This window comes from Lithobates pipiens, unplaced genomic scaffold (genome assembly GCF_037356315.1).
Source record: "Lithobates pipiens isolate NorthernLeopardFrog02 unplaced genomic scaffold, aLitPip1_a1.2 Scaffold_13, whole genome shotgun sequence".
Classification (NCBI taxonomy): Eukaryota; Metazoa; Chordata; class Amphibia; order Anura; family Ranidae; genus Lithobates; species Lithobates pipiens.
This window is the reverse complement of record NW_027507718.1, coordinates 268469814-268613992: the sequence shown is the minus strand read 5'-3', so window position 1 is coordinate 268613992 and position 144179 is coordinate 268469814. Positions and strand designations below refer to the sequence as shown.

General features: G+C 43.1%; 1 protein-coding gene across 3 annotated transcripts; it reads left to right on the top strand.

Annotated features, from left to right (window-relative positions):
* Positions 1–68042: 68042 nt before the first annotated feature.
* On the top strand, positions 68043–100252 carry LOC143974842 (alcohol dehydrogenase 1-like). 3 transcript variants are annotated; one of them, XM_077476595.1, is made up of 10 exons: positions 68043–68132; positions 68809–68961; positions 75972–76073; positions 83506–83647; positions 85166–85253; positions 86112–86331; positions 88686–88946; positions 95154–95289; positions 96065–96206; positions 99991–100252. In XM_077476595.1, exons 2-10 carry the CDS (start codon positions 68944–68946, stop codon positions 100019–100021), a joined length of 1140 nt encoding a protein of 379 aa, XP_077332721.1. In that variant the 5' UTR covers positions 68043–68132; positions 68809–68943; the 3' UTR covers positions 100022–100252. The 3 variants fall into 3 exon arrangements, with proteins under 3 accessions (XP_077332721.1, XP_077332722.1, XP_077332723.1); XM_077476596.1 differs by lacking the exon at positions 68043–68132 and having other exon boundaries at positions 68731–68961; XM_077476597.1 differs by lacking the exons at positions 68043–68132; positions 68809–68961 and adding an exon at positions 70549–70780.
* The last annotated feature ends 43927 nt before the right edge of the window (positions 100253–144179 follow it).

Genomic DNA, 144179 nt, shown 5'->3' with positions numbered 1-144179 from the left:
GGTGTTTCTGTACCTGCTCTCAAGATGACTGGGTCTCTCCCTGCATAACTCCCTGCATGCTGCCACTAACCATCTCCATTCTGGGCTAATTATGGGTTTCATCCCTCTTTCCCACCTAATACCAGAGGCATCGGTCCCTGCAGTCCAGGATCAGGTACATTTTATTCCATCTAACTACCAGCTACTTCAGGAGGCAATGCAGGAGGCTCAAGCTACAAGAAATTCTATGACAAAGGAAAAAGAGGAAGTTCTGCTTTTCAGGTAGGAGAAAAGGTGTGGTTATTGGCTGTTAATCTTAAACTCTCTTGTCCTTTTTGGAAGCTTGGAACAAAATGTATTGGCCCTTTTGAAGTCAAGAGGATAAATAATTCAGTAGCCTTTGAACTGGCATTACCAGACTCCTATAGAATCCACCTGGTATTCCACATTTCTCTTCTCAAACCAGTGGTTCCCAGCCCCTTTCCTGGAAGGGAAGAATTGACACCACCACCTCCAGTGTTGGTGGAAGGCGAAGCAGAATTTGAAGTGGAAGCCATCATGGTTTGCAGAAAGAGAGGTACACAAGTCCATTACCTAATTAAATGAAAGGGTTACACCCCCCCCCCCGAAGATAATTCTTGGGAGCCTTCTTGCAATATACATGCTCCAAGAGTGTTACAAGTCTTTAACAGGAGACACCCGGAGAAAGTGCCCCATTTGGGCATCCTGGGGTCTGCCCCTCAGGGGGAGGCACCATCAGGGAAATGGTCGTGGAAGTATTGGCAATCTTGCCAGTAGAAGATATGGGCACCATAGGCGCATAATGTAACAGATGGATCCCCCTGTTGGCCTATAAAAGACTGCCTCAGTTTGACCCAAGTTGCTGGATTTTCATCAGCTTCCTGTATTCCTGAACCTCTGTGTTATTCCTTGGATCTCCTGTTCTTGATCTGGCTCGTTCCAAACCTGTTGACGTTCTCTCCTGACTCATCCCCTGGCTTGCTCCTTGACCTTCCTTCTGCTGATTATCCGTGCATGACCCACGGCTTGCTTTATGGACTTTACCTCTGCCTGATTACCTGTGTATGACACCGGCTTGCTATATGGACTTTGCCACTGCCAGATTACCTGTGAATGACCCCGGCTTGCTATATGGACTTGCTCCTGCTTGATTACCAGTTTATAACCTCAGCTTACTTAACAGATTTGATCTTGCTTCTTGCCATCATGTGTTTGACCCTCAGCTGGGTGCCCACTGGCCATCCTGTGTTTGACCCTCAGCCGTGTGTCCACTGCTGTCCTCTAAAGCACAGTTTATTCTAAGCACAACCGTGAGTTCCTGACTGCCTGTGCACCACCACGCCCTGGCAGTCCTCACAAGATGATGCTTTTCTGCACCTATCCAGATCCTGCCAGCAACCCATGCATCTTCGGGCTCTATACCTTTTGTGGCACTTTCAGAGTTATACCGCACCTAGCCGCAAGAGGAGCCCCTCTCTGCATATTGGCTTCAGATCAGGTACATGACAGCGGGATATGCCTATTTCCTATGGTATAGGAGATATTTCTCCTCCCTTTCCTTGGTTTGACATGCAATTAATTATCTGCTCACTGCCCTGGTCATGTGTATTTATAAGGCGCAATGTCAGACGCAAACAACAATCTTGACAACGTCATTGATGATAAAACATGTAGGGAGGAGCTAGGACGTGTGATGACATCGCGTATCGGGACGTGGCAGCCATTTGGTTGGTTGGAGACGACTTTCAGATTTAAGTCAATGCCTACAATTTTCCTGTAACATGTGAGTGCAATATTTTGCAACTTTTGATAAATATTTTTTGGAACATACTGCATACTGGATGCGAGTAACCGATTAGCCTGGGGCAGTGGATATATCCAGTAAGAGTACTAAGAGATATCCCTCTAATGCCGCGTACACACGGGCGGACTGTATGGCGTACTTAGTCCGTCGAAACATATTTCAGCGGACAGTCCGCTCGTGTGTGGGCTTCAGCTGACTTTTTCAGCGTGCAGTCTGGCGTACTAAGTATTTTGGATTTTTCGAAATTCTGTCCGTCGTACTTTGGTTTCAGCGGACAATCCGCTCGTCAGTAGGCTAGTTCGACGGACTAAGAATGGCGCATGCTCAGAAAGGATTTACACGGCGGAAGGGTGCTTTGCTGTGTATTGGACTTCCTATTTCTAGTCCCGTCGTACGTGCTGTACACGTCATCGCGCAAGCTTTCGACGGACTGTTTGTGCATCCGTGTGTGGTCAAGTCCGTTCAGTCGAAAGTATGACGGACTGTCCGTCGGATTGTATGACGGACTAAGTACGCCATACAGTCCGCTCGTGTGTACGCGGCATAAGACACCCCTCCAGCTGACTGTTTTGAACAGGCCTGATTGACCTCTGTAATGTGGATCCATGCATAGAGGTAATTGGCAGTATGAACGGGTGTTGGTGGAGGCTTCAGCCCCGGAAGAATTTACCCCCTTCCTGACCAGAGCACTTTTTGCAATTCAGCACTGCGTTGCTTTAACTGACAATTGCACGGTTGTGCGACGTGGCTCCCAAACAAAATTGACGTCCTTTTTTTTCCTACAAATAGAGCTTTCTTTTGGTGATATTTGATCACCTCTGCGGTTTTTATTTTGTGAACAAAAGAATAACGACAATTTTGAAAAAATTGCATTATTTTTTACTTTTTTCTATAATAAATATCCCCAAAAAATATATTTCCTCAGTTTAGACCAATAAGTATACTTCTACATATTTTTGGTAAAAAAAATAGCAATAAGCATTTATTGATTGGTTTGCGCAAAAGTTATAGCATCTATAAAACAGGGGATAACAGGGGATAGTTTATGGCATTTTTATTGATAATTTCTTTTTTTTTACTAGTAATGGCAGCGATTTTTATCGTGACTGTGACATTATGGCGTGACATATACATCAGACAATTTTGACACATTTTTGGGACCACTGGCATTAATACAGCGATCAATGCAAAAAAATTGATTACTGTAAAAATGTCACTGGCAGTGAAGGGGTTAACAAATAGGTGGCGCTGTAGGGGAACATCGAGTTTACGTGACCTGCGATCATGGTCACTGAGCTCCCAGCCCACTCACTCCCGCCAACTGCCTCTTAAAGGACAACATTCAGGTACGTTAATTTGCCTGTACGTGCCCTTCTGCCACAGTATATCTGTGTATATCCTTTTATTTGTTTGCTTTGCTTAAGGTGATACTAAATTCTTGGTTTTATTTTTGTTATAAATGACAAACATACTTACCTGCTCTGTACAGTAGTTTTGCTCAGAGAAGCCCAGGTCCTTCGCGTCCCCCTTCTGGCACCTCTCTCCTGTTGAGTGCCCCCACATCAAGCAGCTTGCTATGGGGGCACTTGAGCCGCATCTTTCCCCTCATTAGCTCATCGACTTTGATTGACAGCAGCGGGAGCTAATGGTGCTTTGCTGCTGTCTCAGCCAATGAGGAGGGAGAGTACTGGGCTCCTGCCAGTGGGATAACTAGAACCTAGAACCTTCAGGGCCCCGATGTAGGAAACCTTGGAGCTCCCCCCCCCGACTTCCGGACAGGGCTCTTTTCTCCGAGCCCGATGGTGGAAAACCAGGGCCCAATTACAGCCACATGCCCATCAAACGCCACCACTGTACCATCAAATGTCACCACTGTGCCCATCAAACTCTGCCGCTGTGCCATCAAACTCTGCCACTGTGCCCATCAAACTCTGTCGCTGTGCCCATCAAATGCCACCGCTGTGCCCATCAAATGCTGCCAGTGTACCCATCAAATGCTGCCAGTGTACCCATCAAATGCTGCCACTGTGCCCATCAAATGCCACCACTGTGCACATCAAATGCTGTTGGTGTGAATCCCCACCACCCACTCGCTGTCTGTCTGCCACTTACCCTGTCTTGGTGGGGCAGTGGGTAACGGCCATGAGCGGGGTCCTCCATGCATCTTCTGCCATCCTCATCTCCCATCCTCTCTTCCTGATAGGCGTCCAATAGCTGCGCCTATTGTTTCAGACAATCAGGTGATGGGTAAGAGACCCGCACACCTGATTGGCAACAAGGGGCCCGGTCGTCATGGCGATCTTGGCAACCCCTATAATTCCGCCACTGGCTCCTGCTTCTGGCACCACTGATTGTTTCTTTTTAACACAGCAACAATCTCCTGAAAACACTTCAGAGACCCACAATTCAGTAAATTTCCTGGTTTCTGGCTTCACTATCTGGTACCTCCTGCCTACCCCTACAGGAGTCAGTGGATTAAACCAATGCATGTAGTGGGGTTCATGCATCTATCACTACTGGAAGTGTCAGCTTCTGAACTACGAATTTCCATTTAACACAGCAATAATCAAAGTCACTTTAACACAACTGTTAACTATGAAAAATGTGTCTAATAAAATATATATAGTGATCATTTTGTATTGTCGTGATTATTATGTAAAAAATACATGAAAATTATGGTTGAGTGTATTTAGTATTATAATATCAGTGTGGCTTAATAAAGTGCATTCTCATGCTGAATACGGGATGTAGCATGCCAAATATCCCACAGTTACCAGCATTTTCTGGTTGTTTAATTAATGCGTTGCCAAAAAAGCTTCAGTTGAATTACTAATTTTGTAAAAGAATATGCAACAATATAGGGTTTATCAACTTGGCAGTAAATGATAACTGTAATAATGCCAGAGCAATTATTTGCTCTCTCATAAATGAACAAAGTAAATTGAAGGAACCACTCCTTCTTCTGTGCTCATTTCAGAAAAACAAATTCTCTGTACTACTTTATAGTAAAGTGTATTAGACAAACAAGTCTACACATGTAAAATATATGTGTACAGTGTATACAATTTATACTGTAGCGCTTACCCCCGAAGGGGCCGTTGGAAATAAACACGTTCTCCCAAAGTAGTACAGAGGATGCCAGCCACACAAGCACAAACCCAAGCACACAAACAATTCAGGCTCATTCTGGGAAATGTCTATTTTGATATTTATTGCCACAGAACTTTAACAGAAGAAAGGGTTTAGGGTCACAAGATACTCTAAAATGATCAGTAACAGCAATAAGATTTCAAACTTCTCTTTTAATCTTTCAATAGTAGATTTCTGGAAGTAGCGGGAAATGCCCAGTATATCTAGGTGTGGACCCATACAGCTGCAGTCCATATAGCAACTTCTGGCAACTAGTTCCCTTCTAGAACTTGCTCAACTATCAGCCCCCCTTAAGGGCTTTACTCACAGTGTTCCAGGAGCCCACCAGCCTCCATAGGTAGATCCTTTGTGAGGCAGATAACAAAATTCTCTTCCAGACCAGAACTCAAAATTGTACCCTCCAGCAAGCATAATTCTTTAGAAATGTCCCTAAGACTAGCAGCTGCTGAGGCCCAGATGGTAGTCTATTTTCTCTCCCGCTATCTTGTCTCTCTAGCTATTTCCCAGGGGCAACAGCCCCCCAGGAGACAAAATGCCTCAGGCCTTCTGCACATTTATCACCTTCCAACCCACCTACTGGATGCCTCCTTCCAGGGCATGATGAAAATTCAACTGATTATTTGAATCTCCCTCCCAGTACTCTGAAAGCTTTTTCCAGAGGCAGGATGAAGCAATCAAACTTTTAGCTCAGGAATCCTGATCAGGCCAAAACAATCAACAACCCCTCCACTCACTACAATGAAACTAAAAGCCTAATTTACCTAGTAGCCTAACTAGGAGGGCGCTACAATGCAGTTTATTATATTTTCCTTTAGCTGGTTCCCGACCAGCCACCACAGTTATGCGGCAGATTGGCTCCCCTGAGTGAGCCATTGTAGCTGTATGTCGCTGTAGCTGTAAGACGCTGTAGGAGGCACGCCTGCCCTGCCAGAGTGTCCCCTGAGCCGATGCAAGTGCCCGGCAGGTGCGATGCAAACACACAAATCCCGGTTCTCTCAAGTTAGAGGAGACCGATCACTTGTTCATACTAGGTATGAACACCAATCGGTCTTCCCCCCTAGTCAGTTCTATCCCCCCCACAGTTAGAACAGATCTAGGGAACACAGTTAACCCCTTGATTGCCACCTAGTGGTAGCCCCTTCCCTGCCAGTGACATTTATACAGTAATTTTATAGCACTGATTGCTGTATAAATGTTACTGGTCCCAAAAATGTGTCCGATTTGTCCGCCGCAATATCGCAGACCCAATAAGAATCGCTGATCGCCGCCATTACTAGTAAAAAAAAATATTATAATAAAAATGCAATAAATCTATCCCCAAACCAATTAAGATATGCTTATTGTGATTTTTTTTACCAAAAATATGTAGAAGAATACATATTGGCCTAAACTGAGGGATATTTATTATAGCAAAAATTAAAAGATAGTGGGGGTTATTTACTAAAGGAAAATCCACTTTGCACTGCAAGTGCACTTGAAAGTGCACTTGGAAGTAAAGTTGCTGTAGATCTAAGGGGGACATGCAAGGAAAATAAAAAACAGCATTTTAGCTTGCACATAATTGGATGATAAAATCAGCAGAGCCTCCCTTCATTTCAGATCTACTCCTTAGATTTAGAGCGACTGCACTTCCAACTGCACATGCAGTGCAAAGTGGATTTGCCTTTCGTAAATAACACCCATTGTGTTTTTTTCAAAATGGTCACTCTTCTTTTGTTTATAGCGCTATAAATAAAAACCGCAGAGGGGATAAAATACCACCAACAGAAAGCTCTATTTTTGGGAAAAAAAGGATGGACATTTTGTTTAGGTACAGCATCACATGACTACGCAATTGTTAGTTGAAACGACGCAGTGCCATATCGCAAAAAATAGCCTGGTCAGGGAGGGGGTAAATTCTTCCAGGGCTAAAGTGGTTAAAGTGAAACTCCACCTCTGCAAAGACTCCTGCCACCATCATATATATTTGTTTTTCTTGAAGTTTCCAGGGCAGTCTGTTGATGTCTTGAATCATCCCTCCTCCTAAGTGGAGGCAGAAGGTGCAATGACATTTGAGCTTTGTTAGAGTTGTCCTTTTGGAGCAGTATTTTATCTGCTTGCTGCAGGGCTCTAGTCCAAAAATAGCATTTTTGGACTGCATATTGCTGGTTACAAAATGTTTTGTCCCCATCAAACTTTTAGAAATGTTTCATTGACCTTCAATAGTGGGCCAAAATGAAATGCCATGAGCAAACCATATGTTCTATGAGCTTTTCAATTCCTGGCCACCAAACCTTTTCATGTAACTGTTCCTTGGTGTAAACAATCCCTCAATACCCAAGGGCTAGCTGAAAGGTATCCACATCCAGGACAGGGCCAAGTCCTCTTCAAGGACCACTGACCAATCACTGAGGCCATGTATGCACAGATGAAGGGAAAGGATTGCGCCAAAGTTAAAGCTAACCCTGATGTATCCAAATGAGTCAGTATCCGCAATGATTTAACCCTATGGGGGTTATTTATGAAAGGCAAATCCATTTTGCACTACAAGTGCAAACTACAAGTGCAAAGTGCACTTGAAATTGCACTGAAAGTGCACTTGGAAGTGCAGTAGTGGTAAATCTAAGGCTTAAAGTGGCTGTAAAGGATGAAGATGTTTTACCTTCATGTAGCAAGAGGGTGATCCAGCAGCTCTTCTACTCTGGGGCCATTGTTCTCTACTAGGCTTCTTATGTGTCCCTGCACATTTAAAGAGAAATGGGTTCCCTGTAAGCATACCCATTCTTAATGCATTCATTACTATACAGTGAGAGAAAAAAGTATTTGATCCCCTGCTGATTTTGTACATTTGCCCACTGATAAATAAATGATCAGTCTATAATTTTAATGGTAGGTTTATTTTAACAGTGACAAAACACAGCCACAACAACAAAAATATCCCCAAAAAAATTTCAAAAAAGTTATTCATTCATTTGCATTTTAATGAGTGAAATAATTATTTGATCGCCTATCAATTAGCAAGATTTCTGGTTCCCAGGTGTATTCTATACAGGTAATGAGCTGAGATTAGGAGCACTATTTTAAAGGGAGTACTCCTAACCTTAGCTTGTTGCCTGTATAAATGACACCTGCCCACAGAAGCAATCAATCAGATTCCAATCCCTCCACCATGGCCAAGACCAAAGAGCTGTCCAGGGATGTCATGGTCAAGATTGCAGACCTACACAAGGCTGGAGTGGGCTATAAGACCCTCATCAAGCAGCTCGGTGAGAGGTTGACAAATGGAAGAAACACAAAATAACTGTCAATCTCCCTCGGTCTGGGGCTCCTTGCAAAATCTCACCTCGTTGAGTTTCAATGATCATGATAATGGTAAAGAATCAACCCAGAACTACAAGGGAGAATCTGGTCAATAATCTCAAGGCAGCTGGGACAAAAATCACCAAGAAAACAATTGGTAACACACTACACCATGAAGGACTAAAATGCTGCAGCACCCGCAAGGTCCCCCCTGCTCAAGAAAGCACATGCACAGGTCCTTCTGAAGTTTTCTAATGAACATCTGAATGATTCAGAGGAGAACTGGGTGAAAGTGTTGTGGTCAGATGAGACAAAATCAAGCTCATTGGCATCAACTGAACTTGCTGTGTTTGGAGGAAGAGGAATGCTGCCTATGACCCCAAGAACACCATCTCCATCGTCAAACATGGAGGTGGAAATATTATGCTTTGGGGGTGTTTTTCTGCTAAGGGACAACTTCACTGCATCAAAGGGACGATTGACGAGGCCATGTACTGTCAAATCTTGGGTGAGAACCTCCTTCCCTCAGCCAAGGCATTGAAAATGGGTCGTGGATGGGCATTCCAGCATGACAATGACCCAAAACACACAGCCAAGGCAACAAAGGAGTGGCTCAAGAAGAAGCACATCAATGTCCTGGAATGGCCTAACCAGTCTCCAGATCTTAATCCCATAGAAAATATGTGGCGGGAGCTGAAGGTTTGCGTTACCAAACATCAGCCTCAAAACCTTAATGAGATGTATGCAAACCTGGCAACCAACTACAAGAAATGTCTGACCTCTGTGATTGCCAACAAGGGTTTTGCCACCGAGTACTAAGTCATGTTTTGTAAAGGGGTCAACTACTTATTTCACTCATTAAATTGCAAATCAATTTAGAACTTTTTTGAAATGCATTTTTCTGGTTTATGTTATTTTTCTGTCTCTCACTGCTAAAATAAACCTACCATTATAATTATAGACTGATCATTTTTTGTCAGTGGGCAAATGTACAAAATCACCAGGGGATCAAATACCTTTTTCTCCTCACTGTATAAGTTCCGATATGGAGACTCTGATAGATTAGAGTTAGGGCTGCACAATAAAGTGGACCCTTAATAAGGCACTATGGCTTCCATAAACTAAAACCTTTTATCTGACTAGCTGGTAAGTATGCTGGAAAATACATGTGTTTTGTTTGCTGTGTGCAAAGCACATTGGAACTCTCTTATGCAGCTAAAGTCACTCCATTTGAAACAATATTATATTTAGGCAGAGCAGTTTGGGACTTTAAATGAGGCACGGGTTAGTGCCTCCATCCCGGTATTTAGCACAATAAGGAGGGAAAAAGTGGGACTTTAAAATGAAGCGGCTGAAGTGTGAGGGTCAGAAAAAGGTAATTTAATTGAATTCATAATATATGATACAAAGTAAATTCATATATATACATACATACATGTGCCATTGTTGGGCACAAAATGTGTTATATGAAGACATCAAGGTGTATGTAAAGACACATAAAGTCAAAAAACATATATAAACAATAAATAGTATGTGGAGCAACAGCATAGCCTAAAAATGCCTCAGGGCGACATATCCGGTACCTATGTTTGTAATCACATAATGTAAACATAAATGTACTGAATTAATATTAAAAGTAACGTCGGGACGTAGTAAATATCACTGTAGCATCAAATGTAGCTCTACGCGTTTCGTGGATGTATTCTCCACTCATCAGGAGCAGATGCGACAGATACCTGTAAAATATATGGATATGGTAAACCACACTCTGTATAGAGGGGAATAGGTACAGTACATAGAGTGCTTTCAAAAGAGATTAACTAAGCATATCTACCATCCCCGGCAGCGAACACAGCAAACAGTAACTGGTCCGTGGTGCGTCGGAGGTGCAGATCGCCCCCCCCGTGGTGCGTCGGAGGCTCCGTCGCCCAAATATGCCGCCTCAGCTCCCGGGGGGGGCGATCTGCGCCTCCGACGCACCACGGACCAGTTACTGTTTGCTGTGTTCGCTGCCGGGGATGGTAGATATGCTTAGTTAATCTCTTTTGAAAGCACTCTATGTACTGTACCTATTCCCCTCTATACAGAGTGTGGTTTACCATATCCATATATTTTACAGGTATCTGTCGCATCTGCTCCTGATGAGTGGAGAATACATCCACGAAACGCGTAGAGCTACATTTGATGCTACAGTGATATTTACTACGTCCCGACGTTACTTTTAATATTAATTCAGTACATTTATGTTTACATTATGTGATTACAAACATAGGTACCGGATATGTCGCCCTGAGGCATTTTTAGGCTATGCTGTTGCTTCACATACTATTTATTGTTTATATATGTTTTTTGACTTTATGTGTCTTTACATACACCTTGATGTCTTCATATAACACATTTTGTGCCCAACAATGGCACATGTATGTATGTATATATATGAATTTACTTTGTATCATATATTATGAATTCAATTAAATTACCTTTTTCTGACCCTCACACTTCAGCCGCTTCATTTTAAAGTCCCACTTTTTCCCTCCTTATTGTGCAATATTATATTTAAAGCATTTTTTCCTACCTGTTCCAGCATTGTAAGAGACTAAGGGCATCTTCAAAAACATCAGATATTCAGTTGCAGGCAGGTCTAGATATGTCACCATCATGCAGTGTATGGAATAATTAGCTGTATCAAACCACAGAGTGGCCCTGTGGATACAGTAACAATATAAAGTGCCGCATCCTATAAATTTGGAATAGCAAGAGAAGATGGGACTTGGACTTTTTAGGCACAGTCGACGATTATTTAATACAAAAAATATTTTATTTTATAAACATAAAAAACAGACATTCCACATCATGCAGTGTATGACTAAGGATATGGTTCAACCATAAACTTGGGGCAAATCCTCAGAATTCATATTTCGGTGAGCAGGCAAATTTATGGGCATCTGTGCTTTACTACTCCTCTTCCTCAAGATGTCCACAGTTCTTCACCCCAACAAATTATTGATGTCATTATATGACATCAGAAACAGGAAGCAATGATTTAGTCACTTCCTGTTTCTGGTCGTTAGTGGCAAGTGAAGCAATTGATCAGACTGATCTGTATCTGATCGGCCAGAGAAGAGATTTGGGGTCTAACAAGTGTCTAACAGAGCCCAGATCTCTTCATAAAGCGAACCTGTCACGAGCCCATGCTAGTACAAGGAATGTTGTTCATTCCTTGTAATAGTAATAAAGGTGATTAAAAAAGTTAAAAAGGTGCAGTGTAAAAAAAATAAAAAAATAAAATAAAAAAGTAAAATGTCCAAAAAATAAATAAATGTAAAAATAGGTATCGGTAATCAGTATTGGTGAGTACTTGAGGAAAAGTATTGTTACTTGTACTCAGTCTTAAAAAAATGGTATTGGTGCATCCCTACTTATTTTACTTTAAACTCTTCCTGTATGATTTTAACTGTGTGGTATTCCTTCAGATTTAGTAGAAAAGATGTGAATAGGCATAAATGTCTGCGTACAGTGTCCTAAAAAAATATACTAATTAGCTTCCAGTAGCACCACAAGCAAACTGGGCAGAGCAAATAGATATCTGTAATGTAGTGTTCTTCATAATATAATTGGCCTATGCCCACTCACCACCCTGGATAAAGAAGCTGCTAGAGCAATGCAGGCAATAAATGAGGCTCTTCAGGAACTAACTCTGGATCCTGGCTCTGAGAAATGGTGTCTGGCGTCCACCACACCACACTGGATCTGAAGTGCAGGTGTTGCTGGATAACCTGGAACAGCTTCCAGTCTGCTGGAAAAGAGAAATGATGCGGTCTGCAGAGGTCCCTCTGGGTACAGCTTAATGGCTCCCCACTGTGTAGGCCACAAATCAGCAGCTCACAAAGACACAGAGCTACCTGCTGGCAGATTCACACCAGCATCCTAAGAGAGTGATGCAAGCCACTCCAGTCATTTTTATATCCTCTCCCAGCAGTCTGTTCTTCTTTTTGCAGCACTCCGGATGTTGTAGTTCAAGCCAGTCCCTCTGGAATGGAAACTTCAGTGTTCTGAACTACACATTCCATGATGCTTTTCTCTATGTCTTGTCACAAGAAAAGGGAAATGACACATAGAGTCCAGCCAACACTAGAGGGAGCCAACCCCACATGAATAACACGGCAAAAAATGTTTCTGAATTGCAGGCATAATAGCCAGCTCCTGGCTACACAGTGTTTTGATTAGCTCTAGCTACAATTTGGTCAACTTTCTGTTCTATGGCCTCAATCCATGAACCTAGATTTTGCAGATCCACTTGGATAGCTGAGGTAATTTGCGCAGTGGTTTGGGCTAGGCCCTGAGAAAGCATTTTTAGAAAAGGTGGACATCAAAGCAGTCAGGTCTGTGGGGCTAGGTGGATGAGTCATAGCAAGTCCCAGTAGGGACCTAGGGCTGGCTGATATTTCCCCCATGGGAGATTGTAGCAGCTAATCCAGGGTCCTCTCCAGGAGGAATTCTGTGGAGGCTGGGGAATGTAGGACTGGGGCTCATGACTAGGTACTCACCAATGGGCTCACTAGGGCTGGCCCTTCCAGATCAGCAGGTTTTGTGTCAGCAATGTCCTCCTCTCCCTCTGCAGCTGCTCCATGTGGTGCTGCTGATGACATCTTGGAAGCTTTGATGATCAGAGGCTCAGAGATCAGCTGGTGGGAGAGGTCTCTCCTCACTGACCCCCCCCCCCCCCCCAGCATAGGAGCACTCCTCAGACCCTCTGGAGTCAATGCAAGGCTGTGGGGTGTGGGGGGGGCGATATTGTGGCAACAATGGGGGAGCTCCCTAATCAGGTTGCCATTCAGGGAGATGCCGCACATGCCCCTTGTGACATACTTTTTAAGAGCCCAAGGTGTCCAATCCTGTGTTTGCCAAGGATAACTGTGAAGGACAATTTTTCTGCACCTGCTGCTCTAAAGTCTGCAAAAAGGAAACCAGACTTTATCTGAAATGTTAATCTTGGCCTGAGTGTAATATAATTTGGCTTCTTCACATAAGGTTTGCTCACTGTGGTGCAAAACTGTATTATTTCCATCCAAAGTCTGCCAAAGAGACACCAGATTTTATCAAAAAACTCTAATCTTGTTCAGAGTGCACTAAAATGTGGCCTCATCATACAGACTGGCTCCCCAAGCCATTGTTTACAAAATAAAGAAAGCTTGCAGGGAAAATCTATTTAATTGTCTTTTTGTTTCTTTATATATATCAATTTTGTTGCAGCAGGTTTTATACACGGTAAAAATGGGCCATTTTACAGGCAGACTAAGGAGACCCCCAGGCACTATATTTAAAGGAATTTATCTTTGGAGTGTTTCACTTTAGGCATCATTAAAATCACTGCTCATTTAAAAACTATATTTTTTAAAAGGTTTTTTTTGCATTGATACATGTCCCCCAGGGCAGTAGTTGGGCAGTATTGTGTGTTTTTAGCTTCTCAAGCTTTTTGTAGCTTTTTTGAGCTTGAGTGCTTAGACATCTTTTTCTGCTCAAAAGCTTCTCTCAAAAATGTGAGTTTGGTGGGGGGTGGGGGGGGGGAGTTTCCAGGCAGAAAAAAAATGAGTGCTCAAAAAAGCTCAAAAGACTGTAGGGTCAGCTTCTTTAACAATTCACTGTTTTTGGAACATTTAAGGTGTGGTTATCTTTAAGTTTATCTTTTTTTCATGATAATAATAATTATAGCCCTTAACCACTTCTGGATCGCCCACCATCGTTATATGTCGGTACTTTGAAGGAAGATATCGTTGTTATGGCAGTAGCTAGCAACCATAACCCTGGTATTCTCTTCTTCAGTGAGCGGTACGGTTTAATATAAAAGTGGTCTCTGCGGCAGATTCACAGTGAAATCACTTTTATCAGCGGCGGGAGAGGGGCCCTCTTCCCGCCGCTTACCAGAGCTGTCGGCAGCGGCAGAGGTGAACGGACCCTTCTCGTGGCCTGACATGGAGATGAGTGAGGAGAAGATGGCCCCCACCCATCTCCATATCATTGCAGGGTGGAAGCAACGCCCATAGCTCTTAAAGGGCCATTTTGTTTAAATGATAACTTTTTTTATTTTATTTTTATTGCATTTTAATGTAAATATGAGATCTGAGGTCTTTTTGACCCTAGATCTCATATTTAAGAGGTCCTGTCATGCTTTTTTTCTTTTACAAGGGATGTTTACATTCCTTGTAATAGGAATAAAAGTGACACCATTTTTTTTTTAAAACAGTGTAAAAATGTAAAAAAAGGCAAAATAAATAAGAAAAAAATACATTTTTTAAACACGCCCCGTCCCGACGTGCTTGCGTGCAGAAGCGAACGCATACGTGACTAGCGCCTGCATGTGAAAATGGTGTTAAAACCACACATGTGCGGTATTGGTACAAGCCGCAATCGGTACAAGCCATGATGTGTAAAGCAAGATAAATAATTCTAGCCCTAGACCTCCTCTGTAACTTAAAACATGTAACCTGTAGAATTTTTTAAACGTTGCCTATGGAGATTTTTAAGGGTAAAAGATTTTCGCTATTCTACGAGCAGACGCAATTTTAAAGTGTGACACGTTGGGTATCAGTTTACTCAGCGTAACATTATCTTTCACAATATAAAAAAAATTTGGCTTAAAATTTTTTTTTTTATAACGTTTAGGGGTTCTAAGTAATTTTCTAGCAAAAAAAAACAGAAAATTGTATCATACTTACTGCCATTTTCCTTTCCTGGTGCCAATCCATGGCAGCATACATGTGATAGAGCTCCGCCTCTACTCCGCCTTCAGGACTAGTGAATAGCATAAATGAAAGGACATTGTCCCTCCCCCAACATTCTTTGTAGTATAGAATACCGAGGGTGGGAGCGTATGCTGCCATGGATTGGCACCGGCAAAGGAAAATGACGGTAAGTATGATACAATTTTCCATTTTCCTGGTGCCTCTGCGGCAGCATACATGTGATAAATAACTAACTCACATGGGTGGGTTTAATGTTTTAACGAAAAAATCTTTTAATCAGATACAGACGTAACAGCACAAAGTGCTCTTCTCAAGAACTCTACGGTCGTAAGAGCTCCGAGATCAACGCGATAATGTTTATGGAACGTTTGTCGGGATGACCAAGTGGCGGCCCTGCATACTGTTTCCAAAGAAATGTTAGCCCTCGCTGCCCAAGAAGCTGATACCGCTCTTGTTGAGTGAGCATTCACCTGAGCCAGAGGTTCCAAGTTCTTTACCCTGTATGCCTTCTGAATTAGCTTGACAACCCAGGATGCCAAGGTTCTGGTAGAAGCTTCCTTCCCTCTATTTTTGCCCCATGGGATGATTAGTAATCTTTCAGAATTCCTGAAACTTGCTGTGGCTTCCAAGTAGGCCCTGAGGACTTTGGATATGTCCAACTCATGACAGGAGTTTGATTCTGAGCCATGAAAACTGGTAATGCCCATGGCTCTGACAGGTTGTCGTTGAGGTGACCTTAGGCGTAAACCCTCTGAGAGGGCGAAGTTTTACCCTATCTGGAAAAAATGATATTTGTTCATCCCCAATGTCCAGGGAGTGGAGTTCTGAAATCCTCCTGCCAGATGTAATGGCCAATAGAAAAGTTGTTTTCAAAGTTAAATTCCAAATTGAAACTTCTTAAACCGGCACAAACAGATGAGTAGATAGAACTTCCAGTACTAAAGGAAGATCCCACTTTGGGACGGAACGTCTGGATGGAGGACACATCTTCAACTAACCACTAGAGGGTCTTCTGCCCACTTGGTGTTGGTTGCTGCAGAAATTGGGGACACTTGTACCTTGAGGAAACTCCGGCTGTGCCCCAAATCAAGACCAGTTTGCAGGAAACTTGGCACATCAGCAGTGGAAGGAGAGATAGGATCAAATCCTTTCCCTGTGGCATAGGATAAGAATTTGTCCCAAATTCTTGCATAAATTGTGTTGGTTGTAGGCTTTCTAGCTTTCAACAGGGTGGATATGACCTCTTGGGAACAGTCTAATGATTCAAACCTCCTCCTTTCAACTTCCATACACGAAGATCCAGCTTCTGTGGGTCTGGATGGGCCAGCCTGCCCTGGGTCAACAACTGTGGGAAGGGAGGAAGTCTGATTGGAAGACCTACACTGAGGTGCATGGCTAGTGGAAACCACGGTCTCTTCGACCAATAGGGTAGCAGTGCTAGCACTTGGACTGGTTCGTTCAGGAGTCTGAGGAGAAACCTTGAAATGAGTGGGCGAGGAGGAAAGGCGTAAGCTGTCTTGAAGGTCTAGGGACAAGATAGCGCATCTACCCCTTCCACCTGTGGATGTGGAAGGTGAGAAAAAAATCTCCTGATTTTGCAATTCTCCTGCTTAGCAAAAAGATCCACCTGTGGGGTCTTCCATAGATTGGAGATTTGGTTGAACACATGGGGATGGAGAGACCACTCGTTGTTGTCCCCAAACATTCTCGATAAGACATTTTCCTCTGTGTTCATCTTGCCTGGGAGATACATTGCCCTGAAGACTACCAGGTTCCTCTCTACCCAGAGCATCACAGGTTCCACCTCCCTCAGAAAAGTCTTGCTGTGGGTGCCCCCTTGTTTCTGAAGGTACAAGACCGCCGCCTTCTTGTCCAAACGTTGAAGTACTCTCTGTCCCTTGACCTGAGGTGCAAAAGAGGTTAAGGCTAGAAATGCTGCCCTCATTTCTAGGACGTTGGACACTATCCCTCTGGTGGGAAAGGGCCATCTTCCCTGAATCCGGAATTCTCTGCAATGGGCACCCCACTCCTGGCCACTCGCATCTGATGTAATTGTGGTCCATGAGTGGGAACCCAAATGATGGAACCAGGAGAGATTCTCTGCATTCGTCCACCAGTGTAGACTCCTGCTCATTAATGTTGTTAAACGGATTGTCTGAGACAGATGTTGCCGTCTCCATTGTATTAAGAATCCCATCTGGAAGTGTCTCAGATGCCAGTGAGACCATGGGACTAGAGGTATGCACGAGGACATCGTGCCAATAAGGCTCAGACACTGCAAGGCTGATAGATGGGATCTCTATATGATCTTGGATACCTTCTGAATGACGTCCTCCATATTCATCTGGGCTAAAGAGACTGTGTCTAGGAGTGTATCGAACATTGCTCCTAACTAAACCATCTGCTGTGTTGGAACCAATTGGCTCTTCCGATGGTTCACTAGCCACTCAAACTCCATCAATGACTGAAGAAGAATTTCCATGTGGACTATAAGCTGGCTCAGGTTGTTTGACAGCAAGAGAATATCGTCCAAGTGGTGATAAATCCTTAATCTCTTCTCTCTCAGAGGGGCCAAGACAGATATCATCACTTTTGTGAACACCTGAGGGGAGGTGCACAGTCCAAAGGGCAGAGCATGAAATTGCAGGTGGACATGACCCACTGCGAACCTTAAATATTTTTGGAAGGATGGTAGAATAGGGATGTGGAGGTAAGCATCCTGCAGGTCTATCGAGATTAACCAATCTCTTGGTTGTATAGTTTGGATGATCGTTTGGAGCGATTCCATCTTGAAGCTTTCAAGATGGATATATTGATTTAGCTTTTTCAGCTCTATTACAGGTCTCCATTTGCCTGTCTTTTTCTGCACCAGGAAAAGGGTGGAATAAAAACCTGTAAATCGCTCTGATGGAGGGACAGGTACAGTGGTGTGAAAAAGTGTTTGCCCCCTTCCTCATTTCCTGTTCCTTTGCATGTTTGTCACACTTAAGTGTTTCGGAACATCAAACCAATTTAAACAATAGTCAAGGACAACACAAGTAAACACAAAATGCAATTTGTAAATGAAGGTGTTTATTATTAAAGGTGAAAAAAAATCCAAACCATCATGGCCCTGTGTGAAAAAGTGATTGCCCCCTAAACCTAATAACTGGTTGGGCCACCCTTAGCAGCAACAACTGCAACCAAGCGTTTGCGATAACGTGCAATGAGGCTTTTACAGCGTCCTGGAGGAATTTTGGCCCACTCATCTTTGCAGAATTGTCCTAATTCAGTTACATTAGAGGGTTTTCGAGCATGAACGGCCTTTTTAAGGTCATACCACAACATCTCAATAGGATTCAGGTCAGGACTTTGGCTAGGCCACTCCAAAGTCTTCATTTTGTTTTTCTTCAGCCATTCGGTGGTGGACTTGCTGGTGTGTTTAGGATCATTGTCCTGCTGCAGAACCCAAGTTCGTTTCAGCTTGAGTACACGAACAGATGGTCGGACATTCTCCTTCAGGATCTCTTGGTAGACAGCAGAATTCATAGTTCCTTTTATCACGGCAAGTCTTCCAGGTCCTGAAGCAGCAAAACAGCCCCAGACCATCACACTACCACCACCATATTTTACTGTTGGTATAATGTTCTTTTTATGAAATGCAGTGTTCCTTCTACGCCAGATATACTTGGACACACACCTTCCAAAGAGTTCCACTTTTGTCTCATCGGTCCACAGAATGTTGTCCCAAAAGTCTTGGGGATCATCAAGATGTGTTGTGGAGAAATTGAGACGAGCTTTGATGTTCTTTTTGCTCAGCAGTGGTTTTCTCCTTGGAACTCTGCCATGCAGGCCATTTTTGCCCAGTCTTTTCCTGATGGTGGAGGCATGAACGTTGACCTTAACTGAGGCAAGTGAGGCCTGCAGTTCCTTGGACGTTGTTGTGGGGTCTTTTGTGACCTCCTGGATGAGTCGTCGCTGCGCTCTTGGGGTAATTTTGGGCGGCCGGCCACTCCTGGGAAGGTTCACCACTGTTCCATGTCTTCGCCATTTGTGGATAATGGCTCTCACTGTGGTTCGCTGGATTCCCAAAGCTTTGGAAATGGCTTTATAACCCTTTCCAGACTGATAGATCTCAATTACTTTCTTTCTCAATTGTTCATGAATTTCTTTGGGTCTCGGCATGATGTGTAGCTTTTAAGGATCTTCTGGTGGACATTACTGTGTCAAGCAGCTCCTATTTAAGTGATGCCTTGATTGTGAACAGGTGTGGCAATAATCAGGCCTGGGTGTGGCTAAAGAAATTGAACTCAGGTGTGGACAACCACAGTTATAGTATGTTTTAACAAGGGGGGCAATCACTTTTTCACACAGGGCCATGATGGTTTGGATTTTTTTTCACCTTTAATAATAAACACCTTCATTTACAAATTGCATTTTGTGTTTACTTGTGTTGTCCTTGACTATTGTTTAAATTGGTTTGATGTTCCGAAACACTTAAGTGTGACAAACATGCAAAGGAACAGGAAATGAGGAAGGGGGCAAACACTTTTTCACACCACTGTATTTCTTCCCCTTGATGCTGCAGGGACTCCAAAAATTGGTTTAAGGCTAGTGCTTTCTGTGGAGAGGCTGGTAACTGTGTCTCTTTGAAGGACATGTTAGGAGGCTGCTGAGAGAAAGTCCAGAAGTGACCCTACCTGATTGTTGATAGGACCCATGGGTCTTGACACTTGGAGGCCCAGATGGGGAAAAAGTTTTTTAACCGTGCTCCCACTGGAGGCGTCTCTGCCCCTCTGACGTCAAAAAGACTTTGTCCCCTCCTGGGGAGTGGTGAGGGACTTGTTCTTTCTGGCTCTCAAAAAAGAAGAAGTCGGTGCCTCTCCATGATTTTTTGTTGTCCCCAAAGGCGCGAGACTGCCTGAAGTCTCTAGAATTTGATTGCCGGAATATTGATAAATAGGACTTTGTTCTCCGGACTTCCCTGTCCTGAGGAAGTAAGCCAGATTTTCCCCCTGTTACTCTGGAGATTGCTTTGTCGAGTTTCTCGCCAAACAAGGATTTTCCATCAAAGGGAATCTTGCACCAATTCTGCTTTGATGCTAGATCGGCTGTCCAAGGCTTTAGCCATGAGGCCCACTTTGCCATAACAGAGTGCAGCATTGAATTGGCTGAACACCGGATTGTGTCAATTGCAGGCCCAGCATTTTTTCCTTAACACCCGTGGTGGAGGCGAAGGCGAATGACGACGTCTAAAAAGATCCTGATTTTCTGGAAGATTTATGGTGAGAAGAGCGTGACCTCCACTCAGGACTATCGTCATTGTCATGGCACCTTGAGGATTTTCTGGACCGCTTTGAAGGAACAGGGCTGAAACAAACCAAGTTTGTTTATCAGTGGCTCACTCAGTGGCACACACTGGTTATGAGGCGCAGCCCTGAACTCACAAAGGCACCAACTTTTATAGGGAGAGAGGTTGGGAACACTCCATTAATTAATTAAATTAATTAAAACCTGAAATCAATTAAATTTAGCCCTTACTGGCAACAACTACTGGGTTGGACGGATTGAGAATAAAAGTCTTAAAGGGGACAAACTTTACTTTGGTCTGAACACCTCACTATTTTTTCTCCTATTTATTTTTCTGAAAGAAAAAAATACTTGTCACTAACAATTAAACCCTGCTGCTCTTATTTAAAAGGAACAAAACCTAACCTGACCCAAGGAACCGGAAAGAAAGCTGATCCTCCTGCTGTCTCCACCAACATTCGTTCATTCTTGAATTTATCAGCAGATTGCGTTCCTGTGAGGAAACTCTGCAAGACCCCAAAACATCTTCAGAAGGGGTTCCCAGTCTTATCAGCGCTAATAGCGGCCCAAGAGCAGGGACTGCGCATGTGAGAGGCTTAACCCGGCGGATGCTGCTGACTGCAAAGGTATGGACATATTGCTACTCTTCACCAGTCAAGAGGTATTAGGAAAAAAAGGAGAATGTTGGCGGAGGGACAATGTCCTTTAATTTATGCTATTCACTAGTCCTGAAGGCGGAGCTCTATCACATGCATGCTGCCATGGAGGCACCAGGAAAAATGTTTTCAACTTGTAAACAACAAATCTCAGAAAGAGGCTCGGTCCTTAAGTGGTTAAAAATAAAATGTTGTTTTTTTCAACAGAATTCTGATTCTTGACAAAAAGTAAAAAAAAAAATACTATGGTTAATGTTGCAAACTACTGTTTCTTCAATAGCAAGAATTGTTTGTTCACTGTGACTCCACTATACAATACAAATGTGTACATATTAGGGTGTAGCTCCCAAGCAGAATCATTTATTTGCTTGTATACAGTATGTTTGGTTTATCCAGCAAGATTAGGTACCAAGCAAGCAACCACAATGCAGAAGCTGTCAAGTTTTTTTTTTTGATGATGACATAGTTGCAATGGTAAAACAGTAGTAATTCTTCCTACTTGAAGTGCACGATGTTTGACCTACCATCTAATAGCTGGCTGTGGGATTACAAAATATCAAACAATGCTTTAAAACAATTTTGGAAAACTATTGCTGTGCTAACCTATAAAAGTATCATATGTGAATCCAATGTTAAAGTGCAAGGGTGCCTACAATTGCTCAATAATAAATAGTCTAAAGAAAAATAATACATTTCTAAATGCACAATGCATACAAATGATTCCAAGAGAAATAGTGAATACAGTAATAAAGTGCAATTCTGCTCTAAAGATGAATCTCAATCTCTGGATCCATATATAACTTCCATAAATGAAACAACTAAAAAGTCCATAGATCCAAAAACAGGCATGCTCCCAGTGAAGGCTGTGGTTAGTTTAGCATCCAAAAGTGCTTTAGTTAAAGTGCTCCGTGTGCATGTAGTCCCCATCTCCACAAGGCCACACCATGGGTGATTCCCCACCGCGGTGCAGGGGCATACCAATTGGTTGGCAAGACTGGCGCCTGCCAGGGGTGCAGGCCGAAGGGGAGTGTTCTACTGCTCATCTGAGTTGTTCTTGTTCATTAATTTCAGCCAGTGGCGTAGCGTGGGGGGGGGGGGGGGCAGGTGGAGCCGTGGCACTGGGCGAACCATTGGGGGGTGAAATCCCACACTAGTTTGTGTCACTTTGCCTCAATTCTCTGAATTTCCATTAGCTGTGTCCCCTGCGATCCGGCCGCCATGTTGTGGCAGCTGGCACCCTGTGATTGGGCGAATGTGGTCATGTGCTGCGGCGGGGCCGGCTAGTCCTTGGGCGCATGCGTGAAGGCTGCTCATGGAGTCCCGCCCATGCTTCTGTAAGCCATTGCCACCTTCTCCTCCACCCTTCCTCCTGACCTCGTCGGATCTGAAAGTGCAGTGGGACTTCATCTGGGACTGGAAATCATTCCCTGTTGGCAGCATTGCATACAGTGATGGATGGGGAACAAAAAAAGGAGGTGAGTGTGTGTGAGCCTGTGAGGGAGCCATCTCAGATGGAAGCAGCCGCCGGTCAGCAGCAGTTAGGGAGAGTCACGCCACCTCCATGCCACATGTTAATGCCAGCCAGCAAGCACATAGACTGCCCTGAGGGATGGAGTGGGTGCTGCACTCATGGCAATGGAGTGGGTGCTGCATTCATGGCAATACAGTGGGTGCTGCATTCATGGCAATATGGTGGGTGCTGCATTCATGGTACTTGTGAGGCTGCAGATGGGCACTGATTAGGCTGCATTGATGGGCACTGACCCTTATTTTGCTTCACAGTTCTTTATTTAAAATTAAAATTTTTAAAAAAGTTTCCTGAAACTTCCTTTTTAAAGTCATCTGACTACTATGTTTATTTGCAATATCTTTTTTCAAAAGTCAAAACAATTGAAAAGGGACTGTATAGCCTAAACATGATCTTTAATGGATATGCAGACAATTAAAAATTAAAGGAAATTGATGTAAAAAAACAAACAACTGAAATTCTAACGCTTTAATGAAGGGAGATGCTGGGGGGGGGGCAATACAGATTCTCGCCAAGAGAGCTGGAGACCGTAGGTATGCCTCTGCTGGGGTGCTCACTCGTCAGCAAGTATGGACCCCCTGGGCTTAAATCGAGGTGGGTCTACTAGGCTTGAGTATACCGATGGTTCTCTGTTCATTTCTCTCGGTTTGTCCAGTTCATTGAGAAAATTGAATGACAGGAAATGACATAGCGTGATACTATTTCTTAAAATCACATAAGTATAAGATAAATATGTCCACTCACATGTAAAAGTGCTGTATCGTGGCACTAGGAACGATCTGTCAACAATATGTAGCGATGTCACTGAGTGTAGTAGTTCCACCCTGCTTAGCCAGGCATTCACTTCCAAACACACGTTGCCAGACAAATGAATAGTCCTTCAGCTTGTTTTTGTTGTTTTTATTAGGGAATTTAACTTGGATGGGGAAAGAGGACATGGGATTCCCAGATAATTGGTCTTGTTGAATTGAACAAATGATTTTTTGAATCTATATTGTCAGGCTCTAAAGCTCCTTACCCCTCCAGCACATCATTTGAGTAAGCTACACTTTCTCTACTGCACAAACCTAGAATCCTGTCACAGTTAGCACATGGTTAAGCCTCACTCTGAATAAGTCCCAACTGTTCAATAGCCGCCATTTTCTGGCAGGGGTCTGTAAGTCCCTTTGGTGTAGCAACCAATAGTGATGAAATGAAGTACTTTTGTGTTAAATGAATCTTGGTGGACTACTGGTCCCAGTAAGTCCTGTGCAAGTCCTACCAAACCTTCAGGCTGCAGCAACTTGACTTAAACACCAGTGACATCACAGTCTCTCCCTCTGACTTCACATTCAATCCCAGCATGTCTCTCCCAGATCTCCACACTGTGCCTGTCAATCGCCAACCCCGGAATGGATCTCTTCTAGTGATTTGCCTGGCAATGCACCCCGTTGTCCTCTTCCTGCTCCTGTTCAGGACAACCTGAGATAACCTGAGATAGCTTTTGTATGAAGGGGTTCCTGCCCAGCTCCAGAGCTCCAGACCCAGAGTCACCACCCCAAAAAGGCGGCTCTCGCAAGACCACAATAGCCTAAGCCTTTGTACACACGGTCGGACATTCCAGAGGAAGATGCCCGATGGGACCGTGTTGTCGGATAATCCGACTGTGTGTGGGCTCCATCGGACTGTTTCCGTCGGATATTTTAGCTGGGCTATAAAACTTTCTGACAACATGATCCGATCGGACTTTGTCCGATTGTGTGTAGAGAATTACGATCGGACAAAGCGCCACGCATGCTCAGATCAAATTCCTAGACCAAAGCTATTGGCTACTAGCCTGAACGTAGTCCCGTCGTAATGAAATAACGTCGTCACGTTACGTGCGATCGGATTTTCTGACAACTTTGTCCGACCGTGTGTATGCAACACAAGTTTCGGACAAAATCCAATTTTGTTGTCGTAATGTCCGACGGTGTGTATAAGGGCTAACACTCCATCACTAGTTCAGGGTTGCCACCTTATGCCTTTAAACCTAAACACCTATGAATTACACAGGTTCTGGGCTGATTAAATGCAGATAAGGCACCAAGTGAGTTTAATTACTACCTTAATCAGCCACAGAACCTGTGTAATTAATATGTGTTCGAGTTTAAAGGAATGAGGTGAACTGCCTCCTGCAAATCCTAGTTGGGGATTGGTCAGGGATCCTAGATACACTCCATGCCACTCCAGTCCTCTGCCCTGCCTCTTCTCCAGTACCTTCTAGAAAAAGAGGAGGCCCCAGAGAGATTAAAAATAAAGATCATTTGACAGATAAAATGGCACCCATATATTTATTTTATCTGTGCATTTAGCTGTTTGCCTGAAGTTCTAATATTAGTTTAAAATAGATTAAGGGGAGACCAATAAATGTACCACATCCCATATCCCACTTAAACATTAGAATAACAGCAAAATTTGGAAATATGGGACTTTCAAGATGCCTATAATATGTGTACAAGCAACATATAAAAACAAATTATTGTTATAATAAAGAAAATACTGTAATGCCGGGTACACACGATTGGAATTTCGGCCAGCAAAAGATCGATGAGAGATTTTCATCGGAAAATGCGACCATGTGTATGCTCCATCGGAATTTAGCTGGCCGAATTCCCACCAGCAAAAATTTGATAGCATGTTCTCAATTTTTCAGACTGAAAAACTTTTGGAAATTCTGATCGTGTATATGCAATTCCAACACACAAAAACTCACACATGCTCAGATTCAATTAGGAGATGGAAGCTATTGGCTACTGGGTATTGAACGTTTTTCTAGTCCCGTCGTACGTGTTGTATGTCACTGCATTTTTGACGGTCGGAATTTTGTGTGAACGTGTGTATGTAAGACAGTTTGAGCGAAATCCCGTAGGAATTCCTTCAGGAAAACCATCAGAGCTTTTTCCGACCAAAATTCCGATCGTGTGTACGTGGCATTAAAATCCATTTTCATAAAACATATACCCCTTATCGGCACAAACATAAGAATTTAAGTTGTACTGTTGTAAATTACAGGTGTCAGATGCAATTATTATAAGTTTTTCTTGTAGATGGTTAGCAAGAAAAAGGGGAGTACAGTCCTGACTTAAGGTAAGGTCAATAGTAAGAGTGAGCACAAGAGGCCAAAAAAGCACTGCAGCTTTAAAGTGATTGTAAGGTTATTTTTTTTTATTTTTTTTACATAACAAAACATATCATACTTACCTCTACTGCAGCTCGTTTTGCACAGAATGGCCCCCAAACCTGCACTTCTGAGGTCCCTCGGCAGCTCTTCGCGGCTCCTCCCCGCATCAGATAACCCCCAGGGAGAAGTGCTCTACCGGAAGATTAATGCATTTAATGCACTTAATGCACACTTAATGCATAGGATGCATTATGGTGAAAAAACCACAAACCTTTACAACCTCTTTAACCACTTGCTTACTGGGCACTTAAACGCCCTTCCTGCCCAGACCAATTTTCAGCTTTCGGTGCTCTCACACTTTGAATGACAATTACTCAGTCATGCAACACTGTACCCAAATTAATTTTTTGTCCTTTTTTTTCCCACAAATAGAGCTTTCTTTTGGTGGTATTTGATCACCTCTGGGGTTTTTATTTTTTGCGCTATAAATGAAAAAAGACCGAAAATTTTGGAAAAAAAACGCATATTTCTTTGTTTCTGTGACAGAATTATGCAAATTATTAATTTTTCTTCATAAATTTTGGCCACAATTTATACTGCTACATATCTTTGGTAAAAATAACCCATATTAGTGGATATTATTTGGTCTTTGTGAAAGTTAGAGAGTCTACAAGCTGTGGTGCGAATCACACAAAATTGATCACATCTGATGTACTGGTGGCCTATCTCACTTCTTGTGACCCGAACAAGTCAGGAAAGTACAAATACCCCCCAAATGACCCCTTTTTGGAAAGTAGACATTCCAAGGTATTTAGTAAGAGGCATAGTGAGCTTTTTGATGTTGTCATTTTTTTCCCACAATTCTTTGCAAAATTAAGATGTTTCATTTTTTTTTTCTCCACAAAATTGTCATTGTAATAGGTTTTTTCTCTCACGTGGCATGTGTATACCACAAATGACACCCCCCAAAAAATTCTGCTACTCCTCCTGAGTATTACAATACCACATGTGTGGGACTTTTTCACAGCCTGGCCACATAGAGAGGCCCAACATGCAGGTAGCGCCATCATGTGTTCTAGGAACATAAATTACACATCTAACTTGTTGACTATTTATTACACTTTTGAAGCACCAGGACAATGACACGTGACACTGATGACAGATGGCACTGATACGTGGCAATGATGACACTTATACGTGGCACTGATGACAGATGGCACTAATATGTGGCACTGATGACAGATGGCACTAATATGTGGCACTGATGACACGTGGCACTTATACGTGGCACTGATGACACGTGGCACTAATACGTGGCACTGATGACAGATGGCACTAATACGTGGCACTAATACGTGCCACCGATGACAGATGGCACTAATACATGGCACCGATGATGCGTGACACTGATGACAGATGGCACTGATACGTGGCAATGATGACACTTATACGTGGCACTGATGACAGATGGCACTAATATGTGGCACTGATGACAGATGGCACTAATATGTGGCACTGATGACACATGGCACTTATACGTGGCACTGATGACACGTGGCACTAATACGTGGCACTGATGACAGATGGCACTAATACGTGGCACTAATACGTGCCACCGATGACAGATGGCACTAATACATGGCACCGATGACGTGTGACACTGATGACAGATGGCACTGATAAGTGGCATTGATGACACGTGACACTGACAACAGATGGCACGTGACACTGACAGGTGGCACTGATGACAAATGTCACTGATACGTGGCACTGATGACAGATGGCACTAATACGTGGCACTGATGACAGATGGCACTATGTGGCACTGATGACACGTGGCACTGATGACAGATGGCACTTATACGTGGCACTGATGACAGATGGCACTGGGGACAAATGGCACTGACAACAGATGGCACTGGAGGCAGGTGGCACTGGGGGCAGGTAGCACTGGGGTGGATGGCACTGGGGGCAGGTAGCACTGGGGTGGATGGCACTGGGGTGTATGGCACTGGGGCGGATGGCACTGGGGTGGATGGCACTGCTGGGGGAGGATGGCACTGCTGGGGGAGGATGGCACTTTTTTTTTTTTTTAACTGGAGGCAGAACGGCTGCCGCTGCAGCCGTTCATCTCTCCCCTCTCACACTGTCTGTGTGAGGAGGGAGAGTGGCGCTGAGCTGGACACGCTGATCACGCTGTAAACGGCCGCTGTGATTGGCCGTTTACAGCGATCTGTGTTTGCCTGTCCCCGGGGGACACGGCGAACACAGAACTTCCGCGATGCGCGCCTGCGGCGGCACGCATCGCGGAAGTAAACATCAGGACGTCCAGGGACGACCACCCGGACGAACGCGCCTGCTCTACGGCCGTCATTCGGCTATAGGGCGGGCGCGAGGTGGTTAAGATGTGTGAAGCTCACACATATTCCCAGTATTTAATATTGTAAATTTTTTATGTTTGCACTGATAATGGATAGTAGCTTTATGTTTTTGTAAAAATAGATTTTTAACAATCTTTTTACTATATTAAAATAATTATTTTGAAGTGTTGTCTGTACATATGTCATTGGCACCTTGAAAGTTCCACATTTTCCAATTTTGTTTTTGTTCTAATATCAGCTCTAATTATATTATATGCTCTATATATATATATATATATATATATATATATATATATATATATATATATTATTATTATTATTATTATTATTATTATTATTATTATTATTATTATTTTATCTGCTACAAGAAAGTAAAAAGCTGTGCTATTTAACCCTTAGATTTTGCTTTGTCAAAGTAATATTTGTAAATCAGGCGTTAAAGTTTGCAATGGATGCAATTCAGGCTTGTTTTATAGCATTGTTTGATATTTCCTAATCCCACAGTTCACACACTTCATGTAGGCAGAATTACTCTTGTTTTCCCACAAGCTTGTTACCCAATCTTACTAGATAAACCAAATACATACAAGCAAATAAATGATTCTGCTTGGGAGCTACACCGTAATATGTACACATTTGTATTTTTAGTGGAGTCACAGTGAACAAGCATTTCTTTCTAGAAAAAAACAGTAGTGTACAATAACCATAGTATTTTTATTTACTTTTTGAATGGTTAAGAATCAGAATTCTGTTGAAAAACCAACGTTTTTAAGGGCTATAATTACTATCATCATGAAAATATTTTCTCTGAATGCTCAGAATTTTCTCTGAACTCTGAAGATAAATTAAGCCTCTTACACATGATCGGATTTTCCGGGGAGAAATGTGTGATGACAGGCTGTTGGCGGAAAATCCGACCGTGTGTATGCTCCATTGGACAATTGGACAACTTTCCATGGGTAAATGTTGGATGGCAGGTTTATAACTTTTCTGCGGACAAATGTGTTTTGTGGGATTTTCTGAGCGTGTATACAAGTCTGTCGGACAAAAGTCCAAAGTACAAACACGCATGCTCGGAAGGAAGGACGATCCAGAAGCGGTCAGTCTTGTAAACTAGTGTTCGTAATGGAGAATTAAAATTTGTGACGTGGCAAATGATGAAATCTCGAAATGCAGCACACATTCTCTTCTTCTTTAATGAAAGCTCTATTTGTGGGGAAAAAAGGACGCCAATTATGACCGCGCAATTGTCAGTTAAACTGACAGTGGCAAAACGCAAAAAACGCTCTGGTCAGGAAGGGGGTAAATCCTTCCGGGGCTGAAGTGGTTAATGGGATAATACAGCTGCTTTGCTGGTGATACTGATGGAGTTATTGTAAACAAATTTTCAAAGGTTTTTTTCTAGAACTTAACCAAAAAGTGCATTCTATGTATCCAAAAATATAGAAAATGTACCAAATCAAATAATTATTCAACCAAAAAAAAAGTCAAAGCAATATAACTTCAAGGCCAATAATAAATAACACGTTATCTTCTCCGATTCCTCAACATGTCTGGTTGTTGAAACGAACTGAAAAGCGCAAAATGAAAAACGCTAAATGAAAAGCGTGAAAAGAAAAGTGAAAATCAACACTCACCAAACTTCGTCTAACATGAAATTAGCAGAAGGAGCCCAAAGGGTGGCACTAAAGAGCTGAAAAACCATGTAGTACCTCAGTACGTTTGTAATTGTTTGTAATTGTTGTGTATGCAAGAAAAGTTTGGGCCAACGTCCTTTGGACAAAAGTCCACAGTTTTGTTGGCCAACAATCCGATCGTATGTATGAGGCTTAAGATAACTACACCTTAAATTTTCCAAAACATGGTGAATTGTCTTCAAAGGTTAAAAGGGTAAAATAAATTTGCATTCTGTAAAGCTTTCTGCCTGTTTCTCCACTATAGGCAGACAGTTACTAAAAAGCAGCAAGAATCAATGAACCAGGAGGGCACTCACCCTCGTAGGGTGGCAGATGAGACTTCTTTCCCACAACTTTGTGAATAAAAAATGTGGCTTAATGGCCACATTGTTTTTAAATTCTGACAACTGGTACATGGAGAGGATCCCCTGCTGTCACAATGGGGGATTGGAAGGGGGGGGTGGTTTTGTAGCTATTGTATCATGTAACATGTTACTAAAGGGAGACTTATTCTTTAAAATGTCTTTGCAAGTGTGATCATTTACAAGATATATATCATTAGGGATGGACCAAACACCCCCCTATTCAGTTTGCAGCAGAACTCCCGAACAGGGGAAATGTTCTAACCTGAAAAGCAAACCCCATCAAAGTCTATGTGAGCCAAACAGGAAAAATCAAAAGTGCCCATTTTGAAGGCTTATATGCAAATTATTGTCCATAAAAGGGGTATGGGGGTCTGGGTACTGCCCTGGGGGGAATGTACCAATACACTTTTTTTTTAAGCTATCGTTTTTTCAGGAGCAGTGATTTTAATTGTGCTTAAAGTGCAACAAAATTAATTAAAAATTCCTTTAATTATAAAGCCTGGGGGTCCCCTTAATATGCCTTTAAAGTGGCACATCTGTAGCATGCATAAAACATGCTACAGGAAAAATTACATTTCTAAAGAAAAAAAAACTAGTCGAATTCCATTTAAAATGACTTGCGGTTACAATTGACAATTGATGACACCGGGCTATTGAAAAAGAGAAAACGTCATTTCAGAAGACCCCTACACTGGTCCCACCACCTCTCCTATACACAGAGATCCAGTCCATACACTACTCCATCTCTACTCCACCCATAACTAATTTCAGAAGACCCTGACACTGAGCCCCCATCCTTTTTATACATAGAGGTCCAGTCCCTACATTGCTCCAATACTACTCCATCCATAACTAATTTCAGAAGACCCCTACACTGGTCCCACCACCCTTCCTATACACAATGCCCCCCCTGTCCATATCAGGCCCTTCAGGTATGGTATGGATTTTAAGGGGAACCCCATGCCAAAATGTAAAAAAAAAAAAAGACGTGGGGTCCCCACAAAATCCACACATATCCATGCCATACTAAAAAAAACAATGGGAAGTTAACTTGCAGGAATGTACAGCAAAAATGATGACTTGCTTAATTGAACATTACAATAAGTTCATCAAAGATTTGGACGATGAAATCATTGAATTCCAAAAACAGAACATGTCCCTGTGTGCACATTCAACATTTCTGGAAAAGGATAAACTGTCAAAACAACATCTAGTAAAATTTAACAAAAATTTGATTTATAAAAAGGATATTAAATTTATTAGAAACAAGATGGCATTCAATGGTAAATATGCTTATAGATGGCCACAACGGGGTGGGAAGAAAACTAGAAACCATCAGGGAATCTATAAGAGTACATGTAAGAGCTATAATGATATAACAGAAGACACTGATTCGGACTCATCATATGCTTCACAATTTTCAAGTTTTTCTTACTTTTCACAACCATCTGGAAGAGGAAGAGGAAGACACAGAGGATCTAGGAAAAGACACACTACTGGTGACGGTCACAATGGTGGTGATAAGGGAAAGAAACTTAAGGATCATGTTTAATTTAAAGATTAATTTAAAAGGGGAAACTGGGTCTGATATTTTGCAGACTGCCCCCCCCCCCCCCCCATCTAGACCTGTATGCTTACAAGAGCAAATAAATAATGATCTTCAGGTTATACATTTATAAATGTATCCTCCAAGGTACTGTCCCCAGTTGAAACTACAGTTTTGGGTTTAGGGCTTAGTTTTTGCCTGGCCTCGTGGGCAGATAATTTTGTTCAAAATTTTTTATTTTATGTTAAAATAAATTACATGTACAGAATATAAGACAAATTATGTGATACCAGAAATAAAAAGACATATTGAAGTACGGATGATACAAAGCAAAGAAAGAAGAATTTCAAGATATTCTCGTGGGAATGAAAATAAATGGCCTTTATATATTTTAGAATTTGAAAACATTCTTGTAGCTGAGTTTTAAACATTTTAATCCCAAGAAAATATAAATATGTCTGAAAGAAAATATATGATTTTAAAGTTTTGACCATAACTTCTAAAGTATGTTTATAGTAAGTATTATATAGTAAGGGAAGAACATAAAAGGTATATTGGAGGGGAAGGGGAGGGAATAATTCTCCGGAGGAGGTTTTATATATCATCTAATGTTGTAATTCTATAAAAAATCTTAATCACCATAACAATAAAACTCGGTTGTCAATATTATCTGACGTATAATATTTAATCCAGGGTTTCCATATGATATCAAACTTTGTCATCTGGTTTTTATCTATAGCGTCCATTTTAGCATGGATGAAAGATTGATTCATTCTACGTTTGGTTTCTGCAATATTCACCACATCTGTTTTCCACGCATTGGCTATAGTCTGCTTTGCGGCTATCAGGAGTGTAAGAACTAATTTGAATTGTTTCTGATTCAGAAAGGCTGGTTTTTAATTAATAAGAGCTATAATTGGGTCTGGAAAAATTGGACGATCAAAAAATTTTGTAATTATCAGAAAGATCTTTTTCCAAAATGATTGTACAATTGAGCAATGCCACCAGGTATGTATATAGGTACCTTTTTCTGGACAGCCACGAAAGCAGAGGCCAGTGTTGTCTGTTGAGAATTTGGCGATTCTCGCAGGAACCAAATACCAGTGTGTGAGAACTTTATATGATGATTCAGACGCCAATATATTTATAGAGGAAGATTTTGTGAAAGACCATATGTTGGACCAAGACCTAGAATCGATCGTACAATCCAAATCTTTTTCCCACTTGGCCACATATTTAGGTATAACAGTATTAGAATTAGATATCAATTGTGTATACAATGATGTAATACGACATTTAGCATGTGGTTCCTTGAGACAAAATCTTTCAAATTGAGAAATATTATGTAAGTTTACATTTAAATTGAGAAGAGGAGTATAAAAATCTTTGATTTGGAGATATCTCAATATTTCTGATTGTGGAAGCTTATATAATTCACATAGATCTGTAAAAGATTTTATTGATGTAGTTGAAGTTAAATTATATAGACAAGTGATACCGGCCTTAGACCAAGCTTTAAAGGTTTTGGGATATTTCCAGGCTGGGTAAAAAGTCGGATTCTTGTGGAAAGATAATAGCGGATTTTGTGGAGATTGCAGACCATGTGAATTTCTATACCTATCCCATATGGATAGAGAGTGCTTAGAAATGGGGTTATTTATAGACTTACGATCTGCAGGTTGTAACCATAATATATTGTTTATAGGAAGAGGATCACAGTCTACAGCTTCAATGAGGACCCATAAAGGAATCTCTGTAGAAGAGTGATATTTTGTTAATTGAGATAATTGAGCTGCCTTATAATATATGTTAAAGTCTGGGAATCCCAAACCACCCAAAGCTTTGGGGAGAACAAGTGTTTTTTTGTGAAGTCTGGGCTTTATTTTCCCCCAAGTAAATTTCGTTACTTTTTGTTGAATCAGCCTAAGAAAATATGCAGGAATATGAATCGGGAGAGTTCTGAATAAATATAAAAATTTCGGAAGAACAGACATTTTTATGATATTTATTTTCCCAAACCATGATATCGGCATTGATGACCAATTAGATAACGACCTTGTAATATTTTTTAATAGAGCTGGGTAATTAGCTGCAAATAAATCAGAGGGGTTAGGAGTAAACTGCACACCCAGATATGGGAGGCTATGATCTACCCACTTAAAAGGTAGTGAATTTTGTAAAGATTGTTTATCTTTTTCGACAAGTGAAATGTTTAATGCTGAAGATTTTTGAATATTGACCTTAAGGCCCGAAATAAATGAGAATTCTTGTAGTACAACCATAAGATTTGGGGCCGAAACATGTGGAGAAGATAGAAAAAGGAGAATATCGTCTGCAAATAAACAGAGCTTATGATGAAAGCCACCCATTTCAATACCTGTTATAGTGGGTTCCATCCTAATTCTTTGTGCTAAAGGTTCAATGAGTAAAGCAAATAATAATGGCAAAAGTGGACATCCTTGACGAGTCCCCCTCAGTATATTAAACTCGTCCGATTTGTACCCTGCATATCTGATATAAGCTTTGGGATCTTGATACAAATTAGAGATCCATCGTAAAAAATGAGGGCCGAATCCCCATTTGGAAAGGGTATAGTTCATATATGACCAAGATACTGTGTCAAAAGCTTTTATAATATCTAAAGAAAGAAAACAAGTGGGAATACGTCTTTTTTTTAACGGCATGTGACAGGAGTGTTGCACGTCTAATATTATCTCCTGCTTGACGTAATGGAATGAAGCCCACTTGATCACGATGTATTAGATTGCCTATAATAGTATTTAATCTGTTAGCTAGAATTTTGGCTAAAATTTTTATGTCCAAATTTAATAACGAAATAGGGCGATAATTAGACCATATTGAATCGTCTGTGTGAGGTTTAGGGAGCATACAGATAATTGCAGTTAGGGTTTCTCTTCTAAAAGAATGACCTTCCAAAAGGGAATTAAAAGTGTTTGTCAAGACTGGAGATAGGGTGTCTACAAACGTTTTGTAATGCAGCACAGAAAAACCATCAGGACCTGGCCTTTTATTTCGTTTCAGATTTTTGATAACTTCAGATACCTCTATAATTGACACTGGTTCCTCCATCATTTCCATTTGTGTTTTAGATAGTGTCGGTAGAGATATATGAGAGAAAAAATCATTTGCTCTAGAAGGGTCCAACTCATTATTAGAAGAGTATAAATTTTTTAATTGTGTTTTGAATTTTCGTAATATTTTTAAAGGATTATTTGTGTATACCCCCCTAGAGATTTTCAGACGTATCGGTTTCGTTGGGTTCTGGCAGGATTTTAATGCCCTGGCTAATAGTGTGTGAGGTTTATTCGCATTGATATAGAAATTGTGTTGTGATCTCTTGATGGTTTTATCCGCTGCTTCAGTAAGGAATAGATCAAATTCCAATTTAGCTTTGTCAAGCTTTATTTTAGATAAAGAAGAAGGGTTATTTTGGAATGCTGTGTGACATTTATTGAAATTTGTTTCTAAAGTCTGACAAAGGATTTTCCGCTCTCTGTTGAATATGTTTGCTTGCTGTAGACATATGCCACGGAGAACAGGTTTGTGTGCTTCCCATAATGTAGTCGGAGAGACGTCAGGTGTGGAGTTATATTTTATATAATCTTTGAGCGCAATTTCAATATTATTTTTATGAGCTGGATTTTTGAGTAGGAAAAGTCTTAATATCCATGTTGGATCTTTTTTTTTTGGAATTATAGAGGCAACAGTAATGTAGCCTGCACTATGATCGGACCATGGGATGGGAATAATTTTTGTAGATATTATTTCTGGAATTAGCCCTATGGACATAAATATATGGTCTATCCTAGAGAATGAGTGATGAGGGAATGAGTAATGTGTGTATTGTCTCTTGGTTGGATTCAATTCTTTCCAAGTATCTACTAGGTTATGTTTTGTAATTAGTTTTGATAAGAGTTGTTTGTCTGCTGTATGTGACTGTGGGATTGGTGATTTATCCAAAAATGGGAATATGGTCTGATTAGAATCTCCACATAGAATTGTAGTACCTATTTTGTGGTGTTCTATAGTTTAAAATAAATGAGAAAGAAAAGAAATAGGATTTTTGTTAGGAGCGGAATATGATGTAATGGTGATAGCGGTATCAAGTAGGTGTCCTTTAAGAATCAAGTAACGACCTTCTGGATCCTTGATTTCCTTCATTAGTGAAAATGGTGTATTGCGATGGAAAGCTATAAGCACGCCTCGTTTTTTAGAGGAGGCCGAAGCTGTGTATACTTGGGGGTAGTCTTTACTGAAAAATTTGGGAGTGGATTGTGACGCAAAATGAGTCTCTTGGAGGCAAACTATATGTGCTTTCTTGGATGAAAATGTGCGGAAGGCTTTAGTGCGTTTGTGTGGAACGTTTAGTCCCTGAGTATTTAATGATATGATGTTTAATGGGGCCATGGAGTTGGGAAAAGTAAATATGTGTTGGTGTTTATGTTAGAACGTGTGTCATATAAGAAATTATTTGTCTCCAGAGTATAGGGGTGGAGGGAAAGGAGATAATGACTGAAAAAGAAAATACAATTAATATACAGTATTAAAATATATCTTAACATATCTATGTTCTTAATGTGTCCGTTGGGAGGAGAAAATCTCTCCCTCCAAGGGTACATGAGCCACTGTCAACTGCCCGGTGTACACCGAGCTGCTGAGGGTAGCAAGAGAGGGTGCAAGGAACTTCCCTGCAGGACACCAAGAGCCAATCATATAATTTCATTTTTCAAGCAAAAAATAAAAATGTAAGATTAAGGCAACCTCAGAAACAAAGAAGAGAAGAGAGAGAAAAAAAAGTTATAATAAGGTGCCTAAATTATTAGGAACATTTCTTAAATAAGATTATGATAAAAATATTGATTGGAAGTCAGAGAAAAAACTCGGCAGTAGCCATTCTGTTGAAAAGGCAAGATAGTAGCCTCAGTACAAGTGTTTATCAGTCCATAGTGTCAGCCAGATCTGGAGGTGGAGATTGTATGCGACTTCTTTTCTGTGGATTGTAGTCTTCTTCTCTTCTGGAAGCAGAGGAGGGAGTATCAGCATATGAGGATGATTTTTGGCGAGTGTCCACAGCATCTCTTGATGTGTTTATCATCCCTAGTTTCTGTAAAGTAGTTTGCAGGTCCTTAGCTGTTCGGCACATATATTTGCGACTTTGGAAAGTAAAACGCACTGAGAAAGGAAAGCCCCATTGGTAGATTATGTCATTTCGCTGTAATATTTGCAGTAGTGGTTTCAGGGTTCTTCTTTTGTTGACTGTAATCTGTGAGAGGTCTGTGAATAATTGATATTTATGACCCTGGAAAATTAGGGGATCTTTATTTCTAGCTGTAATTAGCAGTAGTTCCTTAGTGCGGTAGAAATGCAATTTTGCGATAATGTCACGGGGAGGACCATCTGTTTTCTTTGTTGCTAGGGCTCTATGAACCCGGTCCATTTCAAGACGCTCTAGTGGGATAGCTGGTTGTAATTCTTGAAAAAGTGCAGTAATAGCACCGTTTAAATCAGTCACAGATTCGGGTATTCCTCTAATACGTATATTGGAGCGTCTTGCACGATTTTCGAAATCCTCCAATTTGGATTGTAATATGTCATTTTCCTCTTTAAGAAAATCTATTTCTGAGGCAATATTAGATGTATAATTTTCCAGATCGTCTGCTCTAATTTCCAGTGCTGATGTACGCTGACCAAGTATTCTAATTTCTTTGGTAAGGTTTGTGGTGATGATATCTGCAGTGGTTTTTAGTGATTTTTGAAGCAGATTTTCTATTTGTTTCAGCGTTACAGGAGGGGATAAGTCTTTTTGTGTGGAAAGTTCTAAATTCTCCAGAACTGACATATTTTTCTCAGGTATTTGGTTAGAGAGACTATGTGCTTTTAATGAGAGAACATCTTTATGTAAAGCAGCAGAAGGGGCTGTCTGTTTGTTCTCCTCACTGTGTCTCCCCTCAGAGGGGGAGGGTTTCAGTGCCATACTGCTGTGTGTGTGAGGCGGCGCTTTCTTGTTAATTTTCTGCCTCATGAGTCTCCTCTGACCCCCCCAAATGTCACCAATGTAAGGTAGGGATATTTATCTACCGTTTGGTATGATATATATGCGGAGGGTCAAGTTACCTCCGCTGTTATATGGCTCCGTTGTCCTGCTGAGAATGGAGCTCTAAGCCAGCATTACCTCTCGGCTAGGCTCCGCCTTCTCCCTCCGTGGGCGGATAATTTTGAGGTGGTAAAAGAGCTGAATCATTTTGTGAGAAGGTTGATTTATAAATATATGTATGATAAAGAAAGGAAAAAGAGGAAACAGGACATGATTGAACGTGAACAGTAGAAAGGGTTCACAGTAAGAGACTTTATGGCCCTCAAGGATCTTATGGATCTATTGGATGAAAATTAAGCTGCTATGGATGGCTCTGTAGAGGGGGCCTCCCCTCATACACAGTCCCCTACAGAAAATCCCAGGTTCCACAAAAAATCGACACAATTCCCACCCTCGAAAACAAATCCTTTTGGACTTTTTTGTCCCAGGTTACCTCTGATATTAAAAAAATTTACTTCAGTACTGCTCTTCATGACGATAATATCACCTTTGAGCAACAGCAGGCAATTAATTAGTTACAAAATAATAGTGAGATAACCATAAAAATGTCGGATACAGGTGGGTATGTAGTGGTGATGGCTAAGAGGAAGTATCTGGAAATGTGTCTCGATATCCTTTCAAATAGAGACTTATATGTCCTTATACCAGAAGAAAGCATGAATTCAATAATGACACACATACAACAGAAACATAAACAATGCCTTTACAAATGGAATTATTGTTAGAGAGATCTTCAAGGTTTTAAATGTACCCTATCCAAGAGTTCCATCTTTTTATTCCCCACCCAAAACTCATAAGGACATTAAAAAAACTCCTGGACGCCCAAATATCTCGGGAATAGGTGCTAAAACTGACATTGTATGCCGGTACAGGTAAGAGTGAACTAAATCTGCTAGTGTTTATGGAGAAATTGGAGCACAATGCATACAATCTCAAATTCACCATGCAATAGGATTTGCAATCGATATCACTTTTGGATGTGAACATTTTTAAACAGGGAGATTGAACACTGGGCACTTCGCTGTATAGGAAACCCACGGCAGGAAATACATTACTTCATGCGTCCAGTCCTCATCCCCAACCATTAATCAGAAGTATACCATACTCACAGCACCTACGTATTAGGCAAAATTGTTCCAATGAAGAAGATTTCAAGAAGAAATCCAAAGCGTTAAGATCATGGCTGTTAGATAGAGACTACAACAAAACTACCTTAAAGAAAGAATATAACAAAGCATGTCAGAAAAGCAGACATGATTTACTGTTTGGGAACAAAACAAACAAACAGCTAGATACTGTGAGAATTGTTATCCCCTATTCAAATAATCACTGCATGGTGAAAGAAACATTGGACAGACACTGGCATTTCTTAACCAGTGATATTTTGAGGAAATATATTGGGGATCATCCCCAGCTCACATATAATAAATGTAAATCTCTTAACCACTTTCAGACCAGACCATTTTGCTGGTCAATGACCAGAGGTCTTTTTACAATTTGGCACTGCACTGCTTTAACTGGTAATTGCGCGGTCATGCAATGTTGTACCCATATAAAATTTGCGTCCTTTTTTCCCACAAATAGAGCTTTCTTTTAAAGGTATTTGACTGACTCTGCGATTTTTATTTTTTGCGATATAAACGTAAAAAGATAGCAAATTTTGAAAAAAAATGATATTTTCTACTTTTTGTTATTAGAAAAATCCAATAAACTCAATTTTAGTCATACATTTAGGCCAAAATGTATTCAGCCACATGTCTTTGGTAAAAAAAAAGTCAATAACTGTATATTTATTGGTTTGCGCAAAAGTTGTCACATCTACAAACTAAGGTACGTTTTCTGGAATTTACGCAGCTTTTAGTTTATGACTGCCTATCTCATTTCTTGAGGTGCTAAAATGGCAGGGCAGTACAAAACCCCCCCCCCCAAATGACCCCATTTTGGAAAGTAGACACCCTAAGGAAATTGATAAGAGGCATGTTGAGCCCATTGAATATTTTATTTTTTTGCCTCAAGCGATTGAATAATAATTTTTACACAAAGTTGTCACCAAATGATATATTGCTCACACATGCCATGGTTATATGTAGAATTGTACCCCAAAATACATTCTGCTGCTTCTTCTGAGTACGGGGATACCACATGTGGTCGACTTTTTGGAAGCCTAGCCGCGTACGGGGCCCCCGAAAACCAAGCACCGCCTTCAGGATTTCTAAGGGCATACATTTGTAATTTCACTCCTCACTACTCACTACCTATCACAGTTTTGAAGGCCATAAAATGCCAAGATGGCACAAAACACCCACAAATGACCCCATTTTAGAAAGTAGACACCCCAAGCTATTTGCTGAGAGGCATGTTGAGTCCATGGAATATTTTATATTTTGCCACAAGTTGCGGGAAAATTACAAACTTTTATTTATTTTATTTTTTTTTCACAAAGTTGTCACTAAATGATAAATTGCTCACACATGCTATGGGCATATGTGAAATGACATGCCAAAATAAATTCTGCTGCTTCTCCTGAGTACGGGGATACCACATATGTGGGACTTTTTGGGAGCCTAGCCGCGTACGGGGCCCCGAAATCCAAGCACCGCCTTCAGGCTTTCTAAGAGTGTAAATTTTTGATTTCACTCCTCACTACCTATCGCAGTTTTGAAGGCCATAAAATGCCAAGATGGCACAAACCCCCCCCCCCAAATGACCCCATTTTATAAAGTAGACACCCCAAGCTATTTACTGAGAGGCATGTTGAGTCCATGGAATATTTTATATTTTGCCACAAATTGCGGGAAAATTACAAACTTTTATTTTATTTTTTTTCACAAAGTTGTCACTAAATGATATATTGCTCACACATGCCATGGGCATATGTGAAATGACATCCCAAAATAAATTCTGCTGCTTCTCCTGAGTACAGGGATACCACATGTGTGGGATTTTTTGGGAGCCTAGCGGCGTACGGGGCCCGAAAACCAAGCACTGCCTTCAGGATTTCTAAGGGTGTAAATTTTTGATTTCACTCCTCACTACCTATCGCAGTTTTGAAGGCCATAAAATGCCAAGATGGCACAACCCCCCCCCCCCAAATGACCCCATTTTGGAAAGTAGACACCCCTAAATTTAGGGGTACACTAGTGAGACTCACAGGTAAAAAAGCACCTAGGTTGTCAGCGACTGTATCAAAATGCTACAAAAAAAACTGTTAGCGATCGCAGGGATCAGGCCTGACTCTGTGAACGCTGCAGTTATGTGTGTTGTGTTTTGTAAGTGACATTGATCGATCGATACTGCACTTGGGTGGGCTGGGCTGGGCTTGGCGTAGGGGCTAAACGCAGGTGCTAGCAGGTATCTGGGCTGATCCCGCTAACAATGCATTTTGGGAAACCTAAACTGCTGGCGACGCTAATATAGATCTGATCAGATACTATATTACTAAGGGAGGTGTTTGCTTTGCGCGTGGGTGTTAGCGGTACTGGCACTAACCTGACGCTGCCTGGGGCGACGCAGACCCTATCTGACCCTCAAACTTATATCACCCGCCGGGTGATCAGGGGGTTAAACCTTTATTAGGTAATAAATGGCGGGTGCCCTGAAACTATAAAAAAATAACTAACCAACCAGCGTCACCTGTAACAGTTATATGGTGATCACTGGTGAAAGGGTTAACTAGGGGGCAATCAGGGGGCTTTATGCGGTAGTATATGGGGGTCCCTGGCGCTATAAAAAGCTGCGGTGAACCTAAATACCTACCTGCCTAACTAGCGTCACCTGTGACACTAATACAGCGATCAGAAAAACGATCGCTTATTAGGCTGGGTTCACACTGGAGCGATGCGGGAACGCCACGAATCCGCGGCGGGTTCCCGCATCACACTGCCCTATGCGAACTGCTGGGAGTGTCAGTGAAATGTTAATGACACCTCCAGATCAGTTCGCATATCGCAGTGCGATCTGCAAACTCGGACAGGAATCGGATCGCATAGTGTGAACACCCATGCGATCCGATTCTGCTGCGGACCAAAAAAAGGGTCCCGTGCGAGTTTGCGGCGGGTGCGATGCAAATTCAACCATACTATCTGTATGGCTGAACTCGCATCGCACAGAGATCGGCTGTGATTTGCACTGCAGTGCGGTGCGAATCACATCCGTTCTCATAAACCGCTGCAATGTGAACCCAGCCTTAGTGACACTGGCGACGGGGGGTAATCACGGGGTTAAACCTTTATTGAGGGGGTTAGGGGGGTACCCTAGAACTAAAGGGGGCTAACCCTAACTGCCCTAACAGTTATTACAGTCACAAATGACACCAATGCAATAAAAAAAAATGCAATTGGTGTCACTGTGACTGGGGGTGCAGGGGTGATTGGGGGGGTGAAGGGGGGGTGAGAGTGGGCCTGGCATGTTCTACTGTGTAGTGTAGTGTTGGTGCAACTCACCGATCCTCTCTCCTCGGTGCCGGAACGAAAAATACCGACACGGAGGAGAGATTACATCACTTCCTCTGCCTGTGTTTACATTACAGGAGAGGAAGTGATGTCACGCTGCACTTCCATTCGTCAGGAGCGATCGCGAGGGGGTGGCCATGAATGAATGGCCGCCCCCTCATCCCGGATCGCTCCTGAACGGATTCCGACTGCCGCTGGCACCGGGGGGAGCCCGATCGGGCCCCCTACCCGCGGGAAGGCAGGGACTTACAGGTACGCCCATATGCCTGCCCGTGCCATTCTGTCGACGTACATCGTCGTGCGGCAGTCGGCAACTAGTTAAGGACCAATTGGTTCATAGCCATTTTCAAGAACCCCCAATGACTACTGAATCTAAGAAGGGCATGCACCAATGTGGTAAGTGTGAGTATTGCAATTGGATTGTAGAAGGAGCATCTTTCACTCTACCAAATGGAAATACACATAAAATTGATTATTATGATGATTGTCAAACAAAAGGTGCCAATTATATTGCATTCTGTAAATGTGAATCATTCTATGTTGGAAAGACATTCAGGAATTTCTGGAAGAGAATTTCTGACCATATTTACTATATTAGAAAAAATCTATTATACACTCCCATTGGTAGGCATGTAGCCCTTCAACACAACCATAATACATCAATGGTTCAGTTTACAGTCCTTGACAGGGTTTTTGAAGATCCAAGGAGATGAAACTTGGACAAGAAATTATTACAGCGTGAGGCAAAATGGATTTATAAACTAAATGCCACTTGCCCACCAGGCCTCAACAAGGTCCTAAGTTACAAACCCTTTTTGCGGTAGTCCAATTGCAGGATCCTGAGAGTCACAAAGTCCATGCGTTCCCAAAGGGATTTTTGTGCCTATATCATATAGGAATTTTTTTTTTTCCAACTTGTATGTCGACATATGTTTCGGTGTGTCTTGTTCTTTATCAAACCAATAGACTGCCTTATGAATTATAAGTGAAATATATTGGTAGTAAAACAATGTAAATATTTCTGCATGGGTAGGGATTTTAGATAAATGAACAGTATTATGTAATTTCAATAACCAATACAAGAATAAACAATAGTTCCCTTGTGTTATTATAATTGCTATCTCAGTGTACATAATGGTGTAGTCTAGACTTTAGCAAAGAGGAGGTGCTGCTCATTTGCCTGGGATGGCACCCCAATGTGAATAACTGGACCCTGCTGACCCGGGAGACGCACGTTTCAGCCACTGATATCGGGAGTCAGAGAAATCCGGAGACAGTGCGGTGATTTACGTGGACCTACCAAAAACACGCAACATCTGATTGACATCACCTGGGATTATAAGCGCAGTTGACCCACTGTCATATGACAGATGTGTCCATTTTCTCTGGTAAGAGTATTTATTTCTCTCTAAATCCCTCCAGACAAGTCGGTGTTCCCGGTCCAATTGAATTGTGCGGTTTCCTGATCTTTTTGCTAGGAAGACCAACACTGACACTTTTTCATTACCCAATATATGTGGACTGTTTTGTTGGGACTTATATTTCAGCCACTGATATCCACCAAGATTTACGTGCACCTATATATATATTGTATATTCACATATTTAGTGAATTAATATTTGTATTTTGTTTTTACACATTTTCGCACATTCTGTCACATGTATGTGTTATAGTATTAGTTTTATTACTATCCCCTCTCAATATATAATTTTTGTAAGCAGCATGGTTGCAAAAACATTTTGTGGCTCCTTTCATGTCCAAGGTGGTGGTGTTGAGGTGGTTGGAGTATAGGGACTCCAATTCACTTATTTTAATACTACATAGGTATATTGATTTTCCTTTGGGTTAGTCATCTAAATTAGGTCTAGTCTGACTAAATATAAATCCTGTACTATTTTGGTGCTGGTACAGTATATCATATATATGGATGCATGGACAGGTTTGACACATAAGGGAGATGTGACACAGTCAAATGATGCTTGCTTTCTTTTAGCCGTTATTGATCTGACAGCCTTTGTTTTTCAGTATGTAATTAGTTGATGAGCGCATGTGCATACTTTCGTTGTCAATATGGCCAGAGTTTTGCACGGTGCATGCGCAGGACCATATGCAATAATTGAGCAATGTCTAAGAGCTGTTAAGTCAGAAATGATCTCCTGAGATCTACACCTGACACCAATTTCAATTATGACGCAGTTTAGGTGCCAAAACCACCCTTTATAAAGATCAGGTTAGGGTGGCTAGCAGTAATGGAGGTTGCTGTGCTGCTTATGCCGCGTACACACGATCAAACAATCGGGTGGAAAAGTCCGGCAAACTCAAGTCCGCCAGAAAATCCCCCCCGTGTGTAGCCTCCGGCGTACTTTTTTGACCCGAAAGTACGGTGGACTTAGAAAGTAGTTTTGCACTCCAATCTTCCCACCTGACTTGCATTTCGGCGGACAATCCGGCCGTGCGTATGCCAGTCCGCCGTACTTTTGAAATGAACAGACTTTTCCCGCCCGGAGAAAAGTCCGCTCATTTTGAGCACGTCTCCAGGTAGGCAGGGCTCGCAAAGTATGCGTCGCTGGCCCCACCACCTGGTATGGACTTAAAGGGGAACCCCAACACCAAAGAAAAAGGGTGTGGGGTTCCCCCCAGGTCCACATTAGACCCTTGTACGAGCACGCTACCCGGCCGGCCAGGAAAGGGGGGACGAGCGAGCGCCCCCCCCCCCTCCTGAGCCGTACCAGGCCGCGTGCCCTCAACATTGGGGGATGCTTTGGTGAAGGGGGGGCCACGCGGCCCCCCCACCCCAAAGCACCTTGTCCCCATGTTGATGAGGACAAGGGCCTCTTCCCAACAACCCTATCCGTTGGTTGTTGGGGTCTGCCCCCAACCCTATGTGAATGAGTATGGGGTACAATGAACCCCTACCCATTCCCCTGTAAAACAAAGTACACAAAAACACAACACACAAGGGTTAAAATAGTTTATTGCACAGTTCCGGGGGTCTTCCATCTTCGGGGGTCTTCTCGCCGGACTCCTCCGCTATCTTCTTCTACCTCTTTTACTAGTGGAGGAGCCTGGCTTACTTCTCCACCGCCGCCCTCTTCTTCCGACTTCGGGGGTCTTGTCCCCTTCTTCGGTTCTTCTGCCGGGCCACCGCGCCTTCTTATAGCTCTTTTACAGCCGGTGGCGTGGTCTGCTGTTGCCGCTGTGGTACCATTGCATGGTAGTAGTCCACTTGATTTATTGGATATACTGTACCTATGTGTATATATATGTGTATATATGTGTAGACTTTCTGGATGAAGGATAGGAATGGAATTTGACAAGAGATGTTTGTCATATAGTTAATCTGACCCTATGTAGAGTTTGCATACAAGCTAGCTGGTAAGCTTGCTATCTATTGCCATTCCATATGACGGGATTGGTTTCCCATCTTGAATTTACTTGATTGTTTAGTATATATTATAAATATTTGAGTACATATTATTATTCTTTGTATATTTAGATTCCATTCATCTGAATACCTTAAAGGGAACATCAGTGTCCTAATCTCTTTATTATTATTATTATTATTATTATTATTATTATACACGATTTATATAGTGCCAACAGTTTACGCAGCACTTTACAATGTATAGGGGGGACAACACAATTACAGTACAGTTCAATACAAAAGGTACTGGAGGGCCCTGCTCGTAGAGCTTACATTCTAAAGAGAGGGGTGGTACAAAAGGTAATTGCTGCAGAGAATGATTTTATGGGGTTGGCTAAGGGACAGTTAGGTGGGTGTGGGATAGGCTTCCCTGAATAATTGAGTTTTCAGGGATCTCCTAAAGGTGGACAGAGTAGGGGCTGATCGGATATACTGGGACAGGGAGTTCCAGAGGCTCTGGACAATTCTTGAAGGCAAGCATAGAAGGAGGTAACAAGGGAGCTAAAGAGCAGGAGGTCCTGGGAGGACAGGAGGGGGCGATTTAGACGATATCTGCAGATGAGGTTGGTGATGTAGATGGGGACGATGTTGTGAATGGCCTTGTATGTTATGGTTAGCATTTTGAATCTTACACAGTGGGGTAGAGGGAGCCAGTGAAGGGATTGGCAGAGAGGAGCAGCAGTCACGGATCGGATAGTGAGGTGTATTAGCCTAGCAGCAGAATTCATAATAGACTGAAGGGGGTAGCCTGCTTAAGGATAGGCCATTAAGGAGAGAGTTGCAGTAGTCAAGGCGACGACGACAGCGGCGACAGAAGACCAGGCCACCGCCTGTAAAAGAGCTATAAGAAGGCGCAGTGGCCCGGCAGAAGAACCGAAGAAGGGGACAAGACCCCCGAAGTCAGAAGAAGAGGGTGGCGGCGAAGAAGAAAGCCAGGCTCCTCCGCTAGTAAAAGAGCTAGAAGAAGATAGCAGAGGAGTCCGGCGAGAAGACCCCCGAAGACGGAAGACCCCCGGAGCTGTGCAATAAACAATTTTAACCCTTGTGTGTTGTGTTTTTTTGTACTTTATTTTACAGGTGAAAGGGTAGGGGTACATTCTCGCCCCCCCCCCTTTCCTGGCCCGGCCGGGTAGCGTGCTCGGACAAGGGTCTGATGTGGACTTGGGGGGACCCCCACGCCGTTTTTTTTCGGCGTTGGGGTTCCCCTTTAAGTCCATACCAGGTGGTGGGGCTAGCGACGTCTCCTTTGCGGGCCCCGCCTACCTGGAGACGTGCTCAAAATGAGTGGACTTTCCTCCGCGTGTGTGGGCAAGTCGGTTCATTTCAAAATTACGGCGGACTTAGTATGCTGTATTAGTCCGCTGAAAAAGTGCCATGTGTGGGCAAGTAGCCCGTTCGGAAAGTCCGGCGGACAGTCCGGAGGGAAGTCCGTCGGACTAAGTCCGCCGGATAGTCGGCTACGTGTGTACGCAGCATTAGTGGAAGTGGATGGAGAAGAGTGCTATTGCATGGTAGTAGTCCACTTGATTTATTGGATATACTGTACCTATGTGTATAAATATGTGTATATATGTGTAGACTTTCTGGATGAAGGATAGGAATGGAATTTGACAAGAGATGTTTGTCATATAGTTAATCTGACCCTATATAGTGTTTGCATACAAGCTAGCTGGTAAGCTTGCTATCTATTGCCATTCCATATGACGGGATTGTTTTCCCATCTTGAATTTACTTGATTGTTTAGTATATATTATAAATATTTGAGTATATATTATTATTCTTTGTATATTTAGATTCCATTCATCTGAATACCTTAAAGGGAACATCAGTGCCCTAATCTCTATATTATTATTATTATTATTATACACGATTTATATAGTGCCAACAGTTTACGCAGCACTTTACAATGTATAGGGGGACAACACAATTACAGTACAGTTCAATACAAAAGGTACTGGAGGGCCCTGCTCGTAGAGCTTACATTCTAAAGAGAGGGGTGGTACAAAAGGTAATTGCTGCAGAGAATGATTTTATGGGGTTGGCTCGGGGACAGTTAGGTGGGTGTGGGATAGGCTTCCCTGAATAATTGAGTTTTCAGGGATCTCCTAAAGGTGGACAGAGTAGGGGCTGATCGGATATACTGGGACAGGGAGTTCCAGAGGCTCTGGAGAATTCTTGAAGGCAAGCATGGAAGGAGGTAACAAGGGAGCTAAAGAGCAGGAGGTCCTGGGAGGACAGGAAGGGGGCGATTTAGACGATATCTGCAGATGAGGTTGGTGATGTAGATGGGGACGATGTTGTGAATGGCCTTGTATGTTATGGTTAGCATTTTGAATCTTACACAGTGGGGTAGAGGGAGCCAGTGAAGGGATTGGCAGAGAGGAGCAGCAGTCACGGATCGGATAGTGAGGTGTATTAGCCTAGCAGCAGAATTCATAATAGACTGAAGGGAGTATCCTGCTTAAAGATAGGCCATTAAGGAGAGAGTTGCAGTAGTCAAGGCGAGAAATAATCAAAGAGTGAATAAGTTGCTTTGTGGTGTCATTAGTCAGTAAGGGTAGAATTCTGAAGATGTTGAGGAGGTTAAGGTGGCAGGATTTAGCCAGTTATTGGATATGGGGGCTGAAGGAGAGGTCAGAGTCAAGGATTACACCCAGGACCCTGGCATGAGTGGAGGGACCAATGGTTGTGTTGTTGATATTAATGGTGAAGTCACGGGGGGGGGGGGGGGGATACCATGAAGGAGAAAATATAGCAAGCTCAGTTTTAGAAAGATTGAGTTTGAGGAAGTGGTGTGACATCCATATCGATATGTCATTCAGTAAGTTTGAGATCCGTGTGGAAATCGAGGGGGTGAGTTGAGCAGTGGAGAGATATATCTGGGTGTCGTCGGCATAGAGGTGGTATTGGAAGCCATGGGAGGTTATCAGCTGGCCCAGGGACGACGTATAGAGTGAGAATAGGCGAGGCCCACGGACAGAGCCTTGGGGTACCCCAACAGAAAGAGGAAGTGGAGTGGAGAAGATGGAGTTGTAAGTGACACTGAAAGTGCGCTGAGATAGGTAGGAGGAGAACCAGAATAAAGCAGAATCACAGGGGCCAAGGGAGTGTAATTTGTTGAGGAGGAGCAGGTGGTCAACTGTGTCAAAGGCAGCAGAGAGGTCTAAAAGTATGAGTATGGAGTAGTGCCCATTGGTATTAGCAGTTAGTAGGTCACTGGTGAGTTTTAGTAGGGCAGTTTCATTAGAATGTTGTGGGTGGAAGCCAGACTGTAGGGGGTCGAAAAGGTTGTTGTCCGTGAGGTAGTGACTCATTCGGTCATGGACAATGCGTTCCATGAGCTTGGAGGCGAACGGGAGCAGGGAGGTGGGTCTTAAGTTATTCATAAGTGGGGTCTAGTGAGGGTTTTCTGAGTATGGGGATAACCAATGCATGTTTTAGCAGGGAAGGAAAGGTGCCAGAGGAGAGGGAGAGGTTGAAGATGTAGCTTAGGGAGTTTAGGATAGAGTGGGAAGGTGATCGCAGTAATTGAGAGGGGACAAGGTCCAGGGGACAGGTAGTGAGGTGGGCCATGGAGCGGAGTTTATCAACTTCATCTGTGGAAACTGGGCAACAGGAGGAGAGTATTGAGTGTGGTGTTGGACCCGATGTGTTGGGAGGGAAGAATTTGAATGCTGGATATCTCTTTGCGAATTGTGTCAATTTTGCTATTGAAATGGTTGGCAATCTGTTGAGTGGTAAGCAAGTTTGTGGGTGGGGGCAGTGGGGGTGAAGTAAAGGTTAGAAAAGAGTTGACAAGGTTTGGATGAGAGGGTTTTGATGAGAGTGCTGTAATAGGTTTGTTTAGCAGTGTAGAGGCAGGAGTTGTATTTGGGAAGGGGAGATTTGTAGAGGGTAAAGTCTTGTAGGGATTTAGATTTACGCCATGCTTGCTGAAGAGCACAGTCTCTTGAGACTTATGGTGTCATCTGTTTGACAGGGTTGTGGTAGATGGGCCTGGTTCTGCGCGTAGAAAGAGGAGCAAATATGTCTAGGGAGGATGACAATGTGGTGTTGTAGATGGAAGTGGTTAGGTCTGGGCAGGACAGGGGTGCAATTTTGTCATAAAGGCCATCAGTAGCAGAGTGAAGAAGAGAAGGGTTAAGATTGCGAAGGTTTCTGACGGTAGTGGCTTGTGGGTTGGCAGCATGGGATGTTGCAGACAAGGAGAGTGTTAAACGGATAAGGTTGTGATCAGAGAGAGGAAAGGGTGTGTTAGAGAGATTGCAGCGAGTGCAACGATGGGAGAATATGAGGTGAAGAGTGAGTGGTGGTTTGTGTCCATTGTTTTAGGTTAAAAGAGGAGGTTAGGTTGAGTAGTTTAGAAATGATAGCAGTATTAACATTGATTGGAATGTTAAAGTCACCTAGGATGATGGCAGGCACTTCAGATGAGAGAAAGTAGGGTAGCCATGCAGAGAATGTGTCCAGAAAGCGTGACACTGATACAGGAGGCTGATAAATGACTGCGACCCTCAGACAAGCTGGAGAGAAAAGACAAATGCAGTGCATTTAGAAAGAGCAGGGGGAAAGGGAGGGATGTGTGGGAAGTACCTGGAAGGTGCATTGTGGGGAGAGGAGAAGTCCGACACCACCTCCTTTTCGTCCAGTGGATCTGGTGGAGTGAGTCCAGAGGAGGCTATTGTGGGACAGGGCAGCTGGAGAGGTAGTGTCGAATTCCTGGAGCCAAGTTTTGGTTATAGCAAATAGATTAAGGGATGAAGAAAAAGTCATTGACAGAAGCTAGTTTGTTGAAGACTGAGCAGGCATTCCAGAGGGCACATGACAGAGGGGGGCCGACTTGTGGAATCAGGGGAATTGAGATGAGAAGGTTGAAGTTACGACTACTGTTGGAGGAGGTAGATGGCCAATTTTGGCATTGGGAATTGGGTGTGGGAGGGCCGGGGTTTGGTGCGATAGACAGTAGTTTCAAGTATAGACAGTAGTTTCAAATTCTTAGTAAGGCAGAATTAAAGTTCAGTTAGGCAATGTAGTCCAGTGTTTAAGAGAAGACTGAAGTCTTTGCAGTTACCAGAGGGTATGACGAGTCAGGTGGGAAATCGCAGACAGGTAGAATGACTTTTTGTGTTGCAGGGAAGATCAGTGCAGTTACCAGAGGGTATGAAGAGTCAGGTGGGAAATCGCAGACAGGTAGAGCGACTTTGTCTTGCAGGGAAAATCAGTGCAGTTACCTGAAAGAGTAGAGCAGAGAAAGCATGGTGAGGAGATGGTGAAGATGACAGGTGGTCTTGTTAGAAGAAGAAGTACCCATGTACAAGTGCCAAACACTTGTTGCCGGCGTGAAACTTTGTGCAAGGAGTGACCAGCCGAAACCCTAGCCACTATATTAATATCAACCATCATCTGAAATACTGTTGTGGTATATTTTCATGGTGGGAACTTTAGTAAGGCTGATCTACTATTTGGAATACTAATTGTGTACTCTGTTCGGATTTATTAGAGGTCACACGGGAAACCAGTGATTCTATCTTCCAATATATATTGAGTGGAGTGAATTAGCCTCTCTCTTTTTTTTATCTTCCTGTGAGCTTTCACTCCCAGTAAGTATTATATAGATATTATAGTATCTAGCACCCTCTGATGACACATGGCACGCCACTGTCTTTAGGGTTTCCCGTCTATATGTGAGTAGTCCCCTATATACACTTTATCTCTATGTATATTTATATGGGGATTTATTTGCAAAACTGACATGCTGCATTGTCTCATCTAAGTAAAATATGTTATTTCCCTTACCTTTCTTAACTGTCTATAGTCAAGAAAATAAGGTCCTGAGGAAGAACAAATGCGAAACGTGTCAACCTTTTGGCCTATTAGCAACAGCGATCTATTGTAAAAACAAATAAGTGGTCAAATTGATCCGAGCTACTGTATATAATTTTGGTTTTACTCAAATGTATAAACATTTTTCATTTTTTTTGTAATAAAGACATTTTGTACTATTATGTAGCAACTGTCCTTTTCTGTTACCTGCCTGCTTAATCAAACTCAAGCTATCTCTCTGACCGCACCAACAACACTACACATGTAAGCAGCCTTATATAGTGTGGGGCGTGGACTTAGCCCCTCTGAGCCATGGTTAGCCAAATGCAGAGTGTGCTATGATTGGCCAAAGCATGCAGGCTTTAGCCAATCATCATACAGAAATGCATTGCGATCTCAGAGTGCATTATGGGGCGCTCCGTGGCGCTCAAATTTCTCACGAATGTTTCATATGTTCGGTTTATTTTAGAACAAACAAACACCCAAAGTTCGAGTTAAACATACGTTCTACTCGGACCGCTGACTAATCCCTATTAACTAGTGGAACAACAAAAATCGAATTAATCTAAGGTGTGAAATTTTAGGTTTAACAAAAAGTACAATCGGACAAGGTTAGTTCAATGTCGGTTTAATATAATATAGTCACTTTAGAGTGCATAAGAACTGGTTACTAGGGATGAGCCGAACACCCCCCGGTTCGGTTCGCACCAGAACTTTCGAACGGACCCCAAATTCGAACGAACGTTAGAACCCCATTGAAGTCTATGGGACTCGAACGTTCGAAATGAAAAGTGCTAATTTTAACGGCTAATATGCAAGATACTGTCCTAAAAAGGGTTTGGGGACCTGGCTCCTGCCCCAGGGGACATGGGTCAATGCCTAAAATGTTTTTTAAAATGGCCATTTTGGCGGGAGCACTGATTTTAATGACAATTAAAGTGAAAAAAAAAAGTGAAATATTCCTTTAAATATGGTGCCTGGGGGGTGTCTGTAGTATGCCTGTGAAGTGCCACGTCTTTCCCGTGTTTAGAACAGTCCCTGCACAAAATGACATTAAACGGAAATAACACCATTTAAAACTGCTTGCGGTTTTAATGTTATATCTGGTTCCTGCAATATGGTTTAAAATCATTGAGAAAAATGGCATGGGTAGCCCTCCCTGCCCATTACCAGCCTATTTGGGTCTTGTACGCATATTAAGGGGAACCCTGTACCCATATTAAAAAAAGGAAATGCGTGTGGCCCCCCAGGCCCTATATACTCAGAACAGCAGTATACAGGCGGTGCAAACAAGACAGGGACTGTGTAGGTTTGTTGTGTTAAGTTGAATCTGTTTGTAATTTTCAACTGGTACATTTTTAAAGTGTAGCTCCAGTCAAAAAAACTATTTTTAAGCTTTTTGGAAAACATAGGGAAGGGTTATCACCCCTGTATAATTTGTTTTGTCGTCCATCTTTTTTCATCTCACTTACTGTTGTCTCCTTCCGTTTGCAAGTAGGAGATGTTTGTAAATTGGATGTTTGAAAGTAGGGGCCTGCCCTATATGCTCTGCAGAAATGGCGGAACAAGGTGTTGGTTTTGCCACAACATTGTAAGCCCTCAAAGTGACTCTTGGTGGGCGCTGGAGCGCCCTGATGTGAACGATTATATCAAGAATTGTAATTACATGCCATTGTTGAACAGTGGTAGAAAAATTGACCTTTGGTGGTTGTGGTGCTGGTGCCACAACACTATAAGTCCTCACCGTTACTCTGGGTGGGCACAGGAAGGGGCCCTCCTGTGAAATATTATATCAAGAATTGTAATTACATGTCCCTGTTAAACAGGGGCAGAAAAATTTGGCCTTAGGCACTGCTGCTGGTGCCACCACACTGCAACCTCTTCCATATACTCTAGTTTTATTGCAGGAATTAGCCCTGCTGCAAAGCATTGCATCAAAAATTGTACTTAAACGCCCCTGTTAAACAGGGGCAGAAAAATTGGGCCTTAGGCACTGGTGCTGGTGCCATCACACTGCAACCTCTGCCATATACTCTAGTTTTAATGCAGGAATTAGCCCTGCTGCAAAGCATTGCATCAAAAATTGTACTTAAACGCCCCTGTTAAACAGGGGCAGAAAAATTGGGCCTTAGGCACTGGTGCTGGTGCCACCACACTGCAACCTCTCCCATATACTCTTGTTTGATTGCAGGAATTAGCCCTGCTGCAAAGCATTGCATCAAAAATTGTACTTAAACGCCCCTGTTAAACAGGGGCAGAAAAATTGGGCTGATGGCATCAACCAGAACCAGAAATGTTCTTCCAACATATCAGCGGAGGAGGAAGAGGATAGACAATCAACATAACAGGACAGTCACTCAGCATCAGCATAGGCAGTCTTGAAGGGATGTGGTATTTCAAAAAAAATTATTCGGTTACATCAGCTTCAGGTGCTTGGTAGCTGTGGGTGATCCAAGACTGATTCATCTTGATGAAGGTCAGTCGATCAACTGATTCGGTGGACAGGCGCACCCTGTGATCGGTAACAAAGCCACCAGCAGTACTGAAGGTGCGTTCCGAAAGAACGCTGGATGCAGGACAGGCCAGTAGCTCAATTGCATACTGTGCAAGCTCTGGCCAGTGATCCATCCTCAAGACCCAGTAAGCCAGAGGATTTTCGGTGGGAAAGGTGTCCAAGTCTGACCTTGCCCCTAGGTATTCCTGCACCATGTAAATCAGACGCTGGCGATGGGTGCTGGAACCGATCATACCTTGGGGCTGCGGACTAAAAAATTGTCTGAAAGCATCAGTCAGACGGCCACCTTCTCCACCGCTCCTTCTGACCGATGCCTCAGCAACACGTTGTCCAGGACCAGGAGTTTGTAACCTCCCAGTCTCTGGGAACGCGTTGCACAGACCTTTCTGAAAGGCCTCCCGGAGATGTCTCATCCTCTGCTCCCTCTGCGATGGCAAGATAAGGTCGGCAACCATACCCTTGTACCGTGGATCAAGGAGAGTGGCCAGCCAGTAATGGTCCCTCTCGTTGATCCGAAGAATACGAGGATCCTTCCGCAGGCTTTGCAGGATCAGGGAGGCCATGCAGCGTAGGTTAGCTGAGGCATTCGGTCCGGAGTCCTCTGGGTCACTAAGGACAACATGATCCGCAGCTACCTCCTCCCAGCCACGTACAAGTCCACGTGTTTCTTGGGACTGTAAATCATCCCTACAAGACTGCTGCTGCTGATGCTGATGCTGAGTGCCAGCCTCCACCTCCATGCTGATACAATCATCCTCCTCCTCCTCTTCCTCCTCCTCATCCTCTTCCTGTGTGATGGGTGGCACAGCAGGAACACTGTCTGGATAAAGGGGGCCTTGAGAGGCAAGGAAGCCCTCCTCTTCCTGCCTCTGTTCTGCCTCAAGTGCCCTGTCCATTATTCCACGCAGCGCATGCTCCAAGAGGTGGACAAGAGGTACAGTGTCACTGATGCATGCACTGTCACTGCTCACCATCCTTGTGGCCTCCTCAAACGGTGACAGGACAGTGCATGCATCCCTGATCATGCCCCACTGGCGTGGTGAGAAAAAACCGAGCTCCCCTGACCCTGTCCTGGTGCCGTAGTCACACAGGTACTCATTGATGGCCCTCTGCTGCGTGTGCAGCCGCTGCAGCATGGCCAATGTTGAGTTCCATCTGGTGGGCATGTCACATATAAGGCGGTTCTTGGGCAGGTTCAACTCCTTTTGGAGCTCAGCCAGCCGAGCACAGGCATTAAATGATCGGCGGAAATGCACACAGACTTTCCTGGCCTGCTTCAGGACATCCTGTAAGCCGGGGTACCTGCCCAAGAACCGCTGCACCACCAGGTTAAGGACGTGAGCTACACAGGGCACATGGGTCAGTTGTCCCTGTCGGAGGGCGGAGAGGAGGTTGGTGCCATTGTCGCAAACCACCATTCCTGGCTTAAGCTGGCGTGGCGTCAACCACCTCTCGGCCTGCCCCTGCAGAGCTGACAAAACATCCGCCCCAGTGTGGCTCCTGTCCCCCAAACAAACCAGCGCAAGCACGGCATGGCATCGTTTTGCCTGCGTAATTGCGTAGCCCCTGGAACGCCTACGGAGCACCGCTGGTTCTGAGGACAGAGCACTGGAAGAGGCCATAGAGGAAGAAGAAGAGGAGGGGGTGGAGGAGAGAGGTGTGTCACAACCAATAGTAGCATTTTGGAGGCGTGGTGGCGGAACAACCTCCAACACTACTGCACCTTGTCCTGCATCCTTCCCAGCTGCCAGAAGTGTGACCCAATGGGCCGTGAAAGACAGGTAACGTCCCTGTCCATGCCTGCTGGCCATGAGTCAGCGGTAATAACCTTACCACTGACCGCCCTGTCCAGCGAGGCAAGGACATTGCCTTCCACATGCCGGCAGAGAGCCGGAATCGCCTTCCGTGAGAAAAAGTGGCGTTTGGGGACCTGCCACTGAGGAACCGCACATTGTACAAACTCACGGAAGGGGGCCGAGTCTACCAACTGAAAAGACAGCAGTTGAAGTGCTAGCAATTTAGCCAAGCTAGCATTCAACCGCTGGGCATGTGGATGGCTGGGAGTGAACTTCTTCCGCCGGTCCAGCAGCTGGGGCAGGGACATTTGCCTGCTATAATCGGACGTGGGTGTACCGCTAGCAGAGTTCCCGGAAGCACTTGGCTGTGACACACCTAATTCTACACCTTCATTCCTCTCAGAGCAGGTTTCAGAGAGGACTGAAGGTCTAGTGGGGTTGGAGATGCCAGCTGATGAGGAGCAAGGAGAGGTCCGCTTTGTTCTTTGGTGTGGGTCTTTGAGGTACGCTTGCCAACGAGCTGCATGGCAGGTCAACATATGTCTGGTCAAGCATGTGGTGCCCAAGCGGCTGATGTTTTGGCCACGTGAGATACGCTTGAGACATATGTTGCAAATAGCAGCGGTGCGATCTGATGCACTCGTCTCAAAAAAGGCCCACACCAAAGAACTTTTAGAATAACGCGCAGAGGCAGCGCTCTGCACAGGCGGAGCTCTGCGGTGTGATTCAGTCGGTGTGCTGCCCCTAAGCTGGCCCCCGGAGGGCATCCTGCCTCGTTGGACATGTGCCTCCTCCTCCTCCTCCCTCCTTCCAGGCACCCACGTGGAGTCAGTGCCCTCATCATCCCCTCCCTCTTCATCGCTGTAGCAAACCTGGCAGAATGCTGCAGCTTGTGGAACATGACTGCCAGATTGCTGTCCTTCTTGAGCATCCCCTCTCTCTGCGCTCACGCTACTGCCTTCCTCTAGCTGAGTGTCATCGTCAGAGCCCACAAAGCACTGGGCATCCTCCTGGAGCATGTACCCAACACTGTGCTCAAAGAGTTCAGGAGACTCCTCAGGAGGACGTGGTGGGTCTAGGGAAGGAGTCACTGATGATGACATTGAGAGGAGGGAAGACGATGCGTTGGCAGCTGCTTTGCTACTACCCTGAGACTGGGTGAGAGAGGATGAGGAGGATGAAGAGGGCTTGGTCATCCACTCTACCAAGTCATTGGCATGTTGCGGTTCAACATGTCCAGCTGCCGAAAAGAAGGACAAGCATGTCCCATGGCCACGTGATGATGACAATGCACCGCGTCCACGACCAGCACTGTTGTCTCTAGACACAGAGCCTGTTTGCTCTCTTTTATCGGCTCGCGCCTGTCTGCCTCTCCTTGCTGGCCTTCCAGACATGGTAATGGCCTGAAGGGAGTTGGGTAAAACAGCAGTTGGGTAGTGTATATTGTGCTGGAGGCACGCAACACCCACTAACTCCTGCAGATGCCTTTATTATAGAACACCAGAGATAAAGGGGTATATACAGATGTATACTGTGCTGTGCTGGAGGCACACACAACTTCCAATAACTCCTGCAGATGGCAAGTGGTCTCAAATAGAGAACAACTATGTAGGTGGATATAGCGGTATGTACTGGGTACAGAGCACGCAGACAGCACGCACTATCTCCTAACACTACTGACTGCAAGCTCTATTATTAAAGATAGATCACTAGCTATATAGGTGAGGTGAATATAGCGGTGTATACTGCGGTCAGGGCACGCAGACATTAACCAGAGAACACCAGAGATATAGGGGTATATACAGATGTATACTGTGCTGTGCTGGAGGCACACACAACTTCCAATAACTCCTGCAGATGGCAAGTAGGCTCAAATAGAGAACAGCTATGTAGGTGGATATAGCGGTATGTACTGGGTACAGAGCACGCAGACAGCACACACTATCTCCTAACACTACTGACTGCAAGCTCTATTATTAAAGATAGATCACTAGCTATATAGGTGAGGTGAATATAGCGGTGTATACTGCGGTCAGGGCACGCAGATAATAACCACTACACAACAGCAAGATAGAAAATCGGCCGAAAACATCGGTGTGTACTGTGTTGAAGGTACACAGAACACCCACTGCTTCAGACGCCAACACACTACACGAGGCCGCCGCGATGGCGGCCTTATATAGTGTGGGGCGTGCACTACACAGCCTGAGCTATGATTGGCCACAGGCATCCTGCCTGTGGCCAATCATGGCTCTCCTCGCTGCTGGTGCTGCGATTGGCCAAGCATGCGGGGTCACAGTGCATGCTTGGCCAATCATGAGCCAGCAATGCACTGCGCCATCGCAGTGCATTGTGGGCCGTGAGCGCCACACGAATTTGACGCGAACGGACCAAAATGTTCGGATTTCGCCGAACGGACGAACAGCCAATGTTCGAGTCGAACGTACGTTCGACTCGAACACAAAGCTCATCCCTACTGGTTACCATACATGTTTTTGGATTTACCCATATATTTCACTATACCCTTTAAACAATAACTGACATAACAGGAAACAAAAATGTACAAAAAATTTCACCTAAAATATGTTGAGCTAAAATACTGAAATTATGCAATTTTTTCTATTTTTCTATAAAAATAACTACCTCTAATGTCTACCTCTAATTTAACTTTTTCTAACACATATTGCCTAATACCCTAGTATTAAAAATCTGATGTTAAATATTAACTGAGCCATTCTATTCAATAGAACTTTCTGCATCAGATTGCTTCCTATTTTTCAAATGATTGCTAATTTATATTGCACATTAATTTAACATACTTTATTTGTGAACACCACAGATCAAAAGTTCAGAGTGCTGATCCTTTGTTGTTATAAGATTAGAATTGGGTGGTATACTTTTATTTTTTATTTTTTTTATTTAACTTAAAAAAATGCATGTCAGAGATATTACCCTGCATAATGTGCCCAGCAATTTGGCTGGTACTCCTATTATGATGTAAATAAAAGAGCTAAATTGAAATACATTTTAAAAAGGCGCATAATTGGAATCTCTTTAGGTTTTCTTTTGACAGCATTTCCAAAAAATCATTTTTTTTTTCAAATTTATAACATGAGTAATGAATGCTCAAATGATTAAATTGTGAATCATTCGGTATAGGCTATGAAGAGACATGGGGAAGTTACACTGTATGCATCACTGATGTCAGACTTACAAAGAACAAATGGTATTCCAACCCATGGCCAGTGGTGCTGTCAGTGTTCTGTAGACATATGAGACTGCTTCCTGATCTAGCAAGAAGGAAAAAAAATCGCAAAATCACACAAAAACAACAGTCTCATTAAATAACTCATAGCAGGGGGGCGTGGCCTAGCGCATGGCGAGAACGGACATGTAAGCGCCCAGCTCCCGCTCCCGTCTCTCTTCCCGCCGGCAGCAGCGCGGACCGAGGCTGCCACACGGCTCCACATGAGCAGGAGGGGACCCAGCAACACCCCCCGCTCCTCCGGGACCTCGAAGACGGGCGACATAGGGAGCTATTTCCCCGCAAAAGACGCCAGACACAGAGCGGCCTCCACTCCCAAGATGGCGACAACACTCTCCACGGCCGCACATGCTGTGCGGGCCGCGTCTCAGGTACAGCCTACAGGCGACCGGTCACACTCCCCCCGCTCCCTAGAGCTAGAAGGGGACCCCCCCAGGCAGCCCCTCTCCATCCAGGAGCCCATCTCCCCCAGGGCCACACACAGCAGGATGGCTGGGACATGGAGGCCTATCTTAAAGCCCTCCCCACTAAACAGGACATTGAATCCTACATTAACAGGCTGGAAAGGTCTTATGATAGAAATATGAATGACCTCCGCAAAGATATTGGGCATAGATTGGAAGATATTGAACACTCAGTGGAGGAAACGATCTCCAGGTTATCTGAACAGGACATAATTTTGCAGGAACACACTAACCAAATCCAGCAGCTATTTTATGGTTTGGATGACCAGGAAAATAGGAGCCGACGCAATAATATCCGCATGCGCGGCTTGCCGGAGTCTGTTGAAAACAAGGACTTGCTTGCGGCGGCCACAAAAGTGTTTAACCAATTTGGCTTACCCTAGGGATGTTATTTGCCGGGGGCACTATTTCAATGTCAAATCGGACATTATGCAAGCTACCAGACATCAGGAGACCATCCTGTTTAATGAGACCCCAATTATGTTGCTGACGGACTTGTCCAGACAGACCCTTCTGATGAGGAAGGCCCTGAAGCCTGTTACTGATGCTCTACAAACCAAGCAAATAAAATATCGCTGGGGGTTCCCTTTCCAGCTTTCTACCACCCAGAATGGCAACTCTGCGACTTTCCGCACGCTGGGGGACTTACCTGCCTTCCTTGGAACTTTTGAGCTACCACAAATATGGATCCCAGACTGGCCGCTTCATTCAGCCACTCCTGGTCTCCCCTTGTCTACTGGCTGTACAAAGGTCACCAAGAAGAAGCGCTCCCATTTCCCGTACCTCTAAATCTCCGAATGGATGAGACTCCCTCAAACCCCACCGGCTGGTGGGGATCTTTACTTGCTGACTTTCCTCGGTCCACGAATCGTTGAGATATTTTGAAGGTTACAACTGTATGATGAGTATGTTGCATAGCATTTTGGAGACAGAGAATCTCTCAGAGTTTGAACCACTTTGTGGTTCTAGTTGTTCACCATAGGTCCACGCTTCTCTGCCTCTGGATGATGCTAGATTACCGTTTGACCTCACATGCTTTGATGCTGCCTAACACTGCTCTTTTCTTATTCTGATGCACTTTTTTTTGGTTATTAGTTTGTTCATATTTCATTTTTAAGTGTTAATGCCTAGACGGGGGCGGGATACTATGTTACAGTTCGCAATTCCCACCTTAGGACTAGCAGAGTCTTCGTTGACTCTGTATTTACAATCTCAGTTAGCTTTTAAGAGGACGTCCTTCCTACCAAAATGGACATTACAGGGTACCATTCAGTCACAACTTTTTGTAGCATGTTACAGGCCACCCGGGCTTCCACTCCTGGGTGGGTTGCTCCCAGGTGCGCTATTTTGGAGCACGACCAGCTCATTTGCACGTTATCTTGCTCTAGAATGGCACCCACCCTCCCCCCCTCCATTCACACCTACCTTCTCTTTCCCCTTCTACCCCACTCCACACTTTTCTATTCACTCCGGCTCTGCAGGCTCTCAGACTCTCACTGCACCTCACTTTATCTATGTCCCCCCTCACTATGGCGACCCCCATAGAACTTAAAGTTTCCTCGCTTAATTGCAGAGGTTTTAATACGCCAGAGAAACACAGGCAGAAACTGCATCACTTCCATAAGGCTAAAACTCTCATACTGTTACTGCAAGAAACACATTTCCGCTCTGACTCTATTCCCGCTTTTCAAGATACATACTACACTAAGTGGTTTCATAGCATCAACCCCTCCGCTAGGACCAAGGGTGTGTCAATAGCCTTCCATCGCTCCTTTTCCCCTGAGGTATTAGACGTTGACAGTGACCCTAAAGGGAGGTATTTGTTTTTGAAAATTGCCATTCAGCAGCTGATTATAACTGTTGTTAATGTTTATCTTCCAAACCAGGATCAGCTCCACTTCCTCTCCTCCATGGCAACCCACCTGAGATCCTTTGGCTCACCCAATTTGATACTGGGAGGTGATCTTAATGCTCCACTCGTGCCTAGACTGGATTCCTCTACCGGTAAGTCGCACATCACTTCCTCCTCCCTATCTAAAATGAGAGCGATCTTAGCTGATCTGTCTCTGGTTGACACCTGGCGCCTCTTCCACCCCTCTGAGAGAGACTACACATATTACTCCTCAGCCCATAACTCATACAGTAGGATAGACTACATATTTTTGTCCCAACCACTACTAGACCTGGACCCCCGAAGTGACATAGGCCTGAAGTTGTGGTCTGACCACTCTCCGGTACATGTCACTTTGGGGCACAACCCGAGCCAAACACGTAGGACCACGTGGAGACTGAATGACAATCTGTTGCACGACAGTGTCTGTGCTGCGGAGGTGTCGACAGCCATCTCTGACTTTATGCGCAATCACGCGCATGATGAGACCTCTGCTATGAATCAATGGGAAACTCTTAAATGTGTGCTTAGAGGGATCTTTATCCAGCACGGGGCCAGGCTGAAAAGGGCTCGTACAGAGGACATTAAACGCTTATTTCACCGACTCCACACTCTTGAGTGCACGCATAAAACCTCCCTTGACCCGGCAACACTAGTGGAACTGTCCAACACTCGCTGCGACCTACTACGCATTTTTTCTGACAGGGCGCTGACGGCGCGCAACAAAGGTCGCTATGTCTATTACTCCCAGGCGAACAAGTGCGGGAAGCACTTGGCCAAGGTTTTACACCCCAGACAGCAAAGACAAAATATCCCATTTATAGTCACCAATACAGGTCAAAAACGGCATAAGAATTCGGAAATTGTGTCCGAATTCAGGGACTATTATTCATCCCTCTATAATCTCCAACCACACGTTGACCGGGACACGCAGGCCACCACAACCGCATTGGACTTACAAGGTTATGTGCAGGACACAGCCCTTCCTACCATGACGCCCGCGGAGACTGACGATTTAGAACTACCCCTGACTACCACAGAATTCCTGACTGCGATTAAGGGACTGAAGAACGGGAAAAGTCCAGGTCCGGATGGGTACACTCCACAGTTCTACAAAACGTTTGCGCAACAATTGGCCCCTATTATGTCTTGTGCATTTGAGGGAATAGATGATACCCACCCGCTATCTTCTCACATCCTCCAAGCCCAAATAGTGGTACTGCCCAAGCCCGGAAAAGATCATTCTCACTGTAGTAACTACAGACCTATTTCACTCCTTAATGTTGATCTCAAACTTTTTGCCAAGATTTTAGCCACCCGTTTAGCCCCTCTTTTACCATCCTTAGTGCACAATGACCAAGTTGGGTTCATCCCACATAGGGAGGCTCGCGACAACACTACTAAGACGTTGCATCTTATTTCATATGCCCAACAAAGTAACATCCCGATGTGCCTGTTGGTGTGCGACGCTGAGAAAGCATTCGACCGCGTGAACTGGTCCTTTCTGCGAGCGACACTTCTACAAATAGGGATAGGGCCAAAGCTACTGTCTAAGGTGATGTCCTTATATTCTAACCCCTCTGCAAAAGTGGCAACGAATGGAGACTCCTTGGAGTCATTTCCAATTAGAAACGGTACCAGACAGGGGTGCCCATTGTCGCCCTTGCTGTTTGCACTCACGATTGAACATCTGGCACAAGCAATTCAGGCCAACCCTGCCATTCATGGGATTCCGGCCTCCACGGAACCCAGCAAACTCTCCTTATACGCAGATGACCTGCTTCTTTACATTACCCAACCTCTAACTAGCATTCCAGCTTTGCTACACGAGCTTGACCGCTTCGGGGCACATAGTAACTTTAAATTAAAGAGGAAATAAACCCTGATGGGTTTACTTCCTCTTTAATTCCCTGCAAAGGCAAAGCATAATGGACTACTATGCATCGCATAGTAGCCCATTATGTGTCACTTACCTGACACAGGAGCCAGCGAAGTCGCCGCTGTCCCCTGTAGTCCGCCGCATCCATCTTGCTGGTGGCGTCTCGCAGCTCCGCCACTGTCATTCGGCGAAGCCGCGATGACGTCACTCCCGCGCATGCGCACAGGAGTCGACATGCGTGGCAGCTCCATTCTTGGAAATGCCGCGATCAGTGCGCCTGCGCGCCGCTGTCTACGGCGCATGCGCCGTAGACAGCGGTGCCCGTTTCCGGGCAAATATCTCCTAAACCATATAGGTTTAGGAGATATTGCTTGGACCTACAGGTAAGCCTTAATCTAGGCTTACCTGTAGGTCAAAGTGGTTTGTAAGGGTTTACAACCACTTTAAATATGACGAAAACGGAGGCCCTGAATATAACTCTGAAACCACGTACAGTATCTTTACTATAACAGAGGTTCACATTTAAATGGCAACCGCAATCAGTTAAGTACTTCTTACCTAAGAATTTTGCAGACATCTATGCCCTGAATTACAGCCCTATGTTGGCGAAGATTCGTCACTCGCTGGAATCTTGGCATAACCTCAAACTATCTTGGTGGGGACGTATGAATGTGCTAAAAATGGATATCCTGCCTAAACTACTATACTTGTTTCAGACATTACCCATAACTCTTCCTCTGGCTTTTTTCCGCACACTTCGCTCCATGGCGGTTAGGTTAATCTGGCAGAATCACCCCCCCCAGACTAAGACACAGGATTTTATGCGCCCCTAAAGATAAGGGGGGCATGGGTCTACCGGACTTTCAGTTATACCACCTATCTGCCATCTCGTCACGACTCCTTGAATGGTTTCCACACCCCTTGACTAAACTGTCCACGATAATTGAACAGACCATGGCTCGGGTTGACCTCAGATCCCTCCTTTGGGGCTATCATGCGAAATTTCGCACCATGCCCGGACTATCCCCTTTGACTCTAGCAGCGCTCACCCTGTGGTATCGCAAACAGATGACCCTTTACCTTTCTACGGATCCGAGCCCGTTGTCACCCCTGTTTGACAACTCGGCAATCCCAACACTGCACACAGGGAGACAATGCGGCTCTTATTCTAGAGACCAGTGGCCTACCGCCAAACAATATATACAGGCTTCCACCGGGCTGTTCTGGTCACCTGTAGACCCTCGACCGTTGACTCAAATAGACTGGCTCTCCAGACTAACTATAGCGCAATATTGCAAGTCACTCCATCTCTCCGGCCTGGTACATAGGCCTTTTACGACCTTTGAGGATATGTGTGGTCTCTCTCAAACACCTAAACACTCGTTATCCCTGATCTACAAAGACATTCAGCTACACTCTTATAACACACTTCCAAATTATACACAAAAATGGTCCAGGGACCTTGGCACTGAATTATCTACGACACACTGGAACACATCGTTCATGATCACTCACAAATCTTCCATATCTGGATTCATGCAAGAAAAAAACTACAAACTGTTGACGAGATGGTATAGGGATCCAGTCACGGTGAGTAAAATGTATCCAGAGGCTTCGGATAGGTGCTGGCGTTGCCACGGAGGAGCGGGCACGTATATCCACGTGTGGTGGGAATGTGACCGGATACACCCCTTTTGTGATAAGGTATTTAAAATTCATAATGATTTGTATGATGTCTCTGTGTTACCTACACCACAAATAGCTTTACTTTCCATATTCGCGTGTTCCGCGAGCTCACACCGAAAGAGTTTGTTGCGATTCTTTCTGTCCGCAGCTTGTCATGTCATTTCGTAGTTCTGGAAAAAGGATGTTATCCCCCCAATTACGAGATGGACTGATGCCATGAACGATATTATGCTCATGGAAGAACTGCACGCCAAACGAACTGACAAATGTGATAACTACCGTATTTTTCCGTGTATAAGACGCTACTTTATCCTTAAATTGTTAGCCTGAAATTCGAGCAGCGTCTTATACACGGTCCGTCAGCCTGGGAGAGAGCCGTGCGGGTGCCTAGATGGTCATAGCTTGTGAACGGCTTCCTCCAATCACGAGCCGTATGTTAGTGACGTCAGCTGGAGGTAGAGGAGGAGGTGGAGAGTGAGCAGATACGATCCCGTTCGACGTGGAGACTGCGCAGATGCAGAGAGCAGAGCGTTTTGAGCCCAAGATGTCACAGAATAATAAAAGTAAGAGACTGTCTTATTCTGCAAAATTTAAACTCAGTGTAGTTAGCTATGCAAAAGAGCATGGGAATAAAGCTGCAGAGAGACAGTTGACTGTGACTCAGAAGACAGCAATGATGCAAAAGAAGAATTCTGTCTGGAACTAGTGATGAAGAAGAGAACATTGATGCAACAGAGGTTGAATAAAGTGATATGATGCATAATATACTGGTATGTAAAAGTTAATTACTAAATAAAACTGTGTTCTGTTTTACCTGTTTAAAATATGGATTTCTTAATTCTGGGTTGCAAAAGTGGGGGGCGTCTTATACATGGGGGCGTCTTATAGACGGAAAAATACGGTATATGTCCCTATGGTATCCTTGGCTCCATCACTCTTCATCAGCCCGCTTTCTCAGTAGTGTGGCTTAATGACACGGAAGCCGTGCAGACATGGGACATGGGCAGACTGCTTGGAGTGGTCTCACGGATCACAGAGCTTACAGCGGACCCCCAGGTGAATTATCTGGGACCGCTCTCACTGAACTCCTCTTAGTGCCACCTTACCTCCCCTACTTAGGCGGACCAAGAGGTCACGCAAACGGCGGAACTACCTCATGCCTTGTGAGCAACTACTTTAGACTCACGGGCCCCCTGTCTGCATAGGCCTCCCACACAGGGTTTTTGTATGGACATAACCGTAGAGAGGGGTCTATGATTAATCCCTTCTTATGTGAGTTTTGCTGTATAACTTGATGAACAGACTCTGCAGATGCCTGTAAATTGTTTTGTAAGAAATGCACTCCCTACCCTTCCCCCCTTTCCCCAACCTTCTTTATTCTGTACCCCCCTTCCCCCCTCAACTCTTACTGTATTATACTGTTACCTGATTTGTAACAATAAAAATTATATTCAACCTTAAATAAATCATAGCACATAAACAGAAGTCACAATAATCAATTCATAGCACATACGTTATATACTGTATCCTAAACTACACCCAGACATGTATAAAAACAGCTCAAGTAGATACTTTAAAGGGTGCAGAAAAATATTCTGCCTCCTTCTGTAAACAAAAGTACATTGATTTCCAGATCCCATTCACTATATGGATGCTCATGCAAAAAAAGGTAAAATCATAAAGAATTGAGGAACTTACTGAATTCAAAGAAGTGTAACAATTATCACTAGGGAGTATGAGGCCAAACTTTACTATCCAGTGGTTTGGTGTAAGCATAAAAAATATGGTTAATTAATGGAAAAAATTGTTTTGTTATTTTGTGCTGATTTTTTCCATCCCAGCCACACAATATTTGAGCAAATAAAGATCACAGTGGGAACTTTAGGCAACCCATGTAGACTTCAATGATTAGCAAATGAATCCAAAAACATTTATTTGCCAAAAAAATGGTTGTGTAGACACCTCAAAAAGTTGTAAAGACAGAAGGCTTTTTATCTTAATGCAATGCATTAAGATAAAAAGCCTTCTGTGTGTAGCAGCCTCCCCAACACCCCCTAATATTTATTTGAGCCCCATCTCTGTCCAGAAATGTCCACGAGTCCCTTGGCCATCCTCTCCCCTCTGATTTGCTAAGACACAGCAGTGGTGCCATTGGCTCCCGTGGCTGTCAATCAACGTCAGTAAGCCAATCAGGGAAGAGAAGCGGCGTGGCTGAATAGCAGCTCCGTGTCTGAATGGACACATGGATCTGCAGCTCAGCTCGGGTACCCCCATAGCAAGCTGCTTGCTGTGGGGGCACTCCACAGGAGGGAGGGGCCAGGAGCATATTAATATTTTGCATTCTATGTTTGATCCAGTAGGTGGATATTTAAGCTCATTTTCACCTATCTTCACAATATCTATCTCTTTTCTCCTGCATTGCAAATGATAATGTCACATGGGACATGATGTAACGCGTGGGAGGCGCTGGGTGACGCCAATGCCACAGGAGTGTTGGATCGTGGCTGCACAGCAAAGATTTTAAAGGCACATTTACTATATTTATGCTGTAAGTGCAACAGAAAAGGTAGAGACCGTGGTCTCTTAAAGAGATACTCACTAGGTGTAACAAAAACAAGAAGATCATCCCTAAGGTTATCCAGGAAGATAGAAGGTATCATACTCATATCCCCTGGGGGTAAAAAGCCCATCTGACCAAATAACTTATGTTTTTAGCGCCATATCTTGAGGTGAGCACATTGGAGGAAAGGTGGTGGGATCCACTTGCATGTTGGTGTGGTATCTTGATAGTGTTTGAACACAGAGAGTGGAGGAAGATATTGTTTGAACACAGAAAACATATTCTGGGACCATACATATTGTATTGGGATTATTTGAGGCATATTCACAGACATTTAGAATTTTACTGATCATGTTCATTATATTAAGTTTCTTTATTGAGATTGTATTGGTCATATCCACAGATTTTATATTTTTTTTATTTATGCACATTGTATATGTATAGAGCTTTGTGTTGCATAGTGATTCAGTTTATATCTTAGGGGGCACTGCATGATTATTTATAATTGCAAATAAAAATGCTGCATACAGAGCTCAATAGCTCTAGCCCAAATTACCACATAACCATAAATGAGTCAGAGAAGTGATATTTCATTTATTTGTCTGATCTGTTAGAGGGTTCAGTGCATGGTGGTCTGCTACAATGAAGATAACAACAGTTTTGCTGCTTCTTGAGACAACCTATAATGTTTTGCAAATTCTTTGGTAAGTACTACATTTTATTAGATGAACACAATTGCAAACAATTTGTTGTGTTTATACATAGCAAATGTATCATGTTAACAAACAAAATAAATATTAAAATACAGAGTAAAACATTCAGAATGCACCTAAAATTGTAAATATAATGCTTTTTTTTTACAACCACATGAAACACAGATTTGGTTTCACCATTTTAATTACACACTTACAATTGTTGCAAGCAAGACAGTGTTTTATGCATGAAAATGAAAAGATATTTTCTGCATGTAGATTTTATAACTGCGTATCAGAAAATCGTTATTTTAAATTAACTGTAATGAGGTAAAGTTACAGAAAAAATAAGGCATTTTTTTAAATCACTGCAGGGAACAACATTAACTGACAAAATTATGGTGTTTACTCTACATGACATAACAAAAAAACATTCATGCTAGAAAGCTTGTGTATTTCCTTAACATTCATGTATTTAATCAGGAATACAGTTATGATATTTGTTATAAAATATTATAGTTCACGATGATCAAAATAGAATGACATTGCAAAAATGATACCAGAAATGAAATAGTATAGGACATGATCACATCTGTATGTGAACTTCTGCCTTTGGTAAACCTGACAAGATTGTTTGTTTTAGTAGAGGGCATTTACTCATTTGCTGCTATGCCATTCCTCTTTAAAGGGGTGTAATCAAACTGAAAGGAAGGCCCCTATATAAGCTGAGCCTGGTTCACACTGAAAGCACAGGAGTTTTGACAGGAGGACAAAACCTGGAAATCGTCTTTATCACTCAAGAGAACTCTGTAACTGAGCAGAAATGTCGACTGTTGGAAAGGTAAGTTACCCTTTAATTAGATATTATCTCATGAATATTATGTGGCATAATCCATTATGAAATAACTATATGGAAGTAAAAATGTGTACTTGAATAATCAATACCATATGCTTTTTATCTAGTATAATTTTCATTTATTTCACTTGCTAATCATAATTTTTATAATAAACATTCTATGACTTTATTTGAGCACGGATTCTGTTCTCAGAATTTTTTTTAACACTCATACAAATACACTCATAGACAGAAGATACAATTTTACTTTTTTCAAAGTTAAAACTAAATGAATCTTTCTTTGCATTTTGTTGTAAGAATGAATTGAAAACGAGGAATAATAATTCATATATATGAAATGCATGCTAAAGTATGTTGAAATAATTACTGGTGGCTGCATAGCATTTGTTTATGTATTCAACATAAACTAAGTTTCTGGCCACAGGGGTATAAATAACTCATATTAATTCTTGCATGTTATCAAATTTAGACAAGATAATTGGTAATCATAACAGGATATATGAAATGGTGTCGCTGTGTATGCTTTGTATTTCTTATACTTACTGGGGTTGCTTTTTTAAAGGCAAATAGACATCTCCTCAGAGTTTAGTGACTATGGTGAAATTTGACTTTGCAAAGAATGCCCAGTCACGTACAAATACATTAAAAAATAAATAAAAAAAATGGCATTTCTGCTTGCACACAATGGGATGATGGAAATCAGCAGAACTTTACCTCATTCACTAAGTTCTGTGGATAATTCCTTTGCAAAGTGCAACTTAAATTTACAAAGTTGACAATCTATTTGCCTTTAGTAAATCAACCCACTGCATCTTTGAGGTGTTTTTTTCTATTTGCAAACCATCGTAAGTATTATTTGTCACGATGATGTGACGGTTTGCTGTTATTTGTAACATCCTCACATATACACTATTTTAATTTTTGAAATTTATGAATGGTGGTGTAAGATTTGCATGTATTATTTGTGTTAGTAAGGTAAGTAATGGTAAGTAAGGTAGTAATGAAACATAGTATAAGGCATAGTTTGTCTCTTCACTAATAAAAATTTGCCTGTTCATAATTTTTTTTTTCAGGCACTAAAGTTCTAATTTATTTTACCCCCAAATATTTAGTGACTGACCTCCAAAAGTGACAAAAAATATTGCCCATTTCAAGTCTTTATTGTTTCTCAATTTCTTTGATTTTGTTTGTTTGCACCAAAAATATCGGGTTCCTGTGCGATTTGAGCTCACATGGAATACAGGTTTCCTGCACCACATTCTGGTGTGAACAGGCCCTAATGATCAAAATGATGGTATCCATAGATGATTTTAAACTTACAAACTCTATAGTGAAACACTAATCTCAATAAATACTTTTGACAAAAAAGCTGCTTTGTATATGTAATTCTAATACATCCCTAAGATAAGCGGGACCCCAGATATCTGAGGTGCAGTCAGACATGCATGCTGAAGCCCATCTCCAGGTTGGGGTACATCCCCCTCCCACAGATCCCCTCCCCCTTATAGTCATTTGTATTTAAATTATCAACATACACACCTTTTTGGTATCTTCCTGGTGTCTTCTAACCAGTCACGGTGAAGGGGTCTTATTCCACTTCCTCTCTCCTCCTACAATGGTCAATCCAGAATATTGCAAAGAATAGGAGATTAAGTATTGATTTGAGCCCCTTTCTCCTGTGAACTCAGGTCAGATATATTCCCAAGAGGTGTCCATGACACCCTAGGTTTACAGGAAAAAGGTTGTATGATGCTGGCCATTAACCTAACAATGGAGCAGAGGGCTGTGCTGAAGCATGGAGAAGGTGAGAATTAATTTGACTTTTTTTTTTTTTTTTGAGTAAGAAAGCAGAAGGCAAGAATTAAAAATAAACTCAAATATACTTTAAAGGTATAGGTTTCTACAGTATTTGCTTCTCAGGGAGGCTGTGGAACATTTACTGGCTGTGTATTTCCTACATGTTTAACCATTCCCCTATCTATTATCATGCTATACATATTACAATTTCAGCTAATTAGTATATTGATTCAGACTATCTCTGAATAAAACTAGCAGTATTAGAAAATAAAATGCACTTTGATTTATTGACATAGAGATGGACTTTATTACTAATTCCCTGCCTAAATACTACACAGTAATGTGTGACAAAGAGCTTAAGAAGAAAAAACGATAAGAAGAAACTACTATATATATAATTAATCAACATTAGGGTTCGAGTCAGCATCTATTCTTGTGTGCATGTACATTTTATATGGTCAGCCACATACTGTACATCTATCCAAATCTAAGCTATTGTAGAAGGTTGCAAAAAAATTACTTCTAAAGGTAGCTCTTTGGCACCAAGTTTTGTTATATGATATGCAACAACTGCAACAGAAGATGAAAAATGTAAAACCTCCCTGAGAGAAACACAGAGTGTCCCTTTACTGAGCTCTCCTTATGAAAATGCTATTTCTGTAGTTGTCATTTGGTCCTAATATTTTATGTGACTGACCCAAAACATGGTCCATGAAGTAAAAATAAATAGGTCTCATCTCTGGTATCCACATCTTTATATCTATGTTTAACTATGAACCAACGTTTTTTTTGTCCCCCAGAGAGTAACAGAGGACACAAATTCCTATTCAAACATTGTCAACAAAAAAAAAAAAAGGATTGGCTCCAGCAGCATCTGATTGGATGGGAAAGCTGAGACCTGTAATAGTATACTGTTAGCACACTCATTACAATTCATACCGTACCACACCCTGTGTCGTGGCCAGAATAAGTTCCATTTCGAGCTTCGTTGAACCTAGATAAATAAGAGTTTTGGACATGCCTTCTGCATATTTAAAATACAAATTAAAATATAAAAGTATAAAGTAGGTCTGATTTACTCAAGGAGTTGAGAATCCTCATGCAATACATTGTAAATATTCCCTATAATTACTGGTATCTAATCAAGTGAAAATCAGATTCCTGTTCACTTAGAAAACCCCAGTCCTGTACAGATGAAATGAGTTAACAGGAATTTCATTTTCACATAATAATTGAAGTGAATATGTATACAACTTGTTATGCAAAAAATCTTAGCACCTTTAGTAAATTGACCTAAATTGTTTTATGTTAGGTGTTACATTGTTTTTTGTTTATTGGCATGTGCTTATTTTTATGTTTTGAAACCCCACAGAAAGTTTGCAGCTGATCATTGTTAATTATTCATGATGCTGTTAAGAATTTTGTGCATAGAAGTAAAACTGCCACATCTTAGTTCTTTAGTAATCTATTTAATTTACCAAATTTCGGTTACCATTATTCAGAATGTAAAAACACTCTAGATGGAATTTTGGGATTTTTTTATGAGGGGTATTGCTATTTAGAGCTTGCTTGGTTACAAAGTTTTCCATATTATTCAATGGATAGGCTCATACCCTGTGAGCTACACTGCTGGAAATAATACCTTGTGGTAGACATTTAAACTTTTTTTTCCTATTATGAACATGTAAAGCCTTTGTACCCATTTGTGACATTGTTTTAAAAAGAAAGGGCTTAGCCAACACTTTTGGCATATGCGTGCATAATATGTAGCCCCACTACTAGAGCTCCTTGCATTTGCAACAAAGCACGCTTTTGTTACTTGTGCCAGAGTTTGTCTGTAATGGCAGTGTGGACGGTAAGATCTGAGCTCATATCATAATTTGTACTCTTTCCCTTCTAACCTAAGAAAGTTATCTTCTGTTTCTAGCAAGGTCTCTATATACTCCCTATATATTATACTCATTACAAGATATAAATCACAGGTTAAGAACTATGGGGTTGATTTACTACAATTGGAGCATGTAAACTCTGGTGTAGCTATGCTTGTCAGCTTCTAAATTCAGCTTGTTCAACTGAGCTTTGACAATAAAACCTGGGAGCTGATTGGTTTCCATTTAGAGCTGCACCAGATTTTGCACTCTCCAGTTTTAATAAATCAACCCCTATGTGCCTAGCTTATTAAATTGCATACATCGCAATGAACACATTGGTGTTTTTTTACTTTTTACTAAAGGCAAATAGGCAGATTTTTTTTGCAAGAGACATTTCATTTTGCAAGGGAATGTTGTAAAATTCACTTGTAAAAAATACCCAATGTGCAAAGAAAGTTAAAAAAAACAGCATGTTTGCTTGCATATGATTGGATGATGGAAGTCAGTAGAGCTTCACTTCATTCACTAAGCTAAAGGAAAAGTGCCTTGCAAATTGAACTGCCTGTTTTCCTTTGGTGAATCGCCTCCATTCTAATCATGGTGCAGAGTAAGGCTGTGAGGTTAACGTATCAAAGGCAAAACACTGTTTACTTAGCACAGTCCAAGAAAATTCTCACTTTGCAAATAATACCTAATTGCATGCAAGAAAAATAAAAGAGACAGAATTGTGCTTGCACATGACTGGATGGTGGTCACCTCATTCACTAAGCTCTGGGGAAAATCCCCATACAAAGTGTTTAGTCTATTTGCCCTTAGTAAACCAACCCATATATACCTCCATCCCCAATCAGAGTTAGCCACATGGACTAGCCATAGGAGCTAACAGGAAAAGGAGGTGATTCAACAACAAAACAACTCATACCCCATTGTGGGGGGTGTCAGCTCACCCAGAGGACCATAGTCAAAAAGGTTACTTTACTAAAGTCAGACAGTTGCACTTTGCAAGGGAATTTGACCCAAGGCTTACTGAATCAGGTGCAATTTTATTTGTAAAGAATACCCAATCACATGCAAGGAAAAAATAATAATTTTTGCTCCCACATGATTGGATGATGGAAGTCAACAGAACTTCAACTCATTGACTTAGCTCTGGGGAAAATTCCTTTTTTAGGGGCAACTTCCCTTGCAGTGTGACTAGCCTATTTGCCTTTAGTAAATCAACATCAAAGTATGGGCCCCAATTATTTCCCTACTTATGATCTATAACAGATGCTCAGTAATGCATCAACACAGAAGTTTTTTGATATGCTCATACTTTTACCAGTATGTCAGAGCTGCTATTGTTTCCTGAACTTGCCATAGACAAAAACATGAATGCTTGGGAGGTCTTAGATTGTGCTCACTTGTCCAAACACTTCAGATGCCAGTTGCCAGATTTTGCTGTTTTATGTAATTAGGATTTGGTATGTCACAATGCTTCTTTCAGTAAGAATTTATACAAAGCTATGAACATTTGGTTTAATTTAAAAGTCTCAGTAAAACAGAGAAAGATTTTAGAATGGCTAATGTTATCTGCAAACCCTTTTATGTCCAACATCTACATGAAATGGAATGTGTTTACCACTTATATAGTAACTAGAGTCCTTTTGTGCAGCGCCTGGCTTTCTACCAGCTTACTATTAGACAGGCATGAAAACAGCTTGGAAAAGTGGAAGGGTAGTGCTTACTTTAGTGTGAATAACTCTTTCAGGAGCACAGTCACTACTAGAGGTTATTTAAGGACAGCTAATGTAATCAGAATACAGCATGTCATTACATGCACTGGAAGCTTACTGTTGTGTGTGTATATATATATATATATATATATATATATACACATGCACAATCCAATCAAAAGTATAAAGGAATAATGTTTTTTCTAAAGTCCAAAATGTCCTATTTATAGTGGACCTGCAATAGTACAAAATCTACTGGCTTGTGTTTGAAAGGTTCAGGATCCAGGGAACTCTTTCTGATCCTGCCATCACTACTTAATGACAGCTGTGACTGCATGCTTGTTCCTACCCAATGGGTCTTATTTACTAACTGAAGAGTGCAAAATCTGGTGCAGCTCTGCATAGAAACCAGCTTCCAGGTACTTTTTGTCAAAGCTTTACCGAACAAGCTGAAGTTATAAGCTGATTGGCTATGATATACAACTGCACCAGATTATGTACTCCAGTTTTATTAAAGCAACCTCAATGCTTCAATAGCCTACACCTTTAAAAAAAAACAAGTCAATAGAGGTGGTTGCCATATACCTGTTCTCACAGGTTTACGTTAAGCTTATTGCGTATCTAAAAATCTGATGTAATATTCTATGGCAGACATAGGGGGTTATTTACGAAAGGCAAATCCACTTTGCACTGCAAGTGCACTTGAAAGTGCAGTCACAAATCAGTCACGGATTTTGTCCGTCGGATCTTGTCCGAAACTGTTGCATACACACGGTCGCACAAAGTTGTCGAAAAATCAGATCTTTCAGAACGTGATGACGTAATTTCGTTACAATGGGACTACATTCAGGCTAGTAGCCAATAGCTTTGATGTAGGAATTGGATCTGAGCATGCGTGGCACTTGGTCCGATCAAAATTCTCTACACATGATCGGAGTATGTCCGACCGGCCCAGTTGGTCGGGAAATATTTCCAACAAGTTGGAAAATTGGGTCCGATGGATATTCCGACGGAATCAGTCCGATGCATACCACACACAGTCGGATTATCCGACAACACGGTCCGATAGGACACATTCCAACGGATTCTCCGACCGTGTGTACAAGGGCTAAGGGGTAGATCTGAAGTGAGTGGAAGCTCTGCTGATTTTATCATCCAATCATGTGCAAGCTAAAATGCTGTTTTTTATTTTCCTTGCATGCCCCCCTCGGATCTACAGCGACTTTACTTACAAGTGCACTTGCAGTGCAAAGTGGATTTTCCTTTAGTAAATGACCCCCATAGTCAGCAAAGGGATCTTTGGGTAGAACAATTTTAGGGCCTCCCTAATTAAATATTGAATTAATCATAATAATAATAATAATGATGATAATAATAATAAACTACAACTACAATAATTGTAATTTAGATGACTTGGAGTAAGGCTCTAGGGCACGTTACAAGGGGATGACTTGGGACAGGTTGATGAAGGATGTTGGAAAAAGTTTCCGTCTGTTTTGCAGAATACTTAATCACCATTTAACTTTTTTTTTTTTTTTTTTTAAGGGAAATGTATAATATTTTGTATTTTTTGTTATAATTCACATAGATAAATGTAATACTTTTCTTCTAGCCTATCAAATGCAAGGCTGCAGTTCTTTATGGATTCAATCAACCACTGAAAATGGAAGAAATAGAGGTTGCTCCACCCAAAGCATATGAAGTTCGAATTAGGGTAACATGATGATGATGATGATTATATGAATACATAAATAAATATATAAATACTCTCCATGCACTTATTCTTTTAGTCAAACTTCCACAAGATGTTATGAAATTGTCATGGCAACATGGATAGATAAAAAAGAAGTAAAATGTTGAAACTTTCTCCAAAAAATGCCAAGGAGGGTGACTTATACATCATTATTAAATTGAGCCTACTGATGTGTGTTTACTGGGGATGATTGCAGTTTGTTGGTCATCAGTTCCTGTGAGAATTCAAAGAAAAAAGAAATGGCACCACTCCAAGTCCCAGATTTGCTTCTCTTGTCCTCTGCTGCTCTGGGTGTTAACAAAGCTCATTCAGCTCAGCAAATATAGCAAGAGCAAAATGCAAAACCACACTCTATGAAAGTCACCCTGTTAGGTTAAATGAATGTAGCCGACTTCAAACAAAATCACCACCCTAAGCCATGTCCCACTTGACACGTTTCACCCAGACTGGACTTATTCGTAGAGGTCTAGAAAAAAGCCCAATCAGGGTCAAAAGGGTCAGTTGGAAGTGTTGGAAGTCAGCTACATTGATTAAATGGAATGTCTTTTGTGGAGTGGACCATCAATGCTTGTTTGATTTTCATCTGTGGAATGCATATCTGTACATAAAATGATAATGCTAATGTAAATTTTACCAGAAATGCGTTCAATATTTAGCTGATCATAGTACACATGCAATAGTGTAAATGGCCCCAATTCTTAATACTGTATAAACTACATTTACAACATTTTTTTACATGTTTTGACACGCATAGCTAATGCAATAAATTACTTTTACTGTAAGTGAATCTTATCACTGTGATGCACTAAACAGTCAGTACATTGGGCACTATTCACTAAAGGTTATCACATGCATTATGATGGTCACATGACCACATATTGCATGTGATAATAAAAATGTCAATTCACTATTGCTCATATGTGATATTTAGCACCAAAAATGCTCATTAAATACTGCATAAAAAGGCATTAAAGTCAATTCACAAAAGGAAATAAATAAATAAATGCATGCGGTAATTAACCAGTTGCCGACCGCCGCACGCCGATGTACGTCGGTACAATGGCACGGGCAGGCATAAGGACATACATGTACGTCCCTTGCCTCCCGCGGGTCGGGGGCCCGATCGGGCCCCCGCCCGGTGCCTGCGGCGGTCGGTATTCGTTCGGGAGCGATCCCGGACGAGGGGACGGCCATTCATTCATGGCCACCCCCTCGCGATCGCTCCCGACGAATAGAAATCCCCGGTGACATCACTTCCTCTCCTGTAATGTAAACACAGGAGAGGAAGTGATGTATTCTCTCCTCCGTGTCGGTATTTTTCGTTCCGACACGGAGGAGAGCGGATCAGTAAGTTGCACCAACACTCTACACACACAGTAGAACATGCCAGGCACACTCACACCCCCCCTTTACCCCCCGATCACCCCCCCAATTACCCCTGCCCCCCAGTCACAGTGACACCAATGTCATTTTTTTTTTTTTTTTTTTTGCATTGGTGTCATTTGTGACTGTAATAACTGTTAGGGCAGTTAGAGTTAGCCCCCTTTAGTTCTAATGTACCCCCCTAACCCCCCCAATAAAGATTTAACCCCGTGATCACCCCCCGTCGCCAGTGTCACTAAGGCTGGGTTCACATTGCAGCGGTTTATGAGAACGAATGTGATTCGCACCGCACTGCAGTGCAAATCACATCCGATCTCTGTGCGATTCGAGTTCAGCCATTCACCGCACCCGCCGCACCCGCCACACCCGCCGCACCCGCCGCAAATTCGCACGGGACCCTTTTTTTGGCCCGCAGCAGAATCGGATCGCATGGGTGTTCACACCATGCGATCCGAGTTTGCAGATCGCACTGCGATATGCGAACTGATCTGGGGGTGTCAGTAACATTTCACTGACACTCCCATCAGTTCGCATAGGGCAGTGTGAACTGCCGCCGGGAGGCATGCGATGCGGGAACCCGCCGCGGATTCGCGGCGTTTCCGCATCGCTCCAGTGTGAACCCAGCCTAATAAGCAATCATTTTTCTGATCGCCGTATTAGTGTCACAGGTGACGCTAGTTAGGCAGGTAGGTATTTAGGTTCGCCGCAGCTTTTTATAGCGCCAGGGACCCCCATATACTACCGCATAAAGCCCCCTGATTGCCCCCTAGTTAACCCTTTCACCAGTGATCACCATATAACTGTTACAGGTGACGCTGGTTGGTTAGTTATTTTTTTATAGTTTCAGGGCACCCGCCATTTATTACCTAATAAAGGTTTAACCCCCTGATCACCCGGCGGGTGTCATTTGTGACTAATAACTGTTAGGGCAGTTAGGGTTAGCCCCCTTTAGTTCTAAGGTACCCCCCTAACCCCCCCAATAAAGGTTTAACCCCGTGATCACCCCCCGTCGCCAGTGTCACTAAGGCTGGGTTCACATTGCAGCGGTTTATGAGAACGGATGTGATTCGCACCGCACTGCAGTGCAAATCACATCCGATCTCTGTGCGATTCGAGTTCAGCCATTCGCCGCACCCGCCGCACCCGCCGCAAATTCGCACGGGACCCTTTTTTTGGCCCGCAGCAGAATCGGATCGCATGGGTGTTCACACCATGCGATCCGAGTTTGCAGATCGCACTGCGATATGCGAACTGATCTGGGGGTGTCAGTAACATTTCACTGACACTCCCAGCAGTTCGCATAGGGCAGTGTGAACTGCCGCCGGGAGGCATGCGATGCGGGAACCCGCCGCGCATTCGTGGCGTTCCCGCATCGCTCCAGTGTGAACCCAGCCTAATAAGCGATCGTTTTTCTGATCGCTGTATTAGTGTCACAGGTGACGCTAGTTAGGCAGGTAGGTATTTAGGTTCGCTGCAGCTTTTTATAGCGCCAGGGACCCCCATATACTACCGCATAAAGCCCCCTAATTGCCCCCTAGTTAACCCTTTCACCAGTGATCACCATATAACTGTTACAGGTGACGCTGGTTGGTTAGTTATTTTTTTATAGTTTCAGGGAACCCGCCATTTATTACCTAGTCTCACTAGTGTACCCCTAAATTTAGGGGTGTCTACTTTCCAAAATGGGGTCATTTGGGGGGGGTTTGTGCCATCTTGGCATTTTATGGCCTTCAAAACTGTAACGCCCTTAGAAAGCCTGAAGGCGGTGCTTGGTTTTCGGGGCCCCGTACGCGGCTAGGCTCCCAAAAAGTCCCACATATGTGGTATCCCCATACTCAGGAGAAGCAGCAGAATTTATTTTGGGGTGTCATTTCACATATGCCCATGGCATGCGTGAGCAATATATCATTTAGTGACAACTTTGTGAAAAAAAAAAAAAAAAAAAAAAAGTTTGTAATTTTCCCGCAACTTGTGGCAAAATATAAAATATTCCATGGACTCAACATGCCTCTCAGCAAATAGCTTGGGGTGTCTACTTTCTAAAATGGGGTCATTTGTGGGGGTTTTGTGCCATCTTGGCATTTTATGGCCTTCAAAACTGTAATAGGTAGTGAGAAGTGAACTCAAAAATTTACGCCCTTAGAAAGCCTGAAGGCGGTGCTTGGCTTTCGGGGCCCCGTACGCGGCTAGGCTCCCAAAAAGTCCCACATATGTGGTATCCCCGTACTCAGGAGAAGCAGCAGAATTTATTTTGGGGTGTCATTTCACATATGCCCATGGCATGCATGAGCAATATATCATTTAGTGACAACTTTGTTAAAAAAAAAAAAAAAAAAAAAAGTTTGTAATTTTCCCGCAACTTGTGGCAAAATATAAAATATTCCATGAACTCAACATGCCTCTCAGCAAATAGCTTGGGGTGTCTACTTTCTAAAATGGGGTCATTTGTGGGGGTTTTGTGCCATCTTGGCATTTTATGGCCTTCAAAACTGTAATAGGTAGTGAGACGTGAACTCAAAAATTTACGCCCTTAGAAAGCCTGAAGGCGGTGCTTGGTTTTCGGGGCCCCGTACGCGGTTAGGCTCCCAAAAAGTCCCACATATGTGGTATCCCCATACTCAGGAGAAGCAGCAGAATTTATTTTGGGGTGTCATTTCACATACGCCCATAGCATGTGTGAGCAATATATCATTTAGTGACAACTTTGTGTAAAAAAAAAAAAAAATTTTTTTTTTTGTCATTATTCAATCGCTTGAGGCAAAAAAATAAAATATTCAATGGGCTCAACATGCCTCTTATCAATTTCCTTAGGGGGTCTACTTTCCAAAATGGGGTCATTTGGGGGGGTTTTGTACTGCCCTGCCATTTTAGCACCTCAAGAAATGAGATAGGCAGTCGTAAACTAAAAGCTGCGTAAATTCCAGAAAACGTACCTTAGTTTGTAGATGTGACAACTTTTGCGCAAACCAATAAATATACAATTATTGACTTTTTTTTTACCAAAGACATGTGGCTGAATACATTTTGGCCTAAATGTATGACTAAAATTGAGTTTATTGGATTTTTCTAATAACAAAAAGTAGAAAATATCATTTTTTTTCAAAATTTGCGGTCTTTTTACGTTTATATCGCAAAAAATAAAAATCGCAGAGGCAATCAAATACCATCAAAAGAAAGCTCTATTTGTGGGAAGAAAAGGACGCAAATTTTGTTTGGGTACAACATTGCATGACCGCGCAATTACCAGTTAAAGCAGCGCAGTGCCAAAGTGTAAAAAGACCTCTGGTCATTTACCAGCAAAATGGTCCGGTCTGAAAGTGGTTAAGTACTAGTCCAAGCTTGTGATAACTATGGCAATGGTCAGAACCCCCAGTGATTGGTTTAAAAAATAGGTGGGGAAGTGTAAGCTGGAGCAAGTGTCAGCTAGATTTTAGTAAGGAGTTGTTTCTGAAGGCTGGCAGACAGCAGCCTCCAAAAAGAGATGAAGCAAAGATGAAAGGAGCTCTTTGAATCCAGTCTTCTGGAATTTAAAGCAGTGCAGAAGAGGAGGAGAAGATCTCAAGAGGTCCTTTTAACGCACCTGGCGGTATTCCCGAGTCTGGCTCGGGGTGGATCCAAAAGCAGTAACCCCGAGCCAGACTCGAGACCGCATCGCTGAATGCAGGCAGGGTTTACTTACCTTCTCCCCTGGATCCAGCGATGTCCCCCCCCCCACTGTACGAGCGAGCCGTGCTCCGCTCGATCTGTCACGGAGCCGATCTCCATTCCCTGCGAGCGTTGCGACACACGAGGATGGAGAACGGCGCCAAATTCAAAGAGTGAAACACACACATTACATACAGTATAATGTAATCTTACAGACTACATTGCTGTATGTAATAATTTCACATCCCCTTTGTCCCTAGTGGTCTGCCCAGTGTCCTGCATGCAGTTTTATAACATAAAAACTGTTCTTTATGCCTGGAAACTGGAGATTGTCCATAGCAACCAAAGCTGTCCCTTTACATCAAAAATGGTTTTAGACCATCTAGAAAACAGCGATAATAAATTAGAATCACTCGCAGAATTGAGGGATAGTGATTTGTGGGGAGATCTGTCATCAAATACTGAAAAGTAATGACAGTGACAATTCTGCAACTGAGCAAATTTCAGTGTTTTTGATTTGATTACATTATTGAATAACTTTTATTATTGTTATATTATTATTTGGTATAATTATTTATAGTTATTTATTATATTATAATTTATGATTTCATTTTTCAAACTTTATCATACCCGGGATGTCTACTAGACTCTGGTTTGGACAGGTTTAAGTGAGTTATTGCTAAGAATTACAGGACTACAATATAAAACGCCAAATTTTCATGCAAAATAATGGTACCGCTTTCAGCACCTAAAATCTGAAATAATCATACCGCCAGGAAGGATAAAGGAAAGAGTGCACACTGCTGGATCAGTTGACTGATACTTATACCCTGAAGATATTCAGCGTATCTAAGCAGTTCATGTTATCCTAGCCACTTATCATGGAACTTTATACCCAACTTATAGGGTATCTTGAGCCCTCAACATAGAGAAACCACGCCATAACAGCCATGACTAACTAAATTGCTGGCTGCCTTACACTTTTTTGGAAAAGCATCCTATCAGATAGATGCTTGCTATAACTTACCGCATGATTTCATACTGTATCTAAGGCATACTTTGGAAACATATACACGCATGCAAGATTTTAAGGAGGGTTTCTTTGTGAATCTTATTTGTAAACGTTGTGCGTATGTGCGCATTTTACTGCATACGCGGATGCAGTAAAATATTGCTTAGTGTATTGTACCCATTGATGTGTTTAGCAGTTAAAGATTCTTACCTTTGGATATGTTTTGTAATTACCAAATGAACATAAATACTTTCCTTATAAATAATTATATATATATATATATATATATATATATATATATATATATATATATATATATATAGTATAAACTAGGCAAAGCAACATGTGTGCTGCATAGCACCATAAACCACCTGCTCTGATTTTTCTTGCCCTGGGTGTGCAAGGAAGAAAGTGCCAATACCGGAACATGTAGAGTTCAGATTAAATTGTATGTCATTAAAGCCAGTGGGTTTTCGGGTTCAAATGATCCCACTTCCGGAAGGGAAATGCCTATGAAGCCTAAAATTGCAAAACAATTGGCTGGAAATTGACTTTAACCTGGAAATGATACAATGTTTTATAACAGATTCTGCAGATTTGTAATAATACTAATGGGTGGTAGTGCAACCTCCTGTCACATGATTCCTTGTTGTGCATTCTTCCTGTCTAAGCCCTTGTACACATGGTCAGATATTCCGATGGCTATAAAACTTTCCAACACCATGATCCGATTGGACTTTGTCCGATCGTTTGTAGAGAATTCCGATCGGACAAAGTGCCACGCATGCTCAGATCAAATTCCTAGACCAAAGCTATTGGCTACTAGCCTGAACGTAGTGCTGTCATAATGAAATAACGTCATCACGTTCTGAACGATCGGATTTTCCGACAACTTTGTCTGACTGTGTGTATGCAACAGATTTTGTTGTCGGAATGTCCGACCGTGTGTACAAGGGTTAAGAATCCGATTCATGGCCGGTCATAAAACAGGTACAACTGTAGGGATTTGTGCAACAGGGCTGGCTGCTATGAGATGTCACCCACTCAGATGGTAGGATATTTTCCCCAATGAGATTGAAAGTTTTAAAATGATCAATTTTCTTTTATTACTGTTGATTGAATTTTTTGAATTTTCAATTGGCTTGGATTTACATTAGCCTAAAACCTAAACTGTAAAGCATGCACAGGGAAGTGTGAAACATTAGAGTTTCCTCTACATGCCATTAGATATTTGCATTCACATTAAGTCACATTTAGTAAATCAGGCCCAGTTGTACATGCTTGTTAGGTACATTGTATATAATGTATGTAATATATGAACAATTTTTATGATGGATGTGTTTGATTTCTTAGATCGTTGCCAGTGGAATCTGCCACACTGATGACCATGCCCTCTCAAACGGTATGGCCAGCCTAAATTTTCCTGTTATTTTGGGCCATGAAGGAGCTGGAATTGTTGAGAGTATCGGACAAGGAGTAACAAAGGTTAAACCAGGTATCTGCAATTACCTTTAAAATAACTCACAAATACTGTAATGTATTTTATTAGATTGAAAGAGAGAACACGCAACAGGTGCAATAAGAGCTGCCCCCTTGGACTTTTAAGGCAGAAATGGGAGTAATGAAGTATATAAAAGGCAACCAAGTGCCACTTTTATTAAGTACGGTACAAAAGATGAATTTTATCATCAAAAAACAGTCCCTTTAAAATATACAGGATACACCAAATGAATTAATTATACATAGATATATATATAAAAGGCTAATAATCTAGCCACTGCCAGAGTCAAGCTGAGGTCAGTCCATGAAGATTTGTAGCGTGCTTCCCGACATGTTTTGGTAATTTTTATTGGTACATATTTTCCTTCATCAGGGTATATTTATTTTGAGTGACTTTATCTTTATATACAGGGTTCATTGGAATAGCATGGAAAAGAAATAAAAACAATAACATATGATCCACTTTGGCTGGGAGAGCCCAAAGGGACAAATAGGTGTGCAACCGTGCAGTCCAGAGGCGGCAAGTTCTTCGCACACACAAGAGACAGCCTGATGTTGAACCAGCAGAAAGATAACACTATCTTTCACTGTGTTGGTAAAGCTGCAGTACAGACATCAGAGTGGCAGTCCTAAGGAAGGAAAATATGTACCAATGTACCACCCCAGAGAACCCGTCTGAATGTGCCCTTCGTTTTTTTTTTCATTCTTTACATTTTTAATTATATATATTTTTTTAATTTGTTGCCATTTCAATTTTTTTTATTTTTTTCATAATGCTTCTGGGGGAAGGGGGGAGGGCTTTTGTGACATTTTAGGGGTCTAAATAGGTCCCTGAAGACTCACTTTTAAGACAGAGAAAGGGATTAAGGAAACACATTCCCCAGTTACTTTCTGCAGTCTCAGCTGCACAGCATGAATGAACATGAAGAGCTCTGCACAGCTTTCCTGTTCATTTATAAGCGAAAGCATAGTAAACAGAGGGGAGGGGGAAGCAGGCAGAGCTGTGAGAGGGGGGTGGGAGCACACATGGGCCCAGTCAACAGACACAGACATGCAATCAGTGTAGAGAGCACAGACAGGATGATTGGTGTGGCAGGGGGCAAGGAACTGATCTCCTGTATGCAGCTGAAAGTAGTGGAAGGAAGAGTAGGAGAATCTGGCATTCAGCTGCTGTAGGCTGAGCTATACAGGGGATCAGATCCTATAATTGCCCCCACCCCTGCAAAATCCAATGTGACAAGGTGGCTATACGGGCCCCCCTGGAGCATGGGCCAGGTCTCAATTTCGACCTTTGCAACCCCTGACTGTAAGCCACTGATCCACCAATTTCACCACACATGAGATAGCTCAAATGCTATTTATCAAACTAAAACAATTGTGGGAAAGCACCATGGAAGACTTGTGGCCCTCCTAAGAACAAATTGTAGACACCAGTTAAAAACCTCAACTCTCTGGGAATCTTTTAAATCTTTTTTTTTTCTTATTGCAAGATACTTTTTTTTATTTTTTACAGGAGATCATGTTATTGCATTGTGCAGTCCAATGTGTATGAAGTGTAAAAGCTGCTTGCATGAGGACAGCAACTTCTGTGTAGACAATGAGTAAGTTATTTAATTATTTATATTTTTCTTCATTCTGGAGATACACAACTAGGCGCAACAACAACTGATATAGTATACTCTTCACCTTGCCAGGACATTTTACTATGATCTTTGAGTCTGTGTACTTTTTTTTTTAATTACTAGTTTGGCAAAATATGGCAAACCTGTAATTATGTTCTTGACACTCATCTAAACTGAAGGAGAAACTTGGCTCAATTAAAAAATCCCTTTAAAGGAACAAGTTCAGTTGAATGTGACTAATTAATATCTATGTAATGACCTTGATAAAAGAGAACCTTCGTGGACAAAATACTATTGTTTATAACTTGCATCTTCGGTGAACCATGGTTAGCCCCAATAGGGCAATACGTTTTGTTTTGTTTTGGGGGGTGGGGCATTCCTAGACCTTCACAGTTGCGTCCATCTATGAACTTTTTGCCCAATGATTTTTCTTTTAAATAAGTGATGGGCACAAAAAATATATCAGGCAGTGGAAGTGTCGCATTCCCTATACAAAGGTGGTGGATGCAGTGATGGCCCATATTACTTTAGATGAAGTGGTGTTGGTCCCATAAGTTATCAAACAAGATTTGGGTTGTCTGCTAGTGCAGAAGTGCATGGAATTGTCCTTATCTCCAGTGGAAGTCATGCTCCTACCAGGCCAGTGCATGTTTTCCCATGATCTTTGCCTAAAATGTATCCCCTGAAGACACAAGTAATGATCCAGTTACAGGCTAGTCCTAACAAAATGGAAGGCAGCTGCTTAGCTAACTTTATCTTTTCAGTCTATTAAAGTATAAGATGCAAATAAGTTGAACAAAAATTGTGATAAACCATTATTAAATGTTTTCATTACAGTGTTGGCAAAAACAAAGGGCTCATGCTTGACAAAACCACCCGATTTTCCATCAATGGAAAACAGATTTACAACTTCATGTCCTGCAGTACATTTACAGAATACACTTGTGTGGATGAATTTGCATGTGTTAAGATCGATCCTAAAGCAAATTTGGATGAAGTGTGCCTTATTGGTTGTGGATTCTCCACTGGCTACGGAACAGTACTTAACACTGCCAAAGTAAGTTTGAGTAAATATATTCCATATTGCAAATTACAGATTGACGTGTTATGAAATATTCAACAAAGATGAACAATCAGGAATCAGGAGGTCAAAAGAAAGTATTTGTACAGTACAAGACACAAGCATAATATTCATATACCCTGGGTTATAGACTCGTGTTTTCAGGTCATTGGACACTGGCAAAGCTCTTGAAGACTTGACACCCTGGGGCACTTGTTTTAATAGAGATGATGTTTGGAATGTATTTCATGGTTCTGTAAACCTTTCCAAACTCATGCATGTTTCTTGATGCAGATAGAATTCTATACCCATAAAATGGAAAAAAGAGGTCTTAAGTATCATATGGCAGTAAGTTTACTCATCTATAAAAGCCCTGAGTTAGGTACTACCTCCCAGGGTCTCTGTTAAACCCAGCCCTGTTTTATCCTTGCTTACAGACCAAAAAACTTTAAGAAATCAAGGTTCCTATATATCCCCAATTTCGAATTACCAAGGAATATTTTATATCTTTCGAACCCTCATGCTTTATGGGTCGTGGATATTAACCATTTCTAGGCATAGGTTATCTTCCCTGAGATTCTTTGACTCGCCAAGCAAACAAAGCCCTAATTAGAATGTAAACGTAAATTCTTGATCACCTCCAATAATGGTGTGTTTTCATGATATGCCTTTCCTTTCAACTAGGCCCTTTTCAGTTTGTCCCAGATCTGTACCTTACACCCTTGTTATAGGACGTGGGCTACCCCTATCCTTTTTCTCTAGGTGTACAAAAAATAGGTTTCAAGACTGAGATTGTTCAGAGTAGATCCTATAGCTCCAATTCAAATCCAATCTCCTTTCAACATTTTGTACACTCTGAGGGTCTATACATCAAAAGAGCTCAGCCATGGAATGTATCAATTAATACCCATGGTGGATTCTTCTTTTTGACTAACTTCCAAGCAGCCTCCAAGCCTCTGATATTCTTGACATCTCTGGCACCACCATAAAGGGAATGCCTTCCTTTCCTCTTGAAAATAGTGTAGCACTATTACAAACTTCCTTATTACAGGGCAGTACACCTTTTATGTCATCAAATAGGCAAAAGCCTTTTTATCAGGGGTTCTTCTAAAGTGCCAAACCATAAAAAACAGCCTGTGGGAAGTCTCCTTCCCAGATTCTCCTAGTGGCATTCTGTATTCCTCCCATCAGCACCAGCTGAACAGATCATCTATGTCAAATGCCTACCCCTCTTTCAATTATGTAATGCCACCTCTAAGGAGGTCCTCCTTCTACAGCCATTCTGGGGCAATCCGTCATCTTGTTGGGTTAGTCAATTCTTTATGTGTGGACCTGTTGCACATTCCTGTTGCCTGTGTTTTACCCACCCCATCTAATTCAATGCTTGGGGATGTCCCCGGGTCTATGAATACAATTCCTGCATCCTGATATACATTTATATATCTCTAAACTTCATATGTTGGTATACAGGACAGGACACATTCTCTGTTCCTTGGTTACTCTTCATGGCTTGCCACAAAAATTAAGACTAATAGAGTGAGGCATGGGGCAGGTCCTCAACAGCTTTGCCATTGTCCATCATCTGAAGGTACAAGCCTATAACCCAGGGTTTATAAATACTTTGCCTGTGTCCTGTACTGTTCTCCAAGAAATGTAATTTACAGGTATGGCAAAATAATTTTTTTCATAAATTGCAAATGGCTTCCTAGGATTATAGTCAGTGCAATGTGCTGGGTTTAAGATGCTTAGATTTTCTGTCAGAAGATTGTATTGAAAATTATCATAGATTTAACATCCACATTCTGCAAAGTGGTAACTGCAGAGATGCATTAAGAAAGAATGAGGCCTAAGGCAAGGAAACGTTGCCCTTTCCCCCACAACTTCTTTAGTTAGCATTGATAAGGACTGCAGTAGGCACATATCAACCCCATTTGGATTGTCTGCACTGTCATGGCCCCACCAAACATCAGCTTTCTACAAGTGTATCCCCCTTTATGAAGAAACAGGCAGGTGCAGAGCTTTGATCAGTTGTTCTATCCCCTTGGTTTACTACAGGAGCATACACATTGTAGCTAGTCACCCTGGACATCCACCAAGCCTTAAGCAAATCTATTGGCTCATGGATGATTCAGTTCTACTTAATTGTTTATGGCTGATAAAATTGAAACTCTAAAATCTACAGATCTTGTGACGTTACAAGAAAAAAATCGAAATTTACAAGCTGTAGGATTTATTGAATAGTTCTCTCAACAGGTAAAATAGCCATAGCTATTATAATTAAGGTTCATATTTAAGAGTATAATCCTCATACAGTACCCTAATACCATTTTAATGACTGTGTTCTTTCCTAGGTGAAACCAGGGACCACATGTGTTGTGTTTGGTTTGGGTGGAATTGGAATGTCTGCTGTCATGGGTTGCAAAGTTGCTGGTGCTTCCAGGATAATTGGTGTAGACATCAATCCAACCAAATTTAGCAGAGCTAAAGAATTGGGATGTACTGATTGCATCAATCCAAATGACTGTGACAAACCAATCCATGAAGTTATTGTGGAAATGACTGAAGGAGGAGCAGACTATGGATTTGAATGCATTGGCAAAGTTGATGTCATGGTAAGAGATAAATATATAGGAAATTGTTTAGCTTGTCATTCCTTTATCCGTATAAAACTTAATCAAAGCACAAAAAAGAGCCTACAGACTTTACTGGTACCAGGGAGGACAACATTTATAAAACCTTCATTCCATGGTTAAAATATAGAAAGAGCTGACTGTAAGGCCTCATGCACACTTGATGTTTTTACAGCTGCTGTTTTTTTGGCTTCAGACATTTTTTCCTGCAGTCAATAAACTCTCCATCATGTTATCCTATCTGTCCATGCACACATAGGCTGTTACCAGCAATTTTTGGCAGGCGTGTTTTCTAGCTGGAAAAAACTAACAGAACTAGTGGGTTTTAAGAGTAGTTTTTCAGCTCTAACTCTGAAAAAAGATGAAAACAGCTTAAGCACGCTGAACAACGTGGCTATTTAGCATTGATCAGCATTTTTATAGTTATAGTTTTTCTAAAAGCAAAGAAAACATTACAACTAAAAAATGCCTAAAGATGCTGAAAACGCTGAAAAAGCTACTACAAAAACAATGAAAAACTCGCTCTACAACTACAGCTTTCTACAGCTAACATTACTGGCTTTTTTAATAAAGTCCGGTGTGCATGAGGCCTAATGGGTGAGGCAAACTTTGAATGACAATGCTTTTTATTTTTCTGCTCATTGTCTCTTATTATTTTGATCTTAGGCTTATTGTGCTCCCTAGCGGATTGTTTGTTAAGCTAGTTAACATGTTGCAGACATGCTCCTTCTGAATTCACTTGGAAGCTTTATGTGTCTTCTATTGTATGCTGCCTTAACTGCTATTTGCAGCCTAATGTTTTGTAATTTGTACAATTTGTCTTTTTCAATAAAACATCTATGGAACAAAAAATATATATATTCAAAGATTAAAATCAGAACGGGAAATTAATCCCAAACATATACAGTAGTTACATCTCTTATAATAGCGTGTACCAAAATATAGCATTCAGACAACTTATTTGTCTGAGACAAAAGACCCGTGGCGGCTGGTGCTGAAAATGTTTTGGGGGTTCCAAAACAACTGAAAAATTAAACTGTTAGTAATGCAGGACTGTAAATAGCCATTTATCAGGTGATTATATATCATTACTGCTAGAAAAAACTGTGTTCATTAATTGCAGCTTCACTGTGCCCATCAATTGCAGCTTCACTGTGCCCATCAAATGCAGCCTGTGCCCATCAATTGCAGCCTCACTGTGCCCGTCATATGCAGCCTCATTGTGCCAATCATATGCAGCCTTACTGTGCCCATCAATTGCAGCTTCACTGTGCCGTCATATGCAGCCTCATTGTGCCAATCATATGCAGCCTTACTGTGCCCATCAATTGCAGCCTCACTGTGCTCATCATATGCAGCCTCACCATGCCCATCAATTGCAGTCTCACTGTGCTCATCATATGCAGCCTCACTGTGCCCATCAATGGCAGTCTCACCGTGCCCATCATATGCAGCCTCACAGTGCTTGTTGTAGTAGGCCAATCACATCCACATTTCAAGTAAAAGAAAAAAAAAACACCAAACATAAGTTGTCCTCAGCAGAACCCCCTTTACATAAAATGCCTCAATCAGAGTCCCCCTTTACAGCAGGTGCCCCCCTTTACATCAGGTGTTCCTTTATAACAGATGCCCCCTATATATCAGCACCCCCCTATACATCAGGTGTCCTCATCAGAGTCCCCCTTTACATCAGGTGTCTCAATCAGAGTCCCCCTTTACAGCAGGTACCCCCCTTTACATCAGGTGTCCCAATCCGAGTCCCCCTTTACAACAGGTGTACCCATCAGCATCCCCCTATACATCAGGCGTCCTCATCAGAGTTCCTCTTTACATCAGGTGTCCCAATCAGAACCCCCCTTTATAGCAGGTGCTCTCCTTTACATCAGATGTCACCATCAGAGTCCCCCTTTACAGCAGGTGTCCCCATCAGAGTTCCCATTTACATCAGGTGTCCCAATCAGAGTCTCCCTTTACAGCAGGTATGCCCCTTTACAGCAGATGTCCCCATCAGATTTCCCCTTTACAGCTGATGTCCCCATCAGAGTCAACCTTTACAGCAGATGCCCCCATTAGAGTCCCCCTTTACAGCAGGTGACCCCTTTACAGCAGGTGTCCCCCATCAGAGTCCTCCTTTACAGCAAGTGTCCCCATCAGAGTCCTCCTTTACAGCAGGTGTCCCCATCAGAGTCCTCCTTTACAGCAGATGTCCCCATAAGAGTCCTCTTTTACAGCAAGTGCCACCATCAGAGTCCCTCTTTGCAGCAGGTGTCCCCATCAATGCCCCCCTTTATATCAGATGTCACATCAGAGCCCCCCTTTACATCAGATGTCCCCATCAGAGCCCCCCTTTACATCAGATGTCACCATCAGAGTCTCCTTTACATCAGATATCACCATCAGAGCCCCCTTTACAGCAGATGTCATCAGAGCCCCCTTTACAGCAGATGTCACCATCAAAGCCCCCCTTTACAGCAGATGTTACCATCAGAGCACCCCATTACAGCAGATGCCCCCATCAGAGCCCCCCTTTACAGAAGATATCACCATCAGAGCCCCTTTTATATCAGATGTCATCATCAGACCCCCCTTTACAGCAGATGTCATCAGAGCACCCCTTTACATCAGATGTCACCATCAGAGTCCTCCTTTACAACAGGTGTCCCCATCAAAGTTCCCATTTACATCAGGTGTCCCAATCAGGGTCTCCCTTTACAGCAGGCATGCCCTTTTACAGCAGATGTCATCAGAGCCCCTTTACAGCAGATGTCATCAGAGCACCCCTTTACATCAGATGTCACCATCGAAGCCCCCTTTACAGCAGATGTTACCATCAGAGCACCCCATTACAGCAGATGCCCCCATCAGAACCCCCCTTTACAGAAGATATCACCATCAGAGCCCCTTTTATATCAGATGTCACCATCAGACCCCCCTTTACAGCAGATGTCATCAGAGCACCCCTTTATATCAGATGTCCCCATCCAAGTCCTCCTTTACAGCAGGTGTCCCCATCAGAACCCCCCTTTACAGAAGATATCACCATCAGAGCCCCTTTTATATCAGATGTCACCATCAGACCCCCCTTTACAGCAGATGTCATCAGAGCACCCCTTTATATCAGATGTCCCCATCCAAGTCCTCCTTTACAGCAGGTGTCCCCATCAGAGCCCCCCTTTACAGCAGATGTCCCCATAAGAGTCCTCTTTTACAGCAAGTGTCACCATCAGAGTCCCCCTTTACAGCAGGTGTCCCCATTAATGCCCCCTTTTATATCAGATGTCACATCAGAGCCCCCCTTTACAGCAGATGTCCCCGTCAGAGCCCCCCTTTACATCAGATGTTACTATCAGAGTCCCCCTTTACAGCAGATGTCATCAGAGCCCCCTTTACAGCAGATGTCACCATCAAAGCCCCCCTTTACAGCAGATGTTACCATCAGAGCACCCCATTACAGCAGATATCACTATCAGAGCCCCATTTACATCAGATGTCACCATCAGACCCCCCTTTACAGCAGATGTCATCAAAGCCCCCCTTAAAGCAGATGTTACCATCAGAGCACCCCATTACAGCAGATGTCCCATCAGAGTCCCTCTTTACAGCAGATATCACCATCAGGGTCCTCCTTTACAACAGATGTCCCCCCTTCTTATATTCACAGCTCTCACAGCAAGTCGCCTGTCATCCATATTCAGACAGCCGGGATGAGTCAGAGAAACCGAATGCAAAGGCACAAAACCCACCAGTCACTAACCACTGCAGAGAACAATGCTATAGGAGTGTTCTGTGTGCAGATCTCAGCGCTCCGACTTTCTAAAGGAAGCCAATAAAGCCTCTTGTTTGCAATCACGTGATTGGAAACACGTCATGTTTCCCATAGCAGTGGTGTGTCCAGCTCCCTGCATACACATTATTTATTTATTTTTGTATTTTGTTTTTTTTCAGTGATTGCAGCATGTCATGCATCCCATACACTTGTGTGCCCGGCATCCTGCACACACTTAAAGTACCATTATTATTATATTTTTATTTATTAATTTGTAAATTTTTTATGATGAGTAGTTTTTGCGCCCCTGTGTCCCCTATGGGCGGGTTGTCACTGAAAAGGACCTCTTGGATTGTTGAAGACAAAGAAGTTGTCTAAATGTCTAAATGTAAAATTTGATAAATGCTACTGCAGTAGTTATTATATGACTATAGTAAAATTACTGTAGAGGATGAACACAACACAATAATACTTATTTATCTTAACTATGAAAAGCTATTTAAACCCTTTTCTAGAAATTTGCACACATTCTTTTTTGCTGTAGCTATGTACTTAGACCCACTTGATATTTAAAAATAAAAGTTGCAGAATGAGTGAAATCTATTACAAAGGATTTTCACAAGGACAAAGATTACACTGGGAATTACTATACAGGGTCTATATTGCAGGCATATATTTAAATTGCTTCCATATTTGTTTATATTAAAGAATCAGCTAACTTAAAAGTATAAAGGCTGAGTGTAGTGTGCTGAGTCACCGTATGTGGCTTGAGAGCTCCTGAAGCCATAGGATTGATTTACTAAAAGCAAAAAGGCTGTTCACTTTGCTAAGGAAATTGTATTTTGCAAGGAAAACTCTCTCAAAGCTTAGTAAACATAGTGAAATTTCACTTTGCAAGGAAGACCCAATCACCTTTGCAAAGTGAACAGTCTATTTTCCTTTAGTAAATCAACCCTATGGCTCCTTCCAATACTTTCAGTATCTATCCATATACCTTGGAGTTTTGGAAGTTCTGGTTCTATCAAGTAGGGTAGTACCTCATATAATGGCTGTGGCATGAGTACAGACCTCAGAATTGTAATGATCTGAACACCATAGAGGCATAAAAAAGAAAAATATTAGGTGACTTTTCTCTGAAATATCAGGTTCAGATGACTGACCATTTAAGGTGAACCTATGTTTTGCCTGTGTAGGGAGCGTAACATGGGCTCACCTGGATGACCCTCTTCCCAGCGGCACACACTTATGCCCTGTACACATGGTTGGACATTCCGATGCCAAAATTCATCGGATTTTTGCCGACGAATTTTGGCCCAAAATTGTCTTGCATACACATGGTTGCACAAAGTTGTCGAAAAATCAGATGGTTCAGAACGAGGTGACGTAAACCACGTACGACGGGACTATAAAGAGGCCAGTAGCCAATAGCTTCCGTCTCATAATTTATTCTGAGCATACATGGCCCTTTGTCCGTCTGAATTGTCTACACATGATCAGAATTTAAACAATCTGATTTTGTTGTCGGACAATTTTAGATCCTGCTCTCAAACTTTGTGTGTCGGAAATTCCGAAAGAAAAAGTCCGATAGACCCCACACACGATCGCACATTTTCCGACCGTGTGTACAGGACATTACCGTCATTTCATTCTCTAGCCATTTCGTATAGCCATCAGGGCAATAGAAACAAACCTAGGCTAATCACTGGGCACCAGCAGTGTCACAAGTGCAGAATGAGCGTGAGTCACATGCTCCTCCCTACCTGGATGTACCTGGTATCTTCTTCAGTCCTGATACAGTAGCTAATGGGGTGATGGGAGAGGAAAGGGGATGGTATTTTGGCTGTTTGGGAGAGAGCAATTAAAATGCAATTACAGAATTACAGACAAACTATTATATATGCAGTTTTAGTTGGTAAACATGTTTAAAAGTGCATACAATAGGGTCAGTGTGTGTCTGTATGTATTGCAGTCTGCCTAGGAACACTCACTTCTCACTGAACACTCACTGACATCCACCCATCAAGGCATTTTACCTTTGTCTAACTCCATTGCCAACCCAATGCTTGCATCTGAGTTGAGGCACTTGAGAGAGAAGTACTGACACATGGTGCTGTGATCTTTTCAGGAAGCTAGCTATAGCACCCTGTTGACCCCTCCCACCAACCATGATCTACCTGCATAGCATAGAAAAGCAAAGAGACCAAGTAATCATATCAATGGGTTCAAAATAAGGTATATCACGAAAGCAAAGGTTTATTTCAAAAAATGTATTAGCAAGAAAGGCAAAATATAAGTAGAAAAAATGTTCAGGTTCAAATAATAAATGATCTAATAATTAGCCAATTATTGATACATTTAAATAATGAACTAATAATAAGCTAATAAAGAGTGTAACTAACTGGGGCACATTTTTTTTTTTTTAGGAATCTATGATTCTGTCCACTCACTATTCTTATGGATCTGCGAATATCATTGGAGTTCCTAAATCCACAGATAGGCTTGTTGTAGATGTAATGTGGCTGCTAACTGGACGTTCACTACAAGGAGCCTTCTTAGGAGGTAAAACACTTACCCTTTACAACATTCTGAATACAGTTTACTGTGTGTTAAAATATATACAGTGGTGCCTCGGTTCGCAAACTTAATTCGTGAAACGACTCTGGTCGCGGAGCAAATTGGTTGTGAACCAAGGCAAATTTTTCCATAGGATTCAATGTAAATCAGGTTACTCCAGTCTGAACTTTTTTTTTTTTTGTCTATATATACAGTAAAATTATGAAATGTATGTCCAAAAAAAAAGGATTTTAAGCATACAGTATATTACATACCGTCTTTAACATTAAGCTGATCTCTTTCATGTGTACATCTAAAAAGAAAGAAAAAAAAAGATATAGCTCCTCTTTAATCCTTGTTTGAAACAATCCCAACCCCCAATTTAAACGACTAATCTAGGGGCCAGAGAACAGCACTGTGAATCCAGGAAAAGATAATCTGAGGGCGTGATAAAGTTGTAGAATTCATATGAACTGTTTTTACGTGATTCACAATCAAGTGAGCCAACCCTCATGGTAGTCATTGGGCAGAAACCCCTATCTGAGTGGACAGGTTCTCCTAAGACTCTCATCCTGTACTGCTCTTCTCAATATGAATGTGTTAGAGCAGGGTAAGTAGCCGTACCCGTGTTCGTGAACCGAAGAACATTTTTGTGAACTCTTCTGTTCGTGAACCGAGTTGTTCCAGAACAGGAGTGTTTGTTAACCGAGGAATCACTGTATGCACACTGAAGACCTTGGACTTGAATTCTAGCAATTTCTTTTTCTTCTTTCATTTACAGATTTTAAGGCCTCCTTGCAATTCCCAGGCTTAGTACAAGATGCCATACATGCCAAGAAATTTGACCTCTCCAAGCTGGTGACATGCAAGTTGCCCTTTGAAAAGATCAATGAGGGTTTTGACCTCATGAGACAGGGGAAATGGTAAGCAGTTTGTTAATATGGAACTTTTCTTGTTATAAATCATGACAATCGTATATACAAATAATAATTAACAATAAACTAATCCCTTTGTGGCTCTTAAATTCAGTTGTCTCAGCTTAGGAGGTAACAAAAAAGCACTTTATTTAGCTCTAGTGATTTTTTTATGACTATTCATGCAAATATAGCACTGTCTTGTTTTAGTTGCCATTGTCAAAGAACTAAAGTGGTATTAAACCCAAAAATAAAAATATTATATGTCAACCTACTAATGCTTAGAAGTTGGGACTGCATTTGTTTTCTTTTTTCGATTTTTTTTTCCTTTATTTTCACCTGTTGATCCTGCCAGTAAATCAGTTATTTTTCAATAGACCAGCAAAAGTGGCAGTTAAAGCATTACAGAAATCATTTATTTATGTAAAAACTTTATCTCAAAAGGCACAAAACTGAAAGTATAATCTTCCACCTAAGTTGGAGACACAAAAAAAGAAAGTGTGTTACAGTCAGGCAAAAAATAAAGTAAAAAGCTTAAAAAACAAAATGAAGGCAGCCAACATTTTTAAGGTTTGGCAAACTGCAATATATTATTTTTGAGTGTTTGGGTTTAATGCCACTTCAATGTAAAAATCATTGGGATTTTTTTTTATTTTTATTGATTGTATCTTAAAATTACAATAGACTCAAGTTTATATATAAAAAAAATGAGGAAAAGAGAGATATAGAGAGGTAAAGTAAAACCTTGGATTGCGAACATAATTTGTTCCAGAAACATGCGTGTAATCCAAAGCACTTATATATCAAAGCAAATTTTCCTATAAGAAATTACGGAAACTCAAATGATTTGTTCCACAACCATTTATTAATAAGTCCTTCAGTTTATAGTCCATATAAAAAGATTATAGGAATGTGACCAGGTTGTGTAACCATAAAATGGCCACCCACAAATGGAAGCCTCCACAAGGGTTATTAGAAGCAAAATCCAGCAGGAGCTACAGAGTATAAAAAAGAAAGAGCAGTGCCTCTAAGTGTAGCAATATGTTGCTAAATGTTGTACCTTCATTAAATGTTACCTTATTACTACACTTAGAGGCACCTCTCTTCTCTTTTATACTCAGTTGTGACATGACACTAATTGTATCAAGACATCACTCTTTTATCAAGTCAAAATGTATTAAAAAATGTAGCTTGTCTTGCAAAACGCTCTCAAACCAAGTTACTCTCAAACCAATGTTTTACTGTATAGTAAGTCTGATGCACTGTGGTTATAGTCTAGCATGTTTTAAACAATTATTCTTTCAGTCTATTGAGTTAACCACTTGCCGACTGCCAACCGTCGTTATATGTTGGCTAGTTGAAGAGGAATATCTCTGTTATGGCAGCAGCTGCCTGCCATAAACCCGGATTCGGCGCAAGATCACTTTTATTGGTGGCGGAAGAGGGCCCGCCACGCTTCGGTGCCCCCCGCCACTTGCTGGAGCCGTCGGTAGGGGTGGAGGTGATCAGATCCTTCTCGGTCTGTGGTATGGAGCTGACTGAGGGGAAGATGGCCCCCACTCATACCATTGCAATATCAGATCTGAGGTCTTTTTGACCCCAGATCTCATATTTAAGAGGTCCTGTCATGCTTTTTTCTATTACAAGGGATGTTAAAAAGAACAGTGTAAAAGTAAAAAGTAAAATAAATAGGAAAAATACATTTTTTAACGCTCCCCTTCCCACCGAGCTTGTGTGCAGAAGCAAACGCATAAATGAGCAGCTCCTGCATATGAAAGTGAGGTTCTAACCACACATGTGCGATTGTTAGAGCAAGAGCAACAATTCTAGCCCTAGACCTCCTCTGTTAGAAAAAATTATATATAATGTTTGGGGGTTCTAAGTAATTTTGTAGAAAAAAAAATTATTTTAAAGTGGCATTCCACCCACTTTGGAAAGGTGGTCTTAAATGAAAGACCACCTCTCCACTGCTCATTAAATGGCTAGTTAAAAATCATTTTTTTCTTCTAACTTACCTTTTTATTAAAGTGGTTGTAAACCCTTACAACACACTTTGACCTACAGGTAAGCCTAGATTAAGGCTTACCTGTAGGTCCAAGAAATATCTCCTAAACCTATACGGTTTAAGAGATATTTGCCCGAAGACAGGCACCGGAGCTGCCGCACGTGTCGGCTCCCGTGCGCATGCGCGGGAGTGACGTCATCGCGGCTTCACCAAATGACAGCGGCGGAGCTGCGAGACCCCACCGAGAAGATGGATGCGCCGGACTACAGGGGACAGCGGTGACTTTGCTGGCTCCTGTGTCAGGTAAGTGACACATAATGGACTACTATGCGATGCATAGTAGTCCATTATGCTTTGCCTTTGCAGGGAATGAAAGAGGAAGTAAATTAATCAGGGTTTACTTCCTCTTTAAGCATAGCCTGTATTTCCGATCCATCTGGTCCGTGGCTCAGGACGCCATATCCTCTTCTTCAGCGAGCCTCCACAATGTCTTCTGGGACATGTGAGTGTCCCAGAAGACAGCTGGCCATTTACAAAGCGCTGCGCAACTCCTGCATGCACAGTAGGAAACGGGCAGTGAACCTGCAAGGATGGATCAGCCTCAGGGGGCCGACATCGTGGGCTCCCTGGACAGGTAAGTGTCCTTATTAACCCCCCTGACGGTATTTCCAAGTGTGGCTTGGGGTGGATTTTCAGCACCAAAAGTGGTAACCCCGAGCCACACTCGGGATTGCATCTCAGGATCCAGGTACAGCAAACTTACCTTGTTCCCAGGATCCTGTGATGTCTCCCTGCACTGTGTGCGAGCCGTCCTCCGCTCGATCTATCATGGAGCTGAGCTCTGTTCTCTGCGAGCGTTGCGATGCATGGGGACGGAGAAGGGCGCCAAATTCAAAAAGTAAAACACACAAAACATTTATAGTACACTGTAATCTTACAGGTTACATTACTGTATCAATTTATTTCACAACTTTTGTCCTTAATGGTCTGTCCAGTGCCCTGCATGCAGTTTTATATTATAAATACTGTTCTTTCTGCCTGGAAACTGGAGATTATCCATAGCAACCAAAACCGTCACTTTACATCAAAAGTGGTTTTAGACCAGCTAGGAAATAGCAATAATAATTTAGATTCACTTGCAGAATTGAGCGATAGTGATTTGTGGGGATATCCGTCATCGAACACTGAAAGTAATGACAGTGACAATTCTGCAACTGAGCAAATTTCAGTGTTTTTGATTTAATTACATTATTGAATATTTATTATTATTATTATTATTATTATTATATTGTTATTTGTTATAATTATTTATATTTATTTATTATATTATAATTTATGATTTTGTTTTTCAAACTATATCATACCCGGGATGTCTACTAGACTCTTGTTTGGACAGATTTAAGTGAATTATTCCTTATTCTGTAATTCTTTTACAGACCTACAATATAAAACGCCACATTTCCATGCAAAATAATTGTACCGCTTTCAGCATCAAAAATCTGAAATAATCATACCGCCAGGGAGGTTAAAAGTCAGCAACTACAGTGTTTGTAGCTGCTGACTTAAAATTGCGGTTGAAGTCAAATCTCAAAACGAGGCTCTGTCCTTAAGTGGTTAATCAATAAAAAATATCAATTCAAATGAATTTATTTTAATAAACCTTGTGTTAAAATGGACCTACCTGTAACAAAGGTAAGCTTTTGGGTTGTTTGAAGGAACACAACATTTACTAAATATTTAAAGGCAAAATGAAGTATGCTAATGTAATATTAAAATACTATCTTACAGCGTCCGCACAGTCCTTATAATGGATAAGTAGAGGAAGAACTAGAACACCTGCTGTCCTGTGGATATTCTTCACAACTACAATGTCATCTACTCATCATTTCAATTTTATTGAAGCACCAAAATTGTATTTTTATGTTTGGGTTTAATAATACTTTTCTAGGGTCTTTGGTGATTATTCTGTACTAAACAAGATGAAATCATTTTATTCTTTGATATAAAGCTATCTTTTGACAATAAATAAGGCTTATGAGTTTGAACTAAACTTAATTGTGTCTGTTTTTATACTACCAAGTATGCCTTTTAGAACAATAGATTATAAATAAGCAAATTTGAAAATATAATGAAAGATGAATTCCACACACTCATTAAATGTATATGAGGTCATTTATTTGCCACCCTGCCCCACATTCAGCTGCCAGGAGCAAAGAGAAACACGCTGTACTTCCACAATAGGAAACATGTTTATCAATCACTCCTATTGCAGAATTTTAGGGAAATATGCACTTGTTCACCTCAAGCAGTCAAATTCGACTTGATATCAGCCACCTGTAACCCCTCACATCAGAACCTAGACTGGGAAGGGGGGATAGTACTCTGAGCCCTTGCTTGCAAAGAATACACACTATTCTCACAGTATCTCTTCAGCTGCCATAAGATGTCTTCAGATGCCCATTATCAATCAACTCCGAAGAGCATGGCTCCTTGAACTCACAGTGTATTGATGCAGAGAATGGTGCCAATGTTATTACATAGGCGCAGCTCTTTGCATCAGCCGAGGATCACCCGCTGCCAAGAGAATACCAAAGAGGAAGAAAAAAAATGAAAGCAAAATATACTGCTGGGAGGTCAAGGTGGTCCTCTCTGGGGGCACCTGGAGTTGGGATTCAAAGAAAGGGAGAAAATACGAATGGCCTTATGTGTGGTGTGGTACTGCTCTTTCAGTCATAGTCTGGAGAGGATCCTGGACCAATGCTGACTCCTTAACCACTTCAGCACCAGACCATTTGGCTGGCCAAAGCCCAGAGCCCTTTTTACGATTCGGCACTGCGTCGCTTTAACTGACAATTGCGCGGTCGTGCCATGTGGCTCCCAAACAAAACTGACATCCTTTTTTCCCTACAAATAGAGATTTCTTTTGGTGGTATTTGATCCCCTCTGTGTTTTTTCTTTTTTTGTGCTATAAACAAAAAAATAGTGTCAATTTTGAAAAAACACATTATTTTTTACTTTTTCCTATAATAAATATCCCCCAAAAATATATAAAAAATATTTTTTTTTCCTCAGTTTAGGCTGATACGTATTCTTCTACATATTTTTGGTAAAAAAAAGGCAATAACCGTTAATTGATTGGCTTGCACAAAAATTATAGCATCTACAAAATAGGGGATAGTTTTATGGCATTTTTATTAATATTTTTTTTTACTAGTAATGGCAGCGATCAGCGATTTTTATCAGGACTGTGACATTATGGCGGACACATCGGACAATTTTGACACATTTTTGGGACCATTGTCATTTATACAGCAATCAGTGCTATACAAATGCACTGATTCCTGGCAGTGAGGGGGTTAACAATGGGTGGCGTTGCAGGGGTTAAATGTGTCCTAGGGAGTGATTCTAACTGTGGGGGGGAGGGGCTACATGTGCACATCACTGATCACTGCTCCCGATTACAGGAAGCGGTGATCAGTGACAGTGTCACTAGGCAGAACAGGGAAATGCTTGTTTACATCAGCATCCCCCCGTTCTTCCTCTCCATGAGATGATTGCAGGTATCCCCATAGACATCGAGTCCTGCGGGACCTGCGACTCTACTCACAGAGCTCGTGGCGGCATGCACATGATGGCATGGCGGCAAATTCAAAGGGACGTACAGGTACGCCCATTTGCCATTCTGCCGACGTACATCGTCGTGCGCTGGTCGGGAACCTAGGGGCTGCTAGATTGTTAGATTCTTCCTGCTTTTCCCATTGGTGGCCTGTCCTTAACTGGACTGGACAACTCACAGACACACCAGTAGTGATTAAATGGGAATCATTCAAACAGGAATAAGCCCTGTAAGGGAAGTGAATAAGTAAATAGTGATGAGAGCAACCTCAAAATGATGTGATGATCACTAACAACAATACCAGTAAATGATAATAAATATTAATATATATATAAGTGATGAACAAATCACATGGTGATTGATGATCCAAGTAAATGTGAAAAAGTTCAAAATATTGAAATAAAGCGTGGTCAATCAAAAGGGAAAAGATGTGGTGTATAATTCAAACCATAAAGATCCTAAATGTACAATAAAGCTTGCAGTTCATATGTCAAGTAAAAAGCTTATTATGAAGTGCTTCTTGTAAAGTGCTTCTTGCAAAGTACTTCTCATGAAATCTTCCTTAAATAATGAGCTCACAGAGCGCTTACCTCATCTGTAGCTAAAAACAGCATGAAACGAACTCCCAAGCGTTCAGATCTCCAGATACGATCGTCCGGTCAGGCCTCCATCCGATCGGTGGCTCATCGGCAGCTGAAGAAAGCATAAAACGAACTCCCGGACGTTCAGATATCCTGATGACAACCGTCCTGTCAGCCTTTCATCCGATTGGTGGCTCGAATATTGATCCGCGGGGTAAGCAGCAATGGTAATGATGATCAGTCAAAATATCGGTGGCACATATAATAAGGAGAAAAGGAAAGGCAATTGGTTTGGTGACTTCTTTTTATATTGCCATTTGTTTTTATTGGTCCAAAATTCCATCAGCAAGATAAGTCTTTATCTCCAGCACACCAGACCTGTCTGCTCCCCAGGATGCAAAGCTCTGCAATTATTTAAGGAAGATTTCATGAGAAGCACTTTGCAAGAAGCACTTTACAAAAAGCTTTTTACTTGACATATGAACTGCAAGCTTTAGTGTACATTTGGGATTTTTTGGGTTTGAATTATACACAGCATCTTTCCCTTTTTGATTGACCACGTTTTATTTCAATATTTTGAACTTTTTCACGTTTACTTGGTTCATCAATTACCATGTGATTTATTCATCACTTATATATAGTAATGTTTATTATCATTTACTGGTATTGTTGTTGGTGATCATCACATCATTTTGAGGTTGCGCTCATCACTATTTACTTATTCAATTTCAGTGCACTTGTACACTTTAGATTGAGCTGCTATCTCAGCCTTTATTTATTTACATTTAGAATATTTATTTATTTTAGATTTTAGCTTCACTTTAGTCAGTAACACTAGGTAAGCGCTAGAGATTCATTACTGCGCCTGTAAGGGAAGTGCTGATAAAACAGTTTCAAAAATGGCAAGGTGAATCCATTAGCGACACAAAAGCAAAGTTATATTTACCGTATATACTCGAGTATAAGCCGAGATTTTCAGCCTCTTTTTTGAGGCTGAAAGTGCCCCCCTCGGCTTATACTCGAGTCATCGCTGTCTGCCCGCTCGATCAGCGTGTCGAGCAGACAGACAGCGGCCATTCTATTCAAAAGCCGCGCCTCCGGCTCCGCCTTCGCCTGTGATAGGCGGAACACTGAATTTCCCAGCAGCCTGTGTTCCGCCTATCACGGACATCGTATCATCCTCGTACTACGGACGAGGATGATACGACGTCTGTGATAGGCGGAACACAGGCTGCTGGGAAATTCAGTGTTCCGCCTATCACAGGCGAAGGCGGCGGCGCAGCTTTTGAACTTTACAATGGCCGCCGACGAAGAGGGCACGGGACGGCACGGCACGGGACGGGACGGGGGCAAGGCAAGGCACGGCACGACACGGGACGGATGCAAGGAGGCAAGGCACGGCACGGGACGGAGGCAAGGAGGCAAGGCACGGGACGGAGGCTCGGGACAAAGGTAGGCTGGACACACACACACACACACACACACACACACACACACACACACACACACACACACACACACACATGGATGGAGACACACACAGGGATGGATGGATGGATGGATGGAGACACACACACACAGGGATGGATGGATGGATGGATGGAGACACACACACACAGGGATGGATGGATGGATGGATGGAGACACACACACACAGGGATGGATGGATGGATGGATGGAGACACACACACACAGGGATGGATGGATGGATGGATGGATACACACACACACACAGGGATGGATGGACGGACACACAGGGATGGACGGACACACAGGGATGGACGGACACACAGGGATGGACGGACACACAGGGATGGACGGACACACACACAGGGATGGACAGGCATGTCTCACCCTCGGCTTATACACGAGTCAATAAGTTTGCCAGTTTTTTTGGGGGTAAATTGGGGGCCTCGGCTTATATTCGGGTCGGCCTATACTCGAGTATATACGGTAACACTCATTCCCATTTAAATGCTCTTGTATGGTCTTGCACAGGGCAGATGGGGGGATCCTGTTTAATGAAACAACCACAGCAGTAAAGCATTGCAGGATACAAAAAAATGCATTTATCAGTGGCATATTTTCTACCCACTGGTCAGTGGGATTGTAGATACAAAAGCATTCCAGAGGTGGGAACCCAAAACTTGCATTGTAGTGCTCATCCTCCAAGTGAGGGTATCTGTAATCCAAGAATAAAGGAAGAGCAATGCAGTTCCCTTTAGGCAGTAACAAGTTCAATACTTATAAGGGTGGTCAAAGGCCTCTCGCCACAACAATACTTGGCAGATGTCCCAACAAATGCAGTCTGTCTCCACTCTCCTGATGATGGTCCATGCAGGCTGGCTGGAAACAGAGAAGGAGTAGTACACAATGCCTATGGTTGAATGACAGCATATGAGAGATGTGGGCCATATGGTGGCCTCTGCACTGCTGGCAGATCAGGTGAGAGGTAAATGCTCTGGGTATCTCCTCTTTAGCTTGGGATGCTTCTAGCTCTCTGTCATTTCAGCCTCAATACTGTCAGGGCTGGGCTCAGCCCTTCCTTCTCTGAGCTGGCCACTCAGCTGTCAATTAATAATTGCCAGCTCCTATCTCTCCACAGTGATTCATCTGTTGATGACTACTTAAGCTGTCCAGCCCAGATGATCTCTGCCTTCAACTTGAAGTTGAACTTGGACAAAAATGGGTGACGGAATGTCCCAGAGAGTGTTAAAGTTGCCCTGTTGGCAGTGTGCGAAGTTTGCAGTACAGGAAGGTTTACCATTTTGAAATGCCTTTCTTTCATCAGTTACAGTTTACCAACAATGGAACACAGCAGAGGAAACAAGCCACAAGTTTGTGCATGCCCAGTTACCCTTACTGAACCCAACTGTGCAGGAGGCGATACTGCACTGGCACGTGAGAACCCTTGCACACTTACATCCATACTTACCCTGCCACCTGAATTTGTTCATTTAAGTATATGGGTGGGGGGGGGGGTACCTATAGTTTCTTGGAAAAATAGAGGACTGCACTCCCCCTTAAAGCGCACTATGATTCTCATGTGCCTGAAGAAATATGTTCCTGGGGTACTTTGCTTCCAGCAAACTCACTTGACAGCAGAGACTGTGAGCTTCTTAAGGTACCCATGGGTGGAGAAGACCTACCATTCCATGCATACCTCCTACTCCAGGGGGGTGAACGTGTTGATCCATGATGCCCTGGACTACCAGGAATTTGACAGTGTCATAGACACAGAAGGACATTATTTATCCACTGCACATTTGGTACATTGTCATGCGTGTTAGCATGTATTTATATCCCCCTGCCATTCACGGCAGTGGTACACAGACTCCTGCTTGCATTTTTGGACGGCAGGCCTGATGTCCCATAGATAGTGACAGGAGATTTCAATTCCTGTCTGAACTCAGTTGAGGATAGACACCCGAGCCCTAGACCCTCTGCCCTCTCCAGGGGAACTCCCCTGGCACGGTTGTTGCAAGAGGTGGGCTGGGTGGATATCTGGAGGCACCGCAATCCGGGTTCAGACAGTTTACCTGTTTTTCCAAATCACACAGCTGTTTATCTAGAATAGACCCGGGGGTTGGTAACTTGAGCATGCTCCATTTGTGACTGACATAATACACAGGCCCCATAGTGTATCTGACCACTCTCCATTGGTAAGATGGATCCTAGTAGCTCCAATGACTACGTTACCTAAAGCCCCCTGGAAATGTAATGCGTTTTGGCTGAAACTGTTCCGCTCACATGAGGGGATAGTGGGGAGCATGCATGAGTTCTTTGACACCCGGAGTCCTAATGATTCAATTGCAATGGAATGGTATGCCTTCAAGTCATACTTGAGGTGACTTCTGGTGGCTGAAATTAATAGAGTTAAACGCACCTCTTTTAAAGCGGAGATGGAATCCAGGGTTCAGGAAATGGAGCAAATGTTTAATGCGGACCCCTCAGATTCGGCAAGGGAGGCTTGGCAGGCGGCTCTTTCCACCTATCAGCATTTGCTTTCCTCCTCGGCCAAAAAGAAGAGATTTTTTGCAAAGCAGGCTTTCTTTGAGGAGGATGAGAAAACCGGCCGCTTTTTGCCACGGATTGCTAACTCTCATCAAAGGTCGCCCACCATAGGAGCTATTAGGGCCAGGGCAGGCAACATAGTACACCAACCTGAGATGATCATGCGGGAACTTGCTCGTTTTTACAAGAGTCTATACAGCCCTGGCACAGCATACACCCCAGAGGACCTAGATCAGTACCTGAGACAGGTTGATTTCCCTAAATTGACTGAGGGTCAGCGAGCGGAGCTGGTGGCCCCACTTACAGTAGAGGAGTTACAGGTGCCAGTGAGGACCTTTCCTAATTGTAAAGCTCCAGGGGAGGATGGGATCCCCATGGAGGTGTATAAACATTATTCTGAAGAGCTATTGCCACATTTACTAAAAGTCCTTAATGAATCATGGGTTGAAGGGTTTCTTCCACCTTCAATGTCCAAGGTGAACATAGTTTTACTGCTTAAGCCGGGTAAGAACCCAGTGGATCCAGGGGCATACCACCCCGATCTCGTTGCTACAGAGCAATGTCAAGATATTACCTAAGGTGTTGGTGATCAGGCTGAATGGTGTGATCGCATCTATTGTGCCTGATGACCAGGCAGGTTTCATGCCCAATAAATCCACGGCTGTTAATCTAAGAAGGCTGTTTCTAAATATTCAGTCAAAGCAGATAACATGGGCAGTAGAGTGCTATTATCGTTGGACTCCACTAAAGTGCTTGACAGTACAGACTTGGAATATCTATGGTCGATAGTACTGAGATTTGGGTTTTGTCCGAATTACATTTCATGGGTAAAACTTCTCTACAGCCAGCCACAGGCCGCTGTTCAGTTTCTTGGTTCCCTGTCTAGAGGCTTCGCATTGCGGAGGAGTACTAGGCAAGGCTGTCCGTTGTCCCCCCTCCTCTTTGCGCTAGCTATTGAACCACTGGCAATTGAGATTAGGGCCAATCAGAGCATCACAGGTTTCTGCTATGACATCATGCAGGAAAAAAGTAATGTTATATGCTGATGACACCTTGCTTCTGCTAGGAGACATGGAACTTTCCCTTTGGGAGGTCACATCGACCATATCCAAATTCAGTGGATTTTCTGGTTTGCTGGTCAAAATTGGCTCTGCTCCTACTGGATGGGGATGACACACAGACAGGGAACTCCTCATGTCCTATACCCATTACCATCTCTTTAAATACCTGGAGATTCAGATCACATCTAGGCCAAGTGACTATATTTACTTAAATATCTCTCCCCCCCCCCCTCCTCCAGCAGTTTAGATAAAGAGTTAAAACTTGGAACTCCCTCCTCTTATCAGTTGTGGGTAGAGTGAATCTAATAAATATGATACTCATGCCACAACTACTGTATTTGTTCCATAATACCCCCATGGTTATCCCCTTGAAGATATTCTGTATAGTAAACACCATTTTTCACAGCCTCATTTGGAAAAATAGACCCCCTAGGATCAAACTGGAACACTTGCAGAGACCCAAAGACAGCAGAGTTTTGGCGTTACCCAACCCCTGGCTGTATTACCTAGCGGCCCAGCTGCAACATCTAATTGGCACATCTGCAACAGCGGAGGGGACAACTACTAGGCCACAAAGCTCATCTCAGAAACTGATGCTCCACACTGTGTGTAGATGTCCAATTCCCATGGTGTTGGAGGCCTCAGCCTTCACTAAACCATACAAAAAGTACCCACTTTTAGCCTAGTTCAGAAGGTATGGAACAAATCCAAATATCTCCAGAATGCTGATGGCTATACAGAGTACAGCCCTATATGGCACAACAACACGTACACTGAACTGGACAAGCTGCAGTCTGGGAGTAGGTGGAAGACATATGGGGGGTTATTTACTAAAGAAAAATCCACTTTGCACTGCAAGTGCACATGGTAGTGCAGTCTAGGGATGGCCTCGCGGTTCGCCCAACGGTCGGTTTGCGACAAATTTTGCGTGTTTGCGATTCGCCAAACCGGCAGACTATTGGCGCTGTCCCCCCCCCCCCCCTCGCGGACAAATGCGTTTACAGTGTGAAAGAACTTTGACCCATGATGACACATCCATCATGGGGTATGGGACAGCCAATTGAGGCATTTCAGCACATGGACAATTGGACATTCCCCCTACCTTATAAATAGACCTGATCTGGCAGCCATTTTACATTCTGTCCTATGTCAGTGTAGGGACAGGACGCTGTGTGGAGCAGGAACAGACTGTAGTGACACAAATCACTAGCTATTAGGTCCACAAAAGTCCTTTTAAGAACTGGTATAGGTGTAGTACAGTATATAGGGTTCAGCGCACTGCTGTGCTGGTGATTGCAGCTGTCTTTTGTCAGTGTAGGGACAGGACGCTGTGTGGAGCAGGTACAGTCAGTTTAATCACTAGCTAGCTATTACTACTAGGTCCACAAAGGTCCTTTTAAGGACTGGTATAGGTGTACAGTATATAGGGTGCTGGTGCACTGCTGCTGACTGCTGCCCGATTCTGTAGCTGTCTTTTATCAGTGTAGGGACTGAGGGACAGTCTGCAAATCACTAGCTACTAGGTCCACAAAGGTCCTTTTAAGGACTGGTATAGGTGTACAATATATAGGGTTGTGGTGCACTGCTGTGTTGCAGATTACTGCTCGTTTCTGCAGCAGTCTTTTATCAGTGTAGGGACTGAGGGACAGTGTGCAAATCACTAGCTACTAGGTCCACAAAGGTCCTTTTAAGGATTGGTATAGGTGTACTATTTGGTGTGCAGTATATAGGTGTGTAATACACGTATAAAATACTTGCACATATAGAAAGCATAGTATAGTGCATTTCCACTGTGCAGTATTGTGACTGCTGAGCGGTTCTGCAGCGATACCACAAAGAGTGACAAACGCAATAAAAAAAAGTATTATAACTGGTGTGATAGACCAGTGGCCCCCAAAAACGACAGATTAAAGTGGGGTGTTATATACCTTCTTCCACATACATACTGCACTTCTCTAGAGACTTTTGTCACAGGGTCATTTAAAAAATTACAGGCAGAGGAAGAGGCAGACCCTTCCGCAGGGGTGGTAGGGGTAGGGCAGGAGCAATAGGCTTGAGCCAAAGTGGCAAATTGCAGAAGGTGCGTGCGATTACATCAAAGGACACACCAGACTTGGTTGAGTGGCTCACTCAGCCTTACTCTTCTGCACCTTCCTCATCCTCTCTATCTGCACCCTCTTCTTCACTCTCTGTTGTGTGCACCCCCAAAGACACTGCCACCAACACCACCACCATCATATACTTTCCGCTTGAGTCACAGGAATTATTTTCCGATCCATATCAAGACATTTCTGATGCACAGCCACTCTTGGCATTGGATCAGGAAGAGGAGGTAGCAACAACCGTCACTCAGCAGTTTGACGACAGTACCCAGATCAGCCCAAGGAGGAGGTTGGTCTCCGGTGTTGCTGCCTACTCCGAGATCTCTAATTATAGCAGTGGGGAAGGTGACGTCGATGATGACATGTCTTGTGATGTCACGTGGGTGCCCACAAGAGAGGAAGAGGAGGGGAATTCAGAGGGAGATATGGACCAGCAGATAGGGAGGAGAAGCAGGAAGAACTTACATTGCACAGGAGGGACAAAGCAGACTACTAATGTATCAGGAGCGAGGCATCAACCATGTACGGTCACATCTGGCGCTCCCAGGACGCCGGCACATGGCTCCGCAGTGTGGGCTTTTTTTAACGTGTCCGCTGCTGACAATAGTGTTGCCATCTGCAATCTTTGCAGTCAACGCATAAGTCGCGGTAAGCCCAAGGCCGCGTACACACGCGCGGACTGTTTGCCCAACCTTGTTCGTCAAACAGTTTCGGCAAACAGTCCGCTCAAAATTTGCATGAGCGGACTTGCCCACACACGAGCGGACTGTTTCAGCGAACTGTTTGCCAAACAGTTCGCTCAACTTTTGAAATGAACGGACTCGCCCACGTAAGGAGGAGGCAAATCCGCCCATTTCGAGCGCGTGTACAGGTAGGCGGGGCCCGCGAAGGAGACGTCGCGGGCTCCGCCGCCTGGAATGGGCTTAAAGGGGAACCCCAACGCCGAAAAAAATCGGCGTGGGGGTCCCCCCAAAGTCCACACCAGACCCTTGTCCGAGCACGCTACCGGGCCGGCCAGGAAAGGGGGGCGAGCGAGCGCGCCCCCCCTCCTGAGCCGTACCAGGCCGCGTGCCCTCAACATGGGGGGTGCCTTGGGGAAGGGGGGGCCGCGCGGCCCCCCCACCCCAAAGCACCTTGTCCCCATGTTGATGAGGACAAGGGCCTCTTCCCGACAACCCTGGCCGTTGGTTGTCGGGGTCTGCGGGCGGGGGGCTTATCGGAATCCGGGAGCCCCCTTTAATAAGGGGGCCCCCGGATACCGGCCCCCCACCCTATGTGAATGAGTATGGGGTACAATGTACCCCTACCCATTCACCTGTGAAATAAAGTACAAAAAAAAACAACACAGGGAAAAAATATTTTATTGCACAGCTCCGGGGGTCTTCCGTCTTCGGGGGTCTTCTCGCCGGACTCCTCCGCTATCTGTGTGTAGCTTTTTTGCTAGCGGAGGAGTCCGGCTTTCTTCCTCCCCGCCGCCGGCCTCTTCTCCCGACTTCGGGGGTCTTGTCCCCCTCTTCGGTTCTTCTGCCGGGCCACCGCGCCTTCTTGTAGCTCTTTTGCAGGCGGTGGCCCGGTCTTCTGTCGCCGCTGCCTTCCGTTCTTCTGTCGCTGCCTTCGGTTCTTCTGCCGGGCCACCGCGCCTTCTTGTAGCTCTTTTACAGGCGGTGGCCCGGTCTTCTGTCGCCGCTGTCGTCGCCGCCGCCGCCGCCGCCTTCCGTTCTTGTTCTTCTTCTTGTTCTTCTTCTTCTTCTCCTGGAGATGTTGACTCGACGAGCTCTCCGGCCGGAATGCCAGGGACACGCTCCGCTGCCACTTATATAGTGACAATGGGGCGGTGTCACATGGTATATGTCACATGGGTTGGTCACATGGTGACCCTGCCCCCTTACGATGTCATAGTCCCCATGTGACATCAACCCATGTGACCAACCCATGTGACATATACCATGTGACACCGCCCCATTGTCACTATATAAGTGACCGCACAGCGCGGCTCTGGCATTCCGGCCGGAGAGCTCGTCGAGTCAACATCTCCAGGAGAAGAAGAAGAAGAAGAAGAAGAAGAACAAGAACGGAAGGCGGCGGCGACGGCGGCGACGACAGCGGCGACAGAAGACCGGGCCACCGCCTGTAAAAGAGCTACAAGAAGGCGCGGTGGCCCGGCAGAAGAACCGAAGAGGGGGACAAGACCCCCGAAGTCGGGAGAAGAGGCCGGCGGCGGGGAGGAAGAAAGCCGGACTCCTCCGCTAGCAAAAGAGCTACACACAGATAGCGGAGGAGTCCGGCGAGAAGACCCCCGAAGACGGAAGACCCCCGGAGCTGTGCAATAAAATATTTTTTCCCTGTGTTGTGTTTTTTTTTGTACTTTATTTCACAGGTGAATGGGTAGGGGTACATTGTACCCCATACTCATTCACATAGGGTGGGGGGCCGGTATCCGGGGGCCCCCTTATTAAAGGGGGCTCCCGGATTCCGATAAGCCCCCCGCCCGCAGACCCCGACAACCAACGGCCAGGGTTGTCGGGAAGAGGCCCTTGTCCTCATCAACATGGGGACAAGGTGCTTTGGGGTGGGGGGGCCGCGCGGCCCCCCCTTCCCCAAGGCACCCCCCATGTTGAGGGCACGCGGCCTGGTACGCCTGGCCGGCCGGGTAGCGTGCTCGGACAAGGGTCTGGTGTGGACTTTGGGGGGACCCCCACGCCGATTTTTTTCGGCGTTGGGGTTCCCCTTTAAGCCCATTCCAGGCGGCGGAGCCCGCGACGTCTCCTTCGCGGGCCCCGCCTACCTGTACACGCGCTCGAAATGGGCGGACTTTCCGAGCGGGAACAGTTTGCTCATTTCGAAAGTAGCCTACACACGGGCGGACTGTTCGCTCAAACACAGTTTCAGCGGACAGTTTTTCGGAATTTCCGAAAGACTTTGTCCGTCCAACTGTCCGCTGAAACTGTCCGCTGAAAGCCCACACACGGGCGGACTGTCCGCCCAAACACTGTTCAGCGGACAAGGTTGGGCGAACAGTCCGCCCGTGTGTACGCGGCCCAACACTCACCTAGGGACAACCACCTTAAGAACGCACATGAGCTGCCATCACTGAGCCCAGTGGGAGCAACGGAACACACAAAGCCACACTCCAGGCTCTCACCATCCAGCCTTGTCTTCTACTTCTTCTCCTCTCTCCTCACAATTGTCCTCCACTCCACCTTCCATCATGGCATCTTCACGTTTTTCTGGAAAAAGGCAGGCTTCCGTGGGCCAAATGTTTGAGCGTAAAAAAATGATAACCCTGGATAACCCTCTTGCCCAACGGTTGATGGCTGGCTTGTCAGAACTGATAGCCCGCCAACTACTGCCATATAAACTGGTGGACTCGGAGGCCTTTCGAAAATTTGTGGCCATTGTAACACCACAATGGAAGGTCCCAGGAAGGAAGTATTTCTCACAGAAGGGCATCCCAGAGCTATATGGTTATGTTCAGTGGTAAGTGAATGTATCTCTGGCACACAGTGTCGGTGCCAAGATACATACTGACCACAGACACGTGGTCTAGCAAACACGGGCAGGGAAGGTATATCACTTTTACTGCCCACTGGGTGAACCTTCTGACGGCCGTCAAGCATGTAACCCATGGCACCCGTGTAGATTTGGTTTTACCGCCACGGATTGCATGCAGGCCTGGCTCTTCTTCTCCTCCTCCTACTCCATCCTCCTCCTTCTCGGCTGACTCCTCCTTTTCCGCTGCTAGTGTCTCTTCCGCTGCGCCGCCCAAGCTCCCCAGAACCTATTCGACATGCCAGGTGAGACGTTGCCATGCTGTGCTGCGTCTGTTGTGCTTGGAAGCCAAGAGCCACACTGGCCCTGCACTCCTTTCAGCTTTGCGTTCACAGGCAGATCAGTGGCTAACACCGCTAAATTTGACAGTTGGTAAAGTGGTGTGTGACAACGGTGTCAATCTGCTTAGCGCATTGAAACAGGGAAAAATTATGCACGTGCCATGCATGACACAGTTGTGCAGCGATTCGTTGTGAAATACCCTGGGGTCCAGGACATTTTGCGGCAGGCAAGGAAAATCTCGGCCCATTTCAGAAGATCTTACACGGCCATGGCTCGCCTTGCTGACATTCAGCGGGGACACAATCTGCCGGTCAGACATCTTATTTGCGATTGTCCGACGCGATGGAACTCAACCTTCTATATGCTTGATAGGCTGCTCCAGCAGAAACGTGCAGTTAACGTTTACCTGTATGAACTCTGCGGCAGAACGGGTTCTGGGGAGCTTGTTTTTTTTTTCACCGCGCCAGTGGCTGCTCATGCGCGACGCAGATCACCAAACTGGTCAGTCGCAGCCATGGCGCTATCAGTGACATGGTACCTTATGCCTTCTTTATGGAGCATGCATTGCGTCGTGTCATTGATTAAGCCGTGGAGGAGCAGGAGCAGGAAGATGAGGAAGTCGCAATGCTGGATGAATTCCCAGGGGGGGCTACTCTATCTGAGACAAGTCAACAACAGGAGTCTGAAGAGGAGTCAGAGGAGGATGGTGCCAGGGCAGATGAGGAGGAGCAAGAAGAGCATGCTTTAAACCTTTCTGGGATCCCTGTTGTTGTGCGTGGATGGGGGATGAGGAGAACGAGGAGGACGACATTATCCTGGATGATGAGCAGGAGCCAGGCCACCACACCGCTTCCAGTTTAGTGCAAATGGGGGCCTTCATGCTCCAGTGTTTTAACAGGGACCCCCGTATAAAAAGCATAAGGGTCAAGGACGAGTACTGGTTGGCAACGTACTTAGACCCCCGGTATAAAACACAAAATGACGGAAATGATACCACCGTCACAGAGGGCTGTCAGAATGGAGCACTTCCAGGCCTTGCTTCGAGAAATGCTGCATTCTGCTTTTGCGTGCGCTGGCAGAGGAGGAATTCCCACTCCCAGAGAAAGAATTGCGGGTACCAATCCAACAGCGCCTGCAAGAAGAGGGCGGTTTGAAGATGTGTTGGTGACTTCTGATATGAGATCATTCTTTCAGCCGACCCATTGACAGGTCTCATCCGGATCCAGCATCAGGGAAACGTCTAGACCGACAGGTGTCCGACTACATCGGGTTAACGGCCGATGTGGACGCTCTGAGGAGTGATAAACCCCTGGACTACTGGGTGGGCAGGCTTGACTTGACTTCTGGCCAGAGCTTGCTCAATTTGCAATGGAACTGATGGCTTGCCCCTCGTCCAGTGTCCTGTCTGAAAGGACGTTCAGCGCAGCAGGGGGGATCGTGACCGATAAGCGCACCCGCCTAGCTCACGACAGCGTTGACTACCTAACATTTCTAAAAATGAATGAGGCGTGGATCTCGGAGGAATTCAACACATGTGACCAGTAGACCATGTATATGCATAACTCTATAAACAATTTATTTACCCAAGCACACAGACCTTTTTTCTACCTTTGGCTCACTTCCTTGTACAAAAAAAGCACACCGTACTAAATGCCCGTACCCTCCTGTTTGAAGAGGTTGATCGGTGTCATATTTTTGGGTCCAGCAGTGAGTTTCTGGTATCAGTGCTGCTGTCAGTGCTCTCTATCTCGGTGCTGGTGTCAGTGCTCTCTCTCTATCTCGGTGCTGGTGTGGTCTCAGTGCTCTCTATCATGATGCTGGTGTGGTGTCAGTGCTCTCTATCTCGGTGCTGGTGTGGTCTCAGTGCTCTTATCACGGTGCTGGTGTCAGTGATCTCTCTCTATCTCGGTGCTGGTGTCAGTGCTCTCTATCACAGTGTTGGTGTCAGTGCTCTCTATCTCGGTGCTGGTGTCAGTGCTCTCTCTCTATCTCGGTGCTGGTGTCAGTGCTCTCTATATCGGTACTAGTGTCAGTACTCTCTATCATGGTGCTGGTGTCAGTGCTCTCTATCTCAGTGCTGGTTCTGGTGTCAGTGCTCTCTATCATGGTGCTGGTGTCAGTGCTCTCTATCTTGGTGCTGGTGTCAGTGCTCTCTCTATCTCGGTGCTGGTGCTGGTGTCAGTGCTCTTATCACGGTGCTGGTGTCAGTGCTCTCTCTCTATCTCGGTGCTGGTGTCAGTGCTCTCTATCACAGTGTTGGTGTCAGTGCTCTCTATCTCGGTGCTGGTGTCAGTGCTCTCTCTCTATCTCGGTGCTGGTGTCAGTGCCCTCTCTCTATCTCGGTGCTGGTGTCAGTGCTCTCTATCTCGGTGCTAGTGTCAGTACTCTCTATCACGGTGCTGCTGTCAGTGCTCTCTATCTCAGTGCTGGTTCTGGTGTCAGTGCTCTCTATCATGGTGCTGGTGTCAGTGCTCTCTATCTTGGTGCTGGTGTCAGTGCTCTCTATCTTGGTGCTGGTGTCAGTGCTCTCTCTATGTCGGTGCTGGTGCTGGTGTCAGTGCTCTCTATCACGGTGCTGGTGTCAGTGATCTCTATCTTAGTGCTGGTGTCAGTGCTCTTTCTCTATCTCGGTGCTGGTGTCTGTGCTCTCTATCACAGTGCTGGTGTCAGTGCTCTCTATCTCGGTGCTGGTGTCAGTGCTCTTTCTCTATCTCGGTGCTGGTGTCAGTGCTCTCTATCTCGGTGCTGGTGTCAGTGCTCTCTATCACGGTGCTGGTGATCATCTCCTGCACCCTCTTCATAGCCTACCCTGACCTTTCCTCTCCTCCATTGCCTTCATGCGCTCTTGAGTCCTGAATTGTCAAAATTGCACAGATAAAAAAAGAATGCTTGTCGTTGTCGATCCCAGATTCACTTCATACTTGTGTTATGTCAGTGGCCATGTGGTTGGACTATGTGTGCACAGCTAGTAAGTATTTTGTGGCTGAAAATATGACCTGTAGGTTTTTAAGTTTCGCCTGCCATTGAAGTCAATGGGGCCCGCCGCAAACTTTGCGGTTCGCAAACTTTTGGACGCGTTAGTGGTTCGCGTTCGCGAAACATCCCATTGGAAGTTCGTCCATCTCTAGTGCAGTCACTGTAGATCCGACGGGGACATGCAAGGAAAATAAAAAACAGCATTTTAGCTTGCACATGATTGAATGATAAAATCAGCAGCGCTTCCACTCATTTCAGATCTACCCCTTAGATTCAGTGCGACTGCACTTCCAAGTGCACTTGCAGTGCAAAGTGGATTTACCTTTCATAAATAACCCCCATGGTGTTACCCATCTTAAGCAAATACTTAGTGGTGGGGTGCTGCGCTCCTTCTCTGACCTGCAGGAAACATAGTCTACCCTCATCAATGCACTTCTACTATATATAACTTAAGCATGTGGTTGCAGCCCAGGGCCAGTCCTCAGAGGGGCACTTGTCTCTGACTCCAGTGTTTAGCCTTCTTGGGGATGCTGTTTCATCTAAAAGATTTATCTCCCAATGCTATGCCATCCTTTTACAGTCCATGATGAAGCAGCATCCCCTGAGGGTGAGGGAGAAATGGGAGACAAACTTTGGGCAGTTGGACGGGGAACAGAGGGAGGAGATCTTTCAGGCAGTGGGCATGTGCTCATTAAATGTGTCCCAACGACTTACCCAGCTATACATCCTGTTAAGAACGTACTACACCCCTCACAGACTCCATTTGATGAACTTGCAACCTGACTCCACATGCACAAGATGTAAATGAGATCATGGAGACCTCATATATCTGCTGTGGCGCTGTCCCAAGCTACATACATATTTGGCAGGAGTAGTGAATACTGTTCATTCAGTGTTAAAAGTTACTCTTCCACAGGACCCGAGAGCGTGCCTTTTGGGTACTCCGGAAGAATACAAATGGGAGGGGCACAGCAGAGAGGCTATACATAGAGTTCTATTTCAAGACAGAAAATTGATTATGACACACTGGAAGTTTGAGACCCCCCCAACCATAAAAGAATAAACTGACAATATTGGTACAGTATTAAGAATGGAAAAGCTGATATACCAGCACAGGGCCAGTGCACATACATTTGAGAAATTGTGAGCACTGTGGCTGGATTTCCTGGGACTTTCCCTGGTGAAACTAGTGACTGACAGATTACTAGGAATAAATGTAGGGTGAACAATGGCTTAAGAGAAGCAATAAAGATGGTAATATGAAAAGGTTGAGGTGCTTATGCTGTTGGTTATCATTATGATTAAGATGTATGGGAATGAACCATATTGCAATGAAGACCTCTGCAAACGAAATAACATTTTTTGTTGGATTAAGAAGAAAAAAAAGGGAAAAAAAAAGGAATGCCTATCCGATTCTGTTGATTATGGAGTTATTTGAAGGGAGCAATGGTTTTCAGGAAGCTAGATATGAGAGGGGCATACAATCTTGTGAGGATTAAGGAGGTTGATGAGTGGAAAACTGCGTTTAATACCAGAACAGACCATTATGAGTACCTCGTAATGCCTTTTGGCCTTTGTAACTCTCTGGCAGTTTTCCAGAAATGTATTAACACTGTTCTCCAAGATTTGTTGCAGTTATGTGTGGTTGTGTGGTAGTTTATCTCGATGATATCCTCATATTTTCCAAGTCCCTGGAGAGCCACCACTTAGATGTCTGTTGTGTGCTTCAGAAACTGAGAACAATCTCTATTGTAAATTGGAGAAGTGCAAATTCCATTGTGAACAGGTTAAATTCCTGGGTTATGTCATTTCCGCTGCTGGTTTTTCGATGGACGCAGAGAAACTTTCAGCAGTCCTACAGTGGCCCCAACCTGTGGTTTTACGTCCTCTGTAGCATTTCCTTGGCTTTGCCAATCGTTATCGGAAGTTTATTCGTAACTTCTCGTCTGTGACCAAGCCCCTGACTAATATGACCAGAAAGAACGGTAACCCACGGAATTGGTCTCCGGAGTCCATTAAGGCCTTTGAGTGTCTCAAGGCTGCCTTTGTTCCTGCTCCTGTGTTGTCGCATCCTGATCCTACGTTACCTTTTATCCTTGAGGCTGATGCTTCTGAGACTGGAGTTGGCACCCTTCTGTCTCAACATCCTACCTCTGAGAGCTCTATGCATCCTTGTGGCTACTTTTCCAAGAATTGTCACCTGCGGAGTGCAATTATGAGATTGGTGACAGACAGCTGTTAGCGATCATTTTAGCCCTGGAAGAATGGAGACATCTCCTCGAAGGTACCATTGTGTCGATTCTCATTCTTACTGACCATAAGAATCTCACATTCTTGTCTGAGGCTACATGCCTCTCTCTCAGTAGGGCACGATGGGCTCTTTTCTTGTCAAGTTTCAATTACATTGTCTCATTCTTACCTGGTACTAAGAATGTAAGGGCTGACGCTTTGTCACAACAATTTTCCTCCACTTCCAAGATTGAGTCGGTTCCGGTTCCTGTGATTCTTCCTGATCGTATTCAGGCTATGGTTTGCAAGAGTCTCACTTCTCCTTCTCCTTCTCCTCTTGCTGCTCAGGCCATGTTCCTACTGAGAAACCTTGTGATCACTGATTTGTCCCAGAGATTCTCCATACTGTCATGCTCCAGACATTCTCCCAAGGCTGCTGGCCACCCCGGGAAGAATCAACTTTTTTGGGCCATTTCCCAACAATTGTGGCGGCCTTGTCTACGTGCTGATGTAACTGCCTTTGTAGCTGCCTGTTCTGTGTGTGCTCTGAGTAAGGCCCCACGACATTTTCCAGTGGGCCTCCTAAAATCCATACTCAATGGAGAGAGACCCTGGACCCACCTGTCTATAGATTTCATTGTGTAGTTACCCAACTCCCAGTGCAACACACTTATCCTTAAGGTGGTTGCCAAGTTCTCAAAAATGTATCATTGTTTAAGAAGTTGCCCACTTCTAAATAACTGGCTTAAATTTTTGCTCAGGAGATCTTTTGCTTACATGGGCTACCCAAGGTGATTGTCTCAAACAGGGGTAGTCAGTTTGTGTCCCGGTTCTGGCAGGCCTTTTGTGCATGGTTGGGAATTTAGCTTGCTTTTTCTTTTGCGCATCACTCACAGTCTAATGGGGCCACAGAACGAGCCAATCAGTCCTTGGAGCAATTCCTACATTGCAGTGGCGTAACTAGAACCCTCAGGGCCCCGATGCTAGAAACCATGGATGCCCCCCCCCCCCCCCCCCCCCGACCTCCGGACAAAGCTTTTGGCAGAACAGCAGGGTCCAGGCACAAGTGGGTGGCTGCATATAAAGGAACCGATTTCTTAATTTCTCCCTGCTTCTCCTCCTCTCCCACCCACAGGCATTCAGCGGCTGCAGGATGAAAATGGAGAAATCAGTTCCTCTATGACGGTATTTCACAATCTTTTTCCAGTCTGGGAACCCTTGAAGTATACGCCTAGGTGAATTGGGCTGCACTGCTACCCCCCTGCAACTGTGTGCATTGCATGCAGTTGCAGCATAGTAATGATGCATTTAAGGGGTTAATACAGGTGGTCAGTAGGCAACATATTGCCTCTCTACCAACTGCCAAAGGCCTCTGAAAAGCGTTATGAGCATGGATCGCTTTTCGGAGGAACAGCATTTTACATAAAATGTGCATACATATATGTAAACACACACACATATATAAACACACACATAATACGCACACATATACTATATATACATACATACACACACATATATAAAGACACATGCATATATATATATATATATATATATATATATATATATATATATAATGCACATATGCACGCACATATAAACCAGTGGCAGCTGGTGTTCAAAATTTTTAGGGGGCGCAAGCAAACTGAAAAATTCAGAAAAAAACATCAATTGCAGCCACTGTGCCCATCAATTGCAGCCGCTGTACCATCAAACGTCACTACTGTGCCATCAAATGTCGCCACTGTGCCCATCAAATGATGTCACTGTGCCCATCAATTGCAGCCACTGTACCATCAAACGCCACCACTGTGCCATCAAATGCTGTCACTGTGCCCATCTAATGACACCACTGTGCCCATTAAATGCTACTGGTGTGCCGTCAAATGCTGCCAGTGTGTCATCAAATGCTGCCACTGTGAATCCCCCCCGCCCACTCGCCGTCTGCCCCCGGAACTTACCCTGTCTTGGTGGGGCAGCAGGTGATGGCCACGAGCGGGGTCCTCCATGCGTCTCCTGCCATCATCATCTCCCTTCCTTTCCTCCTAATAGGCGTCCAATAGCTGCGCCTATCGTTTTGGCCAATCAGGTAATGGGTAACAGACCTGCACACCTGATTGGTGGAGAGGTGGTTCAGTGTTAGGAAAGTGAATATTAATTAACACACCTGGGAGGACTGTGAGCGCCAAGCATAGCACTCACAGTTCACCTATTTTGAAGCCTATTAGAGCATATGGCTCTAATCAGGTGCTTCAAAAATACTCCCCATCGCTGTAATTCAGGCACCCGAAAAGAGACCGGACACCTAAATATGGGGGTGGCATCGGTGGCCATGGATAGACTCATGCTATGCTATGCATGAATCTATCCATTGGTCATAGAGGGAGTGGCTGGAGAGAGGGGGTGGCACCTGTGCGCCTTTTTGGACACACCGCCACTGATAAACACATGCACATTCACATACATACATATGCATAGATGCACACACAAGCATACATACACATACATATATGAACACACACACACACATATACACACACACACAGACATACATGCATCATGCACACACACAGACATACATGCATGCACACACACACACATACATGCACTCCCACACACACACATGCATGCACACACACACACACATACATGCGCACCCACCCACGCACGCACACACACATGCATGCGCACACACACACACACGCATGCATGCATACACACACACACACACATGCATGCACACCCACACACACATGCATGCACACACACACACATACACACACATACATGCACACACACGCACACACACACACACACACACACACATGCATGGACACACATATAAACACACATACAGTAGATAGTCTTATAAAAAAAAAGGCAGTCCTTTACCTTAGTTCTTCCTGAAGGGTACTGCACTGTAGGGGGAGACAAAGAGCACACACTGTGCTTTCACTTTAGGTTAATGTGAGGAGCTCCCTGCACAGTGCCAATTACAGTTCGGAATCGGCTGAGGATCGGGGTGCTCCTCTCAGCCACCCCTCCTATCGAAGAGTACAGGGGGCCCTCAGGGGCTCCCTGCAGCAAGGGGCCCTGTTGCCATGATGATCTTGGCGACCCCTATAATTCCACCACTGCTACGTTGCTATATTTTTGACCATCATAACAACTGGTCATCCCTCTTGCCATGGGAGGAGTTTGCTCAGAATAGTGCCTTGAATTCTGCTTCCTGATTGTCCCCATTTATGGTGAACTATGGTTTCCAACTTTCCATGTTGCCTGACTCATTTGTTCCGCGTAGTATTCCTGACTTAGAGGAGCATTTCAGTGGTCTTCATACCACTTGCGCACAAGTCCAGGAGGCTTTGCGACATGCTAATGATAGGTACAGACTCCATGCTGACCACAGATGCCTGCCTGCGCCTTTCTATCGGGTTGGGGACAGGGACTGGCTGTCATCTCGCAGGTTCCAACTTCGTGTTCCCTCTCTGATGTTCGCACCTCGGTTTATTGGGCCTTTCTGTATTCTTCGCAGGATTAACCCAGTGGCTTACACGTTAGACCTTTCTTCTAATATGTGTATCTCAAATGTATTTCATGTCTCCTTATTAAAACATTTGGTCTGCAACCGCTTTACCACCTCTGTGCGATGTTCTCATCTTGAACAAGTTGAGAACCGTGAGGAGTATGAAATACAGTTCATTGCTGACTCACGTAGGCTTTGTGGGCGTGTACAGTACCTGGTACATTGGAAAGGGTACAGTCCGGAGGAACGCACTTGGGTCTCATCCTCGGTTGTACATTCCCCTGTCCTCTCTGTGATTTCCATAGACATTTTCCCCTCAAGCCTGGTGGTCCTCCGAGGGGAAGAGGTCATTGAGGAGGGGGTACTGACGGGGCTGGGCTCAGCCTTTTTTCTCTGAGCTGGCTGCTCAGCTGTCAGCTAATTGCCAGCTCCTATCTGTCCACAGTGACTCACCTGTTGATGATATCCTGCTTGTCAGTCCTGCCTACTTAAGCTGTCCAGCCCAGATCTCTGCCTTTGCCTTGGTCAACATCACAGAGACTATCTCCTGTATTCCTGTTAAAGACTTGCTTGGCTGACATTCCTTCTGGCTCCAGATCCTGCTTGCTGTTCCACTACACTGATCCCTGGCTTCCTGATTTTCTAGCTTGTCTGATTATCTGTTCTAGTTACCGAACTTTGGCTAGGTTTTGACTACATTTGTTCTATTTACTTTTATTATTAAACAAGTGTGATTTAACTGTTCTTCTGTCTCAGTCTGATTAACCACTTCCCAACCAGCAGCCACAGTTTAACTGCAGCAGAATGGCATGGGTGAGCAGAGAGCTACGTTATGTTACGGTGGCTGTGATGATCGGATTTGTGTCAGAACCGATCAGTTTCCAGGCCCAGGCCAATGATTTCTAGCCTGGACCTGCTGAACAGTCCTGACAAATTAAATCCTCCCCTGCCTGTGTAAGCGTAAACACAGACAGGGGTAGGGATGTCATCTCCCCTGTCTGGTCTGGTGGGAAGGGTTAAGTCAATCAAATTGCCAAGGGAAAGACAAGCAGCGCCATGGCCACAAAAATGCCTAGGCTGTATAGCTTCCACCTTAAAGGGACCACTAGCTCAGCAGCACCTAACTACTGTGAACGATTTATAGAGATCAAAAAGTTGGCTCTGCGGTCTGGCAAGGATATCATTATTTAAAGCCAGATTTAGAGCTTTGGGGGTTCGGGACACTTCAGGTTTGGGAGGCTCCTCATACACAGAGTTGGTTTACATTCTCAATAACACATTTTTAAAATGCATGACACAACATCATTCTGAGGTCATGTGTACTGTACACACACATGCAGTCATAGGCCACCTTCCTTAAGAGCATATGTGCTCTATGTGTGGTTCGCTTGAGCTGCCAAAATTAATTTTAAAACATTATTTGAAATACCAGTCCAAAGAAAAAACTTTTACAGATGATGGCTGGCAAAATGTTGCTTTCCAAGATACATTTTATAAAAGAAAATATTTTTATATTATTATATATTTTATATGATTTTATTATTATTTATTTTTATATATATATTTTTGAATTGTTTTACATTATTTTTGTATAGAAGGGGGGCCCTTCTGTCTGGGTGGCTCAGGACAGTTGCCCCTTTTGCCCCTTATAAATCTCACACTGTCAGATCACAAGACTTGCTCAAAAAGTGCCTACATGATGTTAAAGTTTAGCTTTAATTTTTCCTCAAGTCACACTGTAATACATACTGCTGATCCTGGCAAACAGAGGAATACACTGCCTGACCTGCCAACAACCAACAGATTAATGGGTGTCATTTCTGGCAGTAAAATAATATCAAAGAGAATGAGGATGGTCATTATACTGGAGCACGTATTCAGTTGCAAGCGTGAACTGAGAGCTCTGGAGGATGAAAAACTATGACACGTGTGGCACTCGGGGCAATGTCCATCTTATTGCCAGATAACAGGGCTTTGTGGTTGCCTTTAAAGCTGAACTCCAAGCAGATAAAAAAGACACAATTTAATGCAGCTCTGCAATTATATATTTTTTTTAATACAAACAGTGCAAGTAGCAGTGTTTGACTTTTGACTCTTTTGACAGTGACTCCTGCAGTCACTATAGGGCAGAGTTCAGAGAGGGGGAGGGAGAAGCAGCACAAGGACGCAATCAGGAGTGCTGCAGTGCAAAAAAAAAACATGCTGATAGGTGGACAGAGCAGAGTGACACCAAGATTAGCTTATTAATGCTTCACTGTGCAGTCACAGGGTAGGGATGGGGAAGAGACCTGTAGATAAAAGTGAATCTGCAGCAGAGAAAGATCAGGTCCCCCGCCATGCCAAACAGGGCCATGCTGGCATAGTTGCATACATTTCAGGACTGGATGGACTGAAATACAAATGCTTTGGCATGTAAAACAGCTGTCATACTGACTGTCATGTATTTCACCTGTTTATTTAGCTGTTTGCCTGGAGTTCAGCTTTAGGAATTAGCTGCTGAGAATAGGGATTTGAAGTTTTGGTGGTTATGCTTTCATGTATATTAGTGCATTCATTTTTTATTGAACTTGTTTTGTCTTTACAAAACAGCATGGGTTCAAGGAAATCTCATCATCAAGTAGTCCATACGGGGAATTTTTTTATTTTTTATTTCCCTATATCAGGGGTGTCCAAACTACGGCCCTCCAGCTGTTGCAGAACTACACATCCCATGAGGCATTGTAAAACTCTGACATTCAAAGACATGACTAAGCATGATGGGGATTGTAGTTCCTGAACAACTGGAGGGCCGTAGTTTGGACACCCCTGCCCTATATCATATTGTAGTCTCCTCCACCATCCTGTATAGATGTTCTGTATTGTAATTGTTAGAAACTCTGTATATAGCCCTATAGAACAGACCGTCCACATGGTTTATCTGCTGCTTAAAGAGGAACTGCAGTCTGCTCACACAATTTGTAATAAAAAAAACCTCTTTGCCATTTTGAAGCTTCCCTCCAAACAATTTGCATATTATTTTATGTACACTGTGATTCTGTACATGCCAAATATGCTGCATAAATCTCTCTCCACTGAGTCTGACTGCAATCTTTTTAACTGTGGGAACCTGAAGCTGCTACATGTTCACTTCCTGGATTTACACAGACACACACACAGACAGACACACCTCCAGCTCTGCAGCCCTGCAGCTCTCATTGGCCCTCTTATGACTCACCCCCTCCCTTCCTGGCAAACTCTCATGAGAGTGAGAGAGGGAGCTGTGCATGATGTAATAAGCCTAGGCTGATGACCTGACAAGAAAGAGGAAGTGGGCTGTATAAGGTATTTACTGGCATAAAAATAATATTTTACTATCCAAAGTTAAAAAAACAAGTGCAGCAGATTTAATAGAATAAAAGTTGAAAAAACTACTGAAGGTCCACTTTAACTGCAAACAGGAACTTTATTATGCAGAGAAAAGTCATAGAGAGTTTACCCAAAGATGCAGCTACAAATTTATAAACACTGCCATCTACTAGCTGAAGACTATATCTGTAGTTGTTGCACAAAAATACATGAACAATATATTCCAACACCCCCACTCAACAACTACTCCTTATAGTCCCATCTCGGATCTCAGGTCTATATATCTGTTTCTTGTAAGCGTATTCATCAAAGCATCTGATCCACTTTTGTTTCTCATGAGGTGGAAGTCTTTGCATCTCATCCCATGAATCTGGCTCTGGTTTTAATGGTACAAGAGCAACATGCTGTATGACAGGCGGATTTGCCTTTTTTGCCTCTGGTGGGTTTTCTGATTGTGGTCTGGTTTCTTCTTTTGCAGTATTTGGATTGTCTGCATTAATTTCTATTTCTGTGTCACTTTGTTGCATATCGCCATGTGACACTATTGTGGAATTTCAGTCAGTTTGAAGTGTTTGTATTAGTTCATGAAATTGTGGCCACACTGAAGTTCCATCAACAATTACTCTTCTACTGATGGTTAAATTGTTTGTGTTCTGGTGTAGAATTCTGTATCCTTTTTGAGATTCACTGTACCCCACAAGTACTAGGGGGGATGCGTTGGACTCCGGTCCCTCGTTTGCCCTGTTCGGCTATGGTTGCCTGGCTCCCCGACGTGTATTACACGCTGGGGAAGGTGCGTTGCCTAGGCTTCCGGCTGGCCTGCGGGAAGGGGGAGCGGTCTCCTGTGTCTCTTCGCCAGCCAATCATAGGACGCTCGGCGGATTTTTCGACCTAGCGTGTTGTGCGCTTGCACATGACACGGCGGCGAATCTGCAAAGTGTCCATTCGGCCGACTTGAATGACGTCACGTCTAATGCAATTCGATTGGTGACCACAAGGTGGGGCATGTATTCTTACCAGCAATGCCTTGTGAAAAGCTTGGCATAGCTGTTGAATGATGAGATAATTAAAACAGTTTATTAACCAGCATGCTCTGCACTTACTTTGCACAGCTGATCTGGGAAACAAACACTAGGCTGAAACCTTTAGAGGACTGCAGAGGTAAGCGTCTGGCCACATCTCTATTTTTTCCTTTAATACCTGGAGAGAGCCTCCAAGTTTTTAACCTTATTATACCACTGTTACAGATTATCTGGCTCTGGTGCAACTATACAGGGAAACTTTCTTGTCCGAATTGGATGTTCCACATGGTTTGAGACAACTACTGATTTATACAGCCTCATGATTTCAGGCTTACAAACACTAGATGTTTGCAGGAGAGGCCATACTTTATGGTGTGGTGAGTGCTCCTAATATAACATATTTTATTTATATTTTTTTCTACTATTATTTCCCTTGTGACCTACTAAATAATTGGTGGCTCTCTTAGGCCGCGTACACACGGGCGGACTGTTCGCCCAACTTTGTCCGCTGAACAGTGTTTCAGAAGACAGTCCGCTCGTGTGTGGGCTTCAGCGGACTGTTTCAGCGGACAGTCTGACGAACAAAGTTTTTCGGAAATTCCGTAAGACTGTCCGCCCAAACTTGGTTTCAGCGGACAGTCCGCTCGTGTGTAGGCTCGTTCGACAGACTAAGTTTCGCGCATGCTCAGAAAGGATTTACACGGCGAAGGTTGCATTGCAGTGTATTGGACGTCGAATTTCTCGTCCCGTCGTACGTGCCGTTCACGTCATCGCGCACGCTTTCAGCGGACTGTCTGCTCATCGTGTGTGGTCAAGTCCGTTCATGCAAATTTTGAGCGGACTGTTTGTCGGATTGTCTGACGAACTAAGTTGGGCGAACAGTCCGCCCGTGTGTACGCGGCCTAACTCTTAGGATATCGTGGCCAAAAAGTAAAACAAGATGAAATAAAAAACCTTTCTCCTGAACTGGGGGCATTGATGCTTGCGTTTAGGTGCTATCAACCATTTGAACATTGAAACTGCAGCAGGATTGGGAATCGGCCTTGTGGGGTCCCTCGTTTTGAACCCACTTTTTTGAGTGAGTTTCTGTCTTTCTTTTTTTACCTCTTGTTACTATTGAAATTTAGCTATTATGTTTTACATGTCCCCATGGTGACCTATATATACGCTGCTGCCCCCCCCCCCCCCCCCGGTTTTGACAGTGTGATCCCCATTCCTGTTATTAATCTGCAATACATCATATGTTGACTTATGTTGTTTAGTTCCTATTCTGTTAGGGATATGATGTTGTATAATATTTTTGTATGATTAATTAATAATTAATATATATATATTTTTTTGTTTCTTTGTTAGTTTACTAGTCACACAAATCTCTCGCTCCAGAAGAATGTAGAGCTTTCTCCTTCTCAAGCAGTACATCTAATACCGCGAGTAGAATAATCATATTTCTGAAGATTATGTATTAAATGTTTACTATCTATTTTCAAAAGTGAAAATGTGAAATGGCGGTATAGTCTGTATATTATGGAGGATATGAGTCCTGCTGTGATTAGATGCTCTTTTAGCAATCTTTGTTGTCTAGTACAATAAAAAAATAATATGTTCTTAATAAAATGTTGATTTTTATCTTTATTCTATGATTGTTATTTTATACATGGTGCCTAAAAAGTCCAGAAGCCCCATCTTTTGTCTTTTTTGTAAAATATTAATTGGGACGTGGCACTTACTGTACTTCTGTGTATCCACAGCACCACTCTGTGTGAGATGCATTTTTTGATTAGCATGTGTTCAGACCATGTTGTGAGATCTAGCTCGAGTTTCCGATACATGGGGGGGTAATTGCTGTGATAGAGGTCTTCTGTTTTTGCTGTGAGGTTGATTGCCAGGTATTTAATGGTACTCCAGTGTAAATTAAAGCTCTTTTGTAAGAGGTTTACAGTATCTGGTGGAAGGGAAATGTTGGGGGCTTGTGACTTTGAATAATTTACTCGTAGGCCCGAGATCTTGGAAAATTCATCTAAGGAGTGGCAAAGATTGGGGAGAGAGGTTATAGGGGAGGTAAGGAATAGGATGTCGTCTGCAAACAGGCCACATTTGCGAACCTGACAGCCACATTGAGCTGTTGGGGTCCCGGCGAATGGAGATGGTGAGTGTCTCAATTGCTATTGCAAAGATTAGCGGAGATAAAGGACAGCTTTGTCTGGTGCTTTTGGCTATATGTATTGGTTTGGAGTAGTGGCCTTTAAGCCTAATATAGGCTTTAGGATTTGAATAAAGTGCTCGGATCAGGCCCATAAACTTGCTGCCAAAGCCCCAACGTTCAAGGATTGTAAAGATGTAAGGCCAGGAGACCGAATCGAAGGCCTTTTGAAGGTCCAGAGATAAAAGCATGCCTGATTGTTTTGGACCTCCTGGCCAGTTTTTCTGGAGGATAGAGACTATGTCTATGGCTCTTCTGATCTGATCAGGGCCCTGTCTGCCTGGGATGAACCCCACTTGATCCTTATGAACATATCGGTTAATGAAGGAAGCTAGACGATTTGCAAGCAGTTTGGTAAGGCTTTTTAAGTCGCTATTGATGGGTATTGATTGGCTATTGATGGATCTATAATTACTGACTTCTTACGGGTTTTTATCCAGTTTCGGTATTACTGCAATGTAGGCTGTGTTTAGGTGAGGATCAAGTGGGCTTCCCTGTGTCTTTGTGTTAAAAAATGTTGTCAAATGTGGATCAGGGTGGTGGTAAATGTCTTGTAATAGGAGTTAGGGAGACCATCGGGGCCTGGAGCAGAACCTGATTTAAGGTTCTTAATGACTTCCTGTACCTCTTCTGAGAAGGGGGCCTCCAGCATATTATTTTTTATTTTTATGTATTTTAAGTTATTTCCCTATCCACATTTGTTTGCAGAGCACTTGCCTTCAATGGGGTTCGGGGTCAAGTTCGGGTCCCAAACTCGAACTTTTTTTGCGAAGTTCGGCCGACCCTGTCGAACCCGAACATCCAGGTGTCCGCTCAACTCTAATCGCAAGTTAACTTTCAGCTTTCAGATAAAAGCAGTCAGGTGGCTCTAAAGCCACTCAATCTCACAAACCCCAAAAAATTGAGTCCTCCCTGCTTGACAGGTGTCCTTAAGTAATGTGGAGAGAAGTCAGAGAACATCTGTTCCCCTATATAGTAGGATCCTGAAATTGACTTGTAAGACATCACCTCCAATTTCTGCTTTCGCTTTCCCCATCCACTGTGACTGAGGAAAAAGACGAACGACAGGACTACGTAGAGGCCAATAGCCAATAGCTTTCGTCTCCAAATTTTTTCTGAGCACGCGTGGCACTTTGTGCGTCGTAATTCTCTACACACGATTGAAAAAAGTCCGATCGGATTTTGTTGTTGGAAAATTTTAGAGCCAGCTCTCAAACTTTTTCCGTCGGAAATTCCGACAGAAAAAGTCTGATAGAGCCCAACAACATAATCCAATCAGACTTTTTCCATCAGAATTTCCGAAGGTGTGTATGGGGCATTAGAGTCACCAATGTTGGAAAGTTCGCAGGTATGCCTGTAGGCTTATCTGAATGCAGAATTACATGTATAAACCACCAGAGGGAACTATTTTCTCTCTATTAGTGACTGCATGTGCTAGGATCAGAAAATTGAAGACACAAAATATGGAGAAAGGGTCAGAGAAACAGTCCACATACAAAACAAAGTTTGCCACGCTAGCCTTTCTAGTGCCCACCAAACCCCCACACTGTCCACACAGTTGTTTTATTAAATATGTGACCAATTGAAATTATAAGTCTCCCCCCCCCCCCCAAACTATGTAACCTATAAATATAATACCATCCTATACTTGTAATAAATACACGGCAATAACGAAATCAATAAAACATAAAACAGTTAGAAATGTTGTACATAAAGTGCCCTGCTGATGTTCATAATCTTTAATGGTTACAATCTACTTATAATAGGTGTCACTGTCAAGCACATATAAGTAAAAGTGACCACAGGCCAAAAATGTCTTGATTGCAAATTCACAGAAAGGAGTCTATATGTGTTAAGTCCAGCTCCACCCATAACCCCAAAATATATTATTTCAGTACACTTTAAGAAAATCCGATTCACACATGCAGTGCAAATAAAATTTTAATTCATAAACCACTCATAGCATGCTGTGGGACCCAATGTTAATTTTGTCGACAAAAATATTTTCGTCAACAAAACTAACAAGATTTTAGATGGCAAAAATACGACTAAAAAAAATCGCAATTTGACGTCAAAATGCACACTGCACCACAACATAAAAATAAGTGGGGGGCATCTACTAAGCTGCTGGAAAAAAAGAAAAAAATTAGGAAAAATACTTTTCCTATTTTTTTTTTCTTAATATTTTTCTTAATATTTAGGCTGGGTTCACATATGAGCACGCAGTGGCTCACAGCAGGAGTCCGGTGAGTCCTCTTTCAGTTTAAGGTCTGATTTCAGCCCAAATTTTTGGATGGCAGATGGTATTCCATACTGATTGGTGATGTTTGTTTTTTCAACAAAATGCCTGTTACAATTTATGTTGTGTAATGCCGCATACACACGACCGGACTTAGGTCCGACAGACTTTCGACGGAGTTCTGACGGAGTTCTGACGGAGTTCTGATGGACTTTCTGAATGAACAGACTTGGCCACACACAATCACACCAAAGTCCGACGGATTTGAACGTGATGACGTACGACCGGACTAGAATAAGGAAGTTCATAGCCAGTAGCCAATAGCTGCCCTAGTGTCAGTTTTTGTCCGTCGGACTAGCATACACACGAGCGGATTTCTCGGTAGGAACTGGGTCCGGTGGAGTTCTGGCGGAAAAATTTGAAACATGTTCCATTTCTAAAGTCTGTCAGACTTTTGCAAATCAAAAGTCCGCTGCAGCCCACACACGATCGAATAGTCTGCCGGAATTGTTCCGTCGGACCTTTGATGTTGAAAAGTCCGGTCGTGTGTACGCGGCATTAGTGTGTTTTTTAAGGGGGTGGTCGTCTTCAATTAACTTTTAAAACAGTATCACGCTATGTGGAGCCTTTTTTTACATGACTAAACCACCCTGGGCGATGAGCTGTTTGAGATAACCGGACCAAACAGGAGACACCTGGTACATTCAGGGCTTTTGAATTACATTCCTGGTGAGTATAAACCCCTAGGGGAGTGCGTTTCACGTGGTGTGGACGGTATATGCCTATCAATCATTAAGTAGAATCCTTTACCTATTAATTGAACTGTCTCATCACTTATCAATATACCACTGATTTCTCTTTACATGTGAATGCTGGTCATACTTCATTTATTTGATTGGAGCGCTGCTTTGAGTATTGGAACTTTGTCTAAAAGGACTAAGGACTTTTTTAAACTTACGTGTGTATTCCTCTATTCACACTGACAGCGTGTGAGTAGAGGAGATCTCATAATGGCTCTCCTGCACAGGGGAGATCTGCACTAATAATCAGTGCAGTGATTATCAGTGCAGCCCCATCAGCAATGCCTACCAGTGGCCACCAGTTTTGCCCACCAGTGCCCACCAATGATGCCCACCAGTAATGCAAATTAGTGCTCATCAGTGCCCATCAGTAATGACTTTCAGTGCCCATCAGTGTCGCACATTAGTACCGCCTATCAGTGCCCATAAAGACTGCCCATCTGTGCCCATCAGTGCCACCTATCATGCCCAATAGTGCTGCCTATCAGTGCCCATCAGTGCTGCATATCAGTGCCATCTATCTGTGCCCATCAGTGCCACCTATCAGTGCCACCTCATCAGTGCACATCAGTGAAGGAGAAACCATACTTATTTACAAAATGTTATAACAGAAACAAAGAAAAAACTTTTTTTTCCCAAAATTTTCATTTGTTTAGCAAAAAATAAAAAATACAGCGGTGATTAAATACCACCAATAGAAAGTGCTATCTTTCTAAAAAAAAAATGGTAAAATGATTGTTTGGGTACAGCGTTGCATGACCATTCAATTTTCATTCAAAGTGCAACAGCGCTGAAAATTGGCCTAGCCAGGAAAGGGGTGAGAGTGTCCTGTATTGAATTAGTTAATATACTGTAAGTAATGTTAGATTTCCTTCTTCTCTTGCTCTTCAACTTCCTCCTAAAGCGGAGTACCTCCCACCCCCCAGCAAAAAATGTAAAGTCGACAGCTACACATACTGTAGCTGCTGACTTTTAATATTAGGACACTTACCTGTCCTGAAATCCAGCGACATCGGCACCCCAGGCGATACTTCCATCGGCTCTCAGGTGCTGCCACCACCATTGCCTGTAAGGGAACCCGGCAGAGAAGCCTTGTGGCTTCACGGCCATTTCTCTACTGCGCATGCACAAACTTTCTGACTGGCCCAGCGGCAGGGAAAGGAGAAGGGGGGCCAAAATTTCAAGTGGCCTCATTGCAGCGAGATCTCTCAGAAGTGGGGATGAGTACCTGACAAAAATAGGTACCCACTCCCCCCCAAAAGGTGCCAAATGTGGCACCGGCGGTGGGGGGAGCAGATAAGTGGAGCTTCCACTTTTGGGCGGAACTCCACTTTAAGGTTCTTTGCACACAGAAGGCTGAGTTTGTTCAGTAGAATTTCTAGCATATTCTCTCCTTGCAGGTAGCCTAAGTGCAGTGTACAGCCTCTCATTGACATGAATGGCTATGCACAAATTCAGATGTGCGATCTTTAACATGAGTATAGCATTTACAAATATGCAAACGATAGACAACTTAAGCCCCAGCCCTGAACCCCGATTCTTGATTAGGGTCTCTAATTCTCTATTAGAGTCTCAAATGCTCTATACGGTTATGGGTACTTTCTTTTGAAAGAAACCTTATGAAGCCCCTTTGGACAGGCAACCTGAAGAATGTACCAATATGCAATACAAACTAGTCACACATATCCTCACAGCAGCAAAGAAGGTCATAGGGAAAGTCTATGACCATTCCCTTGGTTGAAGTCAAGTAGAGTATCACAAGTTGTGTTTTTTTTTTTTTAAAGGACTGCTAGACAAAATGGTTAAGATTTGTAAAATATGTGAGCCAATGATTGAATACCATATGCTGCCCATTTTACCTCTGATTCTCTGCTCTTGTAAAGGGCTGAGACGATGATGCATGGGGAAGAAACCATAAATAAATGTTATTACTTGTATCCTTTTCCACCCCCCCCCCCCCCCTTTTTTAATTATTTTTCTCTTATTTCTCCACTTCCCTCTCATACCCTTCCCTCCACTGTCTTCCCTGGGGTTAGTGGGACTTACCACCTATAATATTTTTAAGCCTATTTCCTACTTTATACCTTATGGGACATACAGTGCCTTCCATCTAGGCTATATTTATTGTCATGTCCTTTTACTGTAGCCTCAGTTAAACTTACCTCTGTGTATGTAACATATTCTATTGCAATATCCATCAATATGAAGTCTCTTATACATGCACTTTAACACCTCTTATTTCTGTAAACATTTTGCTTGTTTGAATTCTATTGAAAAATTCATAAAAAAGTATTGAACAAAAAATAATATATTTACAGCTGTCATTTAAAACAAACTGCCATCAGCGCTTGCAGGACATACCAGTTATTTCTCCAAACTGTGCTTGGATGTTATGTTTCATTCATAAAATAGAAATTGCAGTGTGGAGCCTGCGGTGTTCTTTGCAGTGTTCTCTGGATAATGCTTCAGTGAACACTCTGGAACAGGAGGAGGGTGCTGTCATGTGACCTGATGAAGTCAGGTGAAGGGTTTCTGCCTTCTCCCAACACTTTTTCTTTCATTTCATTTGTATTGAGTACATTGCTGTACTTTAGAAATGCGTTAGAGGATTTTTTTAAAAGCAATGGTTAGACAAGCCTTTTTGAACCAGGGTGCCTTCAGGTTTCTTTAGGGGTGCCTTGGCGAATTGCCTAATGCCGCGCACACACGACCAGACTTTTAGACGGACTAGGTCCAACGGTCTTCCCGACGGACTTTCGCTGAGGTACGACTGACTTTCTAAATGAATGGACTTGGCCACACACAACCGGACTAAGTCCGTTAGAAAGTCCATTCATTTTGAACGTGAGGACGTAAACAGAACTAAACAAGGAAGTTCAATAGCCAGTAGCCAATAGCTGCCCTTGCGTCGTATTTGGTCAGACTAGCACACAGACGAACGGTTTTCCGATTTTTAGTCCGTCAGACTTGAGTCTGTTGGATAGATTTGAAACATGTTTTATTTCTAAGTCCGTCGGACTTTGGGGAAAAAAAAGTTTGCTGGAGCTCACACACGATCAAATTGTCCGAAAAGTGTGCCGGAAAGTCCAATCGTGTGTATGCGGCATAAATATTGCCAAAAAATGTTATACAAGCCAGTGGGTGGATCAAGACTGCCTTTTAGTTACAGACTTTCATTGTGCACCATTACAACTTTCTAATTAGCGGCGTTCTAACAACCAATTACTTATTTAACAGATAAGGACGCCTGCACAGCACCTCTAATGTTTGGTGTTAGTTTAGTTTAATGTTTTAATATTTTAGAATGGAGCACCTTGAGATTGTGCATAATTTTAAAGGGCTCCTTGACTGAAAAAAGGCTGGGGAATGTTGGGTTAGACCATGGTTAGGCCATACCATTTCTTTATAAATGTTTTAGTTTTATTTCAGTATTGCTCTCCTTTATAAGTGATAAGAGCTGAAGATATGAAATCAAGAAATTCAGTGCTTACCACCATTACAGCTTGCAGCTACAGAGGAAAAAGGCCTACGTCTCTTTGTTCAGGTATCATTAACTGGAATTCAAACAAAAAAAAGAGAAAAGATCTCAATGACGTCCATGAAATAAAATTACTTTAATAAATTGCTTTGTTATATTACAAAATATTGGTGATACTACTGCTATTTAAGCAGCCATTCATCTTTTTATTTAACCACTTGCCTACTGAGCACTTAAACCCCCCTCCTGCCCAAACCAATTTTCAGCTTTCGGTGCTCTCACACTTTGAATGACAATTACTCAGTCATGCAACACTGTACCCAAATTAATTTTTTTTCCTTTTTTCCCACAAATAGAGCTTTCTTTTGGTGGTATTTGAACACCTCTGGGTTTTTTATTTTTTTGCGCTATAAATAAAAAAACATTTTGAAAAAAAACACACTTTTCTTTGTTTCTGTGATAAAAAATTTCAAATTATTAATTTTTCTTCATAAATTTTGGCCACAATTTATACTGCTACATATCTTTGGTACAAATAACCCAAATTAGTGGATATTATTTGGTCTTTGTGAAAGTTAGAGAGTCCACAATCTGTGGTGCGAATCACACAAAATTGATCACATCTGATGTACTGGTGGCCTATCTCATTTCTTGTGACCCGAACAAGCCAGGAAAGTACAAATCCCTCCCAAATGACCCCTTTTTTGAAAGTAGACATTCCAAGGTATTTAGTAAGAGGCATGGTGAGCTTTTTGATGTTGTCATTTTTTCCCACAATTCTTTGCAAAATTAAGATTTTTTATTTTATTAAAAATTTTTCCACAAAATTGTCATTGTAATAGGTTATTTCTCTCATGTGGCATGTGTATACCACAAATAATGCCCCAAAATAAATTCTGCTACGATACCACATGTGTGGGACTTTTCCACAGCCTGGCCACATAGAGAGACCCAACATGCAGGGAGCGCCGTCACGTGTTCTAGGAGCATAAATTACACATCTAACTTGTTGACTAACTATTACACTTTTGAAGGCCCTGTGGCACCAGGACAATGACACGTGAGACTGACGTGGCACTGATGACAGATGGCACTGATACGTGGCACTGATACATGGCACTGATGACAGGTGGCACTAATACGTGGCACTGATGACACGTGACACCGACAGATGGCACTAATATGTGGCACTGATGACAGATGGCACTTATACGTGACACTGATGACATGTGACACTGATGACAGATGGCACTGATACCTGGCATTGATGACACATGGCACTGGTAACAGATGGCACGTGACACTGACAGGTGCCACTAATGACATATGGCACTGATATGTGGCACTGATGACAGATGGCACTAATATGTGGCACTGATGACACGTGACATTGATATGGCACTATGGGGCATTGATGACATGTGGCACTGATGACAGGTGGCACTTATACGTGGCACTGGGGACAGGTGGCAGTGGGGACAGATGGCACTGATGACAGGTGGCACTGATGACAGATGGCAGTGGGGGCAGATGGCACTGACAGGTGGCAGTGGGGGCAGATGACAGTGGGGGCAGTGGGGACAGGTGGCAGTGGGGACAGATGGGCACTTTATTTTCCTTTTTTTTTTTTACACTAACCGCTGTGAGATCTCACAGCGGTTCATGTCTCCCTCCTCACACGCTGTCTGTGTGAGGAGGGAGAGCGGCGATGAGAGATGATCTCATATGTTTACATATGAGATCACCTCTCATTGGGCACGCCAATCGTGCTTAAACAGCCGCTGTAATTGGGCGTTTACAGCGATTTGTGACTGGCTGTGTCCGGGGGACACGGCCAGCACAGAACTTCCCCGATGCGCACCCGTGGCGGCACACAGAGGGGAAGTAAACAGGAGGACGTCCAGGGATGGCCTCCCCGCAGATAGCGTCTGCGCTGTAGCCGTCTTTTGGCTATAGCGCGGGCGCGAAGCGGTTAAAAAAAAAAAAGATAAATACTAAATTATACAGTTGTAAAGTTTATTGATGGTAAATTATATTACAAATGGACTATTTTTTTTGCACTAAGGGTCCATGCAGACTGAGCTTAAAAAAACGCTGTTTCTACAGGAGTTTTGTATTAACAGACATATTTCAAGAGGAGAGTTTAGAGGCAAAGAAAAAAACACAGGTATGTTTTTGAGTGGAGTATTCAGGCATTAAAAAACACTAGATCAGTGAAAAATGTAGCGCTAAAAATATAAAACAATATATCAAGTATTGTGTGTAAATAATAAAAACTTTGTGATAAAAATCAATCTCAAATATAATGAATATAAAACCGAGCATGTATATAATGAGTATAAACACAGCTGAGAAAGTCCCAAAGGTGAAACAATCCTATGGAAAACATATATGGAGTCCACCACAAAAAGTCGTTGCTCAGAAGTGGGGTACAAAGGCCTCAGCAGGCATGTAGAGCATCGGGGATAGCGTGTCCTCCACCTGAGATAAGGCGTATACACTCTTACCGGAAATAGTGTACTCGAATGTCAGCGACAACGATTCAATCAAGCGAGGATAGCAGAATCAGCAGGTTTCCAAAACGATCCAGGGAATCCAAAGGGCTCCAAAAACTAATCCAGGGAATCGTGTAGGTAAACATGAGCCTGGAACTCAGATGTTAAGCACCAGACTGAAAAGCCAAAAACTCTCATCTGAAAAGATATAGAAATAAAAAAATGCCTTATGCCACGTACACACGACCAGACTTTCCGTCAGAAAAGGTCAGACGGAATCATTCCGTTGGATATTCCGATCGTGTATGGGTTTCATCTGACTTTTTTTTTCAAAAATTCAGATGGACCTATAAATAGAACATATTTCAAATCTTTCTGATGGAATCAATTTCCATTGGGAAAACCGTTCGTCTGTATAATGGTTCAACGGACCGAATACGACGCAAGGGCAGCTATTGGCTACTGGCTATTGAACTTCCTTTATCAGTCCCATCGCACAACATCGCGTTACAAACAAACAAACTTTGGTGTGATCGTGTGTGGGCAAGTCCGTTCGTTTGGAAGTCTGTCAGGAAGACCATCAGACCTTTTCTGCCGGAAAGTCCGGTCGTGTGTACGTGGCATTATTGTTTTACATTTTTCACTGATCTTTTGCATAGAATTTTTAGTTATTTAGCGGCTGTTAATTTTTGTTCACTAATTGAGTTAGCGCAGTAATATCCCCTATCCAAATAAAAAAACACTAGATGCTCATAAACATGCATAAATGCAGCATTTAGGAGCGTTCAGAGTTTTCAAGTGTACATTTAAAAATAAGCAGGTGGGAATGTTTGAGGGGAAAAACGCCTATTAAAGTAGTTGCCCATAAACTCTTCTAAATTCTTGGGAAATATGAGCTACTATATGCTCTGTTCCTGCTCTGTTCAATGTGTCACTCTGTTCCGAAGCCCAGGGGCAGTGCTTTGTGGGAGTTATCAATATATATTTTCTCTGTGTTTCTACATGCTGGATATCTCAGCAAATATGTATAGTTGTCCATGTCAGAAGCAATCAGAAGAGGGTGGCTATGTTCCCACTTACAGTGGGACCATGTAGAACAAATGTAGCCACCTTCATGAAGGAAACTGAATCTGGAAAATATTCAAAATATTCAAAGCAATTTTTTGTAATGATGCTGCCCCCTTATTTAAAACCCAATAACAAAGAGAAATAACAACCTTGTTTATGAGGAAACACTTATACTGGATTTACATTTCTGTGGAGGTGATAATGCACAAATCATGGTGCAAATCAAACATTTGCAGCTATAATAGCTTCAACTCTTCTGGGGAGGTTGTCCACAAGGTTTAGGAGTGTGTCTATGGGAATGTTTGACAATCCTTCCAGTAGCGCATTTGTGAAGTCACGCACTGATGTTGGACGAGAAAGCCTGGCTCACAGTCTCAACTCTAATTAATCACAAAGGTGTTCTATCCGATTAAGGTCAGGACTCTGTGCATGCCAATCAAGTTCCACCAACCCAAACTTGCTCATCCATGTCTTTATGGACCTTGTCCATGCACTGCTGCCCCTGTAAGAACATTTCAAAGTCGAAGGAAAGGCTTTCCTATAGTTCACCCCCATACAATCATAAACCACTTGAATATCATCTGTTTAAGCTGATTTTTCTTTTTTTTATGTTTTTTTCTAACTTTTTAAAATTTAATAGTCCACCTGTCCCGTGACCATAAAGCATTAGACTTTATTTCCTCACTTCGGCTTGTCCACCACCTCCCTATTCTCATCATAAACGAAAATGTTATGACTATGACATCTCTCCCTCACTCCTCCAAGCCAAACCCAGCCTAGGAGGAAAGGAGGAGCTGTAGCACATGGTGCTGATAGCTGAGCGGGATGGAGCCAGCCAGGGCAGGGATGGGCTACTCGGAGCTCTGTTGGATTTTCTAAACAGAGACCAACAACGGTTTAAAGAAATGAGCTGCCACATTTAGCTCAACAGGTAGACAATTGTCAGTACAGAACAGGAGATTGCAATTTGCCCAGCTAAGATTATTTTTCTAATCTAGATAATCAGCAATTCAAAAATCATAATATAAAATTTTTCCCTGTTTGACATAGTAGTCATAGGCAAATTTTGTTGTTTGAGTGGAATTACACTTTAAGGTACTATATTATCTTTGCATATTAACATGTACAGGGGGTCCCGGGTTACAAACAAGATAGGGACTGTACGTTTGTTTTTAAGTTGAATCTTGAAGTCAGAACAGGTAAATTTTTTAACCACTTAAGGACCGCCTCACGCCGATATACGTCGGCAGAATGGCGCGGCTGGGCACAATCACGTACCGGTAAGTGATTCTTTAAGTGCCCAGCTGTGGGTCGGGAGCACGCCGGTGGCGGCACGCTCCCGACCCGCTCCTGTGCTCCGTGACCGTGGCCGCGGGAACAGCGGACCCAATCGCCGCTAGTGTCCCGCGATCGGGTCACGGAGCTGAAGAACGAGGAGAGGTCTGTGTAAACAAACCTCTCCCCGTGCTTCCTTGTGTGGCTGTCACCGATCGTCTCTTCCCTTTTATAGGGAAGGGCGATCAGTGATGTCACATGCCAGGCCACGCCCCTCTACAATAAAAAAACCACATACGTCATACATAACACTACACTTCCCCCTACTGGTTAACTCCTTCACTGCCAGTGTCATTTACACAGGAATCAGTGCATTTAAATAGCATTGATTTCTGTATAAATGACAATGGTCCCAAAAAATGTGTCAAAAATGTCCGATGTGTCCGCCATAATGTCGCAGTCACAATAAAAATCGCTGATCGATGCCATTGCTAGTAAAAAAAAAAATATTAACAAAAATGCTATAAAACTATCCCCTATTTTGTAAACGCTATAACTTTTGCGCAAACCAATCAATAATCGCTAATTGCGATTTTTTTTTTAACCAAAAATATGTAGAAGAATACGTATCGGCCTAAACTGAGGAAAAAAAATGTTTTTTTATATATTTTTTGGGGATATTTATTATAGCAAAAAGTAAAAAATATTGAATTTTTTTCAAAATTGTCGCTCTATTTTTGTTTATAGCACAAAAAATAAAAACAGCAGGGGTGATCAAATACCACCAAAAGAGAGCTCTATTTGTGGGAAAAAAAGGACGTCAATTTTGTTTGGGAGCCACGTCACACGACCGCGCAATTGTCAGTTAAAGCGACGCAGTGTCGAATCGCAAAAAGGGGCCTAGTCCTTTGGCTGCAAATTGGTCCGGGGCTTAAGTGGTTAAGTGTAGCTCCAGCCAAAAAAATCTATTAAGCTTTTTGGATAACATAGTAACATTTGTTTAGTTGTCTGTGCCCCTGTACAGAAGATTTCACCTCACTTTCTGTCCCAATGATAATTGGATTTTGAAAATGTTGTGCTGTTAGGGAAACAAGGATTGGTGATAAAGCATCAGTGGAGACACCTTTTTCCCATATTAACTCTTACAGGAGAGAATTTCCCTTCCTAGAGGTAGATTTCCTCTTCCTGTTATCTCCCTCCATTTGTAAGTCGGATGTTTGTAAGTCGGATGTTTGTAAGTAGGGGACCCCCTGTATACTGTTCTCTTAAAGAAAAATCTGTGTAACATTTAACATAATTATATACTATTATTAATGAATTATATAATAAACGAATTGCTGCATGTTCCCTGGCAAGACATTTGTGTTCATCATGACTCTGCTAAAATTACAAACCCATGCCTTTCCACAGTGTGTACATACCAGGGTGTAGTTCCCAAGCAGAACAATTAATCTGCATGCATAAGCTATTCGTTTTATTCTGCACGTTTACAATTGGCAGGTTAACAAGAAGAAATGGTGAATTAAGATAACATAAATGAAATGGGAGATCATGATTAATTATACCTACTTGAAGTGAGCAAGCATTATCTTTACACATCACATCTAATATCTGGGGTGGGGGTCACGAGAGCTTTCTACATCCCATCCAGTTTTCAAAGGTTATAAACCTGAACTAAAGGTACAAAATTCCAAACTGCTAGCAGAAGAGACATGATATATATTCTAATAGTATTCCACCCCAGCCAATTATAACAGCCAAACAGCATCTGGTGAACAGTTGTTGACTGCATCAAGACTCTTAGCCCTTGTACACACAGGCGGAGATTCCGACGGAATGTGTCCGATCGGACCATTTTGTCTGATATTCTGACTGTGTGTGGACTCCATCGGACTTCAATGGACCAAGTTTTCCAACTTGGTAAAATTTTCAGACAAAATGCTCCGATCGGACATACTCCGATCATGTGTAGAGAATTCCCGATTGGACACGCATGCTCATATCAAATTCCTACATCAAAGCTATTGGCTACTAGCCTGATGGTAGTCCCGTTGTAACGAAATAACGTCATCACGTTCTGAACGATCGGATTTTCCGACAAATTTGTCCGACCGTGTGTATGCAACAGTTTTGGACAAAATCCGTCTGACAAAATCCGACGGATTTGGTTGTCGGACTGTCCGACCGTGTGTACAAGGGCTTACAGAAGTCTAACCGTTGGTGGGGAGGCAAACATTTGTGAATTTAGTTTAACTTTAAAGGTGTCTATTTACAGTGCATACTTATAATATATTTGTTAGATAAAAGTTCACTGCTCCCCTATTTATAACTCAACTGAACTTTCATTTTAAATCAAATACATATATTCCATGAGCATGAACATAAAAAGTGTTCTAAGTCTTAGTTTGTTTCCTTTAGAAAGCTGCTACTGGAAATAATGGTCTCTCTGTAGAGGTCTAACACACTCCGGCTGAGCCAGATCATTAACTATGAAAACAGCAAAGATCCTACCCCCTGCTGATTGGTGAGCTCTAGCTCTGACTCAGCAGGGGGAGTGTCAGACCTCTGCAGAGAGAAATAGGATAAAGCTTCTGCATTTATTTGTTCTAACTGAACAGGTATGGCTTGGGCTAAAGAGGATTCCTGCTTGTGGAGAGTTAAACAGTGCTACAGAATGTGAAAACACAGTTGCCCCTCAACCTTTTCATTGCCGCCAATGTAACACATGTGTTGACTGCAGCCCAGACTGGTAAATAAACACATATGTAAATGCTTGCATCAGGTACTTTAAAAAAAGATGATGATTCCACGCTATGGGTCCAATACCTAGCTGCTGCCCCACTCTGAAAGCACTACCAATTAGTAGAGTGGAGTGCAAATAAATTAAAGGTGTAAATGGCGCTGCCAGCAAATAGTGAATAAAGTTAACAACAATGTGCACATTTCTCTACTGGGAGACAACAAATCACCTCCCTTTTTGAAAGAAAATGTTAAAAGTGTGTGCCTTAGGAAGTGTAAACATCCCCAACAGTAAGCACCCCAATCGTGTTATAATACACCTCCTCGAGTATTAGGAGTGCCCAAATATATGATCAAATATCTTTCCCTTCAGAAAATAATAAGTAATAAAGTGCTATAGTGCATAGTGACATTTGAAATCATATATATATATATATATATATATATATATATATATGCACTCTCGTCAATCTGCCTCCTAGTTTGCAGTAACTATCTCAAATTAAATAAATTAAATGACAAATAACAGAAGATATGTGGCATGTGGTTTGGCTCCGCTCTGTGATGGCTGCCTGAAAAAGACTCTCCTGTACTACGGAGCTCCAATTCAGCAATACAGGGACTAAACGGGCCTTCTCAACACCACAACCATTGGGGAAAAATGATCACAACCAGTCTGACTCCTGAAGCCTTATGCCTCATGCACACGAGACACAGTTAAACGCATGTTCAGATGCAGTTGGACACATTTTTCAACTGCCCCTGAACTCATTCAATGTTATCCTATGTGTCCATGCACACAGTCTCGTTTTTTGCCGTTTTTATGCAGTTGCGTTTAACCTCGTTTTTCCAGAAGCAAAAAAATGGGTTCAGACGCAAAAATTTCCACGTTTCAGACGCAAAACGCGGCTAAACGCGGCAAAACGTGGCACCCGCATTTGCGTTTATAAGCGTTTTTAAAGGAACCCAATTTTTTGGACCTTAAAACTCAGAAATATGATCTGAGAATGACATTTTGTGACCCGAATTTGGGGGCCAATATCTTGGGGCCACTTATTGCCAGGAACCCCAAATTCAGTATGCAGACACTGTGGAACTAGCACTACAACATATCCAAATTTGAGGTTCCTATCACCAAGTGACCCCGAGATAGGGGGCCCCAAAATCGGGTCGCAAAATGTCATACACTTTTCTGCATTAGAGAATGACATTTTGTAACCCGACTTGTCAGGGTAGGTACGCAGCTGCACATACATGTTTGTGAAATATCCAACAGACATTCACTGTCTCATCAATGGATGGGTCCAATATCGACGAGCTCTGACTCTGGACCTCTCACGAAATTTGCGACGACGTTGCTGTCTCATCAAGAGCAACATC

Coding starts and splice junctions, on each gene's coding strand:
- LOC143974842 (XM_077476595.1), top strand. Junction 76,074..83,505: donor CATATGAAGTTCGAATTAGG/GTAACATGATGA, acceptor TTGATTTCTTAG/ATCGTTGCCAGTGGAATCTG. Junction 85,254..86,111: donor AACTTCTGTGTAGACAATGA/GTAAGTTATTTA, acceptor TTTTCATTACAG/TGTTGGCAAAAACAAAGGGC.